Here is a 119,406-nt window from a genome sequence, read left to right as displayed (position 1 = left end):
TCCCCCCCCGTCGCTCTCCGAAAGTCTCCGCTCCCGCAGCCAGCCTGATTGCAGAGCCTCTGCCCCTAAGCAGCCTCTCCTCTGAGCCCCCGGCCAGCTGCCACGAAGCCCCCGGCAGAAGAGCGGGGGCCAAGCAGAGATTCAAACCTCTCGTGAAGAGAACTGGAAAACTGGAACCTGTGTGCAGTCTGGGTGGCAGGGGAGTGTGAATGAAAGCGCCCGTCACAGAGCGTCCGGCTGACTGCTAGGCTACGGCAAATACCGCAAGGAATTCAGAACATTACGTATCCTCTATGGGTCATGAGTCTGTGCCGTTTTCGGAAAAAGGATTTAAATAAAAATGCTTCTAGAGTGTCCAACCCTGAAGCTGAAGCACACGCTCTGTCCCTTCAGACTGTGCTCTCTGGGAACGCAAAGGAGGCTGCGAAGCACGTAGGAGCCACCGGAGCAAAATATGGCTAAAGCATTTATGTGTTATTGCTATGAGAAGTTTTCTTAGAAATATAAGTTACTGTGGGTCTGCTGAGCAAGCTCTTCTGCCTAATCCACACCACCTGTGCAGATTCATGGATAATTTTGTTCTGACCTAGTTAAAAGCACAAAACCAATTTTTCTTATTTGCTTATTCAATATATCCTGACATCTACTTCCAGCAAAGCCTGCAAAAAACTCTCCTGTGAGCTGAGCTTTGTTCCTCCAGGAAGAACATTTGGTGATGTGCTCTACAGCTCACAGGCCAAATGCTCTAGAATGCTGCACTGCTATTCAAAGAGGAGACTTGACTTGGGTTTTTAAAAAATGTGTATTATTTTTGATTCAAAAGGATCAACAGCTACAGTGTGCCTGACTTGGCACAGCTCTGTAATGCTAAGGACAGAGAGTGTGGCATAGGCACCAGGACTGCAAGTAAGCCTGCTCTTCATATCCATTCCTCAGAGTGCAAGGATTTTTAAATCCAGTGCGGACAGACCTCAAAAATGTGATTGCGCCGCCTCAGTCCTTTGTATCGGGCAACAGAGGTGAGCTGGAGTGCCGAAGTGTCCCTGAACCTTTCCAGGGATGTTCAGAAGTCCTTAAGTGTGCTGCTCAGAAAACGCCGACTGCAGCATGTGCCTTCCTCGCGCTGTTAAATTCCTGTTCTCTTCCTTGGACTGAAGGTCAGGGATAGGGTTTTCCTTTGGCATATTCATCAGTGCTGCTGCAAAGTTTCAGGTCCTTCTTTCATTCATTAGTCAACACCTACCATATATCGTATCACATACACACACACATGTAAAGAGCCTCCAGAAAAATGTAGCATAGAATCATATATTTGTCAAAGCTGGCATCATACATTGTGCTGTGAACAATGAGACTTAAAACGTTCTGTGCTATGGAGGGACAGTGAAACCTGTTCATTAGATTGCCCCAGCACCCCCTGTCATTTTCTATATCCTCTTTAAATCATCACCAATGTGTACAAAATGATTTTGTTCTACTTAAAGCCAGCTTTGAGGAGGTGACTGATTTCTGCTGATCCTGGAGGTGGTTTCACAGGTTTCATTGTACTTGAAACTTCACAGCTTCCACTGAAGTATATTTGATGCACGTATGTATCGGTTTAGCAGAGTACAAAAGTAGAATAATTTTCATTCTTGCCTCATATTGTTGACAGAGTATGGTGTCCTCTACCAAAACTGTTTCTTTTTACTTGACAACTTATCAAAGACTCATTTTCTAAAGCTCAACCACCAATCTTAATAAGTATTTGTTTTAAAAGTCATCAAGGCTCCAATATTTGTAATAAATTGCTAAATTTCTATTAGCAAAACTTCTCTGGAAATGTCTTCCTTAAAAATAAAAATTTTCAGTAGTTAAAGGAAAGGTATTACGCTCACTAGCATTGGTCAAAAGAAGGAAAAAGCTCACCTTGCATCTTTCAGTCAACCACTACCTGGAACTTACCGTGTGCAATGACAACCAATGTCCCAATCTTAACTCTCATGCTGGTCAAAGCTCTGAAAATTTCACTTCAGGTCAGAGGAGTTATGCCGGTAGAGAAGTCATAAAAAGATTGGATTGGGCCCTAAGATAAGACTGATCCCTGCACACCGAACTGGGACAGATCAGGGACTGAAGGGAGGCTTCTGCAATGCCTGCAACTTCGGTATCCTCAATAAACCCACCCCAGACACTGGCCGAACTTCCTCTGGCTTGAAGCGGAGAAACATCATCAAGTACTACTACATTAGACTAGAAAGTACGTAGGTTAAAAAGCGTGCATATTCTCACTAACGCACTGAAACTAGACAGACTACTTTCTGCCAACAGACGTCCTCAGCTCTTGGACCCGGGAAGCTCTCTTACTCCATCATCATCATCCTCAGAGCAAAGCAAGCTTAGTGCGCTTGTTACAGGATGGATCCATGACGTTGTCTGTGTCACATGGCTAAAAAGGAAACAAGAAATGCTATTAGTAACCCAAAAGAGGTTTACCAAGCTCAAAACAAGAAAAACCAGATGGAGTCTGGAGTTGTAATGATAATTACAACACTTTCAAATACAGAATCTCTTTTTCTTGCTAACTATGAGATTTTACAAACAAAATGCAGAGTCCTCTGGATGCTAGAACCTGGACTGAAGGTCTCATTTCCCAATACATTAGAGAGAATGCTTTTGTAAGAGACTCCCGATACATTTCCTGTTAATAGAGCTGTAAACAAGTAACCCAGCAGCAGTGTGCAGCCCAGGCCAGCAAAGTCTTACACAACTCCAACCAGCTAGCAAGGGATTAACATTGCCATCACACTGGTTACAGGCTGAGGCACAGTGGTTGACCAAACGTGGAATCACATCACAGGAATACGCTCAGTTTGTTAGAACATGAACTAACATTCTAACATCATTAAGCCATTCCTCTTCCTGCAGAAAAAAGCTGATGAATAATCCAACAATCCAAAAAAGGATGTTCTTTACATGTCCTCTAGACCAAAGTCTGGACATGCTTCCACAGCGTTTAAACATGTAATAAAAGGGAGTCAGTACCACTTTTTAAGGCTTAAACCCCACATTTGACTTGCAGTCTAACCTGCTTTATAGTTTTTGGTAAGATTCTATGTGAATGGAAGAACCTGATCAAGGCTCGGTAAGGACAGATAAACGGAATAGGCCTAGTGTTTGCGGCTGAGAACACCGTACACCTTATGATTGGTGGTACGCATGCTAGCCATACTGTGTGTGGGCAAGGCACAGCCTCTTCTCCCTTCTGGAATAACGTGTTCTTGGTAAAGGAAATAGCTTCTTTGCACTTTAAAAAATCTTGCTAATAAATTCACAGTTTTTACAGTCAAGTCAGCGCAAAGATGAATTTTGTAATACAAGTTCATTACAAGAACTGGCTGAAAAATATTGTGCATATAATATACACCATGAAAGACAAACAGCTCCTCTCACAACTTTAACATACAGTGTACCTAAAGCCCATGCCTATGCTCACCTTTCAGGTGCACTGGTTTAATTAAATATGAACTTCCATGATGGAACTACTCTAGACTCACCTTTTCAAGTGAAAACAGATTTTGTCTTTCTGTCTTCAAGAATGCTCTCTTGAATATCTGATTATGGAAACTGATACGTTAAAGTAGGAATATGAGTCAGTGGTCCACTACACTGGGTTATGAGTATGGAAATTACTTTTCCAGTCAACACTATCGTGCTATGATTTTACCTTGTGTTCTCACCTTTCATTTGAGTATACTGAGCTCAGAATAAGTTGGATATGGTGAGGACAACAATATCGTTCACCAAGAGGGAAATATGATGCTAACATCACATCTTGAGCTGCGTTAACTAGATTAACCTATCTCTGAACTGGTAACCTGTGAATTTAGCCACTAATTCAACTGAAGCAACATCTGAGTAAGGACCAAGCAGGAAAACCAAAATGTGGAGGATAAAAGCCATATCCTCAGTTCATAACCCTAAAAAAACCAACCAACCCAAAAGCTCCACTTATGTGTGAAAGCAATGCCTAAGTGCTTTTCTGGTCAGAGCAGCACTGGATGGACTTCATTCCTTCACGAGTTTATTACAAAACTTCCTGGAGCTGTAGAGATCAATTTCAGAGAAGTTAAAACAGAAGTGGAACTGAACAACATGGACCTACAGAAAATACAACGCAGCAGATGTTACCCACCATTCTCAAGCACAGTAATCATTTCATCCTAAGAAAGTGAATGTACCATTTTTACTAGGAATAAGAGCAACTTTCCAAAGTTTCCAATGTTTACCTTTAGAAGGTCTACGAAGACTATGAGGGTCCTTATAAAACACTTTATGAGATATTTGTGAATAAAATTCCATTTTAAGAGGAAATCTGTCTAATCAAGAACATCATTCCACAACACATGGAAATACGTGTATTCATGTTTATATTATGAATATATTTATATTCGTAAATATACTATGGAAAATGTCTTGAATTTTTCTGCAATGTTTTCTATACTGTCAGGAAATGTAATAAATTTTTTTTTCAATTAAAAAAATTAGTCATTATGGCTTAATACTGAAGGTATCACTCTAAATTAAAGCCTCAGCATGTGATTTCATTTATCTGCATAACAACACAGAACTCCTTCCAATACCAGTGGAATCACGGGAGCTGAATGAACTGGATTCCATCCATTCCAGCTCTGCCAGTGCAAGATTTATTGCCTGCAGTACTATTCTAAGTGTTTATATTGCCTGCTTTTATCAAGCTACTTCTCAGCAATCCATTACTGAATTTAAATAAGAACAAAATTAAGCTTCAATTTTATTTTTTCCCATTTGACTTCCCCTTGTAGCATGCCTTGACCTGCTGTGCACCTAAATCCTTAGCTCTGCTTTCTCATGAGCAGGCAGTATCAATCCTATGAAATGGGAGAAACTGCACAGGAGTAGAAGAGTTATGTGGAAAAGCATTCATGGGTCTTTGATGTAATCAATTAAAAAATTCTTTGTTAAGCATTTATTCTTCAGAAGATTTTCCTCCTGCATACTCTAGGACCGGGAGGCAAATGATGGCCTGCCTAACTTTCTGCTAACCGCTGTAAGAACTTGCGTTCTCATGCAAATAAATGCAAAAATTCTCCTGACCTTTAATACTGCAGAACTGTGGCATTGACATCAGGATTACAATTTTCTATATTCAATGGCATAACCTTGTTTAATCACTGCTAAGAAAGAGCTAGTTTTCATCCATTTTCAAAATACACGGGGGCCAAATTTTGCTCTAACGTCAAACTGCTGTAAATGCTTCCGACTTGAACTCAGGTCTTTTAAACTTGCACTAGACTTATCCCTCCTACTGGGACAGTTTGTTTTAAACCCTTTGCCGAAATCCTTACTAGAAAAAGAACTCTTATAAATAAACGTTAAGTCCAGATACCATGTCTTACATTGTAGACAGACACACACAATACGCACAGATTATTTAGGTACAGAATAAATGTATAACCCCCCCTGCTATTTATTTTTAGCTCTCCAAAAGCGCTGTGGCTAAAGAGCTTTGACATAATCAGTCCGAAGAGATAATCCCAGATTTACTGGTTTGCAGAACATTCTTGTATTAGAAATACATCCTCTCTGATTTGTGTGCTAGGGCCAGCAATAAAAGTGAGAGGGAATTCAAATCTACTTCTAGGTTTTGCCTAATCGATGAAACTGTTTTGAATATTAAAGGAATATTTGGAAAGCCAGCATTACAAATTCTAAATGTAAAACATTTTCCATTTGCAAATGTTCCTGTTCAAAAGATGAGTTTCACATTTTCAGAGCAATTAACAATATTTCAAGATTTTTAGGTTCTCAAACAAGTCATTGCTGTCGGAGGGTAGCCAAATTTGTTGTTAGAAAACAGAAACATTTGATCTGGAACTATGTCAGTACCTTATTCTGTCTTTTTACATTAGTAAATTGCAGGACACGTTTTAGAGCTTGGAAGAACAAAACATGAGAACACAGGGATTTTTTTTGGCAAAGAAATGGTAGCAGATTATTTAAAATACCATTATAATTACCCTCCTTATGGCTCTTACTTCTTCGCATGGAAAATTATTTTTTTTAAAATGAAACACAATCTTTTAAGAAAACAAAAATTCAAAGAAAAACTAACGGAAAAAACGACTGCACCTTTGTTAGATTTTGAGCATTATCAAGACATGCTTTTCACCTTAAATTGTATTCTCCAGCTAGGGCCAAACTCTGGACTCTAACAGGGAATCAGGAAGAGTCTTGCAGGCAACAGAAGTGCTGTAGGTCACCATGGGATGCTGAGCTACAGAGCAGCCATGCGGTATTCTTTTAAGTTTGGGTTTGTTTGTTGTTTTTTTTTTGACATGGGACCACATCCGTAACACTTGGCTGAATTTTTCCAGTGCACCTGGGTTACTTTTAGCTTTAAACAGAGTAATCTAGCTCAGAACCCATTTGTTTCAGATCTGTTCAGGAGACACGATGCAGCCTTAAACAATTAATCAGTCAAACTCTTGTAATGAATAGGGACCATTACTCATTAGGGGCCAAATAGGATTTAGTTTTATCTGAACTTGGAAAGCCAAATTCCGGCCTCCTATGAACCCTGTGCTTCTCTACCAAATTAAGCAGTATTAAAGATGAAAGTGAAAGCAGAACTTTGCTCATATGAAATAACACAAAACCCAAGGTAGCTATTTTCCTCCCTAGATGAACATACCCCATAACCTAAATCCATTTAATCCATACTAGTAATTTTGCTACACTTTTCATCTTTCTTAGCTTACTTTTTGATTTCTCAAACTTCACTAGTCCTTTAAAATGCACTAATGCTCAGCTAAAGAGTATCGATGCTTGATGGAGCTTGTACCGATCTGGTCACAATTGAAAATTTTGGCAAAGCCCTCGTCACCGTGTGGTACCGCTGGCCACCGAGGGGCTGCGACACAGGAAACAGCGCACGCCGAAAGCTTTACCCTTTAGTGCTTTCACTGTTGTTACCGAAATAATCCTTAAAAACCCCAGCAAAGAGCACTGCTAGATGTAGATGCAATGGGTTGGAAGGGGACACGCTCTATACTACCCAGAAATATATTCCATATTGTGCTTTTTTAGTTTTTAGACTTACATGCGTATCCCAGTGGAAGTTCTGAAGCTGCTGCGAGTGGAGTATCTGCCATGTGCCAGACGACCGGCAACACGGGAGGCTACGCGACCCTTTGTTATACTCTGCTAGTATGCAGGCCCCCATGCAGCGGTGGTTTGGAGGCTAATGAGGGCCAGAGCAACAGGAAAATCAAGAACAATGCCACTGAATGAAGATCCTGAAACTTAATCCTTCATCTAGAGGTTAGATCATCTCCCCCGCTTGCTCTTGCACAGAATCTGTCTGCGTAGCTCTTTGCAAGATTTGTTTTAATTACTGCCTTTGTCTTTTGTTGCTGGGCCTTTCTGTTTCTGTTCCCCTTGTGCTTGGAATAGCCTTTGGCTTTGCAAGGATCCTTTTTCTCTTTAAAACCCACTGGCCCAAACCTTGCACCTTTGAGAAGGTGCCCGGCTCTTTCATCTCTATTTTACTCATACTTCTCTAACTTGCTAATGCAAGTCTCTTGGGCCATGACCAACGTTCCATATGCGTCTTCTGAAACACTGCATAATAAGAAAATATGCCATCAAAAATAGATCCTGCACAAAAATGGAGCAGTCTTAGCTTGCACCAGGCTGCTTGAAGACCTTCATGTCTTGGTAGGGTGAGACAGAATGACCCTTCCTCATGCCAGCAGGTGGCAATGGAGTATCTAAGGGAGTACCAGGGAGCTGCTGCTCCTGAAGGCATGGAGCAAGTTTTGACCATGGCATCATGGTAATTGCAGACCTTTTAGTTACAGCCCAGGCCCCTCCCGTGATTGTGGAGTTTCGATAAATACTATACAGCAAGATTTGGTACACAGGATGGTCTAAATGCCAGAAGTATGCTAATTCTGTTGCCCTCAAATCCCTACCTGATAGCATTTCTAAATTGCTTTACAATCTGCACAAGCAGATTGAATATAACGTGTCCTTACTGGTGCTGCACCTGACACGTGGTGAATGCATTCCTCATTTTATTTGGGATTGCGTGATTTTTGGGAGCAGAACTATTTCTCAGCTTTCAAGAGCCAGTGCTTTTAACACTTTGCTGCTGTCCCTTATGAATTAAAACTTGTTATTCATTTTTTGTTTCTTCAACACCAATATTTATCATGAAATAAGCTCTCAGAGCTAGCACACACTTGCAGACCTGGTCATGGTATCTGTCATGTTTGGTATCCCCTTTGAAAACGCCAGTGGTTGGGAAGCAGATGCTGTGCTGTATCGGGAAACCAAGTCAAGCAACTGAAAACTCTTGCTGTTTTGAAGAGCAAATGCTGGGAGGATCTGCAAGAAATAACTTATTCTGAACTGTAACTAAAGGATTTTAATCTACTAGGTAAGCAATTAGAACAAAATAAAAAACAGCTGAGTGATGTTGATGCAACTATAATCAATCAATCTTGAGAGCATCTAGGGAAGACAGTTTCCAGGCATGGAACCTATAGGCAGTTGGGGAAGGGTTTTTGTATTGTATTTATCAAAATCAGATTATTTGAAATGAAACATTGGGTTTTTTCTTTCCCCTTTTAAGACTGGACACTCTTTCAAGACAACATTTCAAAATGAACATACAGCATATAGTGGTACCCCAGGAGATGCTGCGCAGGTCCTGGAAGATGGCAGTGACCTTAACTTTTATTGGCTGTATTAGATTGAGAGCACTTCTTGTCTCATGGAACTGTGTCCTAAGGCAACATAAATGCTTCTTGTATTTCCCTCAGGGATTGCAGATTTTGCTTGAGTATTAATTAAAGATTGAGGGATATCAAGTGAAACCCCAGGAGAGAGTTTCACTATTTATTCCTTGATTAAACTGATTTAAACACTTGTCCACTAAGACAAATCTGTGAGCAATTTCAAAAGGCAGTTACCCCTAGGAAGAAGATTTATATAGCCAAACACTGTGCTAGATCATTAAAAATTGTCAACAATAAACAAATAGCCCAATATAAAATGAAAACATTAATAACAGAAGAATCTGAGCCAAGGCTGAATAAGCCCAAAGGTTTGAGTGACAGGCTATCAAACTTTTCACAGTTTTAAAGCACTATCCGAAATCTGTCTCACCCCAGCATTAGCCAACTGCTATTACTCTACAAGTGCTGCTTTAGTATATGCAGTTACTCATAAACCTGTGTCTGTAAGTGAACGCCATCAAAATTCTGGTGCAGTTTATTTGCAAATGCATCGGAACATCAAGATCAGCGGTGTTAGTTTTGTGAAGAATTGCACAACCAGGTTGCTCCCTTCACATCAGTCCTGTCTTACCATCACGGGCGTGACAGCTTGGTAAGGCAGATGTTGCAGACTTAGGCCAAGATCACATAAGTCTTTTTCTACCACAGCTTGGAGCACACTCAAGGCCTATGTTTAAACTAAGCGTGTACTAAAATGAACTAATACCTAAGTCATGGCTTAGGCCATACCAAAAATCCTTGCTGTGCATCGTTCTGCTTCTGGTGGCTCTCCCAAAACCCAGGGAGACCGCAGGAGAACTGAGGGTGCAGTGCGGCGCACGTGGCCGGTTCCATGAGTGCCAAATCCTGCCCCGACACAGGACATGGAACAGGGGTCCCAACGGTCACACTGCCAGTGGTACTCACAGAAGTACTAGAGAGGTCAGAATTAGACCTTGGTCACATCAGTGTAAGAGTAAAATTGCCCAGCAGAGGTAACAAAAATCAGCACGCTGATTTTAGTGGGATTTGTAGGTCTACAGCAAAAAATAATTTTAGCTTCATATATTTTCTCACGGAAGAATTTGTAACAGCTGCCTTATGTGACAGGCCAGAACCTGGAGAGTGTGCAGCATCTGTGGAAGCTGAAAGCATTTCTCCATTTTGGTTCTTGATATTAAAAAACAAACAACCTCTCAGGAAAAAAAAAAAGCCCAACCAAAAGCAGTTTAAGGTCTTAACATTCTTGTATTACAAGCTCAGGTTATCATAAAATCTGATGCCAAGTTTCCTAGTTTTACATCTGAGATTATTTTCCTTATAGTCATGCAAAATGATTTCAGAGAAACTGAATTCCCTACAACCCAAGTACCTGGCAATAATCCATTTCTAAAGCTTACAAACTGTTTGGAATTTCCATCTTACCCTGGCAATCTGTAAGTCTTCACGGATTTTTAGTTAGCAAAATGTCTTACCCTAAATCATTGCTGTGTCTTTTAATAAGAAGTCTTTCTTCATTCAACAGTGACTGTGAACAAAGAACAACCAGGGAGCACAATTTTGGAAGGGGACTATTACTTCTGGATATATTTATTCCTAGTGACCAGCTTGAGACACAGCAGAGTCATGTCCTTCAGATGGCAGGCATTAACACTTTGTGAAAATAAAAGTTCTCTGAGATGTCTCAAGTTGGTCATCCAGAAATCAAAAAGAAAAACGTCAGGAATACCCAAATTCATAGTTACATCTGAAAGTGTCTGAAGTGATGTTGAGCTGATGGATGCAGACAGCTTTGGATTGTTATATATTAAAAAGCAGTAATAACAGTGAGCACTTCATTAGAGCTGAGCCAATTTTATTTAAGTATTTGCAACTTCTTGTGACTACATAACTATTCTTCCCTCTATTTTCAGACAGGAGGACTTGACGATGACAGGTAAAAGGAAACGTTTTCAAAAGCAACCTCTATTTTTGAGTGACGTGTAAAATACGAAAAGGTCTGATTTTGAGAGATGCAAAGTAATTGCATTTTTCTTCGAACTCAATGAAAACAAAGAGCACTCCATGCCTCAAAATACCCAGTCCTACTCACAAAGCATCAAAGTTATTAAGACGGGGACACCTACAATGATGATTTTGACAACTGATAATTTTGGTGCCGCTAACTTGCCTACTGCTATACAGGGAGTCGGGGATGGAACGGGTACTGGATTCAATCCGGGGGGATTTCAACTGCACGTTCAGTACGGCAGATAATGGTTTTTCTCAGTTTGCTGCTCTGAACTCACTGATACTTGACCGGAACATACAGAAATCTACTTCTAGGTCAGCTCTGATATGATTTGAACTTCATTCAACTTGATTTCTTCTAGGAAGGGCCACTCCAACTACTTAGATAGTGTGCAGATAACTAGTATACTGTAATAAATTACTAAATATTGGAATGGAACAGAAGAGGCAAAGCTGAAGACACCTCAGTACGTTGAGCTTTGAGTCCTTCCTTTATAATGCAGTAGAAATGTGTAGAGTACACTTACCAAAGGAACAGGTTTGTTTTTTCAATTTAGCATGCAGTAAGTAAAATCAACTGTGATTTGTTTTCCTTTTATGATGATACCTTTAGCTCTAGTGCTATAAAACAACAATGTTTATACTACAGTAGTTCTTCATCTATCACACATGCTTTGCTATTCTTAGTTCAGTCATAAAATCACAAACAGTTTCTGTGAGTGCCCAGCTTTCAGTAAAATTAATGATGGCTCCTTCCCAAGCAAAACCAAACAAAACAGAATATTAGAAAACATATAAGTATGATGTATTGGCTTTCCAAGTGGAAGCTTGATTTATTAGGTAAGATTTCAAAAGCTACCAGAACACACCATGTATGGTTTTCATTAATCTGTATTTTACAAGTATTGACTTTAGGCTCCTACTTCACATGAACCAAATTCTATACCTTCTAATGAAGGCACCTTCACTGCCTACTTTGTCACACTGAAGCACACAAAGCTTCCGTGTTAACCTTCTGATTTTTAGATAAACTGCTCAAAGATAACCCTAAATCAAATAGTACTGTTTCCCCTTTGTTATAAGATAGAAAACATCACAGGTACTAATATACACCTAAGGGAAAAGATCCCAAAATTTAAAAATATTTGGTAACTTTTACTTGACTTTCAGGAAAATTTAGTTTAAGATAAATGTTCTTGAGTTAATGTGGAATAGTTGGAACCTAGTCCTATTAAAATGCTAGAAAAACAGTGTTTACAGGGGCAAAATTCACAGCTGGTCCTTACAAACTGTATACATATGCAAGGAGTGGGTGGGAGTGGGAGGGAGAATAGCAAGGCCCTACCTAATTTTAGGTGCCAGCCTCATGATACAGAGCTGCCATATGTTAAAGGTGAACACAGTGGGAGGATGGAAGAGATTAACTATAATGGGTTTTCTGGGAAAAAATTAGTGTCCCAGCTATGTTTTTTTAATACTGCTCCTGTGTGATTCTAAACCACCAGTGTATATCCATTAATTAATTAGCATATATGATTACTTCACTGGGAGAGCAAAGTTACACATAGACTCTCTCCTATTTAAGAATCAAACCCACAAGTTACCAATTCACAAAATCTGTTCAATGATAGAATACACTTTCTGTTTGCAGTGCTGTCATTTCCATGAGGACTTTTAATGCCGCAGCACACAACAAAAGGGAAATTTTGTTCTAATAGTGCTTACAACACTTAGTAAACTCATTCAGTGTTACACCTGAACTAAGCCTGGACAAAAATAGCCACATGACTAGCTTTAAAAGTGAACAAGATGAACCTTCTCTTACTTACAAAACCTCTCCCATGCTAATGCCTCCCAGCTGACGGGTAAGTGTATACGTACACATCTGGATCTAAGTGATACTTTATGAGGGCTTGTTAGCCCTTTTGTGTTTCTGGGATTTACAGATAAAATGTTTATTTAGGACAGGAATTTCTATTAGAAAATCAGTTATTGAATTTCTCACAACAGAACAGACTTAATCATCTAATAAGTAAAATTAATTAATATCAACCTTTTTTACCTTATTATGTGGGGTCTCTTCAATACACTGGTCCTCTAAGTTCAAGCGAGACAAGAGAAAAACTGGAGAGGATCCAGTGGAGTGTCACCAAGATGATTAGAGGGTTGGAGAACTTGGCACATGAAGAAACATTGAAGGAATTGGGTTTGTTCGGCCTAGAGAATAGAAAGCTCGGGGGGTGGGGTGTGGGTGTCTAATCAAAATCTTCCAACACCCAAAAGGTAGTTATCAAGAACATGGAGGCTCTCTTCTCACAAAGGTGTATGGCAACAGATGGGAAGCAATGGACACAAGTTGCTTCAGGGGAAATTCCATCTAGATTAAGAAAACATTCTTCACTGTGAGAACAGCTACACATTGGAACGGGGTGCTCAGATAGGTGGTGGAATCTCCCCCACTGGAAATACTCAAGGCTTGGTTTGACAGGGCTCTGGATATCTTGCTCTTCAATAGAAGGTTAAATGAGATGAGCTCCAGACATCCCTTCCAATCTAGACTGTTCTCTGAGTTTGGAATTGCAATGGACTGCTGAAAACCCCAGTAGGCTACATTCAACTGTAATAAAAACAGTGACAGAAATTCCAAACGTAAACCGGTGAGGAAACAGGCAGCAGCAATGTGTTTCTATTACACATTAATTGATGGGGCATGAATCTGGTGCTATGTATGAATGACTGAACGTATTGCTACATGCAAAATAAAATAGTGCTTGCCCTCTCCATTACTTTAAAGTACACCAGGTTATCTCAAAAGTTATCTGGGGCCAAATTCAACCTTTACTCTCCAGCAGGAGGAAAGCACCGTTGTACTAGCAATGAAGCTGATCTCTACCTTTTAGTCTACGGATGTAATTTTTGTCCTTCTGGTGACTGTTAATTTATATTATATTAGTAAGACACTTGAACTTGCCTTTTTTCCGACATGTACTGAGGTATAACTCAGAGAGGCCAATGTTACCTTTTGCTATTTCATGGTAAACCTATACACATGACCTTAATGCCCAGCACAGAATCATGAGAGTTTATGACACACCAGCAGTCTAAAAGGTAGTTTTGTCACACTTGCCGGTACTTTGTGACTGATGTTAGCAACCTGGTTGATTGAAAATAATTTACTGAGAAACTGAAATGATTTCGTGAATAAAAGAAGTGATTTCAAAAATTGTCTTAAGGTGAGTATTCATGGTCAAGATACAGCTTTCCCTGGTAGGTATAGAGAGCTGTTCCGGCCCTTAGGAATACAGCCACGTAAATGTTTTATTCATGTCAGTTATTCACATAAGTGGGTTTCACTTTAGTGTGCAACACAAGCCAGCTGGTTTGCTTCTTTTAAACTCTGATTTCTCATGCACTTCATATTGCTACACCCCCTTCAGAGATATTTATGGAAATTTCACAGCAAGCTGTCTCAAGCTTATGTGCTATTAAGATTCCATTGTGGGGTGTTTACTGCATTAGATTTATAACATATAGATCTATGGACTCAGCTACTTGATGGCCCAATAAAGCATGTTGGAACTGAAAGCAACCACTAATTAAAATAATACTTGATTGTCCTTAGCATGTTGTAAAGCTGCTGTGAATTTAAACAGAGCCATTGCAGCTTCCACTCAGCCTCACAGCCTAAGTGCGTAACAAGAAAACGGACAATTCAGTTTAATTGTGGCTACACTTAGGGAATTGTAACGTGTTTTCCTATCTGTTTGTATACATGGAAGTGGGCTAATGTTGAAACACTCTTAAGCCCCTCATGGCTTTGGCTGTTCTAAACGCCAGAGAATGAAAGGATTGAAATGCATGGCCAGAGAGAACAAGAAGGTTACAGTATTAGTACCAGGGCTGTAAAGTATCAACTATTCTGCTAATCCCCATTTAAACAATTAGATTAAATCCTACTGAAAAGGATGAGCTGGTAAGATGCACCTCAAGCTAAGTTCCTCCTAGAAAAGGATATTTTCAATGCTGGGTAGAACTGTCACCTTGAAATCTCTACCGCTCAATGTTAGAAACCAGGGACTCAGGCCACCCCTGCTCCTTGCTCTAAACTGTTAACTTTCTCAGACTGACTTCATTGCATTACAAAGTGTAGTAAGAGGTATGAATTTTCAAGCGTGCAAAAAGCCTAGCTCTGTAGAGGCACTTGGAAACAGTGACGAAAGCAAAATAAGGAAATAGTTAAAAGGAATATTAATTACCATGATGTCTTATTGCAATGCTTAGTTAATTCCATTCTCACAAACTGCATTAAGAGCTCTTAACAACACTTCAGTGTTGTTACTCCATTCAGAAGAACTGAAGTTTTTAGACGGTGGTCATGAAGGGTGATTTCATACCCTTCTCTGCAATTAAAATGGATAGATTTTCCTCGCCTGCCACGTAAAGACTGACATGCAGAATTTTATAGGCCAGATTACCGAAGGTAACAACGATGGAAAACCTGAGGCACTATCACTTGCAATGCTAGCAGCACATTCAGAAGAGGGAAGAACATGAGTCGTTAACAATCAGATATGCAAAAATTCCTGAAGAAGCTTTTTCATGTGAACTGCTGAATTCAAATCTGTAGTTTCAGCAAGTGGGGATAACGTGCAAAACATCTGATGCTTTCTGCAGATTAGGCTTCCACCACCTGGACTAGCTGAGATTCTACTGTTGCTAATATGCATCTTATTGTCACATCTGCAATAGTTCAGCATCCAAGTGCAGAACTTAGAAAGAAATTTCTTATGCATATTCAGCAAATCTAACTTTCTGCAAGGTCATCAAGATAAGTACTTGCATGAGAAGCACAGTAACAAAACCAGGAAAAAAAAAGAGGGGGGCAATGTTGCAAGAATGTGAGATTTCTTATATTCTGTTTCTAAACTCCATTTGCTATTATTGCTGGATAATACTATCGTCAAGCTCAGTTTCCAATTACACAGGTATAAACCTGTGTTGTACTCAGAACGGTATCCAGCACCCACCTGAACTTTCCAACTGTCCTATCATGGCTCCCTGTACCAACAGATGGAGACCAAGGGAACAGTGCTCTGTTTTAATAGTTGCTTTTGTATTTATTTCCATTGATATGAAATTGGCTTTTAATTCACTTTCATTTCCTAAGTTATTTTTCTACAATTTTGTTGGTATAAATCCCATGTAGTAACCTACATCTGTCTGAAAAGAAAAGCCGCCCTTTGATTAGAGCTGGAATGCAGTATCATATACGGTGTGTTTGGAAACCTCTGCAGAAAAAAACATGTCTGCTTTCATACATCTAGCTCGAGGCACCACGGGGTGAGTCAAGGACAACAGAGCAGTACGTTTGAAAAAAAGGAAAAAAAAGGTCCCTGTTTTTCTTGGCTAGCAAATACATAAACTTCAATGTTATTTACGTGACTTTTGTAAGAGCTTGGGATAAAAGTAATTTTATCTCACTACAAAGACAGATTTGCTGCCCTTCCTGTGTTTTAGGAGACTGTGGAAGTCCACCTGCAAAATAGTGTCTTCCTGGCACCTATAGGAATTAAACAATATGCAAATTTCAGCAGCTAGAATAACTAGCTATTAATTAAACAAAGAATCATAAGATATATGGAACGGAGATTAATTATATTTTTAACCAATTGTTTCAATCTTTTAGAGGAATAATAAACCCCACTATTATATGAAATAGTTTTCGCTATATTCTGGAAAAAAACAACAGTATACTGTCCAATTCACTTCCTGAAGCCTCTGGGACAAACAACATGAGCTACTTCTTTTTCATGCATTTTTCCTCCAGAATCAGAGAACACAACTGGAAAAAAAAAAATCTTTCCTAGAGCATACAACGAATTCCTACAGCTTTTATCAAGTAGGTCTTTGTAAAAATCTTTCAATTCTCTACCTGCAAGACATTAGCAGGATACAAATCATATTTTGGATTTGGTTAAAAAAAAAAAAAAGTATTTTTTGGGGTTTTTTTTGTAAATAATGAATTTGCACCGCATTTTTTCTTCTATTCTTTCAGAAAAATGATCACTAAAGAAATTTTATAGTCAAGGAAAGCCAAAAAGCAAATAACAAGGGCCCAAGCTTAGTGCTTTTTTTTTCCCCCAGATGATTACATCTTCAAATGATTACTGCTTTTAAAGCTTTTGTAGAAATTTTCTTTTTGATTTAGATGCTGTATTAGTATAACCTCTTATCAATGTCACTTTTCCACTGGTCTCTGGAGTGTTCTGAAAAATTACTTTGTTTGCCTAAAAAAATCACAGGTAACTCCTGATGTATTTTTGTGAGGTTTTTTTGGGGGAGTGCATAATAACTGCTCACTGTTGCCACCCATATCCTGAACACCAGTCAGTGAAATTCACTATTAGTTAATATAAGTATTTCTAGTAAGCCAGCTATGGAGAGTACGGCTTTATCTTTGGCAACCCCTTGAAAATGTAGAAAGCAAACTCTATGGAAACCAGCTATGATTTTCCTGGGGTAGGAACCACGAACAAGGAATAGTACATATGCAGAATATGAGAGAAGGCTTTTGCACCTGCTGCAGCTTCAGTGGCATTATCAATGGAATAAAAGTTGCTTAACCCGCAGGCAGCGATACTGTGAAATGTAAATATTCTGTGATACTCAAGTTAGTAAGCCTCCATTTAGCATCCTAAGTGTAAAGCCTAGAGCATAATGACTTTTCTCCTAAATGAATGGTATGGCAGTTCGAAATCTCTTGATCATTTTACGAATACAACCAAATGCTTTCAGTCCTGTTTCTTCACCCTCCTGTAGCAGCAGAACTTATTCCCACACAAGGAAGGAGGCTATAACGTAAAAAACCCCAAAACATCAGTAACTTTAAGTTTAGGTGAAACCAGAGCACTACCTTCTAAAAATCTAAAAGAATTCTAAGAATTCTTCCACTTCCCCAAAACATAAGGGCATTTAAAAAAATAGATGTTGATACTTGTAAACTATTTAGGGGATGAGATTTTTTTCTTATCTCCTGGGTCCATTATTGGGTCAGACACCTGGGGAAGTTCTCAACATTGCAGGCTAGCGTTTTCAAAGACACCTGAAGGATTGAGAGACACAGTTCTCACTGAATTTCAGCTGGCTTTGTGAGTAAGCCCTCTAGGACCCGCTGGACAGTGAAGTCACAAAACCCAGAAAAGAACAAGTGATGTTGGTAATAAGATGTGTATAAAACGTGTAACAGTTCTTATTATTTTACTATTTTTTCCATTAATTCTAGGTTTAAAAATGTGTTCAGTTTTATGTGCTTTTATTTCAACTCCGACACGCCTCCCCCCAGAACTACTCACTTGATAAAATATTTGATTCCATCTGCTGTATAAGCTTCTTCCCATCCATAAGGCAGACCTAAGATGAAATAAAGAAATAAGATGTCTCTCAAAGCTTAAGTGAAACAAGAACATAGTTTTGAAACGGTGTAAGTTTGAATGCTGCAATTGCAAACCATGTCATAAAAAGATCATAAGTGAATTCTTACTATTTTTGTAACAGAAAATAATATAAACAATACGATTTAATAAATATTTGCTGTGCTACAGTGCTATAAACTGTTTGACGACACTTTTATTACTTGCATTTCTTTTGTAGAAGCTGACAGTCTGGTCAAATTAGAGCGTAGCCGTTAACTCTTTGTGAACCTCTTATTGTAATTTATACCTGTATGAAGTGACCAAAAAAACCCCCGATGCCTGTGGTCTGCTGAGGTCTGTTTTTACAGCTATTACGTACAGATGCCAATGACTATAGGAGGTAGAAGCCTGGGCAGAAGGAAATCCTCCGCTGTTTGGTTTATCACCAACTTTTGTGTTTATATCTAATTGTTTGGAAATTTAGACACAAAGCCCAAGACACTTAGAGACAGATTCAGAGAAAATAAGTACAGATATTTGTATGTATAATTATCTATATCTACACATCCTGACAAATGTTAATTTACTAAATGCATTGCTTAATTTTGTGATTTACAGTGATGTTTCCAGGAGTATTTAATACTGAAAAGTTTAGCATAAATTAAAAGAAATAATTCTGAAAGGGTGCCATTTTTACATGCACTAAGAAACTGTGCTCTCTTTTCCCACTTTAAAAATTAAATTTGCATAGGAAACCTTTACTTTTTTATTACTATTTTTTCAAAACCAAATGCTTGTCGAGTTTGAAAAGTGAGGGAAAAAGAAGCATCAGTCAATGTGCAAAAGTGCTCCTGACGTATGTTTTTTGAGACGCTGTACTGTAATGTATATAAAAGGAAAGTGCAAGGTCCTGAAAACCTCCCTTCTTTGGAGACTAGAAATATATATAAAATTAAAATATGCGTGAAAATTGTACTGCAAGTGCTTTAGCTTGAAAGACATCTCAAAATGTTAGTGTCTTAGGAGTTAAACTATTTTTGTTCAAGTCACAGTATATCTCAAAGACCAACTCATTAGAACCATCTGTGAGCCTGCTTTAGATTTAAAAATTTTATTTGGAAAATGTGCTGGACTGCACGCACCACATGATCTTTGAAAGCTGCTTCATACCAAGGCATGCCCTAAGTGCACACACTTTTTTTTTTAAAATTTCTTTCTCAAAAGGCTCATTTTCTTTTCTCCCAGCATCAGACTTTTGTCTCTAGTGTGGTCGTTATTTCTTAAAAATCTGGAAAGGGATAACTTCAGTTTTCAAAGATAAACAGAGTTCATTACAGCTACTGAATCATGACTTGCCACAGGGAAGCAGATACAAACCATCTGAGAAGTAATTATACCTGTAGGCACCAAGTGAAAAGCAACGAGTAAATCTACCAAAACTACCAGAATTCAGGAAATTGAGAATTGGTAATTGTAGAACAGCACCATTACTGTTTAGTACAGCTTAAAAAGCAAAAAGCACATTGGATTATTTTTTTTTCCTTTCACTTTTACCCCATACTAGTAATTTATTACAGGCTTCTTCCATTTTCAGTTTAGCACAGATGTATAACAATGTTCCTCGACATACCACCTACTACCTTCGAGAGAGAATAATCCACAGCTACTTCCCTTTAAATACAAGGTAGTGGCTGTGTAACGGTTTTCAGGCTCTGACTCCTATGAAGGAAGGAAGAAAAGGATGTTTTAAGTTATGAATATGCTAGATACGATCTCTAGTTCTTCCTTCCTCTCCCATAAAAGAAGGGACCTTTATTCAACCTGGATATTTTCTAATGATTTAAATGGCAATAGGATTCATCCTTCAACTGCTTCCACCTGCTCTGGCCTTTCCTCATTCCTTCCGCAACATGCATATCCAAAATAAATTACAACGGATTTGCTCAATTATGAATAAAACCCTCAGGATCTGCTCCGCGCTCACATGGATCCCTGACATCACCTGTTTCATTCATCAGTGATAATTACATTTTTTTCACCAGTAATTTGACTAAATCTGTTTCATTTTTTTGTCTTCTAAATGAAGAACGGCATGTAGGTAGCAACGATAACTGATGCTCTGTATTCTCTTCTTAACCATGAAAGACTATGCTTTTCAAAAACACTGAATACATTTGTCACCTATAAATGAGACTCTGGAGATACCTCCACAGCTTTATTTGCCTTTTTGACTTTATATGCATTGAGTTGTATATGCTATCCACTCTTTGTAGGCTTCAAAGTTCTACCTACATCTGAAGGTTTTTTAATGCCTTTATTTTCCACATTTTTACTCTCTCTCCACTAGTTTTTCACTGCTGTTCCCTCTGCTCCCTTCCTTCACTGTTAGATTTGTACTTGTATTTCTTGGTATTTCCCATGGTAGCCAGGAGGCTCTCATGTTTTGCATCGTATTTCCCTAGACATCATCTTCACTTCCTTCGAGCTCACTTTCGCCATGAATCATTCATAAGTTGATCTACTTCCTAGTGCTCTACTTTTTCACACCCTCCAGGGTCAGATTTGTTGCCTGTCCTAGGACTGGCTTTGAAAGACTGCTAAGCTCTCACCTGGAGGAAATGCGAAGTAAAGGGGCTCAGTCAGAAATACAGTCTGAGAGAGACAGGATTTCGCCTATATAAACTCCGGCAGTCTTAGGTTTCCTACATATTTATCATTTCTTCTGTGAATTGCTACAGCCTTTCATGAAACCTCATAAATAATATATCTTGGCTGCAGTTGTCTGCATATATCATCTCAAAAACATTACAGATTTAGAGTATTTAAAAATAATTTCTTTTCAGCAGAAAATACAAGGCTTCTTGCTATTCAAACATTTGTGATTATTTATATTTTGCAAGGTAAAGAATTTAATTAGGGTTAATGCAAAGGAGATTTCTATAATTCTATGTGAAAAACACCAAAGAACAAACCACTTGCTGTTGTATGTGTATCGGTACGGTTGCAGCTGGCCACAGAGCAGCAAGGCAGTATCCCCGGTGACTGCTTGCCTCCTCAGCCGCAAGATGCCTGCTGTGATAACCACTATTGTAACATTAACGTTATATAAAGCAGAAAGGAAATGAAACCCTAGGGCAAACACAATTTTCCTCATACTTCATAAAGTGGGGATCTCATCGATCTTTAACACTTCCTTGGGTTAACAGGACAAAGAAAATGCACCAGCATTGATGGCTGGTTGGTTGCAGTAAGTAGAAGGGTAAGCATCAGCCCAAATTAGAAACTTGGATGAAGCGACAGACATTGAAGAGTTTGCCTACAGTTTCCAAGACAGAATACATATACTCTCCCTCAATAAAAGCTGCACATAGCATGATCAATCAAAGTATGTCCTTAGAGGAAGAAGGGGGGAAATACAGATACTGGGAAAAAGCCTCATTTTACGAGGCAGTTATCAAACCTAGAAACCATGCAGTAATGTAGTTGGGCATTTTTTTCCCAATGAGTTAGTTAAAAAATATTAAAGCAAAAGAAATGTGGAGATCAGCAGATGAAACTAATAAAAGCGGATACCATAGCATGAATATTCAGTTGACTCAAAACTGACAGTTATTTCCCTAAGATCTAAATACTGCAGTCCAAAATGTTTTATTTTTCTTATTTTCTGAGAAGATTACTCACAGGAAAGGAGAGATTCAGAGACTATGGTAAGAACTGTTCAAAACTTTACTGCTCACTAGGATTCTACTTAGGTTTGGCCAAAGTTGGACTATTTAGACGCTTCAAGATAAGTATGTCCTTAAATGCTTTATTTTGACCTTAAGACTTTAAAATGTTGCTTAGGGATAGCTGCCTACCAGAGGTGGTAATCTCACCCTAAAAACTCTTTTGTGAAGCATAAACTTCTTTCCAGCAGCGTTCACAGCTTTGTCATCCACCATAAAAAGGACGTCTGGCTACAATTCATTTCCTGTTCGGGCTAAACAATCGCATGGCTCTATCACTAAACCACCTCGACTGGAATTAATATGAAGTATCAAGCTTAAGGGGTGTAGTATCTATTGGGAATTCACAAGCCACATAGTATAAGCTTTCAGTTTCACAAGGAACACATTCTTTGACGAACAACAGAAAGAAGGATGTCTTTTTTACATATCCTTTTACCTAGCTTGACTCTTCCAGTTAACTTTTTTTTTTTCAAGTAAGAGAGCATGATCTAGCTCAGAACTACCCTTTATTTACTTCCTAATGATTTATTTATATTTAATATTATGATTCTCCAAAATTAGGAAGTTTTTTCAGAAATAGGAATTAACTGTTAACAGTCTTTCTGATCTAAAAGATTTGCTAAAGGACATTGCAAAGTTTTCTCCTTCGCTTGATAAATGAGGTTTTGAATTCTGATCTCCCTTCAATATCCACCAGTTCAGCTCTTATCAACACTTAAACCTTCCTCATGGGTCCTCAATAATAATTCAGAATTTGTCAGTTAAGACACCAAATGCCTTTGGCTCTTCTCTTTGAGCTAGCTGGGCAATGCGAAGAGGATGGAAAGCTGAAGATCTGACTTGCTGGTTCTAAGTTATCTGGTCTTGGACTCCTGAGTGCTACTGGAATATAGGAATATCCTAGAGATGACACTAGAGGTATCATATGATGCGAGACCAGCAGAGGAACTCCTCTGTGAGTTATGCAGTTTGACACAGTTATAGCAAAAAATTGTGGAGAAATATCCAGCCTTGTTTGTTGAGTGTGTTCAGTGGGGTGCAGGCATAAAAAGGCCCTTTATTTTTTGAGGCTGTCAATAATATATACTACATTTTACTGCTTGTTTTTGAATTAAGTATAAAAACTCAGGTTCAGAAAAACAGCTTTCAGAAGTGAGTATGCACTTCTGGCATTTGTTTGTGTGCCGCTTTATTCTTTAGACCATTTCAAGCGCTCTTCCCACAAACAAATGTGTTTCATTTTATGAATAATACTCTGCTAAGGGGACATACCATTCCTTTCTTTCACATATCAAATTCCACTTTAAAGAAATCCTTCTTTTTCTTTTGTTGTTGGTAATTTAATAAAACAAAGATGGAGTAAGTAGTTTTCAAGCGGAGACATCTGGGAAATACTAGCAACTGAAATTTATGCTGATTTACAGTATGGTTGGCAGATTGGCTTGTCTCCCTTCAGTCTTGTTCCTAGAAACCATGCAGGAGAAGTATTTTTCTTACTTTGGATATTCAGGGCATGGTGAAAGATGACCTTGTGTTTTCCCATTTCCTATTAATCATAAAATATCGACCCATCTATGCTGGCAAGCTCATTAATCTCTTATTAAAACAATTACATCATATCAAGTTACAATTTAGAATGATAGTTATAAAATAGTTTGCTTCTCGTGCTGACGGATTATATGATCAACTTTAAGATCTTTATGGTAAGTTTGAAACTACAAACTGTTATAACTGTTTTTCTTCTACTCTAATGCTTGTCCGTGAATAACTTGGTACAGTTAATTAGAAACAGTATGGATACAACAGAAATTGTAATATATGAACAATGACCAGTCAACTGACTAATTTAAGGAAATAAGAATTACTTCAATCAGTACATGTGGTCAGACATTACTGTAGAGATACTGCTCTCATACCTAACAAAGAAGAAAATCTAAATTTAGAACAAACTCTGCTCAGCGTGTGCACTTAAGTTCTTCAGAAATGAGTGAGAGCTATAGTCATCCGAGCAATGAGGCTGCTGCTTCGTGTCTTCAACCAGGACAAAGAATTATCTTCCTGAACCATGACTTTAAAAATGCACCTTTTCAGAAACTGAATATTGGAAATACAAGAAAAAACCAAAACTACGTATTTTTCAAATAAAGACTAATACTCTCCTTTCAAATAAATTTTTAGGTACTGCAGGATCCAAGCAATTTGAACATTATTAAAATTAGAAGCAAACAGTCTGGCTGATGCTCATTTTTATCCACGCAGGAAGTTAGCAGTGAAAGTACAACATAAGCACAACACACTTAACAAGGGCAATAAAATACTTTCTTCTGTTTAGCTGATGGCAATCAAATGTGTACAACCAATTATACAGAAATGGCAGGAGTCACCAGAGCTTGCAGTACATACTTTACAATACCATTACTATAAAACATTCCAAATTTTAAAGGGAATGAAAAGACTACAGCAAATTAAGTACCGAGCGGTCTGCTTCACCAAACAGAAGCTGTCCTGCTAAGGTACGCTGGAGAAGATACAGACTTTTGTGAAAACAGGGAAGGTAAATAAGCCCCTAGCAACCGACAGAAAAAACATCGACTTTTGGATAAATCCTCGTTTTAGCCCAGAGTTAAAACAGGAGATTCATGCCATTACCTACAGTCACAGGCTAGAGTCTGAGCATCTACGCCAGCGACTGATGTGAAACTGGGAACGTCTTTAAGCAAACAAAAAGCCGAAGAAAGACTGCATTCCTTGAAATGCTGACAGGAAAGGAATTCAAACAACTACTAATGATTATTATTTTCGTAATGTAATCACCTTTCAGAAAAAAAGGCTTTGTTTAGCAACTTACATTGAAAAAACTAAGCTTATTATTTCAATATGCTTATAATACAACCAATATGTATCGCATTTGGCTTACAATGCCTTTTCCCATACCACATATTTGATAGTCAGAAGTTCAACAATCGATTTTGAGACGGCCAAGATACCACTGAGCAGTACGTCCTTCAACATTATCGCTATTTTAGTCAGGAATGTAATACATTTCTCTAGTCAACAGGTCTGGAAAGCATAATCCCTCAAAGGTAAGTGATAATGAAAGCAGAGAGGAGTTTAAGACTAGCTCAATCTGACCAAACATTGAATTTTGCACAATCTACTGGCTCATATTATTTTCTTTTTAAAATGCATTTAATATACTGATTATCTGACAATTGTTTTTCTATTATTCACCTACGCTGCTTCTTGCAAAAATACTTCTGGCTGTCCAGTGAAAATACGTAAGAATGCAGTGACCAACCCCCCAGACTCTTTTGTTTATTGTGGTTGAAGAATCTGTGGATAAGGTGGAGGCAATACAGAAAATCAGAAAACTGCAGGATGCAGAAATCCACCTCTTTCAGACAAGGCCGCAAAGAAAAAAAACAAAAACCAAACAATCATACCAGTGCCTCTTATCCTCTAGTGTCTCCCATCTGCTTTTAGAGAAGACAGGAAACACATTATTTATTGTAAAATTAGAGAAATGGTCCACAACTGGGGAATTCTACCCAAATGCCATGTAGGCTAAAAAAAGTTAAATTCCCCGAAGTAAGGACTCTCTTGAGAACATTCTTGTTCTGAATTGGTACAATCCACTCCCAGCTGATTGAAAAGAATCTGGAATACCACATTCTTATTCCAGAAATACCAGCCTCCGCACACAGGTCGTGCACCACCAGGCCTGGGAGATCGAGAACAGCCTGGAACGCCCCACTGTACAGCCCAGCTCTAAACCATTTATTGTTTCCTCAGTTCCCCCACTCTCTGGCTCCCCTGATTACTCTCTGTTCCGGAATTCATCTGTCGTCTCCTTTCCTTACTGGATCACCTTCTCTTGTCACCAGCTATTGTGCTACCCACCCACTTCCATCACTGTCATCTCACGTTGCTCACTGACGCATGTGACTGTTAAATATAAGTTTAATTAGAAAGCATTCGCTGGTAACAAATTCAAATGACTATCTAAAATGGGAATTGATCAAAAATGGTCTGAGATTTAAAAAGCATTAGTATTACATGATACGCTTTCTTGCTAAGTAATATCTTACTTTTTTGCACCGATGATGAAATTAAACTGCGCAGAGGGCTGGCATGAACCACCTACAACTGAGAGACACAAAACTACTCTCTCCTGAGCTCATTTCACAGTAAGTACAGACCAAAGTAATACTCTTTCCCTTTTGAAGCAAGAACTGTAAAAATATATTAACAAGATATCCTTTTAGCCTGTTACAAAAACCACCGTAGCTACACATAAATAAAAGAAGGGCTTTATTTGCAGAAGACATGACTTTAAAGCAAGCATATTTTAAAAGTAATGTCAAGAGTTCTTAGAAACTAGGGTAGATACCTTTCCTTTTTCGTTATAAATCTGAAAGGGAAAACCAAAATCCACCATGTGCCTAAATTAGCATACATTATTTTACCTTACCTGTAAAGTATTCGAACATAGTACCCGTGGCAATCACTAACGCAAGGCAAAACCTCCATCCTTGCCTCCCAGCTGATGACATATATGCTTCACGGCACGAGGTAATAGATCTAGTATGAGACTTACGCACATTTTGTACCTCATTTAGATCTCCTTCTTAAGCACCAAGCAACTATTTTCCCTCTTGCCACTTCTCCTGAAAACATACTTTTAAAAAGCTTCCCATATAATTCTTGGCAATCGACTTTCTCTGTACTTCTTTCCATTTAAATTATCACACTTGTGCACCATACATGTCTAAGTAGCTCTGCTGGCCCTCAGCTTCCCATTCCTACCTACTGGAAAAAAGTGAAAAGATGTGACAACTGCAGGAACCGACAGAAAAGCACACCAACCCGCCCAGACAAGCTGAGCACCGATAGCTTTAGCACACGTTGACGTTCCACACAAAGGTCTGATCGTTCCTGCACCCTCCGCCAGCTTTAACCCGGTTCTCTCAGGATGCTCAGAGCTGTGAAGCCACAGAAAATTAACTCGGCGTTAACCGCACAACAGTCCGTACAGTTCCCTCGGTTCAGCTCCGTAGCGTAACGGCTACTTTAGCTGTCGGCACCCGAAGCGATGAGACGGTCTCTCCCGGCCTGGCGGGCAGACGTACGCACCCACGAGGCGCGGGGCTACCCCCCTCCCGATTCCCAGCCGACCCTGGCTGAACTGTGCTGGCAAAGCAAGGGAAGAGGGAGGGCAGCCCTGAGTTCGGGACACCGATCCGGGACCGAGACCTCGAGGTTCAGTTCCCATCTCACCCGTGTATTTCCTCTGGCTGTGAGCAATTTGCGTCTCCGTGCTATCAGATTTAGAACTTCCCTCCCTCACCCCCCATGTCAAAACATCCTGCTATAATTAAGGATTAACATACCAAAACTCTAAGCATTATGTCAACAGAAATTAATAGAGGGACAATTTAGGAAGTATTTACCATCCAGTAAAATTGTTGATTCTGGAGAGTTTTGACTTCAGTCTCCATAGTTACCAAGAGCAAGTACAACTTGTATGGGAAGAGGCACAAAGTCAATTAATTTTTTCATAGTGGGGTCACAGTATGAACTAAACTAGACTTTTAAAGGTCTGCGCTGTAATGAAGTCTTCCTTCAGAGATGCTGGAAATTAACCTAACGAGACTGCACGAATCTCGTTAGCTCATCTGCATTTTAAGGTATAATAATATCACTTACTTGTTTTTCATTATTAAAATGTTTTGATTTGAAAGTCAGTACAGACAGTGCCTATTCAAAAGCTGACTCATCTTTTCTCGTTAAAGGTAAGTGAATGGAGAGAGAATAAATTGCTTTTCTAGCAGCAACAACAGATTTCTGAAATCTAGGTCACACTAACAAACTGTCTCCAATACAGGCTTCAGCCATTGAATTGTCTTTTTCCTTGCTGTGAAACATTAAGAATAACATACATGTTTAATCACCAATAAATTAGCTAGCAACTTGTTCATAATTGATACTTTAAATATTTTTTTGATCTGATCAAGCTATAAAATTATTCCACCCTTATTAGTGTCACCTTTATTTAGCTTCTCTGCTTGTACATAATTACTGTCATGTTCTGATTATCTGACATCAAATTAAACAAGTGGAGTCTAATTTCTAGGTCTACAACAATACCCACAAGTAAGACCAGTTACAGGAAAACAATGTCATTCCTCACTCACATTCAACAAAATGGGGTTTTAGTCCAAGTAAGGAGAGTTCAGGGATAGTTCAGGATTTAAAACCTATTTGTAAATGGACATTTCTTTCAAATGTCATTGAAAAACAGGATTAGAATTTTGTAAGAGCTTGACTCACTCGATCAGATGTTTGAAATAAATAGGGTGTAATTCAATAAAGACAAAAGCGAAGTCCTACCCTAGGTGCAAATAATCAGCTGCACAACAGCAAGCGGGGTACGTCTAGCTAGGCTTTGGGGCTCAGCAGAAAAGGCTCTGGAAGTACAGGAAAGCCCAAACTTCATATGAATCAGGAACATGAAGCCATTAGGGAAAGGGAGCACCATCTGGGGACATAAGAGCTCGTGTGCTATATATTAAAGCAAGCAAACTTATTATTACATTTTTGTCTCCCACAGGAAGGTCTCAACTACAGAACTCAATACAATCTTGATGAATTGGAGAGAATTCAGAGAAGTACAAGGGTGATGAAATGGCTAGAAGACATGCTCTGTAAGGAAAAAATGAACAAACTGGTTTATTTTGGGGAACAGAAAACAGAGCGGGGACATGATATGGTCTTCAAATATGTCAAAAGCTGCCACAAAAAGGAAAGTAGTAGGGTGTTCTCAATAACTAGGAGGATGAAGACCAGTAGCAATGAGCTTAAACTGCAATGAGGAGAATTTAGGCCAAAGGAAAAGCTTTCTAATGGCAAAGATAATTAAGGATGGGAATAGTTAGCCTACAGAAGCGGTGGAATATGCTAGACAAATAGCTGTTTGGATTAATGTACATATAATTCATGTTGCTGGAGGCAGGCGGATGCACTACCTAATTGCTGGAGGTCCTTTCTAACCAGATCCTTTCTAATTCTTGGTGGCAAGTACCACCTGAGTGCTAGTTTTGTAAACTTTTGTGTAATTTATATTACAGGCAGATGTTTCTTCTGCTTCCCATTTGCAAGGCATCTTTATGTCTTGTGTTCACAGGACTAATGTATTTTAATTATATTATGTACCAAACAACTCTTCACTTGTCTCCTTCGAACTATTTGTTGTAAAACCACACCAATCCTGGCCAAAGAAACAGGCTTTATAGTATGTTTTTTTTTGAGTCAGGGATCAGTACCCACTCCAAAAATTCTCATAGATTATCATAATGAATCCTGTAATTGAAGAGAATGTAAAAGTGCTAAGGTTCTGTAAATCAGTTGTAAGAGTTTTGTGGTTCAGTGGCTGTTGACAAACTACAGCTTGGAAACCACAGCTATAATTTTAAATTACTTTGAAATATGTGGATAGCCATGCATTAAAAATTTAATCCAGATCAAGTACACAGCACTGAAATACAGCATCAAACATATTACAGTAAAAAAAGGCAAGAAACCAAAACCCGTAAAACATTTTCAGAAAGCTTTAATGGACCCTATGGCTGTCTCCGTTCTAAGTCTATGCTTCCCCATTAGTCAGTCTCCTTTTCTAATGAAGACTTTAAGGGGCTAAGACAGTATAAAGGTGCTACTTGACACCGTTCCACAGTCAAAGCACCAACTGACATTTTTGGTCAATGAAAATGCACTGTAGAAATATAACACACAGTAATGATATACCAGAAACAAAGTATTTTTATAAGTCCTTAACAAACCTGACAGTTATCTAAGAACACAGAAGAATATTATCTATATTGAAATAGATTCTAGTAATAGTAGGTTACTATTCAGGAAGAAAAAAAAGCTGCTTTCAGGATTTCCTATTGATATGACACCTAGTCAGAAAAAAATTATTAAATTCAGGACACTTCTGTTAAATCCTTGCTCTTTTTTTTTTTTTTTCTTTCCTATGAATCAGCAAGTGAGCTGCTTCATGGCTCAAATTCCTTCTTAAAATGGGGATAATGATTTTAATCAATGTGTACAGATGATGTAAATAAATCAGATCATATTAGATTTACAGACTGAAGAATGGACTCGTCTAACAGGTCTAATGATCCATTTTTAACTTAATTTCCATGCACACTCATTTTAATTTCATTTATATTGGAAATAATTTAAATATTGTACGCTATTACATTTCTGAACAATTCCTTTCTGTTGCAATGAAACATTTTCTTGGACAGATTTTCTTGCTGGAATTACAGTTCTATGAACACTGTCAAAATTACAACTCCTTATTCTTATTTACCATGCAGGCAAAAATGGAAATTCAGATGATTTCCAGAAAACTCAGTTTTGCTACAAGTAAACAGTTATGTAGAATAAGTTTCTGAATTCCTGTCTGTGTCCTTACAAAATTGTATTAAATACGATTGGATTTTTTTTCCTGAGGATTATAGAAGCCATTTTCCCTGTTATGCAACTTTGAATTTTAATTTTTCTGAAAGTAGATAAGTTGTTCACCTTCAGGTTTCTTATTGTGATCAGATTTGCAGTATATCTAAAGAGTTGCTGACAAGCTATCAATTTTTTAATGAAACATTCTCATTTTCAGAATGAGGCAAAAACTCAACAATGTCTATATTACAGGGTAAAAGGGATCCACTTCTCATCTCACGTGTATTTGATGTTATGTATTGGAACAATTAAAATTAAGTCAAGGGTTATTCTCAGTTTACATCATTGAAGATGTAGAAGGAAAATTACTAAGTTTTATTTCAATTCCCAAACTATATTCCTGTGTTGCACTAGCAAAGTTTTCAGATCAGTAATGAGGGTACGCTACAATTTAATAAAAAATAGTATTAAAATTTTTTACTATCTTAAGTTTAATTTTTTGGACAAACTATCAGTTTGTGTAGTAGCCACTGTCTGTGCATAGCGCCACTCGCTCACAGTGCGTGATTGGTAGCAGGGACCTACGGTCCGGAGCGCACGTTGAACTTCCTATAAAGTTTCCCGTTGAGCAGAGCTGAAAACCAGAAAACCACTGCCCCACAGAGACTACATCAAGCGATGCATTCAGCTGCAGCATGAAGCTCCGGTCTTGGTCTATCTTGTCTTGCCCTATATTGTCTTTACAAGACGAGACTGAGCAAACAAGAAAGTAACTACACTTCGAATTCCAGACAAACTGGGAGATGCTTCAGTTACATAAGGAAGAGGTTTTATGTCTCATGTTGCCTTCAGAACTCAGTGGAGGCCAGGAAGACATGCTAGATGCACACCTGACTCCTGCTCTTGTGTAAGGAAAAATGGATTCTGGAGCATTGTTCTTGAGAAGTTGACAATCTTTGGTATAATGCCATGATGCTACATGAGGAATACAGTGCCAATATTCTGCAGCAAAAGACAGCAGTCCCCACGAGCTCAAAATTCAGCATGATTCTGCAAGTAGAAGGAGCCACTGATGATCAGGTCATATTCCAAAATTACCAACGTGATTCTGGGATTTATCTTTTTTTAAAAAACGTCAACTCAGTAAAAGATTCAACAGTAAAAAGTTCATTTAATAACTTAATATTGTTACTTTCTGCAAAAATGAAATTACCCTCCCATTAAGCATTTTTGTTTTGAGGGAAAAAATCTTCAACCTTCAGGGACTAGCAAAACTGTGAAGTTTTCCACTGGATAAAACAGTTGACAAATTCTCTTTTGGGAAAGCTCACCTCTTTTGTTGTTGTTGTTGAAAGTTTCAAAGGAATAATACATTGTAATTATCTTTAAAGCATACAGCATCGATTTTAAGATTTACTTCTTTTGCTATTCAAAAACTATTAAGAAGGGGAGCTGTACAGAGGCATTAGGATATACATTGTATAATTGAATAAGTCTCTTCTATTTCTGATTTCAGTAATTCACTGAAATATTTATGGCCTTGCCAGAACAATGAATACACAGAGTTATCTCTTTAGTTATCATTATGCTGCTCCTTCCCCAGCAGTTCTTCCTGTAAGGAAGAAAAGGCACAGTTCTAGTTTATTAGCTGAAAGAATATTAAAGGCATGCTGTCCTCCCAATGCAGAACTCTCCCCACAAAGATGATCTTGCAGGAAATAATTTTCTCTGTCTGATATGAAAAATATAAAAAGACATAGCAGCACGAGTTTCAGCGAATATTAGCAATCAGACAGTATTCTTGGGGCCAACAGAAGACTCCTATTTTGATATTCAGCCTCTGCAAATGCATCTTTAATATCACTAGCCTAATTAGCAAAAGTCAAATTAGCCAGTGTAAGTCTACCCATCTTAAAATTACATCTGGATTTTGATGTACAGAGATAAACCAAAAAGGGGGAGGGGGAAGCAGCCCATGCTTACATGTCAACTTTTTCAGAGCTCTCCTGATAAACTACAGCCAATTATCCATGCAAAATTATAGTCCTGTTGTATCTTGAATTTCAGGAACAAAATAGTAATAATGTATATGGCATTAATTCTGTTGTAATAAAAAAACACACCAGGACTGCAACAAATAAATAAAAGAAGTATGAATACTTAACAATATTCTCTCTTCTCAAAAAAGCAAAATTGTTATTTGCAAAGACTTGCTACTCTAAAAAAAAAAAAAAAAAGCAAAATTGTTATTTGCAAAGACTTGCTACTCTACCTTATAACTTTGTTCCACCCACACTGTCAAAATAATGGGAAGGGACAACTAACACTTTGCCGAATGCGGAATGGTTTTGGCAATTCACCATAATATAGTTCAAAAAACTAAACTGAAGAAATAGATTCCATATTTCAGCTTTTAATGCCTGAGATGTAAGGTTTTGCCTGGGGTCCAAAAATCAAAAGCAACTTAACTATCAAGAGAACATGCACTAATGGATGCTGACCATAGGAAAATGAATACGAAAACCGGGCAACTAAACTGCCTGTAAGGTCTTCATAATCAAACGTACTGTGACTGGCAAGATCAACATCAGCAAGTAAGGAAGATTTTTGGAAGCTATATTATTTTGGAGATCATTTTAGTGAACTTCAGCATGACTGCCAGATTGTCAGATCCCAGGCTGACAACAGATTAAAGGAACACGATGGGGAAAAACAGTTCACGATACACTGCTTGAGCTCCTGCTGAGCACAGAAGCAGGCTTCATAGCACTTGATGGATACTGATGACTGGGATTATATCAACCAGAGCAAGACTGTATTTTTGGATAGAAATTTCAGAGTCAGAGTGAGGAAATTAGCAGTCAAAATACTTGAAAGCTGCATTATACTAGTGCACATTTCAAAATGCCAATTGCCTGCTATTTTATGAAGAGGTAACTATGTTCCAGGGTTAATCAGATTTTGGCCGTTAGCAGTACCAAGTGTATTTCTTTTCTATTTTTGTAATAGAAAAGAAGAAAATGCTTTCTCAAATCTTTTTAGCATGATTTGCACCATATGGTTTACTAAGTGCAGCCAGCAACTACTTTTAAATGCTACAGTTCTTTCACTGAGGCATTATTATCCTTTGTATGATAAAAGTAATTTTATGTCTTCAGGAGATTGTATTCTACAAAGCAGAAAGGCCTCTCAAGACTCGGTTTCTAAAAATAGCTTACAGTCTTTCATGAAGATGAAGGATGAATCTTTCAAGGGATGAGCTTGATTATTCTTATTACTTTCTTATTTGCATTTCTGGATCTTGAGGATCCTGTAGTAGTGAGCACTGGAAAACAAATTTTTTTTTAAACAGAGTCTTCACTTGAAGCCAAACTGACTTCACATAGCTGTCATTCAACCTACAAAGCTGAAAACTGATCTGCAGCATTATCACAAGGCAACATACACTTGGAGATTTTCAGGAATACACTGAACTTCTTTAAACGTCTTCCCTCAGGCAAAATGTCTTGCTATTATGGAGGAAGAGGACAGTTTGTGTGGCCAGTTCATAAATATGTCATTTTGACTTGGTTGTCAAGGATGATCTTTAACAAGGGAAGCAATTTTCTTTTGGAAGAACACTCCACAATCTTGTCTTTGCACCTAGACTTTGTTTCACACATATTGTAAATTAATCAAAAAGGTATTTTAGCTAGGGCTCTTTTACTTTATGTTGTACAAAATGAAGCAAATAACGAAAGAGAAGTTCTATTTAGAAAGTAGAGTCTATCATGATGGTTGCCCAACTATATGTTTTTATCCATTTAGCAATCTCAAAAATACTAACTCCAATTCTCTAAGAATTCATTAACTAATAACTATGTTGTGGACATCTTTCCGTGAAAAAGGAAAACCTCCAGTCTGCAATGTAATGTCTATTATACTTTTTTCTTTGCTATATGATATTTATGAAATGCTACATACACGAGAGCCCCCTTTTTATGACAGCCCATCCGCAAGAAAACTGAAGATCACATGGGAAACATTTTGTGAGAATCTGGCACAGACAACTGCAGACAGAATGCTATTAAATAGTTACTCTGCCTTAACTACTTTTTTGTTGAGAGAGAGAGAGAGAGAGAGAGAGAAAGCAAGCAAGGTTTAAAGCTTTAATCTCATACACAAGCTCGTCAGAGCCCAGATCTATCCATAATACTCTCCAAATCAGAATGAACTCAGAAGGATGACGTTCAATCTTTAAATCCTTCTCTGCAGAGCTATTTTTAACTCTCAGGTTCATAAAATGGATCCCTGCTGTGGCTCCAGAGCTTTCTAACATGTATCCCACCTATTACGTTTGACACAACCACATGTTAGAATTCAGACTCTTACTTCTAAATGCAACTTCCTTGCATGATTTCCTGCGTGGTATGATAGACCTCTACCATTGTCACTGCTGGAAAACCAATTATCTTCTCTCCTGGCCACTGTTATTCTTTTCACTTCCACCAGTAACAATAATTCTAAAATTCTGGACATTTCTGAAGAGTTTTTTAATCTTATTTTGCTTTCTTCTCCACAGAGTGATGTAATAAATAAATGCTGCATAAATAATATCAAATAAGACATTTTTCATATCTTGAAACATTTCCTCAACAAATATATTTATTCCGTCCCTTTCTAAATTAATTCCCAACAATGTAAAAAGGATATTCAAATCTTTGATACAATGATTATTGGCAACCGTAATTCACCAGCTTTCAAAAAACTCCTGTAACTCGTCAGGCCATTTCTGTTTTAGTTTTGCAAATCAATCCATCTAAACCAGATTAGCACTGACATGTCTGCTCAAGTATAGGTAAATACGATCAAAACATACAATCACTTCGATGATCTGAACTGGGAATTGTATAATAAGCCACAGTTGTTTCTTAGATTTCCAACCGCATGCAGTTTATAACAGTAAATGCTCATGAACTAGCGTAATTTTTACCAATGGGAACAGATTTCTGTTAATGACCTGAGGATATACGTGTATCTCCAAATGAAACTGCAGGCTACATTCACCCCCTACAGCAATAAAATCTTCATTAAGACACTTTGATGTAAATGTGTTCATATAAAGTGAGCAGAATAACATTTTGTAAACATTCCGGAATGAAAATAGAGCATTAGAGTCAGGAAATTCTGCTAGCTCTACATGATTCTGGAAATCTTCATATTCCTCATTTTGGCATTAATTTTCTGCTTTAAATTTTTCAGGAAAAAATGTACTCTGGAATAAATTTATATTCTAATTATAGTTTGATGAAGGTGCATACTGAACTGACACTGAACCTCCACTGTCCTCTGGTGCTATGAATGATTCACATCCAATTTTAAATAAAAATATCTACCTTCTTTGCTAATGAACTGATACCAGATTTAAAAGGTCTGGAGGATTTGCTTCCTCAAGGGCATTTCCTGACTTCAAAACTCACATTAAAAATTCCTAACAATAATGGTCCGATTTTCTAAAAATTTGGAGAAATCTCATTCTGATGCATCCTTTGCATCTTGGAAGAAGGATCTGTATCTGTATGGTTTAAGATACTGAGTTATTAAAACTTATATTCCAAAAATTCCATGGACTTAGACTGCATTCACCACTTTTGTTTAACGCCCATCAAGGTCAACGGAAATATTCCCACCAATGAGTTTCAATGAGTTTCAGGTGACGTCTTTCGAGACCAGGAAACCCCAGCCGCTAGAATCCCATGTGATGCTTACTTCTGACTTCTTCCTAACCTTTAGATCAAGATGATCTTGAACTACAGAAAGTCCTTGGTAAATTGTTTTTGGAAGAGTGATAAATGCTATTAGCAGAACCAAAATAACTTTTTAATACTACACTTCCATTTTGCCTTTCATGAGGTCTTTATTAGATAAAAGCCTGTTGATGAACCCAGAAGTAAAGAGACTGTGCAAAGTGCAAGGGAAACAGAAGAACAAAAGTAAAAAGAAAAACGGAATCTGCTGAGACATCTCTATATGACCTGCTTTGTGGCAGCAAAAAGTCTCCAGTACCATCCCTTGGCTTTACTGCACTCTGTAACAGGCGACTAATTTCAGCTTGCATAGAACTGATCACTTGCTCAGTCAATCCTTCTAGAATGGGATGAAATGTATTATAAATCTCTGAATTATTAGGTCTTTTCAGAAATGTCTACCTACTCCTAGGTTAAATCTCAAAAGAATAAATATTTTCTTGATTTATTAAATCACCACATTCTTATTACAAGCTAGTAAAAGAGGAACAAAAGTCCTCTCTTTGGCTTAATAAAAACAGAAGAAATTTTCAACTGGCAATTAACAAAGCAACATACATGCTATCAGAAATAACTTAAGGAAATACCAGATGCATTTTCCCTGGACAAATATTTATGATCCGAAAATATTCTGTGACTTCATTATAATTCAAAACACTGTTTGTTGCAAAGATTTATTTAATTTACTTCTTTTGTTCTTTGTTTTCTGCAAAAGTCTCACTATTAGTCACTCCGCAACCTTCAGTGAATTGGAAAATATACACAATTTACTTAAGTAAGGTCATTATTGTTACACACATTTGACACTGGTAAAATGCATGCAATGAATTACCCTGGGATATCTGCTTAAAGTTAAGGAGGAAATGCGCTTACTATTTTAGGGGCATTAATAAGGAAAACCACTTCTAGACAGAAACTAGTTTTTCCTCATTCTGCATTCTGTATCAGTCCTAGGAAGTACTGACTAGATCTTAAACAGCCAGAGTTAAGGCAGCTCTGTAATCTTGGAATGAAATGGAAAAATAATACAGTGAACAAATTCTACTAGGTGGAGCACGCAACAGAAAAGTGACCAAATCACCATATGAGAAGTGCCCAATTGTAGGAGAAGGTTCTGACTGTGGGTAGGGTAAGCTTCGGGTACGGTAAGCGTTAGGGTTAGAAAAACAAAGGAGATTATCAGCAGCAGCCCTTTCCCTGCGTTTGTAGGTCTTCCACCATTCTGAAAAACACGGGACTCTTGGACCCCTTACCTACACCACAGTCCTAACCCAATCCAAACAGAACCTCTACTCAGGATCCTTTTTCCACATTTAGAAAAAAAAAACCCCACATGGTGACTACCAAAACACACTACTCAATTAGCAAGCAAGATGCTAAAGCTGCAACATGTGATGGAAGAAAGGAAGTATTTATGCACGTGTACACGTGCAGACATGCAAAGACGCACGCACTCACTCACAATCTACTTCCAAAATGGCACGGACAGACTTGGCAAGGTCTCTGGCTTCTGCTGCAAGAGCAGTTGTGACAGTAGGTCCGATCCTTCCCAACCGTGCTAGAAGTGCTTTAGTAGACAATGTTGTTCTTCTGTCACTAACAGAGCAAAAAATAATAAGAGTTTATTTGTAAGATTATAGGAGAAATGGTTACTCTTACTAAAGTAAACTTGTGTATCTAGGTTGGTTTTGGTCTCGTGTGAACAAAAAAGATTCATACTACCAAACTGCTGAGTTTGCCTCAGAAGCAGCTCTGTCTGTACAATAAAGGTATCAGGAAAGTTCAATTCAAACAATATTCGTGACTCAAAATCTAGTGTCAAGAACTCAGTGGGTGTCAGGAAAATAACTTAAAAGTAAGTTTCATATTAGTATTTAAGAAGGGACACTGCTTTAGAGGATCCCATTCTTATCTTCTACACTGTTAGTGAGTCAGTTTGTCACCGTGGCTTTGTGTTTTATACTTCAATTCATTTACTAAAATAAACTCTACAATTTTTATAAAACATCCAACATCACTCTTGTGCAGCAACAACAGGAACTGCATTTAATTGATTAGAATTAGCATATGAGAACAGACGCCTACAATATGACAGTTGACCTGATCCTGCAGATCTTTTTGCAATAAGGTTCCAGCTAACTTCACTTAAATAGATTTGATATCCTTGAGAGCTTTACTGAAAAAGATGGCATGACAGAGACCAAACAACTTTACTGTTACATAAATATTAATGGAAGACTATCTGGGCTATATAGGCACAATGAGGCTGATATTCTGAAGGACCAAAGGCTGCTCTAAATCTTGTTGAATATTCCTAGGTACCTTTCTAAACAAGAAAAGTAATAAAACTTCAAGGGACATACATGTTATCAGTTTATTTATATGCTACTGGATTAATGATGATGATGCAAAATCACTTGGGCAAATCTAAAAAATTAAAAAAAAAATTATAACCAAATGTTAAGGTTCCTTGCAATTTTAACTAATCCTTTGCACATTATAATTACTTTATGGAAACATCCAGGCAACCATAGCTATGTAATTACTAACAGTTTTGATTTAATTCTCAGGTTTTTAATGAAGCTGTATGCTAAAAGCCTAATTTATAATTCAAGCCATTCCCTCTCCTCCAATAAAATGACACTCAGAAACATACAGGAAAAAATATAGGAAAAATAGCTATAAGACAGTTTTTGGAGACTTTGAAACAATAATAGAGTTTTTCAATATTAATATTGCCATTTTAATATTAATAAATATGCCATTTTGTTACCTTAAAACTGTTGAGGAAGTAGAGTTATCTGAAAGTATTTCATGCACAACCTGTTGGCCACAGTCAAGAAGTTAACAGCTTATAGATCAACACAATCAAAAAGTTAATACCTTATAAATTGATGTTCTACTTGGGTGGGGGGGATTTGATTTGTCATTAAAGAGTCTAGTCTCTCCCAGTCAGAAGTGTGAAAGTAAAAACCAAGATATTATAATGTCTTTAAATGAAATAATACAATAACGTAATTTTTTTGTTTCATAGCATTTCAAAATATTATAAAATACTACTTTTTCTGCCTTTTTCCTCTGGGGAATCTTACAGAAATTGATATGAGTTTGTGAAAAATCAGGTGAAAAAAATTATCTGATCAGTTTAATTTGTTTAGTGTACAGCAAAACATAAAGATTAAGTAAATTCCTACATGGATCTGTACACCTATATACCATCTTTATTTCTACCACTGAAAGAACCTCTGCTGCAAACCAGTTTATAATCAGTTTACTATGTTTATTCCTTAGAAATATCAACACAAAACTTTTCCAAATAAATTACTGCTAAAAATGAAAGGCAAAGGTACCTCTGCAAATTGCAGCAATTTTTCAGTAGCCACCTCAAAGGTCTTCCTAGCCGATTCTGATTTCCGCAGCTGGCAGTCAAGCACTGTAACTCGTTTTCTCAAGTCTTGGATGTTATCCTGGGAAAGATATTTTAACACTTTTATTCTAATCACTTTCTCCCATGGCTTACACAGATACACGGTGTGAACTGAAGTGGATGTCCGAAACGTTTAACGCACACTCTTTTCTACACTTGCGAAAAACATAGCTACTCCTGGGGCAGGTATGCCTGATCTGCTAGTAAATCAGCTCCCAAACTGCAACAGATTTTGGCAAATGACATAAAGGTAAGTGGAAATTGGCAGCTAACAACGGTGACAGGGCTGAAACAGTTGAACTGATTCGTGAATGGATCAAAAATACCACCCGATGGTGACAGTTATCTGTCAGTAGGGTGGCATAAATCACCAGGATGTGAACAAACACAGTCCACTAGTTTGCATCTGTACGTCCTTCATCCAACAGAGTGATTATGACACATCTTGGAGAAAATTACCCCCTAGGATTTCCCTACGTGCACTTGTATAACCTATTGATCAGTGTTATGCATCCCTCTGTACTTCAGCTACAGAGAACGTGAGCCCCATTCGATCGAGTTCTGGAGGTTCCAGGTTTCAGCCTGAGTCCCTGGCACCGTTCGTGTGAGAGGACCACGAGTAAAGTCTTCACATGTATGTGGGCATGTTTGTTTAGCTAAGCTGTCTGCTGAACAGATGATCTAGACCAAAATACACTCTCAAAATTAAGAAAATATCACTATCCTTAAAAATAAACTTTTACATCACTGTAGGTGATCTTTTCTGAAAGCCCACTGCCTACTATAAAACTCTCACAAAACCCCACCAAAACCTACTTATTATCTCGACTTGAAGCAAACGAGCACACACATTTGTTGTACACACTGAACAAAGCTGCAGAATCACAATCGCTCTGAATGTCAAAGAATCTGTTGATAATTCTTTGCTAATCTCACTGTCCACTATTGGAGAAGGAGCTAGTAAGCCCTCAGAGGGACCTCACGCTTTTATAACAAAAAGAGTATACTGTACAGTTGGTACCTACTTGATACTGCTTCTTTTGAATAAGAAATGCAGAGAATCAAATCTCAACTTAGATATTCGAGTGCTCACTCAGAATTTCAGGAATCCAAGCTAGCATTTCAGAAACAAACTCTACGAAAGCAACCCACATGCTCTGAACTTCTTAAAACTTTGATATTTATTCAAGTCCTAGAAAACAAACAGTGCTTCAAAAACACCTGACATAAAAGGTGGGGCATCTCACCCAGATGTTCAGAAAGAAGAACTTCTAGGGTGTGATTCATCTCATCACACACACAATTAGATGAGAGGAATTCCTCCCTGGGAGCTACAAGTACTTACTATGTCGCTTCTTTGCGAGCTTGCATACTGTTGAGCTCGGGTTTACTTTTTAATACCTTGTAATACTGAATTATTTGTCATGATGAAACAAGGCAATGTTTCCATAGGTTTTCTTCAATTAATTCATATGCACATCCATTTTTCATGAGAAAAACAAGGTAACACACAAATGCCAACCTGCTTGCACTTGCTCAAACTGCGTGTAGAAAATGGATCAGCAATTATGGGGAAAAATTTAAAAGTGCCTCCAATATTTTATTCCCTAGCATGTTTTAAAATGTCTCACTGGACATGAAGTGGTTTTAAAATACGAGGCTCAACTGAAAAAAGAAAAATTTTTAGCAGGATACTGTTAGTAGCGTTTAAATGATTATCTTGATTAAATCTAAATTTACTTAAGAACAATACTGGACTTTTTATTATTATTATTTGCCTAACAGAAACATAAATATGAAGGCCCTTTTTACATACATACAAAAGCATACAAATATGTGTATAGTCTTTAAAGACAATGTATCTGCAGTCTAGAAACTATTCCATGCTCTAATGCTTGAAAGATGTGCCATTTTGACCAATGACCCACATATGCTTCTAGCTCCTATTTTTCCAGCCCAAAGATATCCGGATAAGGGAAGACTCATACCCTCCACATTACCCCCTTCAGTACGCATCATTCCAGTTATTGAATAATACAAGACAAACAGTGACCTACTTTAGAAAAGCAGATGAAAAGAAAACGAAAACAAGATACATGACAACAGCAAGGAAACCATGGTAACTACGACAGGCGACTGCTTTGCTTACTTTATTGTGGCCAGAATGATCAGTGAGTTGAGCCTTCAGCTCTACAATTTCAGCTTCTAACAGGCGAATTACTTCTTCATAGTCCATCTCCATTCCACGAGCCTGCCTTTGTGCAGCTTCTGCAAGATGAATCCTACTTCTCAGGGCTCTTGTCTCTTCTACAGCTGCCTTGGCTTCCTATAGATGATAGAATTTAGTTGAAAACTTCCAACTCCAGCTAACATAGTAGTACAGATTTAGCTCAAAAGTACTGCAGTTGGCATTAGGGCTACCTTTTAGTATTTATGGTTAGATGGTTCAATTGCTAATTTTTAAGTGCATGATTTGTAAATAACTGGTATTTACAGAGAGATGTAATTTCCCTAATAAATTAAGTCATTAATTCTATGATTACTGTAAAACTCATTGAATGAAATGTTTTATAGAAATGCACCTGATGCTGTTAATCTGCCCCATTACTTCCATACTAAAAAAGTATTTTAAAGAGATGTTATTTCATGATATTATTATTGCCTGAATTCACACTCAGTTCAGAGTTTGCACATCATGTACATGTAATTATAATGCAAGTATTCAGTCCACACTGTTCTCAAAGTGTTGGGTTTTATTTTTCTGCCTAGTTCTTGCTCTTACATTGTTATCCTGTATTATCACAGAAGAGTGTTATATAAAATTTGTATACAAATAATGTACGGAAAACAGGAAATTAGAAACTGTTAGCTTTTAATTCAGCTAAAGTAGTCCTAAATGTTGTAAAATCTGATTTCAAGAAGGATACTGCTCAGTGCATTTTACTACTGAATATTAATTCAAGTTAACTTTGATTTGTAAATTGAGAAAGTCAAACCAAAGGTCTGGACAACAGGTGAGTTTACACTAGGAAAAAACAAACAAAATGTAGACATACACGCTCACTGGCACCAAACCCAGAAAACCATCTTTCCCCTTAGATTTTTATTAACCTGTGGGAAAAGTTACTTTATAAGAATTGTCTAAATCCTTAAAGTTATAAGCTTTAAACATAAATATTCAGAGAGATAGAAATTCTTTGAACAAACTCCTCAGTGAAGGATACTTGGGTGAATATCCTATTCCTAGTCTAGCTATTATATCTTATTATTATAACTATATCCTGGTTGGCAATGGAACTAGAGGGGAAGCAGGTAAGGGTAGAGGAGAAACACACTATGAATCTCTGATAAGTAGGAAATAACCTTCTAGAATCTAGGCTTGAAATCACTGTTTCTGAAAAACGTAGATGACCAAATCTTCCTATTTTCGTGGAAGAAATGTCATATAATGTTTAACAGGTGTCATAATGTCAATGTCTAGAGAGGTCAGTTAGGCTTACAAAAGCAGATCTAATTCTATTATTTTCTAACTTAGAAGCATTTCTTCTATGCAATCAGTATCCTTCAAGTCAGGTTTTCCTATACTTTGTCATAATGTTTCTTCTGTAAAATGATCTACCAATCTCAGTTTCAGATTACTTTTAACCTGTATACTGTTAGTCTTAATAAACAATATGTATTTATTTCAGGCCATAAGTAAACTAATCTCAATAACATATATAGAGAGGACATCATCTTCCTGATATTTACAATGGTTTTGCAATATAATACCAATTTGGATGATTGCCAGGGACATTCTGAACTCTTAGAAAATAAAGCATTAGAAGAAGTAATCACACATGCAGCAAGCAGCATCATCATCAGTGAGTACAGATGACATTGGTGTTACACAGTTTAGAGGCTTCTGTTCTAGGAACACAAGTGATAAGAGACACATTTAAGTAACCTTTAATTTGACAGCAAGTATAATGATTTTTTTTTCTCTTCTTTTGGAAACACAAAGCATGAGGTGAGCCTATTCTACATGATGATCATCTCCACCTGGCAACACAGACTATTCAAAAGCTTATTGCTGCACGTCTGTTAGCCAGCCAGCCCGTTTTACAGTCGTCTGCCTGCGCAGCACTAAGAGCAGCGCAAGAGGCCATCACTGAAAGCGCTCACTGAAAGACCACCAGAACAATCCAACCCTCCTGCAAGCTGCTCAGAGCAGTTCTTTTTCCTAGAAACAATTCAGACAACACAGGGGCTTCTAAGAAGTTACGAACCGACAGAAGTAGAGGTCTGTAGGGCATTTTCTGTGGCTCAACAGAAAGAAAAGCTGGGCCCTACTGATACAGAATGATTTAGTAGCCTTCAGTAGCAAAGGTATGCTTCAGTAATATAAATGAAATGTAAATTCAGACTAATATAAATGAACACAGAGGCCTTGACAAAGGGTGGAATCTTAAAAATGCACACATAGGAATTAAATAAATTGACATCAGAAAAGTCATGGGAAAATTACTATAATGGAAAGGGGAAGTCTTAATTTTGAAGTAAGACCTCCTTGAGATAAAGGTTTAATCTCTTATAATCCAGAATTGCCTTTACTCCTCCATTGTTTTTTCAGAAACCCAATGGTTGAATATTAATTTCTCTGTAATAGCAAACTAAGTACGACCAGATTTCAACAGTGAAAGACCTAAAGGAATAATTAACGAACAATGGATTCTTAAATTACAATGAAACGATTATCCACACTACAACTGTATTAGCAAAATTTTCTGACAAACCAGAGCTGTTTGCTAGAGCAGGGAGGCACAAAGGGAAACAATACCGTCAGGTTTCCCAGTTCTACGGTTACTGAAGCTGGCACTGGTGGGTTGTCTTACTTTCGCAGGTAAGGGGCCCCACCAGTGAAGAACCGATGGATTACAGCATGCTTCAGCAACAATTTCTCTTGTCCCATTCAACTGCTTGTATGAAGACGCAACAGAAATGGAATTTGCAGCTGCTAATATTTCATCTATATAAATGCCTGATGGGACCAGTTGTCCTAAGCTGGTATGAAGCTACTACAACAAATAAGAAACTACAGGCTGGAGGAGAGAAGCTGCATCCTTACAAAATCAATTTCAAGGTAGAGGTTTCTTTCAAAGCCAGGTTCTATTTCTTCCTTGGATAAATTCAAGTGTCAGGAGAAAGTTTTATCTGAGTAATATTCCAGCCACCGCAAACAACAAAGGTGTCCTTTTAAACTACATGAAAAATTGTAGTTACAATTCAATTATGTTTATTCATCAATTTTACAAAAATTGTATGCTGAAAACATCCTTTGAAAGAACTTTGAGTATCTTTACTATATATAAAAATAAAAAAGGTAATAAAATAAAAATAAACCCAACACCCCTTTCAGGCAGGACGAAAGAAATGATATACTACTTCCAAAACAGCAGTCATTCAAGTCCTAGCCTTCAAAGCACCTCTCTTCCCCTTTCAAAATATAAGCATAGAATAGCAAACCTTAGCCCTGTGAAATACAAGTCCAGCAGTACGGGATACCACAAACAGTGTCCTATCTTTATGACCTTTTACATTTACTATGTTTAGCTGAGGTGCTTCAGCTGATGATAACAGCATAAAAAAGCTCTAGTAAAGAAGAGATCATTCAGGTTGGTATGATTGGGGACTTTCAGGCAGCGCAGATACAGACTCATCCAGGAAGATAAAAGACACCATTACAGATTTCACATTCACGGCGTTGACAAGACTTCAGGTACTCAAAAGTGCCTTTCTATGCTTTATGCCAATTTCAGCTTCCATATAATTTCAAGGAAGACCTAAAGATAGTGCTGTATCACCATCTCAAAGTAAAAATTTATCAATTAATATATTTTAATTGCCATAGACCAATAAGAGAAAATAATGACTACCTCATTTCAAATTTAGCAATATTTCTAATCTTAAGAGTTGTGCTGATTAGAGTTAATCTTCTTCACAGTAGCTAGTATGGGGCTATGTTTTGGATTTGTGCTGAAAACAGTGCACGTTTCTGTTATCGCTGAGCAGTGCTGACACACGGTCAAGGCCTTTCCTGCTCCTCACACCACCCCACCAGCGAGGAGGCTGGGGGTGCACAGGCAGTTGGGAGAGGACACAGCCGGGACAGCCGCCCCAACTGACAAAGGGATATTCCAGACCATATGACGTCATGCTCGGAACATAAAGCTGGGGAAAGAAGAAGGAAGGGGGAGATATTTGGAGTGATGGCGTTTGTCACCGTTAGGCCTGATGGAGCCCGGCTTTCCTGGAGACGGCTGAACCCCTGCCTGCCCATGGGAAGTGGTCAATGAATTCCTCGTTTTGCTTTGCTTGCGTGTGCAGCTTTTGCTTTACCTGTTAAACTGCCTTTATCTAAACCCACCAGTTTTCTCACCATTACTCTTCCGATTCTCTCTCCCACCCCACCAGCAAGGGAGTGAGCGAGCGGCTGTGGGGGGCTGAGTTGTCGGCTGGGGTTAAACCACGACAAGAGTTTGTTTATCCTGTTAGCTACCAATTCAAACATCACTTAATGAATGGGTACTAACAAAACATGTCCATGAACCAGAATATTTGTACACCTGTCCTAATTAAGCTGTAATCTTTGCAAGTCACAATTAGCAGACAATAGACATACCACAAAAGATACTCCTATATATGGTTGGTAGTCTGCATCCTAATTTAAAACCTTGTTTTTTCAGGGAAGCAGTGATTTAAAAAAAAAAAAAGTTTAAATTGTGCTGAATTCAGAAGACCTTAAGCACATACTTAAGTGGGTTGGTTTGTTTACTTTTAATCAGGCCATTAGGGCTCAATAATGTACCCATTAACTCATTTAACTAACTTCAGCTCAAGCAGGAATGCATCATCATAAATTAAATGCCAACTTGTACTATAAGTAGCCTATTTTTTTAAACTTTGTATCACCATGAATCTCAGCACTAACATTGGTTCTGAACTACAGAAATATAAAACACTTGAAAATGCACCAAGTATAAACAGAACTAAAATTTCCATTAAAAGCCTGCTTGTATCTTCTAAAATAGGTCACAGCGCTGTAACTACATATAATTTATTATTTCTCTTTCATTTCACTAGATGGAACCTTTTCAATAGCAGTTACTTAAAGCGCTTCCTAGAAAATCGGAGTATTTATCCCCTGGAGGTTCGTACTGCAAAGTTGACCTTCACCATCAACACGAGGGTGCTGGACAGAAAAATAAAAGTACGAGGACCTCGTGTGGTAGAAAGTGGGCATCGCGGCCACTTAAACCCGTCTTAAACCATCGTGTCCAAGTCTACCTTCCCAGTAAGAGCAGCTAGGTGAATTGAAACACTCACTGCTGTGGACCTGGTGTCCAACCTGTTTGCATTTTGGGGTTTGTACTTTATACTAGCTTTAGTTTAGACTGATAGACTGAACATCTGCTCTAGCCTACGGCAACAGACTGAACACCCATTAGCAAATGGAAACATGAGGCGCTCTACTGGCACATACTTCCAGTTAAATTTTATCCAAAAAAGAATTCAACTGATTTCCCTGCTGTCCCACAGCGTACAGACAGCAACATCACAATATTAATGGAAAAAGCTTTCAAACGGTTCTCTTTTATTCAAGGGATAGAAGGTGATTATGAAGGTACTGAACAAGTCTACAACTATGAGCAAAAAATGCAAAATTAATCTTAAAATAACAGCACATGGAGAGATTTCTAAGCTCTATCTCACATTTTTACATACGACATCTGATGGAACAGATAGCCATGAGAAACCCACAAGGAAGACGTGTAGCAGCATGGGAGAGAAGAAAGGTGGCCAGCTCGTGAGAAGAGCTGACAGGATAATGTTCAGTAGAAGCAAGAAACAGGAAAGTCACTTGGTTTTGAATCCAGGCTATAAATGACATGAGACTTACATATAATTGGAGATTTCCTTTAAGACACACAAGATGTCTAAATTTCATAAGAAACTCTAATTACCTCTCTCATCATTATAGACAGATATGAAGACAGGAGCAAGACATTCCTCACCAAAACACTTACTACCATTTTTTCCTGGTAGATAATCACGTAGAATTGTCAAGTGTGTCTATTTTTTCATACTTAAAACTCCAGTTGCCATATAAAGTACCTAAAGTTAAAACTGTATATTATGCATACTGTTGCCTAAGAACAGCAAAATGACTTCAAGAACACTTAAGACAGACCAGAAAGGCACTGCTATATTATTATCCAACTTATCTGATCCAGCTTGTCTTTCTGCTCAATTCAACAGCAGAAAAGTATTAATGCTCTAAAAACTTAAGGATCAATACTCTGCAATTCTAATCAAAAGCTTTGTAGTAACGAAAGAACCACTTTGTGTTGAAATCAGTGTGAAAGTATAGTCTATACAAGCATCAAGAGAGAAAGAAGTGCTCCCTTCTCCCTTCCACAAAAAACAGTAAAAAAAATAAATTCTACTTTTAAGAAACTTCAACATACTTGCTTGACTATTTGTAGCTCCTCTGTTAACTGTTTCTGTAAATTCACAGATTCAGACAATTTTTCCTGTTTAAAAGGGGAACAAATGTAATTATTAGGTCTGAAAGAGAAAGAGTTTTTATTCCCAAAACCCAATCAGCTCTTTCAAAACTACAGGTAGCAATACTTCTACCAATGTACTTACTGCCTTCTGTACAACTACTATGTTTCTAGGCCACAACATGTGTCTGTTAATAATGTTGTATAATCAGAAACACACATACTAAAAAAATTCTGGTGGAAGTAATACATAATCAACAGCTTTTACAAAACCTGTGACAAAAGCAAATTTTACTATCTAAAAGCCAGTTTTTCTGAGAGTTCATTGATATTGTTTAAGTTTCTTGAGCATCTGAGGATTATTTACTGGCCATTCTGTGATATAAGTAAAATACACATTTTAGGTCTCTTGTTACCTAGCTACTTAACAAATGAGTAGAATAAAGACATGTTGTGGCTTTAACAGATTGCCGTACAACCTAATATTCACATCAAGTTATTTTCAACATTGTATGTTTGATCATTCTCTCACTCACCGACTTATACCAGTAGCCTGTAGGTACACCACTTTCAGGTTAAAAGTTCTAATGAAGTTTAAAAAAAAAAAAAAAGTGCTATAAAAGCTCAGATTCTTGGGGTGTTTCTCACTCAGTATCAAGTATTTGACTGTAGGTTGTTAAGGGAAGTGTATAAGAAATGAGGCAATTACAGATTGATCATTGCCAGTTTTTGACATCAGCAATTTAGGGACTTACGATAAGCACTCATTACTTCAATGTTCAATGTCAATCAGGTTCTTTCATTTCAGTACAGACTTTTCAGAAGAAGAATCTCTGCGCACAGAATCAAGAACAAAACTTTGGGCATGTCAACCCAATGTTTTTGTAATCTCTAGCAAGAAAGAATTTTTTTGGACCAGGAGAGAATTTATAGAATTGCCTGTATCCTGGCATCAATTTTCCAGTCCTGTCCAAGAACAAGAGTTAGGTATGCTAAATACAGAACCAGAATTTTTGGGTTGTCAAAAAAGAAATCCAAGAGCATGGGACTGTGGTTGTAATGCAGGATATTAGGAAACAATAAATATATTTGTTGCTTTAGATCTTATGCATTTTATGTCATCTGTGAAAATATGTATTAATTTTGAAAACAGGTTAATTTATTCTCCAGTTCTGACTTTTCAAAAGTATTAGCATTTGCTCAGACACTGTGGTTACTAGGATCACACATTTCTAAATAAAATTGCTATGCAAATCAGTCACTTCTCCAAATTCACTTTTGTGAAGTGTCTGCTTAGTCTCATTTCTCTGTGAATCAGGTGAAAAAATGTGTTAGTATTCAGTATAAAAAATAAAATTCACTGCCTCCAGAAATATATTTTAAGCCTACAATCTTCAAACATAATTAGGACTGTTTGCTCTGCCTTTTTATTTATTCATCAAAAAATGCATATAAAACTCAAAACAGTAAATCACTATACACATGCAAAAAGATATTAGTCTTTTGAATAATTTAAAGCAAATAAAGATTAAGCACTACCTTTAATTTACTTATTTCTTTTAAAGCTTCATTCCGTTCTTTCTTAAGTCTTTCCATGTCATCCTCCGAAGAATCACAGGTTACAAACTGTGCATATTTTAACATGTAAGGTTAGAATGTATTGCTAACTGCATCTTCCATAATCTTTAACATCTTATCTTAAAAGGTCTTGTTAATAAAATGAGAGGTTAATCTTAACTTTAAAATAATTTAAAGCTCTGAAAATACTAAAAATGTTTAAGAAAATTCTGACCAACTTATCTTCCTAAAGGAACAATTATTTTTCCTGTTAAAAAGGATTGATAAAAATATTTTTAAAGTACCAAGAATACAACAGTAATAGCCCCTGTTTTCTTCAATATTTTAAAGAATACACAATTTTATTTTAGCATTCCTATGCAGCAAATGCTCTTCCTTAAAGTCACCTCTAGAATAGAGATTTTCACTGTAGCAGTAGTTCAAATCACTGGGCCCAATAATTGTTTATCACTCACACAGGTAGTAGAAATATGTATTCCATTAAGAAACCTCAGTAAATCACTGTTGTCCATACTTATAAAAAATCACAATATAATTACGTGAATTGCTTTCTGCAAAGTAGTTTGCTTTAAAAAGCTTCATGATGTTATCTTAAACACCACCATGATACAGAGCTGTTCTAAACATCTGCCCAAGATCTGGAGCAATCTTACATATAATAAACTCTCCAATAATCTCCTCCCAACAGTTAAACACTGTACAGGCACATATTTTACCTGTGAATCCAGTAAGCTGGCAATTTCACTGACTCCAAACGTTACAGATTTTTGGTCATCATCTGTTGCATTCAATTGCATAGAGAAGAGATTCCTTGAAACTTCAATGAAATCTAAAAAACAGTTTAGATTTTGTTGCTGTAGTCCAAACAAGTTCCGTTTAGTAGCAGTATCATTAGGTGCAACACAACTTCTAATAACACAACGTATGGCCACCCTTTTATAAATGCAGTGTCTCCCCTCTAAGTTTTCGAAAGGAAAATATGGAAATCAGACACATCTATCTGAACAGAAACATTTGGTAAAGCTGGTAAGAATAAGAAAAAAAATGTTCAAAACTGGTCTTGGGATGAAATATCCCTGAATCAAGTTGTGAAGGAGAAAAGAAAACAAAAGGTGAAGTTCGCCTTCAAAGTACGTGGTTAGGGATGCTCTACATTTGCCAGACTCCAGTAAAAAATAAAAGAAGTCTGCATACCTGTTATACACCTGCCTTTCCTAATGAATTGAGGAGACACAGTGTCTCGGCACGAAAATTGAAAAATTTTGTGCTAGCTCGCAGCTTATAATTGCCTTTGCAGGTCCTTGAAACCTCTGATAGAGACCTGGTAAAATTGACGTTGACCAAGTTGAAAGTTTTAAATACAAACACTACAGCATTCTCAATCAACAAGGCTTGGATTACCCATTCATTTTGAATGTATTAAAAAAGAATTCTGCTACAATATGACAGAAAAGTGGAAATAAAAAGGTCAGTTTGTCTACACCATATAAAATCCGATGGAAAATCCATTCAAGTATACCTTGATAAGGTACTTGAAAATCCAGTGTCTTTTTGGATTACTTTTCATATACTAGTGCTCGATGCTGTTTTTCAAAAACTTCAGGAAAAGTGAAATTTCCATCAATTTTAGCATCAAAACTATCATATGTCTCACAGTTTATGGCAAATATTCTTTACTTGTTAGTGTCACCTACCAAAATTGTCATAACCAACAGAAGCAAGTCATTCCCATCAGAATTAGGTTTAGCTAGAAGAAGAATCATGACGGTCTCCATACAAATATTTTTCTATATGCAAGAGCTGAAATGTTCTTGCTTCTCCCAAACTAAACAAGTTAAATAATCGTCAGTTTAGTTGCTTCAAGAAGTCTCTTTAACCACCAATACTCTCCCAAATCATTTTTGGAACAATTACAGCAACTTATTGTCAAAGCAAAAATTTAGGAATTTGTAAGCACAAAAGCAAAACTTTCTCAAGGCTGCTCTTAATTAGATAAATTTGTGATTTCCTTTCCAATGACTTCACTTCAGAATTCCAAGCTTAGTTTTATATAGTAGAATAAGGTTCTTGCCTCAAAGTATCATTTTATTTGCAGTTGCAACTCAACACTGACAGAAAACATATTAATGGTTATTATTAATTATTTCTATATTCCTACATTTCATTATTTTACATGGTAATTAACAAATTATTACCTCCAAAAGACACTGTTCCTTTAGAATCTTTCTGAAGTTGCTGCCTTAGGGCTTGCTGCTGTTCATCTGTGAGCTGAATCCCAAGATAATTCAATGCCTGGAAGGAGAAAACTTATTTTGCAGGAAAAAAAAAAAAAAGGACGGACTAGGGATAATGACTGCAGGGACATGGGGGAGTAATTAATGAGCTATACTTCAAAGAGCCTTTGTATCACAGTACACTCTCACTGACAACACTTTTATTCCAGAGACACTCTGTGACTTTTTCGTCTAATTGAGAGATGTTCAGATATTATTTAACCTTGAATACAGATGAGCGTAATAAGCAAAACCCTTTGTCCTTAATAACTGCCTTAAAAATCCTGAGGGATGTTCAGATCCCCAGAAGAGTTAATCAGTAATTAGATTAACAAAACCAGTAATTTGCCCAATATATAAAATGAAATATTGGCCTGCAACCTGAAAGAACTATCCAGATAGAATATTTGGTGTATATTTTATACCTTAAAGTTTGTCAATGTAGAAATATTCTCCAGATGTTTTACATGCATTGTGAAGGGGGAGAAAGGAAAACTCAAAAGATTAAGTATTTACCCTCTCCAGCTTTTCTGCTTTGAGGCGAACAGTAGAGTTCCTTCCTTGCAGCTCACAATTACTGTTCTGGCTGGGGGTAATAACTAAGAAGAAAAAATTAAAATTAAATAATGATACAGTTGTAACTATTGCTTTGAAAAATTTGTTCTGAAGCTCTGCTTATCAAATGGATGCCAGCTAAATACCCACTTGTCACAAATAAATGTTAATATTTAGGTTGACTTTTTTTTTAAAGGACATAATTGTAATAAACAAAAATTATGGGTGTCAATCACTTAAACTATCTTTTCCCATCAAAAAGTGACAAATAGCAAATTAGCAGAAAGAAACCAGGAATAACTTTGAGCATCAAGCATACGACTTATATTTGTGGTGTTTTCTCTTCTCACGAAGTTACTCTGGAAACAGAAGGGGGAACACACTTGTGAATTCCAAAGAAGACCTTCAAGACACACCCTCAGCATAATCAACAGTTCCCAAAAGCATAGCTAGTGATCTAGAAAGCACTGTGGAAAGAGAGGGAATGACCTGTTGCCAACTAAGGGCTGTGTGGAGGTAGCTTGTGCTGAATTCCAGCAGGCTCCTCAGTATTTTTTTCCTGGGGAGAAACTGGTAGTTTTCCAAGAACTACCATCCATTAAGTCATTATCCATTATCCTCTCCTCTCCAGTCCTTATAGTCAGAAATACAACAAGTTTCCATAATTTTAGCTAGTTGGATTAATAACTTATGGTGCATTTATTTCATCTCCAACATTCACAAATGATTAAGCTGAGGAAAGGAAAAGAAGATGTCAGTACTGAGCAGTCCATATGTAAGATTTTCTTTTTGGTGCGCGTGCTTAGTTTTAATGGAACTTTAGAAACGCAGTCACAGCTTCGTCATGTTTCAGACACACCTGTGGACACCACACAAGAAGCAGAAACCTTTGGAAGCCTTTGATCACAGATGATAGGCAAAAGGAGCAGTTAACTATCAGTTGCTTTGGATTTTAGATGTATGTAAATAGAACAAATTCATTGACTTGTTTTTTGCAGAAGAAAATGGAATACTTGTTTGTATTCAATACTTTTCAATCTTTACTTCAATACAATTCAATCAATACTTTCAAGATTTATAAATATAATTTAGATCTTAGTTCAGTATTTCATTAATGGACCAGAGAGGTACTGAAGCCAATACCAGCATTCGAAAAGGAAAGGATCTTGCAGTTTGAGATTCTCTCTAAAGGAACAGAAGGAATTGCATAGAAAATTTTTTTTTTTTAGTTTCACAGCATATCTGTTTCCAAGCTCAAAGTAATTTACATTCTCTTTATATGCCAAAAGCATAAACCAAAACATCTTGAAAATCTCTGACACTAACACCTCTCACATGCTATATTAAATTCTGACAGCAGTGGGCTAGAACCTCAGCTGAATTGGCACACTTTCTTTCAACTCAGAATGAGAAAGCCTTGTGTATGAGTTTGTGCAAGAATTTCTCAAAATTATGCTGACTTTTCTTACAGCATTAAAAAAAAATATTTTTTTTCTTTAATTTTTCAAAGTTATCCTTGAAAGGTTAATCTTGGAAAAGGGCAGCATGAGAGAAGTGGCAGCTTTGATTAAGGCTGTGCTATTAAATAAGTCTAAAATGAAAAATTACAAGAAACAGTACAAACTGGAGCTTCAAGTATTTCTGCTTTCCACTCTACTAGTCACATAATTCAGATATGTTAAGAAACTGTGGCTGCCTTGGTATCTTTAAGCAACAGTGATGCTCCTGTGTATTGCATCATATTAACCAAGAGTCTTATATTCTGAATATATTAAAAAATAGCCTTTTGTCTCATTCATCTGATTTAGATGCATTATTTTGCATGATCGATATGAAAAAAATGTGCAATCATTAAACTCCAGGTGTATTCAATACTACAGCCTTTCCGGTTTCACATTCAGTCACCTCACCCTTCAAGGAAGGAAGTCAACCAGTCAGATTTGCAATATGGAGACCATTTCATTTAAGACTAGGATATCTGATATGGGCTGTAATAAATGCAGGTACAATTTAAATAACATCAGTGGAGTGACATCTAGAATTAATCAGATCCTGTATGCTTGTCCTTCCTCTTCTCAGTATATTAGACATCAAGTTGAGAAACACAAGTTATGCTTACTTACTACTGCCTGAAGAAGAAGAATATAGTTCAGGTCTTCCTATAGAAATACCGAACAGAATCAGTTATGTTATTGCATCAATTGAGACTCTCATGATGATGCGAGACTACTGCATTTTCACTGTTTGTAAATACAATGCATATTTGTTTCCCAAAGGAATTACAATTTTTCAGTTCACATTTGATTCTGACCAAATTCTTCAACCTTAGTGTTGTTTTTGAATTACATATTTAGAGATATGATCAAAGTGACTACTGTCTTTGAATGTCAATGATTCTCAAATATAAATATACACATATATATTCTATTTCTTATTAATTAAAAAACTGTTAAAGAGGCCTGCATGTTATTTCTATCCTGCCAATATGCTGCCCTGATTTAAAAAAAAAGTGCAAGCAGTATACAGCCACAGAATTTCATCAAATCAAGAAAGCACAGTTTCTATGGCAACCTAATCGTGATCTATATGTGAGTCTCCATTATTTGGTTTCTACTGAGTCTATTATCATTACTGTTGTATAGTAAATGTTGTGATCACTCATTTTTGTTTGGTTTCAGCTGTTTGTTAAAGACAATGTAAGTTATATTTGACAGACGCTACTAAACAATCGGTTGATCTCAGTCCTTTATTTAGTACTACAAAAATAGTGCAATATTCCCTTTTTAAAAGACTATCAAGTCTCACTATGTACTATGTTCTGTATGACAGCTATTGTAGAAAAGAAGGGTGGCAGGCAATTGAATCAGCATTTACCAGTGGCAGACACATCTGTAGGACTGCTGTCTAGAGACCTAACTGGAGATTGCTCTCCCATCTTGACTCCAGTTTCCATCTATGAAAAAAAAATCAAAAGTCATGCAATATCATTTCTAAAGCAGATCACAAGCCAAACTAGAAATACACATTGATCTAAGGATTGAAGACCAGGGGAAGAAATAGGGCTGGATGAATCAAAACAACCCTGGGAGAAAGCGGAAGGCATAGAGGGGTGGGGGTGGTGAGAAGGAATGCCATTCAAAAAACTTAGATCAGGGTCTTATCAAAAACTTAGCTAGGTTTTGAGTATCTTCAGAGATTAAGATAGCCCAGTCTCTCTAGGCAACCTGTTTCAATGTTTTTATCTCTAACAGGAAAGAAAAATGGGCAAGAATTTTACGTACAAATGTGAGAACAACTGAGAATCACCGTTTAGACTTTGTATTTGGCATGGAACATTTTATTCTTCCTTGTTTAAAGACAATACTTATTTTAGTTTTAACAATGTAATAAAGTGAAAATGTTTTTTTAAAAATTAATAGAGTAGTTTTAAAATCTTTCTTATAGTCAGCATTACTTCTTTACACTAATGGTGAGCCGTATGAATTAAAACAACAATTGTTGCTTAGCTGAAAGAAAGGGGAAAATACCACACATCCTTCTAAGACTCAGATTTTAAAGCAAAAATATCATCAACATGGAGGAAATGTAACTTGTAAGATTGTACTGTACTTACACATATGTAGTAATCAGAGAGTACTTTATCTCTGAAATATATAACTACATATATCTAATTCTGAAACTTCACTCCCTAGAGAAACAGTAAGGAGAACTTTGTATCTAAGAACACAGTTAATGATTATTTTATTTGATTTGTTTTCTTACCACAAGTCAACTAATACTCTTATTCCTGTTGTCAGTGTGGTTTACTGTTATACAACATGTTTTCTGGAAAAGTCTTGATATTCCAAAGCATTAATATTGTGCAGGAAAAAGAGTCAGTCATTCTCTTACTAGAATGGAAACTGAATTAAAATAACCCTACACTGAAATTCCAATAAAATTAGGAAAAACAACCTACTTGCTCACTACTAAGAGGAGTAATGAGTATACTTACAGCATGTGGAGAGATCATTGAAACAAGCTTCCCGTTAGGAGATGCAAGAGAACTAAGTACTGCAGCCTGTTGCTCTCCATATGCTACAGAAGATGTTAAGAGGCTGGAAGGACGTTGCAGATTCTCTGAATAACTGGGAATATTTTTTTGTCTAATAAAAGCTATCTCCCAAAAACTTTCAAACCTAAAATTAAAAAAGATTCATCATATTGTATACTACACTGTTCATAAGATTATACATTACTCTTGCAAAAATCACATTTTCTCAAACACTGTGTGTGATTTTATTTTTTTAGTTTTCTAAAAGGATGTTCTATTCCCCATCATTAAAGGCGGCAAATACTGTGGTTTTGAGTTTTGTTTTTTCTTTTGAAAGGAATGAAAGTATCATAATTTTACAGGTCGAAAAGGTGCATTTGAGTCTTTTTCTATGAAATTATATTACAATTGAATATTTCAAAGAAATTAGTATCCCTTGCATTTCCTCTAAGGACACATGACAAGCCATTTCACATTAATCTGATCATAAATATCTTATAATGAACCATTTTGGAGGGTTGGCTGTTTGATAGTAACAGATACCTCATCTTTGTTCTGTTGATTATACTTTTTGCCTCTTCATAGGAGACACCAATCATTGACTCTTTGTTTATGGATACAAGTTGATCTCCAGGCTTCAATCGTCCGTCCTAACATAACAAATAAAAAAGCAAACCCACAGATTTTATATTAATTGCTAACACTATAGAAAGAACTGTATAATCACAGCACTTTAACATATTCTTCTGGATCTGTTAAGACAAGAAATATCAAGAACAGCTATACATTTTGGCTGACAGTCTTCCAGAAACAAACAGCAGATCAAATGATCATTTCATCAGCATGACAGCAGTCATTATAAAAGCTTCATTAGACAGAATGGATCTCAGATATTGTGTAAAGAACAAATTGAGACCCACATACATATTTCTGTTAAAAACAAACAAACCACAGATAGTAATTTTTTCAGCAAGGAGTACCAATCCATCTGACTACAGGAAGCTGTGAGCTGGATTAATCTGTATTTCAAAACCAAACGTTCTTGGTTATAGATGGGACACTTCAGGCACTTACTAGCCATATTAATCTTAATGAGAAAACCAGATTAGTCTATTAGGAATCCACCAGTCAAAACCACGACAGAAATAATAAACTTTGTGCTTCTGTTGAATTCATTGCAAACTTTCTATCGACAGAGGAACATATCACATTTCTGTCTCAGAGATGGTAAGACAAGACTTTAAACATGCTAGGCTAGATTTCTCACTAAGATAAAGCCTTCTTTACTCACATTTTAAAAGAGGCCTCAACAATTTAACTGAAAATTCATGTAATTCAGCTATGGTTACAGAGTTAGTTATGACATTTATCTAATGTAAAACATTAAATTACACGTAACATGTCTGTGTTCTTCAGCTCTTACGAAATGAATCACAGCATCAATCTGACCAACTGTGTACAGAACAGTACTTACAGGAAATAAGTAATATTTCACCTTTTCAAAGCCAGTATAATTTTACATATTTAATACCCACATACCATAATTTTAGCTGTGTTATTTCAAACCTATGATAGCATTTTAGTACATTTTTTGTCACTTAAGTGTTTTGGTTTTGATTAAAGAAAAAAGTTGTGGATCTTTTAATAGGCTGGTTGCAAGCAACATAAAAGATCTCCGTTTCGATGCTGCCCTCATGTGGCACAGATCGCTTGCTACCTAGGTTCTCAAACAGCATAGCCAAGATTGGGAAATTACCGCTACTACTGCTGCTATTAGAACCTACTGCAAATTAATGTCTCACTCTCGGTCTATCGAGTATGTGTGATAGGTTTTAAATTATATGGTTTACAATGAGAAAAATGTTTTAGAAGCCACAACAAAATAGAAGAAAACAAAAGAAAAATTATTACCATTTATCTACTAAAAGAAGTCCTGGAGAAACATTGCATTTTTTCCTTCCACCTTGGCATTTTAGGATTAAACTTAATCTACAAAAATTCAGTCACAAACAGCTATAGACTGTTTTGGGGCAAAACTCATTGCTTGTGAAATTAACTCCTAGCCTCTTGCTTGGCAATAGGCAAAACCTGGTTATCTACACATCAAAATAGCCACAGTAAAACTGAGGACGCAAAAGGAGATACTTGTATAAATAGTTTTGTGTACTTGAACTAGACAGTTCTGTTATTTTTGTTTTTAAACTGACAAGCCCTCCTGATTTACATAGTGCATTTGTCGTAAACAAAAACAGTAATTGTACTGATTCATCCATTTTATTAGTCTGCACTATCAAAATCTTTTTTTCTATTTTGCCTGCACAATGCTTCCCAACTGCAAGGATCCATCTAAATTAAGTCTAAGGGAAAAATGATTTTTTGAATGTCAAAAAAAAAGAAAAAAAAAGAAAAAAAAAGATGCAATCTGTACCTTTGTCCCATCCTTGATGATTTATCTTGCATTATGCAACCTCTTAAAGAAGTTGATACCTTATTTTCTAATAGGTAAACTGGGGAATAAGATCCTTGTTTACCTCAAACTCACTCATGTATAATTTTCATTACCATGTAACCATGCTACAGTACAATGAGATAATTCTGTTTAAAGAGAAAGCAAGGAGAACCACAAACAAATTTTGTATTTAAAAGATAACTATATATATAAAATACTGAAGCAGGTACTAAATGAAGGCAAAAACACAGGTGACAGAAGGGGAGGGAGGGAAAAAGGTCTTTACCTTATGACAATCACCACCAGGGATGATTTCTTGAATATACACCAAAGGTCCTTCATTTCTGTTAATTCCTCCTACGATATTCAAACCTAGGCTTGTTCCTTTGCAAACAGAGATAATCTGAAATGAACTATCCCTACAAAGGGAAAGAAAACTAGAATTACTTTGCAGAACTAGATACTCAGTAAAGACTCAAGTGATATAGTATCTTCATGTTCTTCATTTCACAAGTATGTAGTACTGCAACAAATAGAAATAATGGACATTTAATCTCCATGTTCAAACACTACACTGCCTACTTACTACAAAATCAGCACGTTTAGGTGTTACTTCTGGCCATTACAAAAAGAATCGATACATTATTTTACAAGACTAAAAGCTCCTCTCCACTATATATATCCAAGGCTTATGGGAGTACCTAGGTACACATAAACCAGAAGCATTAATTCATTAGGATACACTAAGATCAAAAACCAATCTAATTAATCTACCCACCATGAAAGTAATAAATAAATGAGAAAAGTAACTTATTAAAACTGAAAGTTTGCAATAGCAATGGTATAAGTTACAGAGTTCAAAAAACAAAAAAAAAAAGTTGAATACTTAGTGCTCAACCCAGAATTTCCCTGACCTGCCAAATACAGCATTTTCTACAGTTCACACCAGAGAGTTACAGTGAGTTTTGGAAATTACTTTGCAAGCTTTGGGGATGGTGCTGGGACAGAATTATTTCTGCTGGTGGTCGTGGTATTATCCTTCAGAAGCAACTGAGGACTCTGTGACCTTGAGGATGACCCAGAAGAAGAGCTGTCTATAGATTTTGCTGAAAGAAAAAAAATAATGAAAAAACGAAATAAAACACATTTGGGGAAAAAGCACAAAATGTCAACTCATGTAAATGAGTTCAGTAGGACTATTTTCATGTTAGATAAGCAATCAGACAACCAAAAAACCCCTTAAGTCTACACAGATAAGAACTGTGAGCCACCCAAGGTTCTTTAAAACATAGCAAGCGATGATTTTTTTTCAAACTGGGTGCAAAAAATAGTATCTCAACTGATTTTCCTCAAGAATAATCACTCATGCCATATAAAGGCATCCTAATTAGGCAACAAATCCATACGGATTAGAATGTATGGTATTCTAGCTCAAATTTTTATTAGTACTTCGAAATCTTATGGTACGTTTCATCTACAAATACCAAATGCTTTTCACGTTATTCATTAATTAAAATTGCTGAAAGTAGGTGGTAGTATATTTATTTTAAGAGTTGGGGAAACTGATACACAAACCCCTCAAGTTGCATGTTTAGACTACAAACTAAATGTTAAAGTCTAAGCAAACGTGTGTTTTGCCTGACTTTCAGTCACTTCCTCCAATATACCCTCCCCACAAATGAAAAGAGTTTTAAGTGCAAGCTTCTACTCCACTGAAGTATGACTACTGTCCTACAGGATTATGTCAGGCTAGGAGGCAATCCCTCACCAGCTGATAGTTGTGTTGGAGAACTTCTGGCAGAGCTGATGTCACTGTGAGAGCCGTACTTATCCATCAGGTCAAGAAATTCTTTCCTGTGGCAATAAAAAGATCCCTTCATCAGGATTTGGCATTAGTTTAAATGCACCCTTTGAAACTCGCTACTGTTTCTACTGCACAATTAACGTCCCTCAGAGAAGGAAGCTCAACCTCGACTGAAAGAAGAAAGGCTTCTCAAACGTTCAGAAGAGGCAAGAAAAAGATAATGCAATACAGAAGGATAAGGATGGAATAGCAATAGACTATGAATGAAATGGACTATTGGTAGAAAAATTTAATTATTACCTCTCTTTACCCTGGATTTCAAAACTTTAAAAACTTGTAATTCAAGTCAACTACAGATAACAAGACAGAGGTATTACTTAGGTCCAGAACACGTTACTTGTATTAGTAGGAATCAGATAATATACCCATAGCATACTCATGTTTTTAAAGAATGCTTTTAGTGCAACTATGCTGCACAAGATCCCAGAAGAGACTGGCAAACAAAGATGTGGCACCTCAAGAAAGAAGATAGACGAAATATTTATTATTTATTCAAGAATGAGTAAAACATATGCAAATTTGTAACTTCTATTTAGCTCTCTCAGAAATTTGCAGCCTATTTCATCTGAGGTAGATACCATTATACATAAAATATTGTATGTGCTTGGGCTTTGTTTATTTTTTTCGTTATGAAATCTTTTTTAAAAAAACCCAACAGATGAAATAAAGAGCAGTTCTTGGTCAGGTGTACTGTCAAAAAAAACCCAAACAACAAAATAAAAGTAGGAGTTCTTTGCACAAACCAATCATATTGTAACAAATTGGCAAAAAAGCAGCAAAGATGTACATCCTGTATTACATGCATTAAAGAGAAAACAAAAACTCTTGATCAATCTAACACTGAATGCAGCCTAATTAAAAAAAGTGTTTACAATCTGAGCTATGATTACCTCGGTGACAACAGATTGAAAAAATATAAATAATCTAGAATGATGTAAGCCAGAAATGTCAGCAAATTAATATGACAGAATTAGAGAGAGAGAACATAAATGAACTGATTGCAGAGAACGTAATTCCAAGTAACTCCAGGGACTGCAGAGGGTTGCTGAAATCTGCTCGGATGCACTATTTTTTAAAATATGACAGAATTTATTGAACTAATGCCAGACCCAGGGAATACAAGTAAACACAGCTGAGTATAAATCAAATAATATTCTAGCAATGTACAGTCGCAAGATATTAATTCATAGGTGTGAGGGACTGTACATAGTGACAAATTCTGCACAGGCATACCACCAGACTGTAAAAGGACTGATGGATTTTAATTATTCGAGGAGTTTAGAGGAACTAGGTCAGTATGCTTTAGATAAAAGCAGATTAAGAGTGGACCTCACATATATCTAAGCAGTCTGAAAACAGGAGAGATCAAAGGCTACAGACTGATTTAAATGTCTGTCAAATATAAAAAATAAAGGAGCAGAAAGAGGAAGCTTAAATCGGACAAAAGGCTAAAGGAATTTAGAGAAAATTCCTTTATGGAGAGATTATTCTGTAAGTGGAACATCCCAGGAAAGGCAAATAACAGCAGACACTCTTGCAATGATTATTAAATACAGTTACACAACAGCCATTTCCTCCAGAGATTTAAGTCAAAAGGGGATACAGACCTGGATCCTAGCATTTCCGATGATCCTCTGCCAATACTGGTTTATATGCTTAACTTTAAACATCCAGGTCAAAGCAATATTTAACATAAATGTCCTTATAATGGACATATTTTGGACTCCTTGCTGCAGTGAACAGTTAAACCTACTTATGCAAATTAATTCCAAACTCATTAAAGATTGAAAAGCAAACTTCTGAGGGGAAACAATAACTAAATCTGCCTTTTTTTCAGAAGGCAAGGACAGATGAAATCATACAGTTTTGTGGTACTGTAGGTCTAACAGATTCCTCATTTTTTATTATTTTAAGATGTGAGAAGTTTTACAAAAATTATCACAGCAAATAATTTCTAATGGTATTAGCTGGCAACATAACATTTCAATCCTCTTCATTAAACTGAAATTGGCCTGAGCTTGCTACTTCAATTGATGCAAATGGTCTCAGAATGAGTTGGTATCAAATACTACACAGGAAAATGTGCCATGTGGTGCAATTTTGTGATTAAAACTAATCTGAAGAAAAAACACATGCAAGCCTGCCCACCCAACCTTAGATATAATATTGGCTTTTTATTAGTTTTGAGGTTAAAAAAAAGTTTTATTTTTCTCTTACTTTGCTTCTTCATCTCTGGCAACTAGCAGAGACATGTGATTAGATGCTGATGCTGTTCGCAAGATGTCAACAGCCCTAGAAGGGGGGAAAAAACAACCAAATAAATATACCAAGATGCTGGCAAGAAGTACATGGTAAGCAATGCTGAAAGAGCAGGAAAATGGACAAATCCTTGATGTAGTTAATCATTTTGACTTCCAGATAGAGAGCAAAAAGCTTGCCAGCAGCACAATCCAAATTAAGCATTGAAGAACTGAGCAAAAGACAGACTGTGACGAGTCTGTGCCTGCTGACAGGAATAAACTGGAATTGCCCTCTTTCCCTTTCCTTTTGCCCCATCTCTCCTTCATCCATCCTATTGCCCTCCTGGACTTCCTTCAGGACTAATAGCCTACTGCTGCTCGGCTGTGCTTCACTGCTCAGGATTTACCTCAGCAATATATACTGTAATTTTTAAAATTTTAAATCTACGTCCCCAACACTAAGCTGCATTGATCTCAGGTGATCCAGCTATAGAAACCATCCAATACATTCTACAGATTTTTTTGACAATTTCTCCTTTGTTGTCCCATGACAATGATATTCGTTAGCTGCATCATTCACATTCACCGGTATTGAACTAACAGACAGATACAAAAATATTAACAGCTTAATATGTTTTAATGCTATTTTCACACACATTCTATAATCTACATCATTAAGAAACTAGCTTGTTCTGTCATTGCAAAAGCATATGAAGTTCTGTCACTTTTCCACAATAATTTTGCTGAATTAGATTTATAGGATAAATTAATTGCCAGTTGAACTCCAAGGACCTCAGTGGAGTTGTGCTCTTTTAGTCAGTGGTGGATAATGTCCAAAAAATCTACATATAATATTCCAAGCTCTAATAAACATTTGGTAATCAGTACAAACATACCTTTCATTGGTTACTCCAATTAAGTTTTCTCCATTGACATCCAAAATTAGGTCACCAGTGAGCAAACGGCCTTGTAATGAAATCAACAGTAATACATGAATCAGCAGGAAAATGGTGAACGTATTCTATCACACAGTAATAAAACAGGGCTTTTTATTGCATTAGATCACACAAAATTGAAAGAAACAACCTTATGACTTCTAGCAGATTAGGTTCTGATCCTAATGAAGCTAGCTTACTGTGGTAAGACTAACAGTCACTAACACTATCAGTCTTATTAACCACAGAAAAGCCACTGAAAATTAGTGGGTTTTAGCTATTTGTATTATTTACACATAGCACAAATATTTGTGTGACTGGAATTTATATTTCACAGTTGTGGAATTAACTTTCAGCTGAATTTTGCTCTTTACATACATGTAAGTTACCACGTATAGATACATTAATGTTCTATACATTAATAAAAGACTTATAAAAGATTTTTTTAGAACCAATTGTATATGTGACCTTCTGCAAATCTCAAGTTTAGGAACTATCACTCCTGAAGTAGGTTTAGGTTATTTTAAATGATCATTCTGCAGAAGACCAGATGGAATCTCAAAAAACCCCATATACAGACCTAGGACAGAAGTATATTCTGTAACTTCAGTATTGCAAACTCTACCTAGTATAATTTCTTCTTTCCACACCGAACATCTTAACCGCCATTTAAAAAAAAAAAAAATAAGAACTCATTAAAAATACTAGTTCTATAAAGGAAACATCACTCTCATCCCTTACAAATTGAAAGAGGTTCAGCATCTCAACACTTATTTAGCAGTGCTGAACAATTGCCACTTGCATTCACACCAGCCATACCTAGATATGAGCACATTTTCAAGAACTGAGAGTATTAAAATCTTTTCCCGTGAAGGTTCCAAGTTTCATTCCTCTCTAAGAGTAAGCCACAACAATCATGAATCCTGACTAAACCATGCTATTTTAAATATCCTTATCCACAAAGTAAAACAACGAACTTCTTTTGACAGCTTTTTATATGTAGTGTGTTTGTAACAAAAAATAAAAATTACTTACTATCTACAGCAGCAACACCTCCAGGTAGAATTCTCTTTATGAAAATCCCATAATCTTCTGCTGTTTGTGCCCGATAACCTCCAATAATTTTAACTCCTGCAAAACAAGCAAAAGAAAAAAGCAAGAAATTGGTTATTGCACCCACTGTGCTAAATGGATTTACAGTCCAATCCATAAAAGCCAGATAAATTAAACTTCTACTGATGACAGTGTGAACTGGAAAAGCTCACCAGGTGCTTTTAGGTTTGGTTTACTCTCAACAGAGAGTAACCAGAGAATGTGCAATCTAATTACCTAATCCATTTTGACAATCAGAAAAAGAAATGCGGTGAACAGCTCGATTGATTCCATGAGGGCCCATGATAGTCCTAAGGAATAAAATAAAAGTCATTAAAGCCCTGTTACAGAAACTTATGTAGAGCTATGTTAATATAGAAGAAATTACAGTGACCATGTTTTTAACTCTATATACAAACCAAACCCAGTCTTCCCCGCTGACAACTTCATATTGTTTGATACCTCTGCGCCACCCCTTCCCCCAATGAAAAATCAATCTCCTCATAACAAATATAAGATAGCAAGGTACAATGAAGTAGTATGTAGTTTACTTCCTTTTCCCCCAAAGCATTTCAGGCTGAGTTGTGAATCCCACTTTGTTTATAATAAAAGGATTATGATTATATAGAAACAAAATCCCACAACCTGGTCATCTTAGCATTCAGGCAAGAAAAGCATATCATAGCGCCTTAGATCAGGTAATGAATATTAAAACAAAACCACAGATAAGACAGTGTATACAAAAATATTTTCTAAGATATCCAACATATAAGTTTGTGGTTATTTATGAACATAATCTTCTTCCTACAGTCTTTCAGTTCTTCACTTAACATTGTTTTATTTCTCCTTTTTAAAAAAGGCTTCTTTCCAAATTCTATTGCCTGCTTCCCTATGCACCCTCCCATCCCAAGACAAAATACCAGGACGATACTACTTGAAATTGTCTAAAGGCAGATGAGTATTTTGGAGGCAGTTGATAATGCTAAAGAATTAAGGAAGGATAAATGTAAAATTAGATTTCTGAAACCTAAATTTACTGTTCCATCAGAAACACGACCGGCATACTGCTCTGACAACGCAGTGTTAAGAATTCCTATAAATCCAGATTACCCTTTACCATTTTGTATTTTAATTTAGACGAATTATTATTTAAAAAACCCAAGTTGTATCATAGCTCCTTTATCCTCCCACTATACCATTTTTGGAGAAGACTCACCAGATCCCTTCTAGAAAAAAGCAGAAGCACCACTTAGGTTTTTCTGCTTTGACCTACATATTGTTCTATATTAGACAGAGAGTTGCATTTTCTAGATCATGACGTTAAAGTGAAGTGGAACAACTAGAATTCATTAGCAGCAGGGAAAAGAAGATCAAAGTGGAGGACATAGTGACCCAAATCCCACCACGCAACCAAATCCAGCACACAGCCTGAACTCCATGCCTGAAAGTGGGTATTTCTGCAAAAGCCGGAGTACATGTAATTAAAAGCTGCCACGCCAGAGGGAAGAGAAAAATCCAGAAGGCCCAAATGTTCCTAAATTCTAGCACCAGGCAAGAGATCCAGCTTCTAGAGAACATCCATAATTCTTTTGGGTTTGTATCAGAAAACAGGATGAGTTTTTTTATCAAGGGATATGCAGTTGCTCTGAAAAGCAACAATTTGTTCCACAACTTCAAATTCCCAAGTATTTGCAAAATTATCCTTTGCTTTAGAAAAGTTGGCCATAAGAACAGACCTAATAATTCATCTGTAGAAACAAACAGGAAGCCTATGCTTCAAACATTGTATAATTTTCACTGTAGCATTTCCTGAAGTATTTGTTTCATAGGCTAAAAAGAAATGATGAAACCTCGTCAGTGTATTTGGCCACCGACAAGACTGCCCATGACCTTGCTACTACGTGGCAGAGCATATGGCACTTCGTAAAGCTAAGAGTGAACCACACTGCTTTTGATTAATCACAGTCTGAAAGGAAGAATAAATCCTTAAGTCTGCTATTCCTTTAACGAAACTTTTTTGATAAACTACCTCGACACTACAACTGCAGAGTATTTTGCATTACTTCCTAGTCCTGCCGCTTCAATTATCCCGTGAATTTAAATTGTTTTGAAGCTGAAAGACAACATACTAGTCATGTTCCTTACAGGTCTGTCCTGATTTGTATCCATCTTTGAAAACTTAAACAAGGCACAGGGATCTTTAAAATAAGCAGACAATTATTCTGTTTGTTTTATGTCTTGCTTTTTGCTACTACTGTTCTGTTTCTCGCTCTGCCATGCTCTCAGCAGTTTTCACATAGCAGGTTTTTATTCAAATAAAAAAGCAAGAACAAATCTTATTTCAACTTGCACAGAAGTTTACTTTTGAGAAGTTTTAAAAGATCAAATCTCAGACTTTAAGTCTGAAGTTCAGAGTTCACCAGAAATCGTAGAACCTGTTTATATACTGCCATATAAAATGTCCATGAAATATGACCAAATCTAGGCACAGAACACTTAATAGGAAAGGACCTACATTTCTAGAAGTAACAGGCAATACTTTCAAAAGAGAGATCCTAACTAACATAGAATGGATTCTGACAAAGAGGATACAGAGAGTACACAAACTAATAATTCACAATGGAGAGGAATAAGATATCTCTGAAACAGTGAAATTGTCCTGATGTTGCCACCTACAATTAGAAAGAAGTGACACTTCGAACAGACACCTTTACAAGGCATTCAGTTGTGTTAATGCTTTAAAGACTGAATCCCTCCAATACATGAAATTTAAATTTACTTTATCACATAAAAGTAAAGACAAAGCTCTTCAAATGCCCCGAATTTGTTTAGCATATCACATAATGCTTACTTTCGGTGTTGGTTTTTCTCCCGTATAACTTAGAGATGGATCTTCAAGTCAAGCTACTTGTCATAGTTCTAATAAAATAAACAGGGCTTTAACAGTTTCACTATAAAAGGCTTAGATTTAGCACCCATCCAACATTTATTTCATGTTATCATTATTTAATATCCATGAAATGTTAGACTACTTCCCCCAAAACATTAGAAATATGCCCAAGAGTATAAATAAGGAAATAGGCTTCTAAATCAATTGGCAGTAGTAACAAAAAATAATCTCAATGTTCTTTGTAGAAAAAGGTGCAAACGAAATAATCAGATATCATTGCTCATTCCTCGAGAAGTCATGCGAAAATACTTGTAAGCAAGCTTTTAGCACACAGAGAAGAAAAGATGTGAGGCAACAGATGAAATAAACACAAGCAAGACTCTACAAAATGTACACTATAACCCTGTTACACTAAAATATACTGAACTCAAACGCCAGCTGAAGTCCTGGAATGCTAATAGACTAAGTATGCATAATTCTGTGCAGATGTTCTAATAAAGGCAATTAAAATTACATCTTTCATACTTTTTTCTACTACTTTTTAGCAGCATACATAAGGAAGTTCAACAGCTTTATGTTTTATATATTCCAGAGACTTAGCAGTACAGATGGCTCCAGATATTCTTTTGAACTGCATTCCTGAGAAATTAGTCATTCATATGCACAAACAAAATATTTACCTGGATTTATCAATGGAAGAATAATACCCTTCCCTCACAAAATAGATACTACTTCACACCCAAACAAAAATCTAAATTATAAACTCTGCCTGCTTATGAAAAGAAGCTGAAAATATCTACAGCTTTTAAATTGTCTTTACTGTACTCTTCCCAGTTACAGACTAGAAAAATGCCGTCAGAACCTAATGGTTAAGCATACCAGTACAAGAGAGAAAGACCATCAAAACGCTCTGGTTCATCTTCATCTCCTGGTGAGAGTAAGGACATTCTTCAGTACAGCAGCAAAGACAATGACAAAGCAATCAAAATACACTGGAGGTTTCCAATTCGGCCAGATAAAGGTTACATGCACGACAATTTATGCTACTAACTAAAAAAAGCCAAACAGAGAGAGCTTGAGACGAGTGTCTCTGCCTACTTAATCTTCTCTGTAACTCTCTGCGTCACATGGACTAATTCACCTACCGAGGTGATGTTTACTTTTCTCTGTTTGAAATGACAATTTATAGAAACTTTAAAGACTGATAAACATAAAGGAGAGAAAATGTACTTGTATTTACTACAACTGTGACTATGCAATCTATATCTAGCAGCCAAAGGCAAATGAAATAATTAAAATAACTTATTTTCTGATGTTCTTCCAATAATTTCTTTACATGCTCCCTCCAAACAAGGTCAAAAGCAGTAACTCATGACCTTCCTAAAGCAATCTTCCTACCAGACCGGACTATGTACATCCACACACAAAAGGGAAAGCCAAGAAAGCAGACAGACTGAAAGCATTAATGAAACAAATGCCATTATGCTATTACTTTGCATTCTTAATCATGGTATTGACTTGTGTCAAGCTTTAACGTGGTTTTTAGTCTTTCAATATACAACAGTCAAAAGTTAACACAGAATTTGCGTTATATATTTTCTCTAGACATATCTGGGTTTTTTTGGTGAAAACAAATAAAAATAGTGAATTTATATCATTACACTGAGAATAATCTAATTGAAAAAGTAAAAAATATACCACTGTTCCCAGAGGTAAGGCTCTCTTCTGATACGAGGCTTGGTCTTGCAGAGATATGCACATTTTCAGAAGTTCAGAGCTTCTGACATCAGTTTGGTTAACTAGTATTTTCTTGCAGGCTACATCAGAAGATGTACTCCTATTACTCCCCCTCTTGCTAAAAGATCTTAAAAAGATTACAGTTTAAAATGAAAACTAAATATTCTGTGTTCACTCAGGGCTTTGCTTAAGTAGAAAGGTGAATCCTCTCTAGCAGGGAGTAACCCTGTGATGAGACAGCATCTGTCAACGTCTAGAGCTGCACAGCAGGACAGCTTGGCTACGCTTATCTCATGCGCCTTTTTTTTTTTTTTTAAAGCTGTAGTGACTCTGGTTTCATTAGCACATAATCGTTCTGGGGAGAGGATCTTTTTGCTTATAGGCAACGTGCTAGTGTTCAAATGTAGAGGTCAGTCCCTACAGCCTGCAACCTACAACCTACACACACATGAGGGGCAGAAGGGTAAACTGACCCACCACAGATTTAGGAGCTGATCAATGATAGAAGTGGGAACCTAAAGCAGCCTTCCCAATTCCCAAAGTGTGAAGAGTTTCCCAGGTGCCATTTGGATTGCTCACATCCATTCAGTGATGAAAATTTGGCCTTTTGTGTTCTTTTCCCGATCAGTTTAACTCCACTGGTGTTACTGGCATTACAGCGCGATGAAAGAAAAGCCATTGATATTTTAAGCATCATATCAATTAGATTTGCTCTAGGCAAGGTTACAGAAGATAAACCAATAGCCTTTCTCCAACAAAATTGTCACTGTTCTTAACACCAGTGGAATTCAATTTGTGGTATCAGTGTTCAGTAACATTTGTTAAAACAAATCACTCAGACCAATACGGCTTGTATCCAGTATCATGTTTTCTGCAATAGAAACACATATCACACCCCCCCAATTAAAAGTATGACTCAAGGCTATTAATTTCATTATTATAAAGCAAAAAATTATTTTTATTAAACCAGGCATGACAAACTTACCAACAATTTAAGCAGATATAAAGTAGTATCAAGCTTCTTATTGCTCCCACCTCTTTTTATGAGTTCTCATCAGTAATACATCGCTTGTTCAAACCATTGCTCCTCCATCCCTTCTTCAAAGTAAACTATGCGTTGTTCAGCTTCCTGAACTCATCCCCAAGGCTTCTATCCCTCTTTACTTTAAAATTCTGCTGCTGTTCTGTTTTTAATGTTTCTAAAGAACTTATATAGAAAAAGGGTATTAGTGCTTCTTTTGCAAGTTCTCTGCCTTTCAAGAACATACTCAGGGGAACACAAATTACTTTTTACTTCCAGAAAGATCTAGGAATAATGTAACAACTTAAAACTCCATAAAACCTGACAGCAATAAGTAAGACTAAATTTGCAAGAGACATCATTTGTTATCTTATGCAGCAAACAAACTAAGATTCTTTTTCAAACAGCTAGTAAACTATTCTATTCTGGCGACATTATTAGTTATGACTCACCTTTCCCAAAGGAAGTTTTGTAATGCTTTAGCAACTGAGATAGATTACAGGATAATTTAGCAGATGACAAAAAGATTTACAGAACCTTCGGAAGCAAGATTCACAAGATCTTTTTGTTACAAATAAAATAAAGGTCTTTTACAAAAATCCTATACAAGTCAATTACGCAACTGTAGCCTTTCGGGTTCACCAACCCAAAAAGTTAAAAATTCATTGTAACACTAAGGACCACAGACAAGAGAATGCTGTATAGCATGAACAAACACTTGCTTTTGATCTATCCAAACCCACTAATTATTAAAAATACATTTTGCTGATTAGGTCATAAAGATTAAAAAACCCCATATCTCATTATATGGCAATTGTTAAATATTAAAAAAAGCTTGAGCAACACTGTAATTGTGGAGAAGCATGAATGGTTTGAGGCAAACCCCTTGTGTAGAGAAGAAAAGTATAATTTAAAGTTTAGGTAAACCTCAATTAACATCTAACCAAGTACATTCCTGAAGCATTGTGCATTGATACTGTCTACCAGGAAAAAAAAAAGTATAGAAAATCATAGTCTTCCATCATCATGTAGTTGAAGTGCAGTTCTGTGCACCTTTCATGTTCATCTTATATGAAAAACTGCCTTTGGAATACAGTGATCTAGTACCTATTTATATAATACACCTTCACGTGAATCTAGCAGGCCATAGCTGTTTTAAAGACGTATCTTTGTATCACATACCCTGTATTTCCATCAGACAAGCACAATGTTTGCTTCTTCATATCCCAGAAAAAAGCCAGTTAATTTTTGTAATGTTTTGTAGATTTGTTTAAAAAAAAACTTAAGCTATTTATGAAATGGCATAATTCAAAATCTCTGCTAAACTGTTGACAATACTTTTGAATACTATTTGTTGGATTCTATTGCAAGAGCACAGCAAACACGATAGTCCAGCAAGAACTCTCTGTGCCTGTTTTTAATGATGGTTTTGATGACAGCGTTGGCATGCTTACTCAGCGGTTTGGGAAGGGTCTAGAGTTATGATTTTCAATCATGACTGAATCCAACTTTTAACTTCTAAGTGGATAACATTATGGTTTATAGAAGGAATATAATTATCATTATATATCCCATGGAGGTGGTATGGAATAAGATGGTTCCAAAGCACTACATATAAAACATTAAAGACAGGCAGACATAGTATTTTGAAAAAGTAACGCATTATAATACATAAACTCCAAACAGTATCTTACGTTACTGTGGTTACCCTGTATGTACAGGGAAGTAATTCACTATATACAAGTATGTTTTCATAGTTGCAGAGGCATTAAGGAATTTCTATGCATGGTTTTATCTCTACAGAACCAGTACAAACCAAGTGCTGATTAACTTAATGAAAAGCTGAGGAGGTATTTCTTCCCTTTATGTGTTAATTCACAGGTGTTGCAATTAGCTTTTCTAAGAAGTTGCTTCAGACTCTTTCAATATCAAAGTTATTTTTCTTTAAGACTTCATCAAAACAACATCTTACTAATGAAACTGCAAGAATTTTCATATTACAATCCAGTAACTGTTTTATTCCTGGGTGTGGGGAAAAAAAAAGTACTTACTTTTTATCTGAATTTGTTAGGGGCTCTGTACCGGACATCTTCTTAGGTGCACTATTTTAATAAAGGTTCAAAATGAAGAATTCTGACACAAGAAGCACTGGCTCGTAATGGGGATAATAACTGCTGTAAAAAAGGAGAAACCACTGTTTGAAATTTACACGGCTAGGTTTATTTTCAGACACTGACAACAATTCTTATTTATTACTGACTAGCTGAAATCAAGTGGAAAGGAGAACTCTAATGACAAAACAGATACACTTCAATGCTGAAAACAGTAAGCAGTTAACAACTCAGACTTCACTGTATATTGTGCCAAAACATCTGACATCCTAATTTCATCTTAATTTATGAGGTAGGAATTATGGTAAACCTGAACCCCCTGTGATTAAAATTTTCTAAAAAATGAAGTAACTGAGATTACAGTTCCAGGATGAAGTAATGTAACTGCTCAAGACAAAAACAATCCAATTTTTTTCCAGCGAAGATTACTGGGGGAGGGAATGTTGTTTTGAACACTGTAAGGTGTTTAGTGTCTTGTTTTGTCACTTTTTTTTAACTTGCTGTCTAGTATTCGGTGCCTATGCAATTCTCACGTGAAGTATGTAAGACGTAGGCCAAAACGCACACAAAATGGGGTTATGTACCACTAACGTAGCAAAAAAACAGTAACTCAGATTGTATTTTTATTAGCGTGTACAACAGGTTGACAAGAAATACAATCCTAAATGTACTGAGCTACAATCATTTGAAAAATTACTGCAAAAGCTCTAACGCAAAAATATCTGTTTGTATTAGCAGCAAATCTTCCTGAGCTCATGAGCTCTACAGCTAAACCTGCACATGGCCACAAACCAGAAAAGATATTACTCCTAAGACACAGTACAAGGGGGACAAGGAACCCTCCAAACAATGCACAGGCAGAAGATGGCAACAGGCGCTAGTGGTACCAGTGACACACTACAAACCTGGGCTAAAATAAAGTAGGCTCCCTAGGTGCACAGTGTCAGCCTCCACAAAAACACACCGACCAACTCCCACAGGTTTGTATTTCTGTATGAAAAAAACTGTTAAATTTACTTTGGAATACCACAAATTTTGCTGCAGTAAATGTTTTCAGATCTCTCACTGAAGGATCAAAAATAACACCATCTAAATACAGAGGAAAGGCCACATACTGCTTCGCTCTGGGCTTTATCATTCCCTTATTCAACGCAACTAAATGCAAAAATGGAGCAGTATCAGGAACTGCCAAAGTCAGGGTGTGATTCACATTTGTAGCGCCAGCACAAGTGAAAAGCAGCGCTCTAAAGCAATACATTCAAGCGTTGCCACAGCAAACTTTGCTACAGTGCCTGGGAAGGATGGCTGTATTTCTGCGTTTCTCTGATCTCGCCTGTGCTGAAGGTCTCTCTGTTGACAAACAGCGCTCAATCACTTTGCGAGCTGTCAATAGTTGTGCCTAAATAAAAACAAATCCACAAAAACACAGCGAGAGGAAACTAACCATGAACCAAAGCACCACTGGGAAAAATAATAATCGGTGTCAGCCTCCAGCAAAGAGGGAGGCCCGCGGGCAGACAAAGGGATGAAGTCTCCTCCTCCTCCTCCGGCACTGCCCGGCACTGCGCGCTGCCCGCTGGCTGCCTACAGAAGCGCCACGCTCAAAGATGCGGCACAGGGGCACAAGGGTGACTTCCAAGCGCCCAGAGCCCCAGAGGGCCCAGCTGGGAAGGTGCTCGTGTCCACCACCCTGTCCCGCTGCCGTCCGTGCACTCCTCCCCGCATCGCCCCGCGGAGGTACTTAGCGGGGAAGCTCTCCCGCCGTGCTGCGCTAGGTTAACCCTCTTCTGGCAGACTGCTCGGTCGCCCCGCTGCCGTCCACGCCAGCCCGCCGGACTGGTCGGACACGGCGGTGCGGGGGCCCGCTGCGGCCACCAGCCCAGCAGCGGCCCCGGGGGCGCGAAAACCCGCCGGCCCCGAGGGCTGCGACAGTTACCTCAGCACGTACACTACCGCCCGCCGGTCCCGCTGGGGAGGGAAGAGCAACCGGCGGGGTCTGGCGGGAAGCCCCCGCGCCTCCGAGGGGTGAGCGACGGGCGACGCCTCAGCGGCTGCGCTCCCGCCCCTCAGAGGCGCGACGGCGGCCCGCCCGCCCCCCCACCGCGCAAGCCCCAGCGTCTCCTGGCGAAAGCAGCGCGCGGCAGAGGCCCCTCAGGCCGACGCGAGTGCAGCGGGCGGCCGCTGAGGCGGGGCGGGGCGGGGCGGGGCGGGGCGGGGCGGGGCAGCCCCACCCCACCCTCAGCAGCCGAGCGCCGCGGGGAGGAGGCGTGGCGTGCGGCTGAGCGACGCGTGCGCGGACTGAGGGCGCCGCCGCCTCTCGCGAGAGGAGTCGCGCTCCGCCCGGCGCCGGCAGCCGCGCGCGAGATGGGGTTGTGCGGGCGGGGCTGGGCGCGCTGCGGCGGCCGGCGGTTCCCCGCGGGGCCGTGTTCGCTCTGGGCCCTGGCGCTGGCACGGGCCCTTCCCCGGCCGTGCCGCACCGGCGGGTGGGCGCCCCCGCGGTCGGAGGGGAGGGCTCGGTACGGCCTCTGGGCGGCGGCGGCGGGCGGAGGGCCGCCGGCCCCGCGGGGGGCCCGCGGGCTGCGGAGTTCCAACCCCTTCACCCGCGGGCAGGAGGAGGAATGGCGGCGCCGGAACAGGTCGGCGCTGGCTTACATCGCCGCCGCCGCCGTGGGCATGGTGGGCATGTCCTACGCGGCCGTGCCGCTCTACCGCCTCTACTGCCAGGTACCGGGGAGCCCCGCGGCCCGGCGCTGCCAGTTCCTCCCGCCCGCGGCGGCCGCCGGCGCGGGTCACTCACTACCTTTCCTTCTGTCAGGCGACGGGCCTGGGCGGAACGACGGGCGCAGGCCGCGGCTCGGAACAGATCGAGAGCATGGAGCCGGTGAGGGACCGGGTCGTCAGGGTGACTTTCAACGCGGATGTGCATTCCAGCCTCCAGTGGAACTTCAGACCCCAGCAGAGCGAAATCTACGTGAGTGACTTCGGTTTCTCCCTCGCACAGGGCCGCTCGCGCCTGGAGCCGAGGGGTGGGAGCGGCCGGTTGCGCCGCGGTACGTTTCTGTCACCTGGGGCGCTGCGGCCTGCATCGCGTGGCTGGGCCCGGACCTGGAAAAGCGCATAACGGGCTACGTTGGTCCCGGGAGCTTCCACTGCGGAAGTTTTTGTACACCTTAAAGTGTGTGTGTGTGTATATATATGTATAAAATGCATGTGGTGTAGCTGTGTATTTAAACCTGTGAGGTTTTTCCAAACTTTCCCCCTAGTACTTTCTTTTCCTGCCTCTATCTTTGTAGGACTGTTTTTATATTTAAAAAAAAAGAAAATTTTAATCTAACACCACTGTTTAAAATTAGTTCTTAATAAAAACTCTCCAAAGGAGTTATGCTTCTTAATTAGTTTCTGAGTCCAGTATTGGAAGAGTGATAACCTTAAAAACAAAGTGTACACCATGTATAAACTCACCTGTTAGAAAATCCCTGTGTGCTGCTCAACTGCTGAGAATAATAGAAGTCTCAGTGGCAAACTTGGTAAGAAATGCACATGTATAACATTACTGGTGCTTTTAGTTTTGAATGGGGGTGAATTGTCTAGAAGCAAAATATTGGGGAAGTAGTGAAGAAACCAGCTTGAAACAGCTAACAAGAAAACAAACTCATTCTAGCTAAAGTCTAAAGAACTGTGTTTGAGGGGTAGAGGGCTGCAGTGGATTAAAAGTCACTCTGCATTTACTTTATACAGGTGGTACCAGGAGAGACGGCACTGGCATTTTATAAAGCAAAAAATCCTACTGACAAACCAGTAATTGGAATCTCTACCTACAATGTAATACCCTTTGAAGCAGGACAGTATTTCAACAAAATACAAGTAAGTGTGAACAAAGCAAAGATTATGTTTTCCTTTACATGAATGAGAATAGTTAACCATAAATTAACTTTTCTAATTTTAGTCCTGGATACCATTCTTTGTATGCCAATATTCTAAGAAAATACTTTGGATTTTTTCAATGAGTTCATTCTTAGCCTTACTGTCTTCATAACAAGCTGCAGTACATATCCAATGAGAGTAGCTCCCAAATACATGATACTTGATACCACCAACTTTTGAGGGCAGGTGGTAATGATGTGAGTTAGTCTGGCCAATTTGGACACTTCATTAAAAGCTGTTTTCCTGTAGCACAAGAGGAACAGAATTGCTGTCTCGTTGCTCATAGGGTTGATCCTTCCCAGGATTTTAGGGATGTACAGGGAATGAGAGTTGAGTTTAGAAGATTAAGTTTTCTGTCATGTTGGCTGAGATGAAGTTTACCATAGTTGCTATTGCCTAATTTTTTTCCCCTCCCGCCTGCAGTGTTTTTGTTTTGAAGAACAGCGGCTAAATCCTCAAGAGGAAGTGGACATGCCTGTCTTTTTCTACATTGATCCAGAATTTGTGGAGGACCCTAAAATGGCTAAAGTTGATTTGATCACACTCTCTTACACCTTTTTTGAAGCAAAGGAAGGACAGAAGTTACCACTTCCTGGATATCACTAATGGGCAATCTGTACACAAGTTGACTTCTGCTACCTGACTACCAGTTTTGAAACTGTTTTTCTGTGGAAGGAAAAACTGCAGGAGTACTGTGCAATATGAGATTATATTACTAAACAACCAAGGGCACATGTTGCTGTTATGAAAGGATGTATTTCTATTTTTTTTTTAAACTTAATGTAGTTGGAATATTATTTCTTAGGAATAGTATTTAGTCATCAGACAATAGAAGGGAACATGCTGTTCCTGGAAGAGAGAGGGTTTTCTCAAGCCATCTTTTATAAGATGATGTTTGTTATCTGAATACTGTGAGGCCAGCTTTTAAATCCAAGTGTAAACTGAGATCTGTATTTAAATAGAGAGGAAAAAAAAAAGTTTATTAAGCATCTAAAATTGCATTGCTGGCTCTGAAGAATAACTAACTTCCATGTGCCTGTTTCTACCTTTTTAGAAAGTATAACTTGATCAGTTCATGAAATCTCAAAACTAAGTTAGACTGTATCGCTATGGAAGCTTCCCATGGCACAAGAGGATATGATGATTCAGAAGGTGATGTACCCTCTCAAATTATTACTGAATCAGTAGTTCATTTGGTAAGAGCAGATTGCTCTCAAACTGTTATCATCTGAATGAGGAACAGTAATTTAAATGTAAGCACATCAAATCTGTGGTATGGTTTCCATTTAGAAATACCATCTTCAAACTTCGATGTTGTGTTCAGCTCATTTAATCTGTACTGCTAATGACTGCTCTTTCACTCCACAGAGGGCTGTACACTGGGCATCTCTGCGCAGGGACAAGCTTGGCTTACGTATGAAATGCTTTGAAGGGAAAGGCAGTACATAAACAACTGCTCTAAATTGCAGGCTAAATTAATAGCATAGGAATATCCTCAAAAACCAAAAGGAAACCAATCCCATTCAGAGGTTAAGTCTGACAAAGCCTGCCCAGAAGCCTGTCAGTCGTTCAGAGGTACTCCTAGGTACTCCGCTTACCATCAGAACACGCAAGCCTGTATTTATGCAACTTTGGGTCGTTATCTGTGGGTAGGGATAATGACACTTACCATAGCTTTGCAAATGAGGAGCTTGTTGCAGAGCAAGTTTAAGTGACCTACTCATTTTCAGACAGGAATTAATCTCAGCCCAGTATCTCAGCTGCTAGGCCAGTTCTTTCTACCTTTTTCAGCAGATGAGATGTAATTAAGTAAGACTAGTGTTGGTTTGTTTGTTTGGACTCTAAAAAGGTAATGAGTATATCAGAAATAGCTTCCAGTTACTTTACGGTATGCAAACATAATTGAGAGTAATTTAAAAAGTGCTTTTTTTGAAAATACATGGATGCTGCCTTTAAAATGCATGATTGTACCAATTATGTGTTGTTTAAATAGATTCTGGATGACATTCACATCAGGTCTTCACTGTGTATTTATTAAATTTTTAAAACTTTTCATTCTTTCATCTAATGCATTTTATCCAGCAGAACAGGTAGAGCCCACACAAGTGAAATGCATCTGTATGAAGATAGCAAGCTTTATCATCTATAATTCCAGTTATGCTGGGGCAGGGGGGGGAGCAGGGGCAGGGAGTAGAAATCAAGACAAATCTTTTGACTCCAGGCTGGGGGGGAAGAAATTCTTACCTGGGTTGTCTTTAGGCCATTTTCTTTCTGAAAATTGAACCGATTATGGGAGTTTTCCACACATTGCTTTATTCTGGCCACGTACTTCAAAAGAAAAAGAACGTTCCCAGCAAGCGCCAGTTTCATAAAAACATGAGGTTTTCCCTGAGTTTGAAAGCTTAAGTTTGAACAGATAGTGAGCACAGTCTATTAAACAAGCTCTCTAACCTCGGTAATTAGCCACTCCGCTTCAGAGTTTTCATCCATTTGTGACCCTTTTGCCTCCTTATATATGCAAATGTTCAGTTAGCAATCAGCCATTATGGATTACCATATTGAAATAACCTATTTTAATTTGCTACACTTCAGTGTGCTAGGGTTTTAACAATGTAACTAAGCTATAGGGAAAAATCAATACACCTCAAGTCCTATTTTCAAGCAGTTTTCTCAGGCTGCTGTCCACACCAAATAATACAAGAAAAATAATAATAAAGCAGCTTACCTTTTCACCTCTGCTTACAACCCCCCCCCCCCAACCTTCAAGGTTGTCTTTTTGATAGAAGAACTTCTAACAGCCCTACAGCAAGCTGCAAAATTGCTAACCATGCAAAGAAACAGCATGGATTCACATTAAAATACTGCCAATACTACCTGCATTTGGTATTTCATGGAATACGCATGTCACCTGGTAAAAACTCAAAAGTGATGGGGGTTAACTTTTCAGTAAGTGTTTGCTTTTATTTGGAATTTTATGCTACAAAAATTGCATAACTGAGAACATCTTACCACTTAAACAATTAACATAATGAACATTTAAAATATAGTATTTCACAAAAAATTTAGCTTATCAGCTATGAACGTGAACAAAGTTCTCAAATTTTATAATTATAAATTCAGAGAACTATACCTGTTAAAGTGCACATTTTACATTCAGCATTAAAATAGATAAGGCACTTCAATTATTAAAAGATAAAACTGTTATTAACAGGGTTAAACAACTTGATTAAAATACATGAGTTACTATTGCTCATCTGCATTGTAGATGATTATTTTTTCCTTCACCAGAACAGCAATCTCTGCAGGGCATGAACATTGAAAGAAATGATTGATCCCTCTCCAATATTTACTGAGTAAACAAAAGCAACAACAACAACATCAGAACAAGCAAGGTTTTTTCTGTTCTGTTAATCATGGATGACAGCACCTCATGTCCCAGCTCAGGCTCTTATCAATACAAAAATCCAACTATATTGTGGGCTTTTAGGAAGGAAACAAAATCTGTATCCAGAATATGACTGTAGGAAAGTAACACTGAATGTCTTCTGACACCTATCAAGAGGCCCAATTTTAGAAAAAGTCTACACAACAAAACCCCTTTATAAATTTTAGAGAGATGAACACACACAGCAACGAGGCCAAAATAGAAATTGGATTCTGCAGTTTCTGTAAAAAGTAACGTTCTGTTTTGTTTGCTGCATAAAGGGGTAAAGCAATACAAAAGAACAGTTAACTTGGAAGAAAAGCTTTCTTCTATAATTGCCAGAGTCCTTTTTGTTTACTTGTGTCAGGTGTCAAGTGTTACTTCATATGCAGGTGACTTTGGAAATCCTATTTTAAAGGCCCCAATACTTCAAAAATAATCATGCAAGTCACCCTGAAGAATACACAGTTGAACATTCAGGACAAGTTATCAAGGTGTAGGTTTAAATAACTTGAACTTCCACATAGCTCAGTATTCCAATACTTATTTTCTGTTGTGTCAAAATACAAAACCCATTCTGTTATTCACTTGTACGTTACAGAAAGCACTACACAGGACCAGCATCAGAGAATAACGTGTTCCATAAAAGACTTCACCTCTGCCTTCAGCATTCTGTGTTCTTTTTAACTTCTGTCTTCAGCACATCATCAATTTCTTCATAAATAGCTCTGGAAGAAGAGAAACAGGATGACTCCTACATCACAGTAGTTTAATTTTGACAAAATACACCAACGAAATCCTGCCCAAAGCATGAACTGCCAAGAGTTTATAGTGTTTGTCCAACAGAGTAACATGAGTTGCAGGATGTCCAAGTTTCCATGGGAACAAAGAGCCAATCCTGTGTGTGATTATACATTTAACCTGATACCTCCGGTGATTGTCACTTTTGATGAAGAAAGTTTGGGAACAGGACTGCAAAACGCAAATAGTAAGCATAGCACGTGGCATGCAATTACTGCACTAGTTAAAAAAAAAAAAAGCTTTGTTGAGATTTTTTTCGACCTCAGAATTCAATGGTTCCTGAGAAATAAGTTTTGTGTAGATGCCTCAAATTTTTACTGGCAGAAAGGAGAGTTCTGCCATCTGTTTAGTTTCATATTAGTTTTCTGTCTGACTATTTGGCCCTCTGGAGAGTCCCAGCATCTATTCTCTTTTGTAGCTTGTATTTAAATTAAGGATTTTCTTGATATGCAGTAGAACATCATCCTTAAAAAAATCACGATTGCTCTGAGCAGGAATTATTTCCGTTACCTTGGTTTAGAACTCCCTGTGTTGAAGTGTCAATCAGCTTCCTCCTCCAGGACCCTTACAATGTTTTATTCATATCACTGAATAGGATTTTAGCAGATTGTTTTTGACACAGCATTACTCCACCATTTTTACAGATGCCATTCAATGAACACAGTACAGGACTTTATTCCTTAATTGGTTATGCCAGAAATATTGGAAGAAAATGTACAAAACGCAGCCATTCTCATTTAAATTAGCAATCCAGTTGGTCAGCTAACTCAGTCTAAATAGCATGGTCTGTTTTCTCACTCAGAAGAAAAAGCCATCTCGGAAGCCTTCTTGCCTTTGGCACCTAAGAAAACTGTTTATTATCTGTTTTAAGAGTTACTTACTCAGTTGGAGCCAAGGGATCAAATTCCATTATCTCGTAGTAATGAGGTGACTGTGACTTGTTCTTTGATGCAGCTGAAGAATACAGGCAGATAAATCCAGATTTAAATGTAAATAAAAAGCATGCTTACTGCATGTTACTTTTTTGTATCTTCCTGAAAGTAGCAGATTATCTCCTATGTATCTAGTTGCTTTAAATGCAAAAATGGACTGACATGTCTAAGAGAAGCCATGAGCAACAGAGATTTTATCAATGTTTGTTGCTGCTCCTAGTCTTTAACAGCCATCACGTAAAGCGCTTAAGTTCTGACAAAAAAAACGTATCTCCATGAAACTTAGGTGGTCTGCAGTACTTATTACCTGCTGGTGACGGTCCATTTAATGATGTAGTATGTCCGGTCTGCAGATTCACTGGATTCAGAGGCACTGGGCTTAAAAGAGTCACCAGCTAAGGACATCAAGCAAAACAGTGCATAAATAGATTGTTCAGTTCTATGAGAGCTGACTTAACCTGCGTAACTGCAGACTTATCTTTAGACTCTCAGACTGTACCAGGTAAATTCCAAGGTCAACAGCTCCCAATCTCATTAATCACCATGTTTCACAAAAAGTTCGAAACATCTTTTAGTGTTATCTGTGGCACATTTGTATAACTTACTTCTGCATGATTTGTTACATTACAGTCTCAAAGACCATGGTATTCACAATACAGGTACCTGCTTTTACTTGCGGTTTAAAATAGGGAATGTGTGTGTGTGTTTGGGGGTTGCTTCTCATCTTTTCTATTTCATACTGCCTACCACAGAATAGCATTCACATTCATAACATTACCTCAAAGCCCCTGAATACCATTTCCATTGCTTCTGTCATGGGTGTTTTGTCCACAGCATATACCATTTGTCCTACAGTGTACTTTATTTTTAAGTGTTTGGTTTTTTTGGTGGGTTGTTTGGTGTTTTTTTTTTTTTAATTATCTTATTTGAGATAGGAAATACACCAGAGTAACCTAATGGCAGCAGACAGACATCTCAGCTTACTTCACAGAGGAACAGATTAAACACAAATAATACAGCAACTACTTTCTGCAAACTCTCCTGAGATTGTGCTGGACCCAAGAAAATAGGCTTTCATATTAGCATCTGTGGTATCAAAAGAGGAAACCTGGCCTGGTCACCAAAAACAAGTGTTCCCTGATGTATGGAGAAGGGCACAGAATAGATCATTGTATCCTATTTGGACAGTAGTCAGGGTAAATCCAAACAGTTCTCATTTTGACAGTTGCCAGCAAAGAACGATCATTCTGAACATGAGTGTTACTCACATTGCTATATGAGTGTCCAGGTGGGTTGCTTACACTATTGTTTTGTGCTTCAGTTGCAAATCTAGGAAAGAGTAATACATTGAAAGTAACTGAGAAACTATCAAAACTGTATATTCTGACTGTTACATTATTTTTTTGCTGGTCTGTCTTTACCTTATGTCAGAACTGAGAGCAACATGGGCCACTGTCCCATTCCCATGAAAGGTGGGTAACTACACAGACACCTCTCCTATCTTGAACTCTTCTCACTGACCTGTACAATTTATCCATTTCTCCCTTTCACTGCAGCACTGTCAACACTCAAGCAGAAAGCCATATATATGTCAAGCATGTTTTGACCACTCAGATAAACTTATGCCTCTGACTAACCAGTGCTGCAAGAGTAGTGTATTTTTTAGCAATGTCTAGCACACAGGTAGTTTTCGCTTGTTTTTCTGGACTAATGTGTAAAAGTAGTAAACCCGTGTTCTCAGAGCTTTCTATAAACTCATTAGAGGAATTACAGAGTACAATTACCTCTGAAGAACTGTTACCATTTCTTGGTAAGAGATTACTCACAGGAATTGCTGAGTTTTTGTAGTAGTTGCTAAATCTATCTGTGGATAAATTGATGGATGATGCCTGTTTTTATCTTCAGGGTGTGCAGATATGCAATCTGAAATTCAAAGCGGTAAGTAATGCTCACTTAAACATTATTAAGCAAATGTTAGTTACTTGTACTATGAACATCAAAAGGGTAAAGTTTTGTTTGGAAGGCATATAAAGAGTCTGAAACGAATTGCTGTTTATCATATGAAAGGCAAAATTTTAATTTTAGATGCAATATATTTATCTCCTTAAAATGTCAGAACATCATCAGTAGTGCTATATGTGGTAGATACCACTTAGAACTCCCTTCACTATTTCTATAAGATTAAAATGGAATTATAGGAATTTATTCCTGGGGGGGCGTTCACACCTTTAACTTCAGTATCAGGACTCCCCTAGAGTGGATAAAGGCAGGGCTTCTGCAAACAGTAATTCTGAGTACCAAAGTTAGCACCTTTACTCACTCCTCTGACTACGAACGAAGCCTGAAGTTAGAGGAAATGAGTACCCTTCTCCAAGTGAACTGTTTCTAACACCAAGTGTCTCCTGAAAAACTTTAGAACATCAAGAGTGTATGAGAAAAGCTATCTGTATTTCTTTCTTCCAAGCCTACAGAACAAGCAACTACCAGACTGGCTTCATTGTAATAGGAAATAGAGCATGTTCTGCTGTTCAAATTTACATAATGGGGGGGGTGGGTGGGTAGAAGAGTATTGCTTCTACTGTAAACAAATTACAGGGAACCTTATACTTTCTTACTTTTTTTCCCTTATGTACACACATCAGTCCTCCTTTTGAAGAGATTTAAGGAACATCCTTAAAGTTAAGGAGTACTTTTGTTTTCCTTCTTATAATGAACTTCTTGATTCCTCCATCAAGCTCATGTTGGTTTGCTTTAGGAAACCAGACTACAAAGGAAACGTGCATTCATCACTTACTAAGGCCTGAAGGAGACACTGCAGAGCCAGTTTCCACCACTGTTGACACAGGACATGGAGAATCTATGGAGAGGTCAAGTAGATCACTTGAAGGAGCAGATGGCTGTTTCCTGTACAGCTTAACATTTGAAAAGGAATAAAGTTTTTTGGGTTTGTTGGTTTTTGGTTTGTTTTTGTTTTTTTTTTTTTTTTTAAGGAACTTGTATAGTTTTAAACAAATTCCTATTTTCACAGAATATAAATTTTTACAATCATAATATTAAAAATTGGCAAGTATGAGAGAAAACCTGGATTACTTTTTTTGTGTGAAAGACAGCTAATGAAACAAAAAATGCTTTCCCAAAAAGATCAGTTTTGGCAGGGTTATTTCAAAAAATTAAGAGAAAAAATTCCCAAGCAGGAAATAGAATGGACTCAATTCTAAAAAGCAGCTGTGATCTTGTTTAGATACAGATTTGATATCAATCTTCTGATTGATCCTGTACAATTATTTTCATGCTGCTTATTTGTGTTATTGTGATTTGATACATACTTAAGAGATTGATTTTTTTCAGTCTTCTTTTGGATAGGAAAAGTTCAAAATCACAACAGTGTTTCCTAGGACACCACAAAGGCCTCCCTTTGTTTCTTCTGCGAACGTGTTAGAATTAAAAATGTTGCCAACCAAAGATTTTAATAAAACCATCTGCTTGAATAATATGGGTTTGGTCACACCAGATTAAAAAAAAAAAAAAAAAGAAAAGATGATGCATTTTAAACTTGAAGACTCTTCAATAATATAAAAATGCACAGACTGCACCATTTGGATTAATAACTAATCCAACAGTGCATCCATCAAGCAAAAACATCCACCTACATAACCAGAATGTAGTAGTAGCAGCTTTTCAAGGAAAACAAGATTGTCATCTACCTTTTTTTAATAATTGTCAGCTGTATTTCAGTGTTCACGATGCAGTCATTTTCATATTGAGTCCCAAATGACTACACAATTATGAGTTAGCAGAAGCTGAAACATGCACTACTTTGGGCAATATAATTAACAACCATAATTATCTATCAATCAATAAAATACAAAAAATACAAAATACAAACCATTATTCACAATTCAGAAAAAGCTTTGATTCAGAAAAAAGGATGAGTAATAGTGAATTCTGGTAGTGTAACAGTATTTCAGTCTATAAATGCTTATCAGAGAACAAATGAAAAGAAACATTATGGTTCCTCATTTTGTGTATGGCAGGTAATAGCGCTTAGCTGTAGAGGTAAAAAACCAGCATTTGAACAGATCTCTCTCTCTTTTTCCTGACCAAGTTTCCATCTTAGATTTCACGTTATTTGTTACTTTACTTACATGAATTTGAATTAAATTCTGCCAGTGAGACTTTCGAAAATTGGTAGGAGTAGCATCAGCCTGCTCTCTCCTATGCCTCTCAATTACAGAATAAAATTCTGCATATATCAAAAATGTATTTTTCACAACAAACAGAAAAAGGAATGTTTAGTCCTGCAGTTCACAAGTTCATCTATAATTACTCACTTCTGTGCGCTCACGTTGTATTCTCTGATTCTCCAAAAAACGAACTCTGTTTCGAGAGAACCTGTTGAAGTTGCAAAGTTAAATGTTCATTTCGGCATTTCTGTGATGTTGTTTGTCAGAACGTGAAACCAGTTACAACCTAAGTTCAATTACCAAGGGACTCCAGAGGTGCCAAACAAGCACTATAGGTGCTTTTCTCAGGGACATTTCTCTCTGCACTAGCAATTTGACTCCCTCTACTCCAGAGCTGTGATCCACTGATGACCTATACTAACACCAGTTAGTTTTTTCTTGGCTCACTTTTGGCAACAGGTATCTGTTTCTTCCAAAACAAAACCAAGGCACAGCTGACAATGTTTGCTTCTGTTCACACCAGAAGGTAACTATGAACACGCACTGGGCCAAATCTGCCTCCTTTTGACCAGAACAGTTTTCCAACCGAATCCCAGGAAGCCTTCTGTCCTGAGGTCCCCAAATTCCCTTATGCCATGTCAGGACAAACGACACAGCTGTTACGGGATGCAGCCCTCTCATTAGTTCAGGCATTTGAAGTATTTTTTTTAAAAAAGGAAACAAAAAAAACCCTGCATAAGTATGTATGTACTGGGAGTCATAACAGTGCTACACTCAGTCCAGAGGAGACCCAGTGAAGTGATATTCAGCATCCATAAGGTACAATCCATTTCAGAAGTAAGAGCCCTACATAGCACGGACATGAGACTGTCTACACAACTGCATTTGCTACTCAGGGTTACCATACCAGTGCAGCCAACAGAGAATGCAGGGAGGAACAGAAGAAAAAAAACTTTTCCAACTGCAGAACATGGAATATTTATCCAAAATGCAGGAAAACCCAAAAAGTTGATGGAGTCACTAGAGGGAGTCATCGCTACATACATGAGGCCAGTTTATTGCACAATGGTGATTACTCCCAGTTTAATTTGGACTCTACGTTAATAATCAGAAACGGAGAATGCAGCATGACTTGTCTTCAAACAATACACATGGTATGAACCAGATGCAGCTCGTTAAAATCAGTTTGTCCTTTACACATCTCATTGTTCAGATGTAGTTCCAAAGAACAAATCTTCTGCAACAAGCATTAACCAAATACATTTTAATATTTATCAACTCTAAAGTACAATGCACCTGCACCCGGGAAAACTCATTACATGTAAACCCTAACATTATAGTACTAAAATGCAGTAGTTTTCTGTTCAGTTTCACAATGGCCAATTAATTGTTCCTTTGGTCACCAGGTGAGTCTTTCACAAGGAATTTGCTGAATTATACCCACAAGCTATTTATTATTCATCATTCAAGATATTCTTGGCTTTGCTGGTATTCATCAGTTGTAACAAAAAAGTAAGCCCACATCTGATTTACCGTGGATTTACAGAAGCTGAACAGAATTCTATTTTTCCTTTACTAAAATGAAAAACTTCCTAAAGCGAGAAGTAAGCACACAATTCTTCCATGGCAGTTACTGTAAAATATGCCAACACTGCTGCAGACATAAGCTTTAAGGATAGATGAAAACTAAATGTTGTCAAGATTAGGCCCAAAGTTTATGCCATGACACTTAGAAGAATTAGTGATATTTTCAGTGCAGCATTCAGAAGAGGTTTAAAAAAGATGACTAAACTCTCTAAATCTGCTAAATGTAATCATGAACCATTGCATTTCATGCATAATGATTTCTAGAACATTTCCTAGCCATGTAGGAGATAACCTACTTAACATGGAAGGCTAGTTCCTATTAAACCCTAATACTCTCCATGAGTATACTCAGCATGATATTTTGGGCCATAATACTGGAATTTTAAGTTTAAAATTAATTTCGGTTTTGCTAGTCATGCTACCAGTGACATAATAGACAAATACTTAGGATGCCAATGCAAGCACTGCAGTGCTTCCATGTGTGAAAAAAAGAAACATTTTCTGCTGTAAAACAAGTAGAACAGCATGTTTCATTCCAGTCGAGAAAAGCAAGTGACTCTCTTAAGCATGCAATGAGGCAGAATGCTATTCCATGGCCAATTTCTGCAGTAAAGCTGTCAAAGTTGTTTAGAAAGGAGAACAAGTATTCTTTCCTGGAAACATATACACTTAGCAGAGATAAGGACCATCACCAGTACCAAAGGGTTTGTAGCAGACTGATGACAAATTCACTGTGTGCTACCAAAAAGGAATGTCAAGTTCCAAAATTATTTTTGTGTGCCTTCATCTCATTTCCGGTCTATGCTGTTAACTTGTTTTACCCTATTTTAATGGTTTTTCTAACCACCTTTATGAAGGTTTCTGAAGTGTTTAGGGGAAGGGAAATACATCATTTTATCTCTTTGCAATCATGTTTCTTTTCTGGATTTAAGGATAACATCTGTCTCCTTGTGGAGGATCAACATTAGACATAGGGACCATCCATGTCCATTAAGCATGCTTATTCAGTTAGGATACCAAGGATGAGGGGAGAGGCCCTGTACTTACCTTTCATGTCCTAGGAGGACATTATTCAGATCTTCATTTACTTGTATTAACTCAACTATCACATCTTCATTCTCCACTGTCACCAACAATTCCATGATCCTCTCCTGCATCATCCGACAGGTCTTATACAATTTCTGCTTGAGGCAGGGTAAGAAAAAAAACCCAAAACCCAAACAAAAACGTAACTGTAGTGTCCCAATTTGTCAGTTCTGGAGACAAATGATAAGACACTTGAGCACTGCAAACTCACAGGTAACATTCCTTAATTTACACAAACCACACACATACCAAACATTGCAAATAGCGTAATTTTCATGTCTTTGATCTCTGCAAGGCAGGTTGACAACTCCTATCATCACAGCCAACACTCCTACCCAATCCCTACCTCTTGACTCACCTTTATTTCTAAAGATATTTCTGTCTCTAAAGTCTAACTTGCAAATAACAAAGACCCCTCTGGGTGGTGCAAAGCAAATTTGATTTGATCCTGCCTGAATCTGATTAAACTCAGCAGGATACTTCACATAGATGTAATGGATGTGATCCCATTCAATGTCTGCCTGAAGAAAAGACAGTATTAGTCTAAAGGACAGAAGTGCTCTGTGACACAAGTCTCTATCTCTAACTATTTCTCTAAGTGGTGAGGTTTGGATACACTTAATTTATGCACTTTTTGAGAAAGTAACACAAACCTAGCAGAATCAGCTGATAGGAGAATGATGAGAGTTTACTGAGCAGAATTTTGCATTACTGACAGTTGAAATGGAAGACGGTTTATTTATATTCTTTTCCACTGCAGATTTTGCATGTTCAAACAAACAAATTCTTTAGGAACAGGAACTTCAACTCAGCCAATATTCCCCCCCCTGCAGTGCATTTGCAAATGCTGGCTGGCTGCGCTTGGGGGGGGGGGGGGTGGGGGGAAAGGAGGGGGGAAATTACTCTGTTTTATTTGCACACTGCTGTTCAGAAATTGCTCTGGTATTATTTTCAAAGTGGTCTGATTTTTCCTCAAAAACACATACACTTCATGTAAATAAATTATTTTATTTATGTAAAAAGAAATTTTGCATCCCTTTGCCAAATCTGCATACGGATTACAGAGTACTGTACCTTTCAGTGCTGTATCTTCATAGCCCAGGATAAAACACACAAATATATTCAGTTCAATGTCTATAATTAAATTTAAAACCTCTCCAACTCCACACTTTACTACCTGATCTGCATTTAAAAAATTGTGTATTTCTTATGACTCCATTATACAGGCAGACTAGCTCCTTTGTAAATACCAATATTCAAGAGAAGGAAACCGAGACACTGATTTCAAGCATGGATTTGCTAGGCTTTGCTCCTACCCACAATGATGCATGCATTCTGATGTTTTGAAAACTGGAGTTTTACAATGATGGACTACCAGCTGGTACAACAATCATCAGGGATTCCAATGAATTTGTTCTAATTCTTACCAGCTGATGATCTGGATCTGAATTCCTGCATATCCATCAAGTATGTCTACTCACTATCCAGTACAAAAGTTTGTTGTTGGCTGATACTGAGTTTTAGCAATTCTTTAACTACTGTTACCGGTCAGCACAATATTTCAAGTGAAATCTGCTATCTTGAGCCTTATCCAAAGTAGGGTGGAGAAAGGGAGGAGCCTAGCCACTAATGAAGCTACACAACTGAAAATATGTTGCACCGATGAAGTTTACCCCGTTAACAGTTTTTATTGAGAGACTCCGGATAATCACAAGGACTGAAATTAATGTCTCCAACTCACTCAAAGCCTAAACAAGCAGCTCTTTTAATAAAGGACTTTGTTCTTCGACAACAAAAGCCTAATCCAAGCAATCCAGGTAGAGCTACAAACAAAAGGGACTATTAAGCACTATTACAGGAGCCGGCTAGCCATGCTTGATGCCTTATACCACTCAGTGTACAGGGGAAAAGAACAGAAACAACAACAGTGAAATTAACACAGAAGGAATGAGTTTTTAGTCTCTCTCCCACAAATGGGAACTCGACACCCTGTCCTTAAACTTTTGCCAACAATTTCATTACTGGGAGCATCAATGAGAATCCGTCAGTTTACTGTGGGCAACCTAATCTGTGCACTCACATGCAGAAGGGCCATAGCAGGAGATAGGAAATGAAAGACATACTTTCCGGTTTCATAACGAGAAACACTTACCTTGTCATGGACTGGACAGAGGTGGCCAAGTATATTAAACCAGTGTATTCTCCTACCTGGTATATCTTTCACTGGTTGGTTAAATCATCAAGGCCAGTCTGCACCTTGGCAACCTCCCTGGTTGCAGTAGCACTACAGAAGTAAAGTATTGTGCATAGAACAGCCATAGATTAGCTGCTTAGGCGGTGTCCATTGCTGAACAACCTATACTCAATCCTTATGCGCAGGCAAAGCAAGCCCTCTGCAATCTAGTGCAGCAGCTATTTGCCTGTGTTTGAAAGTCTACTCCGCTCAGACCCTTGCTTTGCAGGCCCTTCCTTCTTGGATTTGTAACTCCACAAATCTCTGCAACAGAGAGAGTGTTGGAGATGCAAGGACCTTCCAGGGTAGCAACAACCATGAGGTTGCATCTGCCTCCCCTGTCTGGCTCCCCCAGACCAGCGGCACTGCCTGCCATTAAAGATGAGAGGCAGCGGCAAGCGGCTGCTGTCTTTCTGAATCTCACCCCAGCTGTGAACCAGTCCATAAAGGGACACAGCTGAGCAGCATGACCTCGAAGGCAAACCAACACACCCAGTAAGGGTTACTTGCGAAGGAAAAATTCTCCGCTGGGCACGAGAAGCACACCGGAGGCTTGCAAAAATTAGTCAGTTCTCCAACATGTTTAATGCTGACAAATTACCAAAAATGCTTCCTCATCACAGAAGTTTGGAGGTAAGCTTAGAAACAGAAGGATGTGATAAAAGGTTTTTAAATTCTTGCAGACAATATGAAACGTAAAAATGTCCATTAACATAGGTCACTATGGAAATGCTAAAGTAATACTGCATTTTTAATTTCTCTAATAGAAAATACAGCACGAGCAAGCAGAAGAAATGACACCACAGAAAGAAGAATGTCTGCATGTTCACTGTCAAATCTAAACTGGACTATTGCAATACATTTCCTTCAGGCTACACTTTAAGAGCACGTGGATTCATCTACAGCACAGCAAGCTCCCAATCTCTGGAGGCCGCACACATAAAACCAATGCTTCATATTCTTCACTGGCCTTCAGTCTGCCCTTAAGGTACTGGTAGTAATAAAGAGAGCACTGAAAACTCCAGGACGGATATGAGAGAGAGACTCTGTCATCATCTGTTTTCCCACAAGGCAACTGCGTTCAACTGGAATGTTCTCAGGGCTGTTTGACAGAACATGTTTAACAGAGAACGCTCCATTATGAAATTCCTTCGCCCTTGGAATTCCCTAGAGCTTAAATTTGCATTGCAAGCTGTATTGTCCTTTCCCAACTATCTAGATGTCGGGGGAAGGTGAAGGAGACAAGAGAAAGCTGAGCAAAACTAGAGACAGAAACCTGTTGTTAGATTCCATCTGGCAATCTGAATCCAGATATTAAAATAAAGGATACAACATATTTTAAAACCAACTTTGACCAAACCAAACCAATAGCCCCTACCAATGAATAATTGCATACCTGTAAAAGATTCATATCATCCGGATTTTCAGAGCCAGGAACATTTTCTTTTAATATTGATGACATGACTCTCACATTCATTTTTGCCATATCCAGTTCACTATACAGTTTCCCAATCTGTTCAGTTCAACATAACAGAATATTGTGTGGGTGAACAGAGTGAACAGAATAATTCTTACCTCTAATATGTACTTTCTTACCCATTAGGTATAATATGGGTCTAATTAGCATTATTTTACTCCAGTGACATGCCATGAAAATGAATGGAATTAGCTCAGCTTTTATATGTGCAATCAAACTAAGATCCAAGTCTGATAGCACTACTCGTTTTCCTTACAGTTAATCCCACTCACTAATGTTACTGTTACTCTTTTTAGTTACCTATAGGCCAAGCAGGAATGAAAATGAACTGTCTGTTCCTTTCTGCTTTTTACAATAATCTCTTCATACAAGTCTTATGCAAAAGTAAGTTTGGCTTTTTCACTTATATTTGAAATAACTTTTAACAATCTGCATAACAACATCATGGGGGATCACTAGATATTCTCATGCTTGAGTAAATGATTCCACTTTCTGCTTGGGTTACAGCCAACTTTACTTTGGCACACCACCATATAAAACACCTTCAGGAGAACAAAGCTGAAACCATGAATATAAATTATGCCACTTGGAACGGATGGTACCTTCCAGTGGTCTATGCACCCAGGTTGTCGAAATCACACATTGCCAGTACATTTCAAGTGGACCCACCCCCCTCTCAACCTGTAATACTGCACCTGCTCAGGGGTCAACAGTAACGCTGGGCCTGTGGGACGAGGCAGTAAAGAACGTTTTGCAGGATTAGCAGAAGATGGTGATGACTTTGTAGAAGGCTGAGATGAAGTCTGTGGAAAGATAAAAGGGCAGAGCTTGGGTTTAACAGAAGAATTGAAGCAGACGTCCAAATCAGAGCTACAAAACATCTTTGTCAGACTAGACAATTGGGCATTAGCTTTCTCATAATCAATACTCCCAGTGATTTTGTTCAGCAAGGTCTATCTACAAGAATAAATCTAATGGCTATTTTGTGATGAAATGAGGCTTGGAATTCAGATATCTTTTGAATAGGTTTGCAACTAAATTCCATTACAGAATGAAGTGGGAATGACTAAGAACAGGCTATCTCCTTGAGTTCTTAAGCCATCTAACAGCCAAGAGTCTTTCCCAAAGTGCCACTGCAATTTTGCAATGAAGGATAATTTAGAATGCAATCACACTTGGAAGCAGTGGAAAGGTTGGGGGGGAAAGTCTGGGTCTCTGGAGAAGATTAACTAAAGGCCTTCTGGATTGAAAAGCTGGAACACTTTTGCAGAAAGTTTCACTTGCACTGCATTAGAACTCACTGCTGGGGAAAAAAAAAAAAATCCAAATCCAAAATCCAACCCGCACAAGACTACACACTTCAAGTCCTTCAATTCCTAAAGACTGAGCTAAAAATTGTGTTCAGGTCTGCTGTTGCTACGTTCAACAGAAGGTTTGCCACTGATTTAATTAGCAGATACATGTGGTAGACAATCGTCTCTACTGTACTTGGTGAGACAAAAAAACTGAGAGCATTCTCGACACAGCTTCTTCAAACAACCTTTAAATACACAAACTTTTGTACACTCTACTATTCAACCATCAAATTGAACTCAGGATAAACCTGAATCATTCCTGTCTGCACCGATTATAGACATGTATTTCTGTAATTGCAAGGTTCCACCCAGTGGTGGATGGCCTTCACGCCCCCCCAAAACTCTTACAGAAGAAAAGCTTCTGGAAAGAATAGCTTTAAAACATGTACTGTATTTTCAGCTGATGTCCAACACTCAAGCCATACTTACACTTAATGCCCTAGATGATACGCAATGATACCTATAACATATGCTTAAATAACATTTATTGTATGCAGGCTGTGCAAACAGCTGGAGATACACATAGACAGTAATCTTTTCTTACAGATTTCTACCTCTCTTGGTTTAATTTTCAAGATAGATAATGCTTATAATTCTGAACAGTAAATGTTTTTGTGAAAGTCTTACTCATTTTAGTTGAGGCTTTCAGAAGCTGACAAGTTTGGAGCATTTAGCTCACAGTCATTTTGAGGTAAACAACGTGCCCAAATCCTTTACACACCTTGAAATTCTCAAGAAAGAGATGCTTCCTTTTTGAGAACCTATCCACTAGTCTGTGATTTGAAATAAAATAAACTATTACATAGGCCAGGTTTCTTTGTTGTTATCTTAGCTGTTATAATTGAAACTGATTCCTGCTCACGTGCTTAAGTAGGTTGGTCATATTCTGCCCTGGAGCGTTTAAATTAAAAAAAACCCCAAAACAAACACACCTTCTTTGTCTATCGAGCTCATACAATTAACACATCCTGTTTCTGATTTTCAATGGTTAATGAAGTATCCTTGTGTATCCCCACCTTAGGTCCCCCTCTGCTGGTGTCAGAAGACGGAAACTCCACTCCTTTCTTCAGCAGTTCTAGATAAACTTCTTTTACTTCGCTCACATCCACCATTCCTTGGAAACCTCGTGCCCATGTCTAGTTTTGAAGTAACAGGAACAATAACAGTCACAGAAATGGACAGTCAGGGGGTCTGACAAGTGCTTCTAAAACACATGGTCCTAAAGGCAGGTCATTGCCTCCATCCACTCCAGCTAACTCCTTTCAAAGCAGCAGGAACCACAAGAGCTCCAAAGCTACCTCTCATCCTGCTTGTTAAGTGCAACCACAGAGGGAGCATGTACAGAGACCGGGAGGGGCATAGAAAAGGTGGAGGTTGACAGTTTTCCAGTTCTCTTCCTTTGTCTTCCAGTCTATGCTACTCCTGCATGAAGCAGGAGCAGCAACAATAAAGTCTGCTTTAGGAAGGGGTTCTCATGAGCCTACAGTACAACAGCGGGCTGCATCATTAAATGTTTATCATACAGCAGAAACACAAACACTGTTTACTCTAAACTTACCATGATAAAGGTCAAAATTTTCTCTTGCATGTCAATCGGCAGATTGTATCTTGGATTCAGTAGTTTCATCAGCTTGTCTTTGCAGAAATCCTTCTTCACAACTAAAGACTGGAATCTTGGGCCACAGTTCTCTATACACATGTCAAGCAACTGCATAGACAAAAAGTTTCTGTTACACAGATACTAAGAAAAAAAGTCCAAAAAAACAACTTGACTGCTTTTGTTTCCTTTTGTTTAATTTGTTCCAAGGTGTTATGGGGAAGACTGCAAATGGACATGAACAGATTATTGCCAGCCACCTTACTAAAATGTCTGATGAAGTTACTACAGGGAAACAGTAGCTTACTGTGTGCACTGTTACACCTGCACAATCAAAATAAGATGCGTTTGCCAGAGTTATACTATTTATAACAGAGAAATATGGTCACACTTCTTTCCATATCATGGCAGTTACTGAACATATGGGACCTTAACAGCATGAAATCTGTCCATAGCTTAAAAAAAAAAAAAAAAAAAAAAAGACTTGGACAGATTCAGTAATAGAATTAATTCACTGTCTAGCACATAGGTACCCTATCTGACAGATTCTGAAGGGCTCTGCAAGAGAAGAAAATAAGATTACTAAATGCCTCTCTTCTAATCTGCCCTGTAAGTGAGAGACTAATGAAAAAATAGAAAAGAACAAATTCAACAACTCTGAGTACAATTTCTCCACACGTTTTAAAGGTCACATTGATTTGAAACAGAATAGCTGAGCTGTTCCAATCGTCAGATTCGTCTTCATGAAAGAAGTCTACTTCCAAAACTCTGCTTAGAATGCTCAGAGTAGGATCCCTGCAAGCAACATGTCTGCCTTTTCAAATATAGCAGTATGTGATACTGACATAATATTTCTCCCTTGTACAACTGGAGGTGGCCGAGTACAATTCCCATTTTACAGAAGAGATATCAAAATCTGTTATCATGTCCCAGTCACCTGAAATCAGGCCAGAACGAGTCTTGATAGGAAACTGGGGTCAGTCAGAGCAGGTGCAGAATCAGGAACAGAACTCATCTTGCCTGGCTCAAATCTGGAGATGGACCACAGGACTATGATGCCCCACATGGAGAAAAATGGTCACTCTTGTGCTTTTTGCTCCTTAACCTTTATCTTGCTCTTTATCTTTACTTTCCCTCCCAATTTAAAAGGGATGATGGATAAAAATTAAGTAAGTTTGCAAAATTTCATGGTTTTCAAGAACAAACTTCCCCTGGAATCATGCAACAGACAGGATATATTCTTAAAAGGATACACAGATTTTAAAGGACATTATTGTAGTGTTAATAGAAGTAGGTTAAGTATATTCTCCTATTCAGAGCAGACTGTATTTGACTAAGTTGAAATAATTTTATTAACTCATTTTCTAGCCTCAGGACTTGGGGATTTTTCTCCCAGTGTGATCGGGAACTTATGGGAGAAGAGGTTTAAAACCAGAAGAAAATATATTGCTGAAATGAAAACAGGGTAGAACAAAGAGACACTGGCAGACTGCTGTGCAAAAAACTGAGAGATAATTACAAAAAAAATCTTGGCTCGAATCATTATTTTTCATTTGAGAGAGTACATGAAACATATGCTAATAAACCAAGTCATTTGCCTGTGCAGTACTTCAAAGATGGTCTGTGTAAAAGATTTTCATCCCAGTGCATGGGAAATTTGGTATGCTACTCCATATTATGAATTCCCTACTTAAGGGACTGAGTATTTACCCTTTGAATGAAAGTACTGAACTAATGGGCTAGATCCTCCACTCAATTATGCCAGTACAGCCCACTCAGAGTGAAACTAAGTTGGTGTAAGGAAAAAGAAGAATTTGACTCAATTATTTTTAACTGGACCATTCATGAACAAGCCACTTTCATGCTAGTAACACCTTTAATTAGAACTTCAATATGTTATTTATCATTTCAAATAGGGTTTCACCTTCCCAAGCAGTTCCACCGGAATGAGTAGATCCAAGGTGGCAAGTCAACCCCTGCTCCACACAGCACAATGGAATCTCAATAGAAACATGTTTTAATAACAGAATAGACAAATTAACTTCAACCAAAGCATTAAACTTCCTCTAAATGACAGACAGGACCTGAGAACTGTTGGAATTGACACAGTTGCTATGTTCCAGGCTAGCGGATACCAGACATCCAGCTGAGAAGAGATCTGCACCGAGCAAAAAGGAGGGCGAATTACACAATCAAAGCCCTCTGGTTCACATGACAGCAACACAAAACTAAAGTGATAAGAGGCGTCTGAACAGAGGTGAGGACAAACTGTAAGGCAGACACAAAAAGGTGAGAAGTTGGCTGGGATGACAGGAAGTCAGCTACATTCCTTACCAATAGAGACCTCACTCAATTCAGTAGCACTATCTGCTCATCTAAACCAGCCAGGTATGGTCCATAAGTTGTAATGAATGGATGTAGTTTGTGATGGATACTTCTCAGACCTAAGGCGAGTGTAAGGAAACACAGATGAGCAGTTTGGTTTGCTTCTTCCTATTTCTGACTCAAAGGGAACAAGTCATTACTCCATCTCCAGGATTACACTCTAAGTAAACATATACTGATGTCTACCCAGTAGATTTTTTGAACAGCAAGACACTATTTCCAAGTGCCAGCATTTAAAAGAAACCTGTATGAGCAGCTTTTTCAGCTGCCGTTCATCAATTACAGTGGAGAGGCTACGTAGACTTTACCAAGATTCTGCATTTTAAGAATATTAATTTTTCTGAAGTCTTGAATTTTTCAAATTTATACATATATATATATATATATATATAAAAAAAAAACATTGAAATATAGATTTCTTTTACTCCCACTCCTTTTGTCCTTTGCTATTCCTCTTTGCCCATATAGACCATAAAGTGTAATAAAATTGACTAGGACTTTTTTGATTGAGGAGCTGGAGGGCTCCCTCATGTTTTTGTTTTTTAGGTCCTCTGCTTTGTGAAATGTTAATTTAACAGAAGAAAATCTGAAGGCCACATCTGCCATGCTAAGTGTTTTTTACATCTGAAAACTTATAGAATATTAAAAGGAAAAACAGAAAAAAGCCTAAGGCAAAAAAAACCCCCCTAAACAACAAACTCCAAAATTTAAATCTAACCAATGACTTGCTTTACAATATTTTCCAACAACATAATGCAGAAATGAAACAATAATTCCATCTTAAATTTCTGCCCACTGTGTTGTATGTCAGAGTGTGCGTGTAGACACAGGTACAGAGAGGGACACATTTAATAAACTACTTCCCCATGTACTGTTCAGTTCCTAAGACCTTACAGACACCACAACTGGGGCACTGCAGTAAGTGCTCTAGAAAACCAAGGTAGATCTACAGAGACAACTGAACAGGTCTCTCTGTGTTCATTACATAAACGGAGTTTATGTATCCAAAGTCTATGAGTAATAAGAAGTCAAGTAACACATACACACTTTGTTGGATTCCTGCCTAAAAGTTCTAATCCTCTTCACTCATTGCAAAATCACCACTGCCAAGCCTGATCTCTTGGCTCTATCAAAGACTGTGCATGAAGCAACTTCATGGCCAGACACGCATACACCTCGATCCACGTGACTTCACAAACACCACGTAATTTCAGTAGATCACAGCACATGAAGTCAAGCCATAAGCAACACATTATACAGCTGGCACTCACCCTTCTTCCTCCAAGTAAATAAATAAGCATCTGTGAGCCAGAAGGAGAAGGATGCTGTTGAGATTTAACACGTCTCATTGTCAGAATCAGGGCTAACACGTGCAGTCGTTCTACTTCAGATTAAGACTTTCACATTTTATGCTGTGTGTATTCTCTGGAAATAAGCCCCTTAAGCAGTTTCATTAGAAAGATTAAATTCCAGAATTTCAAGGTTGAGTAAATGAAAGTGGATCAAAATACATCTCAAAAGAAAAGTGATTTGTAGGTCTGTTGCCCTTCTTAGTTGTATCTGGTGTAGGTAGGAGATACAATTGGATATAGCGTCTCAAAAGCTGGAGGACCACATTTACCGTCAGAAACACAGGTAATAACTTACAGTTAATTAAAAGAAGAACCCTTATTTTTGCAGAAGTTTAGGAGAAAAACAATTTTTATGAGATAAGAGTTGCACGGGGAGTACGGGTTTGTGTTTTAGGAATTGAAAATTATTCCTGTTTTTCCATTTGCAATGATTTGCTGTTCCAATCTAAGCATTTCAAAATGGGAAATAGGAACAATTCCATTGAGGTAATCAAGAACCCAAAACTGAAGATATTGCACATTGAAAGACTAATTTGGGAACAAAGGAGTTAAAAGTCATACATGGTCAGCAATGAGGTCATCAAAGGAAAGGTTTTACACCTGCTAAACTGATGGCAGTATAGGTAGAACACCAGAAAAAGGAAAGGAGCTGGGGCAGAGAGAGGGAGGCAAGGGTAGAAGATTTTACATAAGAACAAACCAGGAAGAGGGAGTGTTAGAGGAAAGGCTGGCACTTATACAAAAAGAAGAAAAGGAAAAAAAAAAAAACCAAAAAAGATTCAGGAACTCGGGGAGAAGAAACCTACAGCCAGAAAAGAGAAGCTGGGCCAAAAGGATGCGACTGCCTGTCAGGCACAGTTACATGTGTACATGTGAGGGGGTGAGAACAGACATGGAGAACGGGCCTGGAGCGGTAAAGAGACTGTGCGAAAGTGTTGAAATACAAGCACAACCAAAACCTGGTACACACTCCATCTGCAAGCAAATACAATGAGCTTCCAGGTCAACATGATAAAGCACTTTCTTGGATATGCCTGAAACAAAAACATAAAAGTGGGAGAAGGATCTTAAGAGCTAAACTATAACGTTACCTTGGGTATATCTGCAGAGCAAATACCCAAAGAAAGGCTCCTAAATCTAAGCACTGGATTATCATAACTCCAGTTGGCTGTGTCAGATGTTCAAAAAAGGACTAAGGTGCATGAAGACTGTAGGAGAAAGAAAGCAGAGCTGATACAGGGATTGCAATTACAGTGGAAACCAGGTGTTTCTGTTATGCAAACAAAGAGAACACACAAAAAGGTGACTCATGAGACAGTGGAGCAGGAAGCCAGGAAGGAAGTACGGAAATGCAATGAGCTGAAGGTATACATGGGTATGTTTAACACATTTATCTGCATCTCTAACTTGTCAGGAGACACTTGGGCAATTGCTAAGTGACCTACAATTTGACACTATCAATCACCTATCTTCTTTAATCACTTCTCAGCACATATTGATATAGATAACTATTTTGCACAACAAATACCAAACCCATGAGTAATAGTACTCAGAGTGCAAATGCAGACAGGCCTCTACAACCTCAAAAAAGGAATGGCGAAGAAAATACTTCTAGACAAATAATGAAAGACAAATCCCCAACTTAAAATACAGATCACATGATTCTTTTCACAGTTGTACTATTGCTAGTCAAAAGTGATTCAAGTGGGGAACTCTGGACTTATGACAGCGTTAGGAACTTCCTGCTACTGCCTACATTGTCAGCGTAGTGGAAAACAGAGAACTATGTTAACATACTCCAGTAAATCTTAAATTGACTGAAATCGTAACACTTCCACAAACTCTGAGATAGTTCAGAAACACTGTCAGATTCTGGAGGCCAGCTTATCTCAAATGAGGATATTGCCAGTCATAACATATGAATCTTAGGCAGCTTATCCTGTGTCTTGCTCCCTTGCTTAACTCACCATTGTTACCCTTTCATTCAAGTTTCTCTCTCCTATGCGATAACACTTACCTGCACTCAACAGGTATCGCACGTTCCACCACACTGCATACCATGCTTAGTTTAGCTAAGATCAGTACCACGAGGTGAGTAATAAAGTGGTCAAATGTAGCTTTTATGTAATATTCCAACCTCCGTATCTTTCACAAATAGGTGGGGCGCTCACAGAGGGACAGTCACTGGAGTAAAGAAGAGCTATACTACTTCTACGTAGTACAGGTGTAAAAAATAAAAACCCCAACAAAACCCGCAACAGTAAATTTAAGAATTTGTGTCATCCAGGACCCTATGAACACAGTAGACCATCTGATATGCACTGTGGTAGTGCTGGACACACAAACAAAGAAAACATCCCAGTGAGTTGTGTCAGTGATAATTTGCATGCCACCTTATCGTTTAAAATGTTTTCCTTCTTAGTGTCTAATTAATATAAATATAGCTGTACTTACAGACAGGGTAAGCTTGATCTCCTTATGGTTACAGTTTTTTGAAAGCTTTTTCTTTAGTGCTTTAACTGCATCTTTAGGCCTGTAACAAGAAATTAAGCAAAAGTTACCAGTGAAGTTGGACTGTTTTTCTAATTCATAACTTCATCCAAGATCCAAAAATACTGGCCTGAGATATGGGACCAAATTCATCCCTGTATTTACACCCACACAAAACTAGAGCAATTCCCCCGCTGATTTCAGCAAAATCGCTTCAGCACTGAGCTAGAGTAACAAAGCAGTGAATTAGGTTTGTTACTGCAGACTGTTCCTTACTGCAGAGACTTGTGCAGAGAAATAGTTATTCTCCTCTGCAAAGTCTCATCCAAAATCATATTATTTCACTGTTGTACAATAGATTTACTTATCTAGCTTTTATTGCTATGAAAAGGAATAACAATTGACAGCTGTATCAAGAGTCAACTGGTACCTATTTTTCATGTATGACGCAATGAAAAAATATTCTCCTGGGAGTGCTGTCAGGAGTAGGGATGTCTTGGCTAATTTCCAGTCTTATAATTGCAGGATGCTTTTAACTTATCTGAATAATTACCATGTACAGATGGACAACCCATTCCACCCCAGAGATAGTGGCATTTCTAGCCCAGTCATTTTGATTTCTATATATACACCACATATCTTTTAGTATCTTTGTAGGAGGAAAAGGATAGAAGATGGTATCAAGCCTATCACGTGGGAAACAGTTTTGCCTGATTCTTATGGCTATCTATAGTGTACAATTATTAGGGCCAGCTCAATGCTCATGATCAACAAAACCAAGACATCCTAACGTGTCTTTAGGATCTCTCTAGAATCTAAGATACAGCAATAAGCATAAATACAATGTTTCAATAAGAAAAAAATATTTTTTCGTTGAAAATATTTCAAAGCCAATTAAATGAAATGGGTATTTACCATTACTGCATTTTAAAGTTTGAAATGTTGTTGTACTTCATCAGAAAAAAAAGAAGAGACTTCTCTATTTTTCTTAATCCTATGCCATGCCAGTAGAGCATCAAGTGATGGATGGAAGCACGAGAGCGGAGAAGAAAACTTTCCCTTGTGGAAAGCTATACTACTACTATTCTACTCCTGCTCCTTGCTTCTCTCACTAAAGCATCTGGAAATGCTCTGGTCAGAAGCTGGATACTGCATTAAAATAACCATTTGCCTAATCAGATACAGCAGTTCTGCTGTGCCTAGTATCCTGTTACAGACTGCGACTAGTAGTAGTTGCCTAGGAGGAAGTTATAAAAAGTTCCTCTGTAAGCAGAGGCTGTGCTCAAGAGGAAATAGTTTATTAACAAAAGCTCTGTTGCATAGAAGCTCACATAAAAGCTAACACTGAGGGACAAAGCGTGCTGTTGCTTATGGCAATGACCAGAAAGGAGTTATTACTGACCTTCCAAGCTCCAAGAGCCCTGGGTGACAGTATGGAACCCAAAAAAATGAAAGGAAGGAAAAGCCGATATAAAAAAAGATACTTGTGCAGAATCTAAGGCATACCTTGTTCTCCTAGATAAAGCTCTCCAGTCGCTGTTAAAATTTGCCACTGTTAGCGGTGAGTTCTTTCAATGCAATGCTGAAGCAGATCTTACATGAGAGCCCCTTTTGCAGGTGGGGACAAGGAAGCACAAAGCAGCAAGTGGCTGAGCAAAGCAGAACGTGGCCGTTGAGTGCAAGAGGCCACCTCTGTCCCAGGAGCCCCAGGTACAGGCATTGATACGATGGATCCCACTGAACAGAAACCCAGCCACTGCTACACTCCTGCTCCGATGTAGGTTGGCTGAGAAATTGCGAAGTGGGGTACTCTGACTAAGTTAAAAGCACAAAGTTTTAAATAGTGTTGTAGGCAACCAAGTGCTCAAGGTCTTTTTCCAAGCTGGGCCATGCAGAGCACAAGGGTACCTGTTCCTCCTGACAAGCAGTACAGGTTATACGAAATATGCTGGACTCGGGCGAGAAACCTGTGTTATCACCTTTCTCTGGCGCCTGTCTTTGGGGAAGGGCCTACAAGTCTAACTCCTGCAAGTCCTGGCGGCTGAGCAAGGGACACCAAGATGGGGAAAACTCTTCCCTAGGAACCGAAGATACCCGCTCCCTGCTGCTATTTCGTTCTGGGTCGCTTTATGTATGTATCATACACAGCCTGCTCGATTTTGCCCTGCCCTCGAGCAACAGCTGGTGCTACCTCCGAGACGAAAACCCGGCAGTTCTCGCCTCCCACAGGAGAAAGGGCAGGCTACGGCATGGCCGGTCCCCTCGACTGCGGGATCCCGCTCCCCCGGGCCCGCAGCACCCTGCCCCGCTCACCCCTCCTCCGTCGCGTTGATCACGTCGCAGATGTGCATGAACTGTCCCCACTCCTCCGTCTGCAGCGCTCCACACGTCGCCCGGTCTGCAAGGCCAAGGGGAGCCGCCGTACAGCCGGCCGGGACCCCGAGCACCGCCCGGCCGGGCCGCGCCGAAGAGGGGCGAGACACCGTCCCGCCGCGCCCCTCACGGCCCGGACGGCGGGGCGGGAAACGGCGTCCCCGGGTCTCCTCAGGCGGGCTGCGGGGCTCCCTCCTTACTCACCGACCAGGCTGCCCACGGCGGTGCCGAAAGGGTCCTTCGGCGCCTTCCCGAAAGCCATGGCCGCTGCCAGCAGGGTCGCCCAGCCTCTGAGGGGCAGCCCTGTCCCGTCCCGCCGGATCCGGCCGCTCCCCTCCCGCCCCGCCAGTCGCTCCCCTCCCGCCCCGCCAGTCGCTCCCTTCCTGGGACCGGGGCGGAGCCGCCTCCAGGTGCCGTCGCGCCTCCTCGTTGCTGATCACGTGCGGGCCGGGCCGCACCGCCCCCGCGGGCAGGGGCTCCCCGCAGCACCTGCGAGGCCGCTCCCCGCGGAGCGAGCGCTGAGGCGGCGGCGGGAGCAGCCCCGCTCGGGCGGGGTCGGGCCTGCAGCGGGGCCCCGGCGGAGGGGTAACCCGCCCGGGGCCTCGGCAGCCCCGCACCCAGAGCAGCCCGCTGACTTCCACGCGGGATCACGTAGGCGCGTCCTCCCTTTCCTGCGCCTCGGCCAGTGTGACGGGACCCCCCGCTCGTGGCGAACTCGGAGGCCCCCTCAGCCGTCCCCTCAATGGGACTTAACAGCTGCAACCGCGAGACACTCGGCCTTTGGCCGGGCAAAGCGCCGAGGCGCCTGGCGCGAGCCTACCCGGGGGCTCCAACCTGCCTCTTGGCGCCAAAATCCTGCCCCGCAGCTCGCGCGCCCGCGGGTCTGCTCTGCGGCACAGGAGGCTGACGGTAATTTGGGGTTTTTTGAGGTACTTTGAGGAACTTTTTGCAGCAGAACTGACTTTAAAGGATCGGATTTATAAGTGCTAAGACCTTTGCCTCAGGTACGAGACCACAGAAAAATGGGGCTTTTCGAATGCAGCAGAACAGAATGTGCACTTCTACACTGACACCTGCAGTTTGCTGATTAAAGCGGTAACACACAATTCGTTTCTGTTACAAGACGGCCGCGAACACAGCGAGAGTGACAACTTGCACCGCACCATACCGCACACTTCGGCATCCACTGCTCTGAAGTCACCGGGGCGACCACTGCTCCTGCACCGTTCATGCCTGTTTTCTCAAACCCGTCTGGTCTTTTCTGTTTCACAGATTTAAGAGGAGCAGATGCACAGATTTCAGAGAAGCAGGGGAAAAAAAGAACCAGTCTATGTAAGTTGCATTCATAAAGTCATCCTTTGTGTTGTGTAGGAACGGCTAACACGTTCCCCTCGCCGCATACACGTTTCCACGGGTGGGACTTTCTTGCTACAATTACTATCAATGACTTCCATTGTGTCACTTCATCACAAGTCTGACGCTATCTCAGACCTATACAATACTTGCGAAAGAACGTGGCATGGTTGAAAATTAAAGCCTCAGCTGTAATTTTTGTTGACTGAGAGTTGTAATTATTTCAGTACCAAACAACTACGGAATCATATTAACTAGCATTTGAGTACAGCTTAATCAGCCATAGAGTCAGAACAGGATACAGCCAAATAAATTATTTGCCTGACATTAGAATTTCATGAGTTAACAAGCTCTATTTGCACTGATTATGAGAGCTCTTCCTAGGATAAACTCATTTTACTTTCTTTTGCATTTTGTATAACCCTATGGCCCCATCTATTGGATGGCTTTAACAAAGGCTGGAGAAGAGCATACTTTGTGTGTACCTGCAAGTATCTCTACAAAAAGCAAATTATTACAAGAACTTTTAGGCAAGTTGATCGTGTGCAATGAATGTAGGAGCTGAGTCTTCTTCTTACTCTTTCTATAGGAAGTGGGTGGAGCTCATCATACAGCTTGATGACGTCCCATTTCAGACTGTTTCTAGCAAACGCAGCTCAATTTCCACGCATCTGTTAGTCTTGTCATTTGGTTGTAAGCCAGACATCATCTGTCAAAACAGGAGTTTTTTTGTTTATTCTTCGTTGCAGAATTTTGAAATACATCCTCTAAACTTAGGTGTTTATTTAATTTGTTCCTTAACACCGAAACTAAAATAAGGGCCTGTTTAAATTAGCCCTTGTTTAACCTGCAACGTGAGTCAGATCTTGTTTCAGAGACCATATTTTATTGAGCTACTCAGAGGGAAAAAAATCTGATGAAACCTTTTTTCATTGGAATTGACTGATTAAAGTTACTCATTGAAATCAGCTACTGGTCCAGCTCTATGAACTCCTAGTGGGCTTCAGGTTCCGTGTGAAACAAGCCTGCCTGACTCTTCAGCCCTCTCTGGACTGGAGTCCTTGGTGTTTATGAGTTGGTGGTCAAAGGGTCCCGAGGGACTCCTGTACACTCCTTGCAATTTTACTATTATTGCAGATGCAGTATTATACTTAATTATTACTATTAAGGGACATTTTCTGACTTTTGCAAGCACACATAGTATGTTATAAAAAGAAGGAAGGAAGAGGCTAAATAATTTCTCTTTGCAAAATGTTTTGAAGTGTTCAGTGGCATAGTTTGTCTGCCTCTTGAGCTAACATGATTATACCAATATAAGCAGGCTTGTCAATGAAATTATATTTGTACTAGAGATTTTGCTGATGTTGCTATGCCAATTAGAAATATAAAATCAGACCCCTAATTGCTGTAACTATGCAGAGATTTTTTCAATCTAGTTTTGCTAATTTTGAAGTTCAGTTATATATCATTAATTCAGTTTTTTAAAATCACAGCTTTACCTGAGTCTTCAGTCCTATTTTCAAGTACTCACATACACACATTGAGTAAAATACTTGAACAGGTGTCATATTCATAAACTGATTTATGATACTGACTTGTACCTGCTGCTATTTGCTATATGAAAATTATAAACCCTACTGATGATTTTTTGTTTAATTTAAAAACGAGAGAGATTCTTAAAAGATCATTATTCAGCAGAAATTAGGTGAGGACTTGCAAAGTATTCGCTCCTCCATCTCCCAAGAGCTCTAGTTACTCACACAGTCTTCACCAGAAGTCTTATTTTAGTGTGATTCTTCCTTGTTATCCAGTACAACAAGGATACAATCAGCGGGATTCTCACTGTAGCTCGTTAGACCAGATGCTGGTCATGGCCTGTGCTGGTAGCTCAACTTGAACAGCTAGAGGGCTAAATCAAATCCCTTCTGCATCACCCCCATTAGCTCGCTGCCTTCAGACAACAGCAAACCTACTCTGGAGCTCTTTGGGTAAATTAAATTAATGTTTGGGACCCAGTCTCACTAAGAATAAAGAGCTGTCCCCAAATATCTATTTAAGTGATTTTTATTTTATTTTTTGAGAAAATTCCCAGCCCCATTATGTTAGCAGCATATTTAATTGAAATGCCCGAGTAGAAAAGGGGAAGGAGCGTGGCAGCGGAGGAGGGAGGTGTCTGTGGCCCGCAGAGGGCAATCTTGTTCAAGGAATCTCCTCGTTTTTCATGCCGTGGCTACTCGAAGTGAAGGGTGGTTTATCGAAAAGGCAATACCCTATCAGCCATATTGGGTTTTCTCGTACACACAGTGTGGTTCAGATGCAGCTCTTTAGCATTATAATGCTTTCTTGTAATTTGAAATTAAAAAAAATTTTAAAAATCTGCAATGCAAAGCTCTCACAAGGTAGAAGAAGGTGAGGGATGTGGTATTTTTCAGGGCTGACAAGTGGGCGACAGGTTTTCTCACCCTTGGTTCGGTGCTGCACTTCCTGGACCATACAGCCACAGCACACTGTCACTGCCCTCGGACTTTCATGTGAAGTTGGATAAATCTGTATTTCTCCCCCTTCTAAAATACTGAGAATTCCAAGTGAAAAACATTTTTTTTTAATAACACACTATGGGAGTCACAGCTAATTTGAAACTAAAACCATTTGTACCTTGTTTTACATAAGGCTGAGTGTAAAATCTTTCAGAACTAAGTATTTTACATCTATTAATTGTTTGGGTTTTTTTTTAAAGATGTTACACATTACCTCTCTCTGGGATTCTACCCTCACGATGTGGTGTTAATCCAAAAGCTTTCCTGTCTTTCCTCCCTTTCCTCTCAGGAAACAATCCTTCTTTTTCCCTGGATCAAGGCTGGAGATAAATATTCTGTTGTATGTTTTGGAAACTTACCAAAGCCTTTTTTCAAGTTCACCTTCTCGAGACAGAGATGCATCATCCAGTTCCCCCAGCTTCTCTCCAGAGCTGTATTTTCCTGCAATGGCTTCTAGATTTATACAGAAACGATAAAATCATTATTATGCTGCAGAATATTGTAAGTCTTGACTCAACTTTCCTGTATGAGGTTAATTATTAAATATACCTTATCCGCTGGAAGGTAGAATCCTCTGCTTGAATCTCACAGGAAAACTTACGAAGAAATAAAATCTCCCAGAATCTTAAATTACAGGAATTGTAGATAGTTTTCCCATGAATGGAACAGGCTGTTACATATATAGTGCTGCATAAAGAGCAAGCTCAAAATAGAAAATAAGGTCTGAACTCGGTAACTAATTTCAGATTTACGGCAAACTACCATATGAGAAATCGGGAACTTTTCTATCTTGTCTGCAAAGGAAAATAGCAAATAACTGGTTCACATTTAATCTGACAACGAAGAATATATGAATTGGCCAAACATCTCTTTACGTTAAAGATTATTTAAAGACGTTTATTTCATAGCAGATCCTTTGTGAATTTGGGCAGTAGTAAAACACCATTGTCCAATTAAAACAGGAATGCCTTCTGAGTTACCATGACACTTTTTTCTCTATGGTACACATTCAGATTACATATGGTATACATAACTGTGTGCTACAAGTTTAGTTTAATCTTGTTTTCAATTTATTGAAGTTCATGATAAAAATCTTTCACTCTTAGCCGCATTACAAATTTCTTTGCCTTCAGTGAACAAGCTTGAAAAATTCTGTGATCTTAATTGGTGCACTTTTTAAAATTAAAAAAATACTTGACAAGTGATGAGGTCTTCAGATAGATGTTTTCATCTATAGGTGTGCTTAAATGTGATATAACAACAAATATTTTTGTCTGCTGTTTTACAACAAAACAAAAAGCAAAAAACCAATCCTCAAATCCTTACGTATCATGTATGTTGTATAAGAATCCTTTCAAAAGCTGCAGGAACCAACCTGCATCAACCTGACTCAGGCTGATACTTTCAGTACCAGGAACAATCTTGATTATTTGGACACCACTGCAATTATCAGGGTAGAAAGCAATCCTGGAAGAAACTAGAATCCTCGACCTTTGCACAGCAGCAGCAGCTATGGCCTTTACCAAGAAGGTAATTTTTCTCTTTTTGACACTCCCACTGCCACTTGAAGTGCAAAACAGCTCTAGGCAAGAGCTTAGTTCAGCACTGTTTCTTCTGATTTTCTCAGTATTTGGAGAATAGCAGTAACTAAAACCCGATCCTTTAAAAATATATGTTTAAAGACAATAGTTTTCAGGCACCGCATCCTGATTAAATAATTTCAGCAATACTTGAATGCCCACAAATAGACGTACTGGCTACTGGAACAAATATCCAAAAGTCTCATAGTTAAATCATGGACTGGTAGCTCCGTGTCACCCACAGAGCCCTGGTTCTAATCCAAACCTTCTCCAACTAATGTAATGCCATGCTGCTCACATGGCTATCTCCTGTCCTAATTAACCAGGAGTCTCAGCTGAGCTCTCTGCTGGATTTTAATTACAGAGTTATTAATTCATGGGGAAAAAATTGACAGATGTTTCAGGTTGGTCATAGCAAATTAGAAGGCAGGTGCTTGGCATAAAAACTCAGAAATGTTTGAACAAATGACTCATAGATGTTTCGCTGTTTTACAGTGAGCAGTGTACATAGCACCATTTAGTATATTGTAGCGCAGGGTGACTTCTCAGGGTAGAAATAACAACAGTAACAGCTTTTGCTCTATCTAGTTTATAAGGGTGAAGAAGCTTATAAATCTGTGTCTTAATTTGGTTTATAGCTTTTGCTGGGTTCATTTTACTCTTCTTTCCTCTAAAAAGAAAATCCACTATTTTCTTAAGTTGTTTAGAAATATTGCGTAATGCCCAGGTAAATGATGGGACTAATTGGTTACTCTACAATTATTGTTCCTCAGACTGAGCATATCTATAACATGAAGTAAAGGACTAATTTTCATCTCTTATAAGGGACAACAAGTGTTGTCATAATTTTACTAATAACTTCAATCACTTGACAAAGCAGCTTAGAAAAATGTTAGCTCACATCAAATAAATGCATTACAGGAAACGCGGGCATGGCCTGAAAAGCTACCAAGGTCAGTATTTTAAGGAAAGCAAGAAGCAGTCAGTGCCACAATTTTGAGCTCTCCATCAATTATGCTGTTCCACAGCAGTCTTTATCGAAGGTCTCAGCAAGTCTCATCTGTCGTGATGGTATATACAGTCTCTTAGTTGAACTGAGGAAACAGTCTTTCAGTAGACAATTGGCTATTAAAGAGAGTCATTTGGATACAGGTTCACTGTCCCTCTTTTGGTGTTTTTCTGCTGGGGAAGGAAATGTTACAGTTTGTGTGTTTGGTTTTTTAAACTGAACACACATATGCAATTTACGGTGCAATCTTCTTCTGAATGAGCCATTTTGTATCATATAAAAAATGACAAAGCATTTTGCCCGTGTTAGGATTTCCCTAGCGTTTTTGATTTTTTCTGTAACAAAAGGACAGTTCAAACTACACTTTTCGTCCAAGTCAATCCAAAAATTATTCAAAGCCAAAAGACATTAGCTTTCATTTTGAGAATGCAGAAGCAGATATGTTGACAATTTCAGAACTAGAACTGAATGAAAACAGATTCCTAGGAACAGCTTTGATTTTGACAAATCAATATTCGCTTATCAGAGGTGTTTTGTTGAAAAAATTCCCCACCAGCTGTAGATTTTACCACACATTAATTGCCTCAGAGCTAAAAGGAAGTTAAAAAAAACCCAAACAAAACCTCTTTCCAATAGTGGAGACATAGCTATGGGCACTTACCAAAAGACCCTCTTCAAAGGCAGTGATTTTCCCACTGTCAGAGTGGAGGATGTAGGGAAAAAGTTGCCAACTGGTTAAATGGAAAGACTCGGCTATATATCTGCCAGTTAATAGAAGAAACAGATAAATGCAGGTTTTAATACTGTAACTCAAATGAAAGCTGAAGAATGTCTCTCCCTGTTGCTAAGGGAGGCAAAGGTTCATCCAATTTCTTAATCTGAGCACAGAAACAAAGTCTGCCCGTGTTTGGACTGAGCCCTCTTCTAAGGAAGAAAGTATCCGGATTTCTTTTACTTCTGCAGGGTCAGTGACTGCTGTCCAGGGCGTGTGGCTCTGACCTGCGGCTTCTGCACAGTTGGTGCTAACAGATTAATGCGAGTGGCCTAAATGGAGATTTATGGCATTGTCACCTCGGTGTCACGCTAAGCCTGGAGTACTGTGGAGCGGGGGAATCGCACATTTCTCGTGGAGTTCAGATTCTTACTTTGCATTGCAGTTCACTGGGTTTTGCAGCATGTATATAAACCGAACAGGTTGTACAGTGGCTTGTCATGGAGCCTGAGCTCACTGTAATTAAGTTCAGTAAGGAGAGAAATTGCAGAAGGTACGTCCCCTGTATCAGGCTGCAGCAGAGTGAAATTATTGCTCGTTGCTCCTGTGAAACTTAAGGTAAAAATCTCTGAACCTCGGTTCAGAACAGCTGTAAACCTCAAAATATACTCACTGCTTTGGCTGCATCTCCACTCCGGTGTTTTTGGCAAACATTTCTGTGCAGTACATTTTACCCAGGGAGCTGGAGCGCTGGCATTTGCAAGACCACGCAGCTACCAGTAATTTAATGCTGTGTGAAACAATTCTCATTATGTCTAAAAGGTACAGTTAGCACACTGCAGGAATCCCACTGATATTTCCAAAAGCAGAGAACAGTTCTGGATGCACTGTGCTTGCTCACTCTAACAGACAGCACATGTCCTGTAGGCAAACTGGAAATTTCAGCTTGTCTGTACTTGGAGTTTTCACCACAGCTATCACTGGGTAACGATGCACCCATGTCAGCATGTAGGAAGTTTTTACTGAAATAGTTAATGCAGTAGAAGAGTATCAAAATTATTTGAACTGTTTGTTGTGAAGACAGCTATGAGGAAGAGCCTCCAAGATTTGCTTTTTCCACCATGATCAATATGTCAGAAGTCTTCCGATACGAGACTGTTACAGCAAGTCTGTTGCCGCTTACTAATGTGGTTGGTTCTGAAACCCAGCAAGAGTTCTTCCATCTTTTCTACTAATTCAGGACACTCATTTTTCCTTGCAATGACATTCATTTGTGTGCACGCCCTACTTCTGATCTTGTAAGCAGAAAGACTGCTAAATTGTACACCTAGCTCTGCTCAAAAAGATGTATGAAATTCAGAGCCAAACTATACTTTTGACCTCTCAAGCTTAGAAGAATCATAATCCTTGGCTTTGCACTTGATGCTTTCTGAAAACCATTGCTGAATTACAGCGTGGAAGCAGTCTTCGTGAAACCCGGCTAGGATCCAGCAAACCTAAACTCCGTTCCTGCTCTGTCACGGTCCGTGTTTGTTCTGGCTAACCACTGAACAGTCCTGGCAGGGAGGAGGAGGGACGTGGGTATTTGCATTGCCTATAGAAATAGGTATCAGAGGTCGTAGTGAGAGGCAAAAGGAGCGACTCGTTACACACGTGCCGGGTGGTGTAAATGCCTGCTCGAGACCACCAGTCTGAACGATCCCCGTTACAGAGACGGGGAACGCGTAGCAGAGTTCATGCTGATTTTGGTGGGGACTTTGTGCAGTTTAACAGCACCTACAATGAATAAGGAAAATATGCCAGCTGCGGAGCAGTAACCGTTCCTGCCTTTTCTGCTTGTCTTGTACAGAAGGACCAGTTTAACATGGCTGGCGTTCTCCCATCCGTGCTTTGTTCTATGCAAAGCCTAATGCCAGCACTTACCAAGAGTTCTGTGCAGGTTGTTCTCATCGCTAAGGACAATGCTGGGCTCCCGCTGACACACTTGTCAAATCGCTCTCTTTTGGCAGTCCTACTGAAAGAAGGTTTTGAGATCCAGCAATAAGTAACTCAACTGTAAATTGCCACACTTCTCCCAAAGTGAGATTTTGTGACAGAAAATGATCCTGAATAGTCAAAGTGGATATCAATACCCGCCCTTGGTCAAATGTGAAGACGGGGAGAAGATGAGGCTGGAGAAAATGCTGTCAACGTCAAGAGTAAAGAGCGCAAGTGACTTTTCAGTTCATGGTGCGATGTCATTTGACAAAGCAGTGTGCTGCGGGTGGGAAGCGTGAAACTTGTTTCTGATGTACTACACGCATGCTCATACACTCACCTTCCTTAGATATTTGTCCTATGGTAGTTCTGCAGAATTTGGCCAAAAACATTTCTCTAATTTCACAGGCGGCCTGCCATGCATTTCTCATTTGATTTAATATTTCCTCCTGCTTGTTTCTCATTTTCTTTTGGCCTCTAAAATTGTACCAGGCCCACTTCTCCACCTTTTCTTATGACAAAATTGTTCCCTAAAATGTTTTCCATGCACTTATTCCTGGAACTGTGTCCACAACAAAGATTTTTTCCATCATGAACTGAAACACAAAGTTACGAAAAGGGTGCTGACAGCACTGCTCACTTGGCCACTTGCTTACAGAGCATCTACAGCCTGTATTTGCATCACTGCTATGAAGGTGCCTATTCTGCAGTCCTGTCTGCAGGGTGGACCTTTGTAGGCTGGCACATCTCCATACAATGGCCCCCCAGACAGCTCTTCCTGTACGGATCAGAGATCAGGCTATTAACTCCGAAGAGCTCAATCCTTCCCACCATACTCACTTGTATTGCACTCTGGTGCTCAAACTCTCAGCAATTATAAATGACAGCATCTATTAATTTTAGCTGCTTATATGGTCCCCATTGCTACAGTAACTGAATGCTTTATACTCCTTAATGCATTTAACTTCCAATTCCTTATTGAGGTCGTGAAGCAACAATAAAAAGATTAAGTGTTAGTCATTAATTTCTCCAAAGTTCCTCTTCTGATGCCTAGTTCCAGAGATCTGATACTTGAAACACGCTCTCAACTGTGGCTTGACCAGAGACTGGAAAATTTTGCTTCCCTGCGGGCCCACGAAGTCTTTTGTCATGCCTGAACTGAAGAGCTTGGCCCCTAACTCACACCTATCTTCAGGAGCAGTAAGAAACTAGGTGCTCTGCTGTTGACGTAAGCAGTACCAGAGGATTCGCATTGTAAATATGCAGGATTATGCCTTCTTTCGTAGAATTGGCTTCCTAAAGCCGTATAGAAATGATGTGAGGATGCTGAGAGTGCCTCCTTAGTGTCCAGCTACTGTGGTTTGTATTTCCATTCCATTTAATGATCCTCGCTCTCCTTATGCATCACGGAGGAAGTCTGAGCATCATCAGGATTCGAACTTTGTTCGATGCCTGTAAACCCTTTTTTTCATCTGGATATAAGGAATTTGCCCAAGGTTACACAAGAGATCTATGGTAAATTAGGGAATTGAGCCTAAGCCTCTTATATCTTAGAGTAGCAGCCTGACTGTTGCTTTCAGAACAGCCTCACTACATTACACCAGCTAAGTGTCTGGCTCAATCGCTATTCTGTGGATTACCAGAGGGCAGATTAACTGGAGTCTATTGAAATTTTAAAACATAAAACAAATACCTGCTCTAAGCTCTTAACAGGTTTCTCCTAGCAAGGTTTTGAGGAATTTCCAACACTGTCTTAATTCTGTATCTATATATATGCACAGAAATTGACAGTACATGTACCTACACAGCAGCAGAGCAAAGCCTCATAACATTATTTAAGGTTAATGAAAAGCAATGTCATTCCTGACATCCCAGATAAATTATGTTTTCCATTGCTATACACAGATGCACTGAAATATAGTTAGCGTTTCATCTGCTAGGCAAGAATAACCTCAGCCCCTTTCAATTTGGAATTCTCTAACCACCCATGGACAATAAGATATTGTGCATTTACCATCAATTTTCTGATTTTGTGGGGAATGAGGGCTGAAAGCAAGGCAGGCAGAGCCTCTCATGCAGTGCCTTGTTACTTATAATTTCTTTACTACGAGTTCGTGCCCACCCTTCAGCTGAGCCAAATCCATATTCAGCTGCATCTGATAACACAACACTCACAGCTCAAGGTCACTAGTTCTAAATTGGTGCTCGCTTGTTAACTGGTCTCACTTGAATGGTAATAAGCTTCAAGTAGTGCTTAGTCTTAGCCTTGATTCAGTTAACAGTGCACCATCATCTTTTGAACAGGGTATTTGAGCTGCAGTTATACTCTTGCTGTTCCTGTTGCTCCAATCAATTGCAGAAAATATGCAAGGTTGTGCAATATTGTCAGCAGATTTCTGAATATAGATGTATGTACCTACTCACCAGGAAAGTGATCACCAGTTTCTCAGTGTTTCACATCAGTTCTATTTTTTTAGTAAACCCTCTGCCAATGGAATACAGATATAATAAAGGAAATGAATTCTACTGCCACAACCTGAAACAGCAACCCAACGGTAATAGGTGTAACGGCATAGATGCAGTGCACAGCACTCCGGCAGGCTGCGATCCTGAGACTGCTCCCATGGAAGACAACAAAAATCTTCCCTTTGCTCTTCTTTCAATCCTTTTATTTCTGAAGCCTAAAGGCAAACCCAGTAAAATATGGCTAATTAAACCTCTGATCTTTAACCACTGTGTGCCTGGTGTGGCCTTCACACACAGTATCACACAGCGAAGCTGCTACTAGTAACATCCTAATAACCTGCTAGTATTCATTAACAGCTGTTAGAGGGAATTGGTTTCAAAGCCTCTCTGTTTAACACAGACCAAGACCTTTAAGTTTGTATACTGAAACTATTTTTAAAAAGCCAGCTCAATTGCAAAGTAAAAGAGCTAAACCCTATGAGGAAACAGTAATGACCTTTGCTGGCATACAGTTTGCTTTGCGCGACAATGTTTAGCTTCTTGATTCAGTCAGTGATTTTGGACAATTCACAGTTCGGCAAGCCGTTTCTAATTTCCCTTGTTCTTATGAACACTGTTAATATTTAAAATTTAGCTATCAGGTGAGTCAATCTTTATTCCCTTGTAATTTTTTTCAGTTCTGTCTATATTTCGAATGCCTGATTGTAAATATACATTCCACAGAATGGCTGATTTTATATTTTTAGCCAGAAAATCTTAGTGCTTAGCCCTTTGCTTTTTAAAAGGAAACTTATTAGGGGTTTCTTTTTGATTAGGACCATGATGTTGTCAATCAAACCTCTACAAATAAACAGTCATTCAGTGTTTTCTCTACATGCCCAAATAAAAATGTTATACTTAATGTGTACATTTTCTGGTGCAAAATGTATTATTCCTAGTCAATACACATTTCTGTAGCTGTGGAAAGCACTGCTGTACCTCATAGGAGCTACAGCTCAGATGCTTACAAGTTTCTACTCTGTGGATGGAAGTGTCCTTGGACTACCTTTATCATGAGAAATCCCAGCATTCCTTCAGGTTGAGGCATCAGATGAAACCACGGGATATCCATGAGCTTGGTAATATGGAAAGCTCTTCCACCTTTCGGTATTACCATTGATTTTCCAAATATTTCTCTACACTGCTAGCATCAAGGTAAGAACAACAGACACTGACTACTAAAGAATATTTTAGGCTGATTGGCAAAACATTAGCAGCTATAATCCTATTGACCAGCACCTCCTCCTTCTCTTTTAATGCATAGGGACTAGCACCAAGTATAGACACATTCGACTCATAACCAGAAATGATATTTAATGCACAAAAATTACTTACCAGGACTCTGTTAAATCAGAGATAGTGCAGTGCCAGTTATAAAACCAGCATGAAGGAGTCAGGACTCTTGAGATCTCGCTTCTGGCTTTAAACCTGGCTTGCTGTGGTCTTGGGGTAAAAAAGAAAAAGAAAAAAGAAATCACTCACCTCTCTGTGCTGTAATTTACTCATCTGAAAAAATGAGTTAACTTCACTGATCTACCTCACAGGTACTGTGTGAGACCAGCAATATTTGTGAAACTATACAGTGATCTCAGCAAGAAGTGTTCTAACAGAGCACAAACGTCAAAGATTGCTTTCAAATCAGGCAGGTTTCGGAGCGAGCAAAAAGTATGTACCTGACTGACATGGATGGTGCTGGAGTGATTTCCACTATGATGCCTCTCTTATTGTTTCATCTCTTTTATGGCCTATTTCATGGCCTATTTTGATGAGTTAGCATCACCTAATACTTTTTTTTTCCCCCCCTCCAAAATTTCCTGTGTTCTCCTCAGCCCTGCCCACATTTTTTCCTCACAAACTGCTCATGAATTGCCTTGGCAGTAAGACAGTAAAGTGATAAGTACTCTTAGAATATGGCTTATGGTTCACTGGACAGCAGCAAACGCTGTCAAAGCTGATAACCTTCGGCTGGGAAGGTAACGGTAGCCTCACACATGCCATCATTAACCTACTGTACTGTGCGTGTTACGGTTTTACAGAGTGGAGCCAGGCTAACAGCATGCTCAGCTTGGCAAAGACAGGCTGGGCCACTGTCAGGAAATTTTACTCATGAAGGTGACCACTGGCCATGAAATTAGAGTACCCGAATAAGTGTGGTATCATCTGTTGAGGAAAACAATCCCCTGCTGAAGCAGCCCAGTGTGGAACTGGAAGAGTTACGGTTACCCAGATACACCCACTGGGCTTGCAGGAGCATGGGTCAGGCGTTAGGCTGGGACAGGAGACTGAAGGATCACTACTATTATAAAATGTAAAATCATGGACAACCATGACTGCCTTCTCTCTCTCCCCCTCTGTCTGCAGCATGCAAGAGAACTAACTAGATTGATCTCAGAAGTTTAATACCGTGCTTGTGCATTCAATTGAAGCCTCTTTAAGTACAGAAAAAGGTACTGTTGTACCATTAGGTGCTTTCCTTAAATACCCATTTTTTCAAAAGTCGTTAAGTACCTACTTACCTTCAGCATGTGGCTAAATCTTATTAAGACCCACTGAGTTTAGGCATATGCTTAAATGATTTAGTAACTTAGATTCTTAAATGAAAAAAATAACAACTTATTTGTTCTGCTCCTTTATCTGTATGACTATGCAAGCTGTACATGGTAAAAGAACAACTACCTCATAAATAGAAACAGCAAAAGGAACTAAAATTCTTCTAGGATGAACAGATTGATCTAATACTATATTTGTTTAGAACTTTCTGATGATACCAGATGCTGCTGCAGGTCTATTCCAGGAAGGCGCAAATCTGCTATGCAAAAATAAGTGCACAGTTACAGTGACACGTCCCTTCACAGACTCCTGCTGCAAGTCAAATCTTGTGTAAGATTTACTTACTGTGCACAGCAGGCCAGTACACAGTGATAGAAATTCCTGATGTTTCTTGCATGTTTAGAATATATTGCAGATTGAACCATTCTGATTAATATGCATTCAGGAAAGAAAACATTTCCACATGATTTAGCTGTGTGAACAAATGATAGTATGTGTGAAGACACGCTCCCTCTTTCTCAGAATCACGGCAGGACCTTTTGGCTGCCCCTTCCCTTTCCTCTCTGTCGCACAGGGTCATCCCCACTCTGCAGTCCCCGTGTAGCCCCTCTTCCAGCACAGCACAGCAGCAATGTAGCACTCAAAGGGCTCGGGTACACATCCAGTGCCACTCGCTACAGCTGTGATTTTTTTCCCATTTATTCTGACTTCTGGTTACACCTACTTGTCTTTTTTTTAATAGAAAGTAAGGATATGGACTGTGATGCATTATTTTCCTTTCAGCCCTTGTTAATGCCTTTAGGTACTGTGGAAGTAATGATGATTTTAGCCTCTAGATTTTATGGAATAAGAACCAATCAAAAGTTATCAAATGCTTAACGTTTCTCTGCCCTCTAAATGTTGCTTGAAAACAGAGAACTTCTTTTTATTTCCATTTAGAAAACCTATTTACGAACAGAAGAATGCTAGAATTAAAAAGTAACATTTCAAATTGACCCTGTTCCACGAGAGACATGAAAATGCTCAAATTCA

At 38.5% G+C, this 119,406-nt stretch overlaps 3 protein-coding genes across 3 annotated transcripts; 1 reads left to right on the top strand and 2 right to left on the bottom strand.

Moving 5' to 3' along the window:
* Positions 1-2,316: 2,316 nt before the first annotated feature.
* On the bottom strand, positions 2,317-72,929 carry STXBP4 (syntaxin binding protein 4; the record flags this gene model as incomplete). Its single annotated transcript, XM_082008197.1, has 22 exons — positions 2,317-2,428; positions 18,164-18,221; positions 37,663-37,796; positions 38,974-39,023; positions 39,551-39,667; positions 41,777-41,953; positions 48,135-48,200; positions 49,713-49,799; positions 50,468-50,580; positions 51,947-52,043; positions 52,541-52,623; positions 55,454-55,532; positions 56,574-56,757; positions 57,156-57,262; positions 59,348-59,480; positions 60,038-60,167; positions 60,830-60,915; positions 63,143-63,217; positions 64,062-64,131; positions 65,136-65,231; positions 65,430-65,503; positions 72,892-72,929. The coding sequence occupies 22 exons, from the start codon at positions 72,927-72,929 to the stop codon at positions 2,317-2,319; spliced, it is 2,166 nt and encodes a 721-aa protein (XP_081864323.1).
* A 2,386-nt stretch (positions 72,930-75,315) lies between these two features.
* On the top strand, positions 75,316-77,481 carry COX11 (cytochrome c oxidase copper chaperone COX11; the record flags this gene model as incomplete). Its single annotated transcript, XM_082008282.1, has 4 exons — positions 75,316-75,675; positions 75,767-75,922; positions 76,690-76,815; positions 77,299-77,481. The coding sequence occupies 4 exons, from the start codon at positions 75,316-75,318 to the stop codon at positions 77,479-77,481; spliced, it is 825 nt and encodes a 274-aa protein (XP_081864408.1).
* Positions 77,482-80,963: 3,482 nt separating this feature from the next.
* Positions 80,964-104,413, bottom strand: TOM1L1 (target of myb1 like 1 membrane trafficking protein; the record flags this gene model as incomplete). Its single annotated transcript, XM_082008246.1, has 15 exons — positions 80,964-81,027; positions 81,982-82,054; positions 82,340-82,427; positions 83,301-83,361; positions 83,859-83,955; positions 84,827-84,944; positions 86,364-86,424; positions 88,851-88,984; positions 92,519-92,635; positions 93,295-93,402; positions 94,971-95,090; positions 95,513-95,662; positions 101,743-101,821; positions 104,092-104,176; positions 104,356-104,413. The coding sequence occupies 15 exons, from the start codon at positions 104,411-104,413 to the stop codon at positions 80,964-80,966; spliced, it is 1,413 nt and encodes a 470-aa protein (XP_081864372.1).
* Between the last annotated feature and the right edge of the window lie 14,993 nt (positions 104,414-119,406).

This window comes from Phaethon aethereus (assembly GCF_964289735.1).
Source record: "Phaethon aethereus genome assembly, chromosome: 18".
Lineage (NCBI taxonomy): Eukaryota > Metazoa > Chordata > Aves > Phaethontiformes > Phaethontidae > Phaethon > Phaethon aethereus.
Note: the sequence above shows the minus strand (reverse complement) of the source record. Positions and strands in the feature narration are given on the sequence as shown.